Consider the following 133,505-nt stretch of genomic DNA (forward strand, 5'->3'; position numbering starts at 1 on the left):
TATAATAATTAACCTGTAAGTGTTTGGTAAGAGTTTTAATCGGCAGTTGATAAGTTATATAAGTTTCAATCGATCATATTTTGAAATTTATTTTGACTTTATTCAATAAAATTAATTATTTGTTAGCTATTTTCATAATCAATTACTTTATCAAACATTAAAGATAATAATATTTCATCCAAAAGTTAAAGGTAATAACGTTTCATAACCCGTTTGACAGGTTCAGTTCAATTTTTTGGTCTTAACTGAACTTTGTCCACCCTTATTATCATGACAGCAAAACCAAACGGGCTCAATTAATCAAAATTAATTTGTACAACTTAAGGCTTGGTTCAATTGATTAATGGGTTTACTCCACGTTTTATTGATCATGGTACAATTCTTAGAGACCAATAATAAAGAAAGATATTTACTCATTTGTGTACTTCTTAATATTGGCGTGAATGACGGACACCAAGGCATAAAGGTAGATCAGGTTCGACGTGAATGACTTAATTCTGGCACAAATGCATAAAGGTAGACTTATATTATGATCGTAGTTGCAAGACACACAAGATTTATATTACAACGTGGGATTAATATAAACTTCAACCTTCCAACTTAAATGATATCAAAATAGTTTTTGAGTACAATATCTCGTACCTAACCTTATCACTAAATAAAAAGCAAGTGGGGAATTCATGGAGGAGGCACATTTCCCATTTACAAAATCAATTTGAAAATGGCAAGTTGAATTTTTGCTGCCACGAAATTGGAAGCCATGCCTACAAAAAAGCAGGCTACGATATTTGAAACAAAAGAATGGATTAATGTTTGTTGGTCAAACTAAAATATTAAGACAGTGACCGCTCTGATAATAACTACTGAATATAATGACAAAAAAAAAAAAATACAATTGATAATGACCCTTTCCTCCATAATGCAATGCATCGATCCCTCTCTATCTCAATTCTATTTCTCCAAACAAAATTTCACTATAAGTTTATTGGTATAATGATGAAACGGAGGGAATGACTTTGCCCGTTATATGTCGTTTTCAGTCAAATTTTTATTCTAATAAGTTAAGTTTAGTAATCTTTTTTAATTTGTATACTCTCTTTCAATGCTAATCCCATTTACAAGAATTATTATTCAATGTTATGGGTGCTATATATATATATATATATATATATATATATATATATATATATATATATATATATATATATATATATATATATATATAATTTATTTTTCTTTATTTCATGTGGCAGAAATTAATATTTAATTTTTCTGGGTGTGGTGGAGTTTACGGCAAAAGGGAGAGCTGAATCTGTTATTTTGCTCATTTCAATTTTCACATTGAAAGAAAAAGGATATTTTACATTTTATTTTCGCCTAATAAATAATTTTACCTGTATCAATTGTGGTACGATCTATCTTCTCGCTAATGTAAAAAGCGAAAGATCTTAGACAGTAAGAGTTTTTATTAATTTGATGAGTTAAAGAAACAACTGTCCATTTAGTTCAACACATTATGTTATTTCGACCCATTGAATCTCTTAATGAATAACAAAAAGATAATTTAATTTCTCACAATTATCAAAAAGTAAATGTTATTTAATTAATAAAAAATCTAGGTGTTTATTAAAAACAAGAGAGTGGTATAGATATTTTAAGAATTTATTGAAATAATTAATAGTCTTTTACTTGATCGAAGAGTAGATTTAAGATAAGTAAACATCGAGAAGCAAATGATGTCTTACTTAAAATTTATTTTAACTATATTTTTCAATTAAGAAGCACTATGATCTTCTATTTAAAAGTAAATTTAAGCAATTTAAAAACCAATCAAACACATTTTTACACTATTTATAAAATATTTGCTTTGATCGTGGAACAGAAATACGCTTATAAATTTAAAAAAAAAAAAAAAGATTTTATATATACATGCGTATCATGCAATTTTATTTGCTTTGCTTTCCTCACAGAACATTAAATCATTGATAAGATTATCTGAATGTACAGGGTGAGTGACAAATGAAAAGCTTGAAAATGTCGCCACATAAAGAGTTCCCAAAGGAAGACAGAAGCAAACAAAAACAGTACGACAAGATGTAAAACGACAAGGTGCATGCTCCTTATGGTGCTTCATTTTCATCAAACATTTTCATTACCATATTCATCATATCATAGGGTCAATCTTGCACTTCCTTTTTCTTTTTATCTTGTCAAGGGATTTAATGATAATTTATGCCAGCTAATTATCTTTTCTGATTCTCATTTTTTCTCAAGTATTATTTTTTAAATATGAAACAGGAAGAGATGTTTATATTTATTAGATTCAGATCTAATTACATGATAAAATAATAATACCACGTTAGCATAAAAAATAATCCACAAAATAATTAGATTAATGAAAATAAACTATTTTCAGAAAAAAATTTACCTTTATTTGAAATATGAAATAGTGATTACTCAAAGAATTTATAAAAATATTATCTCATCTGAATATAAAAATACGTAAAAGAAACAGTGAAAAATTTGTCATGTTGTGCAGATAAATATCTTGCTCATCATGTTGGAGAATTGTTTATTCCTTTGAACTCCATCATTTAGATACCCTGCGGTGTCTGCGTTTCCACTTTTCTATGACGACAGTGGCTTAAGTTTGGTTATTCTTGATAAATGTATATAGAAAGACAGGTAGCCATTTGTGTCTTTCCTTCCAAATTCAGTGCATCAACCTTTCTCTCCTTTTGACAAAAGGACAGGATGGTTGTCAAGCCAAATGGGCTTTTTATAAATTAAAAATAAGTGATAAAAAAAAATCTAAATACAATTTATTTAACTTTATCTCTGCATATTTGTTTTTTTTTTTCTCGAATTTAATTCATTTTCAAATATAATTATTAACTTTGGGTTAACTTTAGCTTTGTATTTTTTTTTTTTGTATATATTTATTTTTTTATTATTTAGTAACTCCATAGTTCATATGAATATTTAGTTTTGATCAAATTGAAAAATTATTTGATTTGGCAATAGCATTAATGTAATAATTAATTCCCACATATCACTCTCCCCTTGTTCCGGCTGACAAACCAAATCTAGAGTTCAATCCAGCTGTGACTCACTCCATGCCTATGTAATATTTATATCGTACTCCATCTACATTTGACTTGCTTAATTAAGCATGGCAGAACTGTTAACTAATTGGCAGCAGCCCCATTCATTTTATTAATTAATTAATTTTTCAAAAGACAGTATCAAATGAATAATAAATGCTATATGCAAGTTCTTTGTTATATGATCGTCTCTGTAGCTTTTTCTTTTTTTTTTTCTTCTAGATTTTATTTTTAAATCACCGCTGACTATTTTCTTTAGCCGTGTAGTTTCTTTTTTCCTATCTATCGTTTTTCTATAATAATTTATAGATTTTGAGTGTTTTTAATGGTTGAAGAGTTTTTATTTGGAACTTTTATTTTTTTAACTATTCGAAATATAAGATGGATTGTTGTTTGCTTGTGATTGGAGATTTCAGATTTTCAAATTCGGATAAATTTCTTTTACCAATGAAGTTAGTATTGTGGCTTGTTCAAAGTCTGATATATTAAACTTTTATACGAGCGTAAGTTGTAATAAATTTATGAAAAAACAACGTTCAGGACAATATCGTGGTGTCGATTAAGATTTCAATTTTCTAAATTTATTTTTTATTTTCATATAAATAATATGATGTATTCAGTTTATATTCATTTGTTAAGTTTTAAAAAAAAATTATCAAAAAAAATAGAATACATCAGACTAAAAATATTAGATTAAAATTTTCTTTTAATATTAAAAAATAAAAGATTCGAACATGAATATATTAATAGTTATTAGATGTTATTTAGTTTAAGATAAACAGCGCTAGATTAAGATATTGTACAAGTTGTTTAGTTTGCAATTATTCATTAAAATAGAAATCGGACAACATAGGGCAATTTAAAATTGAAGCGTGTGGCTTTTTAAAATAAGGAATGAAAGATCCGAAATGAACGTAGCCACGCCCACACGTGAGGAGACGGTTCAGGTCGGTCCTTACACAGTCACCTAGGAAATACACCCTTCTATTGTTTTTCATCCTCGACAAGGATTGGTATTTAAATCTCTCACCAGTAACGTAAAATTCACTGAGTTACAATCTAATACTGCTGATTTAAATGTCTACTGTGTAAAAAATTTGAACCTATTGCTCTTTATAAATTTTGGGTTCAAAGATAATAATACTAATATTGTTAATAAGTATGGAAATTTCTTTTTTTTTTTTAAAAAAAAACAAATCAATCAAATTCAACTAATAACAGTTTAGAAATATTAAAATAATAATTTAAAGGGTTAATAATAAGTTAAGGCTAAATCAGCTTAAAATATTACTCTGAACTTTTAATTTTTCTAATTAGTTAAAAGGTTAAATTGACATTTATTCCTAAATTAAATATTAAAATTTCGGTGATTCAAATCTCTAATAATTGTAGACGTAAAGGCATAATTTAGTGATAAATGTGCAAATGCCTGACAATAGATTCAAGTTTAAAGCCTTCATCCTCCAGTACTCAAAAATTCTAGCAGTTGCTAATTGAAAAACTTCATTTTATATTTTTTCTTATAAATTAGTAAAATTTATTTGATTTATTTTATAGTTGGACTCAATTATCATGGTTTGTTTTGTTTTTTTTATTTGTCCAAATCATAACCCACTTTTACTTTTTTAAATTACAATTATTTCTTAATGAATTCTTTAATATATACCCTTATTTAATACGTCAAGTTATCAATTGATTTTATTGAAAGTGATATCTAATATTATTATAGGGGTAGAAAAATTTTAGGTAAAATTTATTATTCAAACTATTTTAATTAATTTTTCCTAATCATTAGTGTAAAAATAATAATAATAAGTATATCTTTATGGCGGATTGAGTAATAATTTTACTAAATAATAATATAAACCAAATTTATCAAATAATATCATTTGATATAATTTTTTTCAAAAAATAATTTCAATCTCAAAACTAAACATACTCTAAATAAATTCTTTTAATGAAGATTTTCTTACTACTTCAAATATAAAAATAAAATAAAAATAATTTTTTTTGAAAAGAAGAATATAATTTTTAAATATTTACCTTTTGTAATAAGATAATCAAATTGAATGGATGAAATGGTCTTGACTCTTGATCTTACATTTAGATTTAAAATAACGTAGTTCATCACAAGAATCATTGTGGATAGTAGATGACCAAGATATTCATATTAAGCTAAAACTATTTTTAATTAATTACTTAATTAACATCACAAATTTTTATTTATTTACACTAAATACTGTCACTGCCTTCTTGAAATTATCAGAATGAATATCCCAAATCAAACCAAGAAAGAATACATTATCAAAATGATAATGCATATCTCTCTCTCTGCCTCCTTCATCTTCTTCCTCAAGCTTCCATTTAGAGGAGAAGAAAACAAAGATAAAGTATCTATATAGATATGCTTATCCGTTTCCTTCTTCTTTCCTTAAGCGATAAAACAAAGACCATAGTCAATATATATCTATATATTTCTTTGCATATATATATTTTCTTGAAGTATACTCATAATAATACTTAGACATAAAAAAATGAATCAACTTCACGTACAGATCGCACAGAAAAGGACAAGTAATAATTGACAACTAAAAATTTAAAAAACATCACACTTACGTACACAAATCTCGCTCTTTCTCTTCCTCAGAGATCTGGATTTGGTGGTTTCAGGCTTTTCTTGAATTTCCGACGAGAAATTCCGGCGTAGAGAATTCTTGTTTCTTTCTATTTATGAATATCAAACGGTAGAAACAGCAATATTGTGTTCATGTGATGGAGAAAAAGCCAAGAAAATAAGAAGACACATAATAAAAACAGGAATAAACAAGAACAAAAACGGCGGCGGTGATAATGGCGGCAACACCACCGGAAGTAGAAGAAGAGTTAGAGCCAGTAGAACCATAATAATAATCGACTTCAACATCAAATGGTTTCACATAAATAACCGGCCACCATAAACTTGCATCCTTAAAAACCCTTTTAACCGTTGGATGATGATCATGATAACCAAAAGGCAATTTTTTGATGATGATCATAAGGGAAGTTAGTATTATCCATTGTTGTTGCAGCGGAGCATTACTGTTCTTTGATGTTGGAAAATATGGAGTTGAAAGAAGAAGAAGAAGAAAAAGAAGACAAGTGGGTTTGTGTCTTGTATTTGAAAAAGTAGATATGAAATTGAAAGAGACCTGTGGCTTTGAGGAATTAAGAATGGGTCCCAAAGGAACTTTGTTTCTGTCTCCATTCAGCTAATCCCAACTCATATGGATTTAGAGTATTGACTAGTGGATTATATAAATACTAATAGTTATTTTTCAGTCTTCATTAATCATATCATTGTAAGATTTTTTTTTTTTCTTTTTTTTACATAAGTCTTATTCCGCAGCCCCTTTTTATGAAACGTCGCTCCGCATTAGCTTTTAAAGTATTTTTTTTATTAATTATAATGTTGGGTATTTTAACACCTAAATTTTTAATTATTTTTAGTTCAACATCTAAGTTTTTAATTTTTTTTTTTACAATTATACTCATGATTTAAGCTAAATAGCTATTTTTAGTTTTAACCATCTGGTGTCCGAAGCTCACTGGCCCAATTAAGGGGGTAAAATGCTCCCTCCCGAGTATTTAAAGAAACTTTATACATAGGGCTCGAATTTGAAATTTTTGGTCAAAAGAGAAAGAATTCCTATCATCTAATCTCATCTCTCGGAGTTAAACAATTATTACATTTCTAATTTAAACCGCTATATAAACAGTTAACAGCCAAAAATAATTAATAGCTATTAAAATAACTAGTGTTAGAATCCGCATGATGCGCGGAACAATATTTAAGGATGAAATAATTTTTTATATTTTGATATAAACACAATACGAAAATTAAACAGTTGACATAAACATGACACGTTTAACCCGCTTAATATCATAAACAAGTTAAGTGGGTCATGTTGACCCATATGCAACTCACTTAACCTGCTTATAATATTTTTAACTTTTAACCTATTTAACTCCAATCATATTAAAATAAATAAATTTTCACGCGTAAAATATATAAATTCTTCAAGACTTATAATTAAAATAAAAAACTAATACAACAAAAAAATTTAAATAGATTTTAGTTTGAGTATTTATATCTAACACTAAAATTACCTTTTTACTCTTAAATAAACGGGTTACTCTCCTAACCCGTGTCAACCCTCTACACAACATGTTTATATTCGTGTCATAAATAAGTGACTCGTTTATGACATAAACTTGTTTAACCTCAATCCTAACCAATTTATTACGTGTGTTAGATGAATTGTATTCGAGTGTCCTGACCAATTTTAACAACCCTAACATGACCTGCATAAAAAAATACACACTATTAATATATTTTCGTGATAATAATTTTGAGAATTTAACAAATTATATTGAAATAAGAAATTAAGTATTTTTTTTATTTTATGTTTACGATTTATTATAAATGATCATTTATTTATTTGAAAAATTAATGTATTTATACTTATTTAGTGTAGTATATTATAAGCGTGTAGATTTCCTATTTTTTTAAAAATTATCGTATCGTGTACGTTCTCCTATCGCGTGATGAAGTGTTTTTTTAATTTATTTTTGTATCTTTTTTTTATTAATGAATAATCAAATAAATAAGAAGGGACTAAATTTTTTTTTTGGAAAAACTTTTGTTATTTATTTTTTGGATAAAAGAAAAATAAAACTAATTTTCCTATAAATTTATTTTTATAATTTTTTATTTTCCTTCTGATTTGAAGAGAAAATTATCGGAATTCTTTTCCCTTATATTCCTTTCTTATTTCCAAATAAAATAATTTTTATTTATTAATATTAATTTAGTTTTTCTCCTCCAATATGATATTATTTGAAAATATATTTATTTTTTCCCTTATAATCTGCACGATGCGCATGGTAATATTAAAAGTTGAAATAATATTTTATAACATCATTCAAAAATAGTAAATATATATAATAAAATGATAAATTGTATCTTATTGAGATATGCTGAAAAGTTGCGATGCGAAAGTATGTCTTTTTTAAGTATCATGCGAAACTTTTTATAAGGTATGCAATAGCAAAAATCATGCATGGTATAACCTACATAAAATAATGCATACACAATATTAACATATTTTTCAATAGGGATAATAATTTTGAGAGTTTAACTATTGAAATAAGAAATTAAGTATTTTTTTTATTTATGTTTATGATTTATTATAAATGATTATTTATTTATTTGAAATATTAATGTATTACTTATTTAGTATATTATGTCCTAAGCGTGTGAATATCCTATCTTTTTTAAAAATTGTCATATTCGTATATTCCCAACCTAATCAAGCTAATCAACTCCTAGTATATGAGACTATTGCTTACACCAAGCTGAAACACCCCGTAATTTTATTTTCAAAAATTTAGAATTTTTATTAAATCAAAAATCCGAATGTTGACGGTATGGGCTGTAAATACCAAACAATTTTAATTTGAGCCCAAATTTGCCAATTGGGCCCAAGCCCAAACATATTCTATTGGAAATTCCGATTCGAGAACCTTTAAATTTCCCGAGAAATAATATAAAACTCTATCAATATGATTAATATTAATTAAATGGAGGAAATGTTATGGAACCTAACTAAAATAATCAAAATAAATCGAACCGGACCCGAAAATCAAATTGATTTTTCGAAAACCACGCGAATAACTTGAAAACCAGTGGAAAAACTCGAGAATCAAGCAAAATCGAGCCAAATTGTTGAATCAGATCAAACCGGTTCGAATCGAACCGGAATGATCTAGAAACCGACTTGGTTTCTTCTTTTCTTCCTCTCTCCTTCTTCTTCTGGGCGTGCGACAGCAGCCTCCCCCTCCCTTTCCTTCTCGTTTCCGGCCACCGCTCAACGAAAGCGAGGTGGCGGTCGGCTCGTCTGGTACTGGTGGTCGTGTTTCCAGCCTCCTCTCGCGCGGAAAGAGCTTCAATGGGAGCGAGACGGAGCTGTTCTCCTGGACAGTTCGTGTTCACCAATTTCCGGCGATCCACGCCGATTCCGGCAGCTTGAGGTCGAGGGACACGCTTCGGTCGACTCCCCTCTTCTCGGAGATCTCTTTTTCCCCCAACAATTCCGGCGATGAAGCTCGGATGACGGAGCTGCCATTAATGGCAGTGGCGAAGCCACTGTCGGGGCCATTTCCGGCTAAAGCAGGCACACCCAGTTCAAATGGAACACGCGATTGGAGTCCCCATAAGATTTCGAGCATTTTGGTGTGCGAGTCACAAATTTCTGGGTAAAAGTCGATTTTCCGGCCACCGTGGACGGCGGATACGGCGGCGGTCCGGCGACCGGCCGGCGAGCCTCCGGTGAGGCACCAAGGGACAGAATGTTCCTCTCTTCGCGAGGATCGTGGAATTGTCGCCCAAATTTCAATCGGTACGCCCTAAAACTCAATTCTCAATTTTCGTATAAATTCTGAATTAGTTAATTACTAAATTTAATTGAGTAATTAAGTAAATTAAATTGAATAATAAGAAATTAGGTTATTGGAATAGCCTAAATATATATAGAACATTTTTAGTCCTTTGTCATTAAATTAAATTGATTAGTATGCGGATTTTGCGATAGCGGAATATATTTAGTTAATTGGTTTAGGATTTTAGAATAATGTAATTGCAAATGAGTTTAGAACTTTGTCAAATAAATTACATGAACTATAATTATATTTAGGAGGTTTGATATTGAAAAAAAAAAAAAAAAAAAAAAAAAAAAATTTTAATTCTTAGCTAATATTTATGTAAGCTAATTTAGGAACTTTAATGAATATCGTCTGGAGGTTAATAGTTAATATAAATTGTTAATTAATTGATTTGGAATTCTTAGTTATTAATATGTGAATTGATTATTTGTTGATACAAGAGCTTAACAGATGTTGAGTTACGAATGTGGCGGATGTGAAATGTTGTTGTGAGTTGCCCGACGGATGGGCTGTGTGTATTGATTGATATATATATGATATTATTGTGATATTTAAACAGGTAGATAGTCCTACTTTTAGGGGAGGTGCTGCCGAAATTTCAATAGAAATTAGATTAGTTGTAAGTAATAACATAATTAATAAATTTATTTAGATTAATTCTATAACTCAATACATAATAAATATAGTGCTCTAATCATTTTATGATTATCATTATTATTTATTTAATTATTCAATTATTTATTTATTTTGATTATCATTGTTTATTACTATTATTATTATTATTATTATTTATTTTATCTTTGTTGTTGTTAATATCATTTATTTAATTATTTAATTGTATTTAAGAATGAATGCCTAATTGTGCATTGCATTATGATGCTCAACTGATCAATATGTCTGCATTTGATTGCATTGTTTGATTACCTGTGCTGTGAATATGTTATGCCTTGTTTGTGTGGAATTGGGATGAAGTGGACCACCATGGGTTTGTGAGGACGGTCTGTGATATGGATCCGATTATGATTTGACATTTGACCGTCGGCCGGGAAAATGGGAGATCGGCGCCCCCTTGTGCACCTGATGATATAGATTATATGGGAATTCACAGGATGGCTTCTTGTTGTTGCGCACCTGACAATCTAGATTTGATTGTAGCCCGCAGGGTGGCCTCCTGTTGTGAGCACTTGATGATCTAGATTGGATGGAGACCACCGGGTTGCCTCCTGTTGGTATGGAAAAGAAACGAGAGAATGGAAAAATAATGAGAGGACTGGTCAGTGAGGATTAGACCAGTTGGCCGTATGGGGGATCGGCTCCCTGGTGCACATGTATGAGAGGGCGAGCCATGTGTGAGGACGGCTCGTTGGGGTTTCAGGTGGCGCCACTGACTAATTTCCACGTGATGTGATTACATGAAGATGTTTATGATTGTGAGTGCTGATGATATGCCATTTGTGTGACTGGCTGCGTGAGCATATAACTAGTCGGATGACTAGATTGATATATTTATTCATTTGTGTGAATGAGTGTGTTGTGCTATAGGTATTACTTCTTAGAAGGCTCACATATCTTGTTTAACTTTTTAGGAAGTAAATTTCTCTTTAATTCGGTTAAGTTATGTTCCTTTGCCGCAGGACTAGAAGAAAATTTTCCCAGTTTTATAATTATTTTACAATGTAATTATATGTATAAAAAGAAAAGCTATGTATACCAAATAGTTAGTGACTCCGCAGTTGTAGAATTTACATACGATTAGTCGTGTATTAATATAGACGAAATAATTTTGTGAATCCATATTAGAAATGTGATGTATTGTTAATTGGGCCCGAACTATGAAATGTTGTAGATGATGAATTTGGGCCGAGATTTAATAAAATCTTGAGGTTTATTTTTCTAGTAGTATGGGCTAAATGTTTGAAATTTATATTGAGAAAGGAGAATTTTATTGATTCAGGCTTACTACGGGCCTCGGGGGCCTTAAGCTTACCTGGGCCCTAGTGCCGGTCCGGCCCATGGTTTCGGGTCGTGACACAAGCTAATCAACCAAGGTTTTTTTTTATTACCAACAAAAATTAGTTTATTTTTTTAATTTGCTTATGTGTCGTTGAAATAAAAATTAAGTATTTTTTATTTTATATTTATGATTTATTATAAATGATTGTTTATTTATTTGAATTATTAATGTATTACTTATTTAGTGTACTATGTCCTAAGCGTGTGGATGTCCTATCTTTTTTAAAAAATATCGTATCCCTTTTCTATGCAACATAGCTCCTGATATATAAAACTACTCTATACACCAAGCTAATCAACCAAGATTTTTTATTACCAATAAAAATGAAGTTTTTTTTTTAATTTGTTTTTGTGTATTGAAATAAGAAATTAAGTTTTTTAAATTTTGTGTTTATAATTTATTATAAATGATTATTTATTTGTTTAAAATATTAATGTATTATTTATTTATCGTAATATGTCTTAAGCGTGTGGATATCCTACTTTTTAAAAAATTATCGTATCTCGTGCGTTCTTGTATCTAGTGTCCTGTATTTGTGCAACCTAACTTCTAGTATATGAGACAACTAAATGCATCAAGCTAATGAACTAAGATTTTTTTATTACCAATAAAAATGAAATATTTTTTTTAATTTGTTTTTGTGTCATTGAAATAAGAAATTTTGTGTTTTTTTATTTTATGTTTATTATAAATGATTGTTTATTTATTTGAAATATTAATGTATTACTTATTTAGTATATTGTGCTTCAAGCGAGTGAATGTACTATCTTTTTTAAAAATTATCGTATCTCGTCTCCCGTTTTCGTGCAACTCAACTCTTGGTATATAAGACTATTCTATACACCAAGTTAATCAACCAATTTTTTTTTTTTTTTACCAATAAAAGATGAAGTATTTTTTAAATTTATTTTTGTGTCATTGAAATAAGAAATTAAAAATTTTTATTTATTTTGTGTTTATAATTTATTATAAATAATTGTTTGTTTATTTCAAATATTAATATATTACTTATTTAGTGTACTGCGTCCAAAGCGTATGGATGTCTTGCTTTTTTAAAAATTATCGTATCTCGTATGTTTCAATTTATATATTTTAAATTGCTTATATATTGTTTATTCACACTCATTTTAAACATATGGATTACTTGTTAATTATTTTGTAGAAGAAATAAATTTATATTAATATATTCAATTAAATGCTAGAGATAATTTTTTTATAGATATTATCTTGATAGGGGATTATCTGAAAATATAAAACAATTGATCTTCTTACAATTCTTATATTTTTACTAAATTGTGTGGATTCTAACATATGTTATTCTGTAATCCAAAATAATGCCAAGTAATTTTGATAGATAGATATAGATAGACGTAGATTTTTCAACGGTGATAATAATTTTGAGAATTTAACTAATTATATTGAAATAAGAAATTAAGTATTTTTTTATTTTATGTTTATTATTTATTATAAATGATTGTTTATTTATTATATCCCGTATGTTTCCGTATCTCGTGTCGTGTTCCGTGTCTGTGCAATCTAACTTCTGGCATATAAAACTACCCATATATCAAGGTAATTATTAAAAATAAGAAATTAAATATTTTTTTATAGTTTGGATTATATGTATTTAATTTTAATTTTAATTTAAATTAAGTATTTTTTATTTTTTTATTTATTATAAATGATTTTTTATTTATTATCATATATCTCGTTCGTTCCGTATCTCGTGTCCTGTGTCCTGCAATCTTAGCTCCTGATATAAATTTATTTCTTATTTTATGGTTTAGGTTTTTTATATTTTAATTAAATTTTAATTTAATTTAATGTATTATATTGATGGGATGTAACTAATAGATATTATCATGATAAAGACATTATCGAAAAATATAAAACAGCTTATATTCTTACAAATTACTGTCGTTTTACACATTATCTTCTTACGACTATGCTAAATAATTATTGTCCCTTCTCATACTTGATAATTTTAAAGGTTTACACTTAACTTTCATATAATGCAAACTGCTATATATATATATATATATATATATATATATATATATATATATATATATATATATATATATATATATATATAAACGAACAGAGTCTAAAATACTTAATTTTGCCTAGTAAAACTTTTTTTTTTTTAAATCAATTAGATTCAAATAATTTTCCATTAAATGATTAACTGAAACGTAAATGAAACATAATGCAATTACGTCACGTTTGGAAAACCATAATGTGATCAAATCCTCTGATTATTCATCTTGCCTTTGAGCAAATGTTATTAATCCCAGTTCACTAGATTTGCCAGCTAGGTTAGAGGGAATCTTTTCTCTCTGACTACAAATTTTAGAATAAGTTTTCATTTTGTCGGTTATTAGGTTTTCCATAATTTAGTCCAAAAGAAACTTTTAAATTACATCGAAAACCCTGAAAATTAAGATTTCTAGCTGCTATGTTTGACACTTGAATCACTAATCAAGAATTGTCAATTTTTTTTTCCTTTAATTAGGAAAGTTATGTTTCTTTATTAATTATTTTCAATATCATGTAAAATATATTACCTACAGGTTGTGCTCCGGTTGGTAACATAGATTAAGTACGTGAGAAGAGTTCTCGGGTTTAATATCCACTAAATATATTTGTAAGTAGGGCGAAAAGCCTTGACAGTGGGTAAGCTGCAAACTGAATTAGACGATCCCTGATGATAGGATCCGATTACAGTTAATTTAAAAAAAAAAAATATTATACTTGGACCAACACTTTCTCCAAATACATTCAACCTAGACTTTGATATATTAGAAAAAAAAAGTTATGGACTTGAAAATACCTCAATAAATAAATAAGGAAACAAAAAAAAAATCCTTCGTTAATCTCATTCATGTCAAAAAAAAAAAAAAGAAAAAAAAAAGAAAGAATCATTTGTTAAGATAAGAAGGATTGAAAAGAAACAGACGAAGAAACAAAACAAATTAAACCGAAGCTAGAAACAAACGATCTACAAGAACTCTTTTTTTGGCAAAAACATCAACCAAACTGATTGCGATCCCTTAAAATTTTTGAATCATCGATCTTAATCACTAATCCACACCAACTGATTGCTATGTACAAGTAACTTTCTTAATTGATTTCAAAAAAAAAAAAAAAAAAAAATTCTCCCCCTTTATCTTCAATCCTGGCTCGGACTATTCTAGTTTTTCTTTACTTGTATTTCATTGGCACAAAGTTTGTTGGTGGAAAATGGCACGAGTCGTTTTCAAGCAAATAACCACCACTGCAATTAGTTTCCAATGTCCTTGGTGCCTGATTAAGGACAATACAATATGTCAAGTGGTGTACCAGTACATGCATGCACCTTACTATTCTTTCCATTTGGAAATTTCTGGAAAGAAAATTTGCAATGCCATTAATAAATTATCATATTTTTCAATAAAAGAAAATGTAAAGCAAGTAAATGTAACAGTACACTCATCTGTTTGTAAGGACTTGCTGACCTAAAATACCTGTACAATTTTGGTGACAACGACCATAAGGATGGTGATGGGGAGTCATATTTTCTTGCTCTTGAGAAATTTCTTCAGAAAAATGGGATTGTGTGGGGCCTCTTTAGGGATCATGTCCCATATTATTCATGTCTAGATTCATTGTTAAGCTTATGAATTCAACTTTTTCAAAAAAAAAAAAAAAATTAGAGTCTAAGATCTTGTTGCAACAAGATATATAACTAGGAAAAAATTATAAAGATTTTGTGTTTTTTAAGTAATAAAATCTAATCTAATTATTAACTAAATAAAATATTATTTATTTTTTATGGATGGAGAAAATCTTCAGAGTCCTTTTTCATTAAACTGCACTGCGAGCAGGATTAAGTTCAAACAAATCAACTTTGTGGTTTAACACCAACCACAAAAACAAAAATCTATAATTCTAAATCTTAACATATTTTTGGATTTTTAAGTTTGATTCGAAATTTAAAATTTTAGAATCTATAGTATTTGAAATAATACATATTTTAAGGTCATATGAAATCAACTATATTTAGATTTTTAAAATTTATTATAGATTTCATTCAAATCTAAAATTAGAATGGTAAGTACATATATGATCTGAAAATTAATTGAGATTCGAATTCCCTTCCTAAATACTCAATATATATATATATATATATATATATATATATATATATATATATATATATATATATTGACAAATTCAAAAGGTGAATCTTAATTAAGGTGGCAAGACGTAAAATCATTTATATATACATATATATTTGAATGTTTTGAATTTTCTCCAGTTAATTCAAATGAAGTCAGATGGTGGATCTTGAAAACATTAATATTGGAGCATGATATGTAGATGAAACAACAAAATCTTTCACTGGCTTTCGAATGGTATACGTACTAGAACGTCCACATTCACTTTATAATTAATGATCAATGGGAGAGAAAATTGGTTGCCTCACCCATATGATTTAGGCCCCCTACAATTGGTCATGTATGTTGTTCTTCCATCCTCTTTGCAGAATCTGAGGGCTGAGGCTGTTTTGTTGGCAGTTGAGATAGCCGTGTGTTGAAGAATTTTGGGTTGCCTTCTTCTTCTTATTGTCTCTTCAGAAAAGGGATTCTGCTGCTTCATGCATATTTTACTCTGTTCATCCACTTTTACATGCGGGTTAAGAAAAATAATTTTTTAAAAAACGAGAAATAAAAATCTAGGAGAGAAGAGGAGGTAATGACACGTTCTTTAAAGTCCCAGAAATGGTTTGATTGGAAATAGAGAGTGTCGACCTCAAATAAGTCAATTTCTGATGATTGAGGAATTGCTGAATCTGGGCCATTGATAAGGACATGATAAAGGACTGTTTTTCCAAAGAATGCAATGTATCTCTCTGCAACAAGAATGGGTTGAGGGCTGAGGGAGTAGTTTATTAGGACATTGACAGGTAGATATCAAGAACGGCTCTCTGATACTGATACTGACACTGACACTGTTCTATAATTGATGGAGCTCATCATTCTTTGCTGCCAACTTTGTTTTATTAAATCTTGCAAATCAGTTTAATAAATGATTTATTATTATTATTATTTTTATTATTTTGAGATTATCTATCAATTTCATGATCAAGGATCAATTGTGTTGATACTGCTTCCTTTTTAATAGCCTATAATAATGGCAGCACTTGTAATTGAAAGATCAGAAAATTACTCGATGGACTCAACTTGCTCTTCCTTTTTCATTTTTTTTTTTTTAATAAAAACTTGCTCATTATACATTAGCAAGTACAAGAAATGTAATACTCAAAAAAAAAAAAAAAAAAAATCAAGAAATGTAACTTTGAAGAATAACAACTTTTTTTTAATCATTAATTTTTTAAAAAAGTAAAAAAAAAATCTCCTTGTTTTATCTTTTTAAAAAGATATTATTTTGCAGAAATTAATGGACCGTAAAATTAAAATATTTATCGTTTGTTTCATTATTTTTTAATTTTTCATATTGTTTTTGTTTGTGAATGAAATATATTTTATTGTATTAATTTTTTAAATTAAAACATCAAATTTGCTAATTGTTTACAATTAAAGTTTCAAAAAAAAAAAAAGCTAAGAACAAATCCAATTAACGTCCCTTTTTTCTTTCACTTTTTTGCCAATCCCTCAGGCAACGTGGCGGCCGGCCCAGTGTACGAAATGGTAGGCCACTGGTCCGGTCCATAAAAGGTAGATTATGATATTTGAACCACTAAACCACAAGATTTACACTGTAACCTTGAAAAATGTTTTGGGTTGTCCTGACTGACCTGATTCACATTATTCGGTTCAAAAGAATCAAAACCCCATCCAACCCCCCCAAAATATAAAAAAAAATTAAGATAAAAATATATATTTATAATTAATTTTTCTAGATTAATATTAGGTTTAGCCTTGTGATGAAATACAACCATTCTCAAGTGCAAAATCGAGCAATGGATCTTAGAAAAATTTTTACTTTGAACGGCACTGACTCTTTCTATTTTTTCGCTGGCATTTAGTTGTCTCCCCTCCTCTTTCAATCGGCACGCTAGACTAGATAGCTCCGGTGGTCCGGCTTCTGCCTCTATCAGTGTTCGAACCTATCCTCCCCTACCACGCTTCCTTGCAGTCTGATTTATCTTCTCCAGTATCAACAATAAGAATTTTCACTGATCTATTCCGAAATTCTATCAAAATATAAGTATGCGCAGAAGAAAATGCGTAGATTTGAATAGAATGGAAAAAATTGTGTTTTTCTCAGCATTTTGTAGAAATGATATTAAGTGATTAGTGCTTACATATATTTGCATAAATAAAGCAATTTCAAGAATAAATTACATAAAAACAAAATATAAGAATCTTTGCATCCTATACTGTTACAAGCATATCTGACCTTGTTGACATAAAGAAAAGATGGTTCTGATATGATCAAACATTAACGGTTGCGGCATTAGGCAACTTGGAAGGAGAATATGCCAAGAAAATCAAACCGCTCAAGATTAAGACCGGAATGAAGAGAAGGATTAACGGCGGCGGCGGCAACGGCGGCAGAACAAGCGGCAACACTAGAAGAAACAAAGTAAGTAGAACCATGACCATGATTGATGTAAGCCGGGAATAGAACATGAAAATCACCGGTAGCTGATCGTAATCATCACCATCACCACCACCTTCTAGAGTGAAAATAAACACTATTGAAACTTGCTTTCTGTGGAAGTTTGAGAGACCGAGAGTTTAAATATAGATGGAGAAAAAATCTATGGGTTAAAAGGAAGGAGAAGATAGAATGATGCTTTTTCAGAAGGAATATGGAAATTAATTATGTGGAGCTGCTTGTCATGGTTGTTAGATTCATGTCCCACTTCTGATTCAACTGAATCAATATAATTATATTTATAATATTCTGAGAGATTTCATTTATATATATATATGAAAATAAAATAAAGATTGTTAAATATTATTCATTGAATTTTATTTATATTTCATTTCTGAAAATACCTTTTTTTCTTAATTTTTTTTTTTGGCCTTCTAGGATTATTTCTTTTCCTCCTACTTTTCGAGAATTTCCCATTGGTACAAAAGGTTGGTATGTTGCCTTTTTCTTGAGTGAAAATGTCATTTTGTAAGGGAAAATCGGAAAATCAAGAGCCGTGCATGTATATACACAAGAACAATAAGAACAAGAAAACCCGAAGGAGGGGTTAGTTCATGCATTCTACTTGAGTATTGACTAACATCATTTGAAAATTGCTGAAAGCTATCAGTGACGCCCCCTAATATTGAAACATCTCATGACCATAGCCAAAAAGGAAAATCAGATTTGTATTATACAGAGGTAAGCAATTCCTAATCTTCATCAATATGTATATACTTATGCAATAATACCCGATACATCAACGACAATAAAGATTTGGATGTCTTTTCGTTAAAGAAAAATGAAATAATAATAATTGTGAATGGCCAATCAGGACATATTCGGACAATATCTATCTTAACTTGTTTAAAATATGAGTCCGCGTTTCATGAAACATTAACTTTATTAGCGTTTAGCTTTATCTTATCTTATTCCCCACTCCATATTTTTTTGTTGCTTTATTTCATATATTGTTGTCATTTTATATTAAATAGCTAATCAAATTATTATTTTACTGAACAGTTTTATCCTAAACCACTTCATAAACAGCTAACCACTAATAACTAATATTTAACAAGTAATAGTAAAGCCGCTGACAGTTATTAAAACATCTAAGATTGTTGAACGGATCCCAGGTGTAGTTCGAATCCTCTCAAGTACATGTGTTTTTACCAATTTGGTGAGTCTAGAAGAGGGTTACTCTTATTGTATAACCCGTAATGTTATGCCAGCTCATACAACCTCCAACGAATCAAAAAAAAAAAAAAAAATAGTGAATGATTATTATTTTTTAAATAACAATCAATATAGGCTCAGAGTAGACAAGTAGGCAAATACATAGTTGCGGTCTCATTAGGATCAATTTATGATGATCACAAATATAAATAATTGATGATTTTTGATATATTTTTACACTTACTCAATGCATCTCTAAAATTGTGTTTAGATAGAGTTTTAGAGAAAGCAAAAGGATGGATCTCTACCAAATGCCGTCCATTTATTTTCAATCACAAAATATGATTTAAGTTTGGAAAATGAAACACAATTTTTACTCAAATTTTCTTACTATATTTAATATTTTCAATTTGTCACGTGTAATATTTGTATTAATTAAAGACATCAAGTAGCAGTAGTATCACAATTTGGTCAAATTTCTTACTTTGTTTAATATTTCAGTATATGGTTAGTGAAATTGTCGCTAATTAAATCATCATTTGGTCATAATCAGTGTATATGCAGTTATCTCTTTCCTCTCTAGTTTATCTAATTCTAACTTTTGTTTGGGGTTGTCATTGTTAATCAGCGGTAGCCTCTACTTTTCTTTTTTCTTCTAGCTCCTAATCTTTTATTCATGTTTAATAAATTTTGATCTATTTTCTTTTAATAGATTTGTTTTTTCTTTATTTTTTTTTGTTATTGTTGCTTTGTCTCCATATTTGGAGTTTTTTTATCCTTTCTTCCTAAGGGTTTAGTTCTTTCTTGTGAAGGTTTGTTCTTAAAAGGTATGATATTTGATTTTATTTTGTTGGAGAATTTAGATCTTATTTTACTGATGTGTATCTTTGATCAATGGAGTCTGATAGTGTGACTTGCTCCTCTATTGATGTTATTAACGCATAATGGTTTGAACTCATCCATGTACGTCATACGCAGTAAGTTTTTTGAAAAGCAATCTAAGTATAAAGATTTACATCAGTCAAGATTATCTTAAAGCGGAAAAATCTAATATTATTTCTTTTAGTTTTAGTTTTATTATTCAAAAGAATATAGATAATTCTTTTCTTGTTGAAGGATCAGTGAATTTTCTATTAATTATGATAGTAAGTGCTATGTTTAATCTAATTGAATATTTATAATACTTGATTTATTATTAATGAATTATATTTCTGAAAAAAAATCATCATTTGGTCATAATAATATATATAATCACCTATAGTTTGATGGGGTTATTATAGATTTATGTCTTCTAAAAAAAATTGAATTAAGGCATTTGAAGTGAAATTTAGTTAGACAAGGTCGAAAATATTCTGCATGTATGTGCGCGCGCATTAAAGGTTGATTTTTGCATTCAAATTTTTAAAGGTATTATTATCTAATGAATTCCACCTATGGAAATCATGATATTTCTATATGCATAGATTTATTGTACACAGTATATATTCAGCAAATTTAATAATAATAATCGAGACCAATAAGAGTTCGGATGTTCCGAAAATAATAATAAAAAAATAAAGAATGAATAGGCAAATCTATTGACGTGTCAATTTCCATATCAAAATCTCAAATTCGAAGCCTTTTTTTATTTTTTTGGTGGTGCTTGAAATATTGTTCAGCCCTCTATTTATAATGATGATTTATGAACTAGTCTCAAACCCATACAATGCATTTCTAAAATTGTGGTTAGGAAGTGGTTTTAGAAAATAAAAAAGAGGGATACCGACCAAATACCGTTCAGTTATTGTCAATCACAAGATATGCTTTGAACTTGGAAAATATTACGCAATTACTCAAATTCCTTACCTTTTTTTTTAATTTGTATTAAACAGACCAATTAGAATTATTACCACAATCTGGTCAAAGACATTATATATAGGGCTGCTTCTATAGACTATACCTATATGATAACCAATATGAATTAGATTCACTAATGGTTAGTGAAATTATCAATAAAAGGGAAAATCATTATTTTATCCCTGAGGTTTGCCATAATTATTTAAGTAGTCCTCGACATTTATACATATATTTATAACGTCCATGAGGTTTGCCATCGTCATATTAATTGGTCATTCCGTAAAAAAAATACACTTTTTCCATTAATTTTGAGAAGAAAAGACGAAATTATCTTTTGGAAAAATAATTATTTCGTCCCTGAAATTTGCCATAATTATTAAGTAGTTCCCGACATTTATACAAATATTTATAACATCCCTGAAGTTTACTTCCGTCATATTAATTGGTTCTTCCATAAAAAAAATACACTTTTTCCGTTAATTTTGAGTGAAAAAGATGAAATTATCCTTTATAAGTTTTCATTGACATTATTATTAATCCATTTCCTCTAAAATACCTAAAACTCATATTTTCACCATCTTCCTCAACCCAACGCGGTCTTCATTGCCACCACCATGTCAATGAAAACTATCATCTCCATAACCAGATCACCACCAAAACAAAAACCTAACATCCAAACTTAATCAAGCCATCATTACCCTTCATCCATTTATCTCTCTCTCTTTGATTAGAGGATTTAAGGTAGTTTGGTCATTCTATTAAAAATTAACAGCAAAAAGTGTGTTTTTTGGACGGAATGACGAAGTAATATGACAGAAGTAACCTCGGGGACGTTATAAATATTTATATAAATGGCGGGGACTACTTAAATAATTATGGCAAACCTCAGCGACGAAATAATTATTTTCCCTTTTAGTTTTGTTGGTGATCTGGTTATGGAGATGATACTTGACAGAGACATAGTGGTGGCAATGAAGACCGCGTTGGGTTGAGGAAGATGGTGAAAATTTGAGTTTTAGGTATTTTAGAGGAAAGGGATTCACAATAATGTTAATAAAAACTTTTAAAGGATAATTTCGTCTTTTCCACTCAAAATTAATGGAAAAAGTATTTTTTTTTTATGGAAGGACCAATTAATATGACGGAAGTAAACCTCAGGGACGTTATAAATATTTGTATAAATGTCGGGGACTACTTAATAATTATGACAAATCTCAGGGACGAAATAATTATTTTTTCAAAGGATAATTTTGTCTTTTCCTCTCAAAATTAACGAAAAAAATGTATTTTTTTTACGGAAGGATCAATTAATATGACGGTGGCAAACCTCAGGGACGTTATAAATATATGTATAAATGTCGATGACTACTTAAACAATTATGGTAAACCTCAGGGACAAAATAATAATTTTCCCTCACTAAAATCATAATTTTATGGTAATTGAATTAATGTCAATAGGCCACAAGAATATATACAGTCACTTAACTTTTAATGGGTTATTACCAATTAGGTCATTGAGTGAAATCTAGATAAATAAGATCGAAAATATTATACATATCAAACATTTACCTAAATTTTTGCCGAGTTCTTTAGAGAGAATTGTCTTGTGCCTCCAAATATTTTTTACTTACCCACCTGTGTCAGTTTCAAGTACAGTTATCCTTTTATTGAAAGTCGTTGGAGTTTTTCTTGGAAATATAACATGGATTACTTCGGTCAGTATCGTAGCGCATTAAAGATGTGTTATTATCCTGCGTTATCCTATACCTATAGGAGTCATATTATTTCTCAATATGTATAGATTTAATAAAAAAAATGAAATCTTGGAATGACTATTTGTTCATGTAACTAAGGACGATGTATGTTACATCAAGTTAATGTCAAAAAAAAAAAAAAATGTTACATCAAGTTGAAGCATGCTTTGACATGAGGGAAATTACCGGACATTAAGGCTTTTCAAATGAGCATATTAAGGACATTGCTAGTGCACGTAGTAATTTCATGTAGGTTCTTCATTGCCCTATATCTTATATTATAATTATTAATTATTATTTTAGTTTGATTTATTATTTTCAAATTTTTAATCATAATATATAGATCATTATATGATTCGACTAAATTCATTTTGCATTTTCTAGTTAATGCAATATTCATAATTAAAGAGAAAGTAGGAAACAAGAGCAAAAGCATTGTGCATTTCTCACATCATATTGTTTTTCTTGTTATCACTATCCTACTTAATGTGTTATAATTCCTATATGCTACTAAATTTTTGGTCCATGTGAAAAGTTTAGATTGATAATAATCAATATGTATATAAAATAAGGATAACCCATATAAATTTATTCTTTATTTTTATAAATTTATATAACCTAATCGGCCTTCAAAAATTAATTTTTTTTTCATATTTATGAAATATAATTTCTTTAGCTATCACTTAGAATAATTGTGAAAAAATCATTAGTATCTTTTTTATATGAAAAAAGATTTTAAAAAATGAAATAATGTAACTCTTTTCTTAATTAATCCTAGGACTTGAGAGGAATCCAACATGAGGGCTGACCAGTAATTTTTTGTAGCCGGCCATTAATTATTCATATTTCACTTTTTTTTTAAAAAAGTATATTAATAATTGATATATCTAACTCGCTAAAAAAATTTAAATGTTGTAAAACTTACCGTCAATGGACGCCTAGCGTTTGGAGTTAAGTTACTTAGATGATTGAAAAATATGAAAATTATTATTCAAAAATTGCGCTAAGAACATGCCAACTCATAAATAGTTTGTCATAAAAGCTAAAATCTCTAAAAATTATTAATGTGAAATAATATGTTATCAAATTGTATGACATAAGAACCCAAATGGGTGATGTGTGTCATGAGAAAAGGTTGGATGGGTTTCATGTTTGTGTACTTTTGTAGAGACAAATTGCAAGTGGGCTGCGTGCAGATGGAATGGCACTAATGAATTTGTAGGGGAAGACGAACATGAGCTTGAGCATGAGCATGTTTGGTCTCTTTTTTCACTTTTCACGTAACGCGTAGACAGGGCAAAGGCATAATTGGGACATCTCAGCATAACATTAGCGGTTTGATTGGGTTTTTTTCTATTGATAGAAAGGGACCCGAAGAAAGATATATTATCAAATCTTAGATATATTTATAATTTATTTTTTTGTAAATAAATTTTTTATTTATATTTTATAATGATGTATATATATGTGTGTGTGTGTGTGTCGAAATAAAAATTAAACAAAATCTCTCACAAATAAATTCATTTTACTCTGTCCACCTACAATAATAAAACAAATTAATTTTGTAGACTCAGCTTCACTTCTTGGATTCTGTCCATTATTGGGCCCATTGAGGCCTAGACATACATTAGAGTTGTCCAAAGGGAGCTGGAAGGCCCATTGTTTATTAGGCCGAACCGATGAATACCCGTTCTGATCATGTCCTAATAGGATGGATTTTACCTGATCCGTTTAATAAATAAGGTGGGGTTATAGATTCAGATCGGAAGTAGATGATACGTAACCATTGTTCGATTAAATTTTTATTTATTTGGAATTTTTTTAATTTACATTTAAAAATCTAACCTAATTTATCTAATAATTTAATAGTTTAAATGCACATTCAAATTATATAGTTCTATTTTCATTTTACTTATTATATATTTTTCATTAAAGTAGATAAATATATAATATTAAATAACATTTATTAGTTACAATAAATATTTATAAGAATGCCTATATAAATGGTTTGTTTTATTTATGCAAAAGGTAATATTTTAATTTGTACTTTATTCTTATACTTTTTTTCTATTTAGAGGAATATCTATTCTTTTGTTTCTAATAAAATAAAATAAAATAGGCTTTGAATTTTTCAAAAATTTTATGTTATAGCTTATCATCTTTCACTAAAGTAATATTTTAATCCACTCCAAAATTTTTTACAGCGGTTATATTTGGATCAGTGACTTTATTTACAAGATTAAAGTTTTTACAAAATTATTGGAATATATATATATATATATATACACACACATTAACAAATTAAAAAATTCAAATAGAATTATAAAAAATTAGGAACTCAACATATCAAAATAAAAATAATTAGTTAACATTTTTCCTTAAGGATCCATAAAAATAATAACGATAATATAACATATAATATATTGGATATTATATTGTAAAATAAAGGAATGATAACGTTTTGAGTGTCTAAATTTTTTGAAATTATATATTTTAAGTGCTAATTTATATATTAAATAATATATTAGAACTCCAAAAAATTTAGACACTCAAATGATCAATTATTCCAAAAGCAAAATCTTCTGGAGAATACTCAATTTACAATTAGATTATCAAATATTATAATATACCAAATTCAAAGAAACATTCCTTTCCTTCTCTCGTATAAGGACACAAGCTTCTGGCGTAGAGCTTCAGATTCTAATCTTTGAGTTCCTTCCATCTATAAAACCCAAAACAAATAAATAAATTAGAAATGAAATTCACAAAATATGTATATGATTAATTATTTTCATATGTTTAATTATTTATATGATTGGAAAAATTTGCAAAAAAATTTTAAAAACCAGAAACATATAAAATTGTGGCAAAGGCAAATATATATGTACCTGAAGAAGTAAATTGTAGAAGACCCTCCCTCCAGAAGACTCAAAAGAAGAAGAATTTATCAAAACGAAACCCTCTTCTTGCAAGTGAAGTATGATTTCTGAAAATGGAGTTATTGTATGCACATTATTACTGTGAGTGGAGATTTGAATGACAATTTCTGTGTCACTAAGCTGAGTAGCTGAGACTACTGAGGAACCACTGCTTTTTTTGTTGCTTTTTCTTTGCTCTGCTATGTGATTTAGAAGATGCTTGTCTTGCTTTGATATCTCTGATAAAATTTCTTCTTTCTTTTGAAGCAGCATCTCCACTTCTTTCTGTAGCTCTGGTATGTACTTTAGCACCCGGGACACTGTCGCCGGTATGCTCAGTTTCTTCTGTCAACGAAAACAATAACAACCGAGACTTAGTCTTTAACTAGTTGGTGTCATCTGTATGAATCTTTTTAACGCTACTTAGTTCAAATATCATAAACTTGTAATTCTTGGCAAATCAAATAAATAGTGGAAGTAAAATAAATGTTAAATACCATTTGATCGGCTGCCGGAAGAAGTGATCGGAGGGAAGAAAAGAGACAGTTCATCTTCTTACGACGATCGCGTTCGCTTGCATTATGGTTAAGCTTCTTAACCATGTTAGGATCACCAGTATAATCTGTAAAAGATGTGGAGGGATCAAGCTTTGATATATCTGGTGGGTGAGATTGAAGATAATTATGAAATGATTGACCTAAAGTGCTATTATTATTCTCATTTTCTCTAGAGAAATAGATTTGTTGATTGGGTATAGGATCCTCTAAAGGCCACCCATAGCTTGGAAATACAGGAGGAGGACAAAAAGCTATCATTCTGCAATTTTTAGCTTTTAGGGTTAATTAATTGTTGAAACCAACTTCTTATGTTGCTTAATTAGAAAGTGAAATGATCATGACTTGCATATATATATATGTATACCAAAAATTATACACCTCATAGTTTTATTTGATTAATATTGGATAGTCCAAGATAATAAAAAATAAATTATGATGATGATGATGATACTTCCAAGTGTATAAGATATTACATTATTATATATAAGAAAATGTTAAAGAAATGGTATTTTCTTAAAAAAAATTTTCCTTTGTCATTGAAGATTGCGTTATACAGTAACTTAAGAAAATGATATTCTACCTTCCACTTGCTGATTTATGTGCTGTGGTACTTTCTATAATTTAGTTCTACATATTGCTGTATTCTTTCCTTCTTTTTTATAGTATTGATTTTTCATTATTCATCGATACTTAACTCTTTATTTGATCGATACTTAACTCTTTATTTGAAATAAATGAATTCTATAAAATTTTATGAAATTCATATTTTTTTTTATTTAGAATGAAAATAAAATGTAAATTTCAATTATATGGAATTGAAAATTACTAAATTATATAAAAATAAGTGGAATTTCTAAATGAATTTCACAAAGTTAAGTAATCCAACTTTTTATGGTGAAACTAACTTCCTTCTACAAAAAAAAAAGTAAATTTTTTATTTTTATTTTTGCTTATTTAACTTATTGATTTTATCAAAACTTCATCAAAACAATTTTAATTTTAATTTTTTAGGAAAATACAAATACACTCATCGTTTATTATTTAAAAAAAAAGAAAAATTATTTAGAATTAGTCTCCATTTGTATATTGATCTGAAATATTCCTTACCAAAAATATAATTAGAGTCAATGGATGCTTGAATTCATTCATAGTATCTATAAAACTTTTGGAGTCATTTTTGGAAACTGGTTTTTTAATATCTATCTAAATTGTAAGACTGTTATTTATTTGAATTTTATATATTGTAAGACTATTATTGCTATAACAAATCTAAAATGTGAGTGTATTTATTTATATGAATTTCATTATTTATATTTGAATAAAAAAACTAATATAATTATTATATTGAATACAATAAATATAATTAAAGTTTATTATTTGATTTTGTTAAATTATTATGTCAAGGTTATTTTAGAAATAAAAATAAATGAATTTTAAATTTTATTTCAAATATAATTTTATAAAATTCAATTGAATTTCTTATTTCAAATTATGACATACTAAGCAAACATGAGATTTCATTTATAAATGAATTCTATGGCCTACCATCCATTCTTAATGTATTCCAAACATAATGCAAATAACAAAGTTACTAGGTAGTTATTAAGTAATTTTTATTTCATTTTATTTTTATAATTAAAATAAAATAATTAGAGGATGAGTTTAGCCTCTTGAATATTTTTATAGTTGATGACCTTATTAAATTTTGATTATGACATTGACAGGTGTGTTTCAAACCCTTATGACCTTTAGTATATAGAACAAGTTGAACATAAATTGTAAATTTCGTACAATAACCTATATATACTATATTTGAATTCAATAGAGGAAGAATCTTTTCCAAGAGAATATTCTATTTCATTTTGTTTTAAATTATCCAGGGTGCAAAAGTGTAACCTAACCGGAAACATCGAAAACTAAATGTGAGCTTGTATTAAAACCGAACCGTATCAAAATAGTTCAAAAATCAGTTTAAATTTGTTGGTTCAACATCTAGACCGATGTAAAACTTTATCTCTATTAATCATACGGTTCAGTAACATAATTTTTATGCTAGTTTAATGTTAAATGTTATTTAGTTTTTAATTAAATTAGTGCTAGAATCCACGCGATGCGTGAAGTAATATTAAAATATGAAATAATCTTTTATAATATTATTCAAAAATAATAAAATTATTAAGAGTGTTAAAATAGATCGACATGTCGGGTTCAACACATATTTACCTAACATGCGACACGATTAGGGTCAATACAACGCCGCCCATTTAACAATCGTGTCAAATTTATTAACACAAACACGACGGGTGACACGAACATAATACGTGTAACCCATATAATAGCATAAACATGTTAAATGAATTGTATTGACTTATATATGACCTGTGTTTTTTTATTAACAAGGAAAAAGGAAGTGTTTTTTTTTTTTTTAAATTGTGTTCTTTTTATTAATGAATGATTAGAAATACATTTAATCTAATTTTTTTTAAAGAATTATTTAATTTAATTTAATAGCTTGGGTTATACGTATTTTAATTTAATTTAATAACATAATCTTGATGGGAATATACCTAATAGATATTATTTTCATAAAAATATTATCTGAAAATATAAAACAACCGATCTTTTTACAATTGTGCTAAATAACTATTCTCTTTCACTTGGTAATTTAAAAAACTTACACTTGGCTGTCATTTAGGATAGACGTCTCTGCTTTTATATATTATATAGATTTTTCTTAACAATCATATACATATTTAATTTCCCTTGATTTCATCTAATTAAACAATTAATATTTTTTTATTATTTTAAATTAAACAGTTAATTAAATAAATTATTTTTACCGAACACTTCTAATTTAAGCTGTTATATTACCGACTACAGTTAAAAACTAATCGCTAACGGTTAATATTACTAAATATATCGTGAAATTGAAAATCAGTAATCGAACTAATTGGTTGGGCTAAATTTTTCTGTTTTTTTTCCAAAAATATGCTAAACCCTAATATTTTCTTATTTTAACTTAAATATGCAACAAGTTGAATATATAAACATGATCACTAATCATACAAACAAAAGGAAATAAACATAAAATGCTTTGTGAGCTCACCAATGACGAAACCTGTTCCATTCTGTATTTTTAAATTTTAATTCTCAATTTTATTTACAAGTTACAGCAATTAATTATAATCGACCTAAGACTGGACTTATCCATATAACATTTAATAATTTTTTTTTTCTCTATAAAATATAAATAGATTGTGTGGGCATCGGGTGCACGTATAAGTAAAATGCGTGTAATATGCATGCGAGCACGTGGCATGCACACACTAATTCCTCAAATGCACGTGTTTTAGCTGCCACGTCTTGTGGAGGACCTGCTTTTTCCCCGTTCCCCAACTTTCTTCCAAGGCTTCGGCATTTCATTAATCTTCTAATTATTTTAATCACCGTCGTCATCGTAGTGAGTTAGGAGAGTTTATTTTTTTCAAAAAAAAAAAAAAATAACAATAATCTTGATTAAAATTTTTAATTCTACATTATTTATATAATGGTTGCATTGCACTTGGTATTGTAAATAAGTCACTAAAAAATTTTGTTAAATTCGAAGTTGACTTGATTTAAATTCAAACTCAATTGATTTTTAATTATAGTTAAAAAAATTGATCTTTTATAGACTCGGACGCCGATTTTTTTTTTTCCAAACCAAGTATAGAACAACTCATTGGCAGATTGAGTAAATTTTTCTTTTTTATCCATTCGGTATCTGAAGTCTACTAATTCAATTAATCTAAATTTTCATTAGATAGATCTACAAAGTGGAAGCAAAGCGCTCTTTCTCGAATATTTAAAGAGATCTCATATCCAAAATTCAAATTCAGAATCTTTGATCGAGAATAGGAAATCTCTATTATTCAATCTCACCTATCAAAATTTCTGCCATATGATCTAATCCATGAGATAAGCAATTTATTATTCAACTTGCCGTGCATAACTAAAAACTGTACAAGGAGATGATATGGATGAATAAGCCTGCAATCTAGCAGTAGCAGAGACCAATAGTTCTGGAAGTAAATGGGCCAACGAAACAAACTAGAAATTGAAAGACCAAAATATTAAGCCTAAAGCCCAACCCCATTTAAGAGTCTTGAATTCTTAGACAATTCCTTCTTTAAATCACAAAAGGTGACCTGTATAACTTTTGTTTTCCATTAGATTTCTTTATCTATAGAAAATGGACGAGAAACATTGGGATTGTCAAAAACGTCTACTAAATTTATCGATCAATAAAAATATTATTAAAAATTTTAATATTAAATATAGTAAAAGTATAAAGAATTAGATTTTGATAAAATAAAAAATTATATAATATATTAAATATGCTATATTAAATATACTATGTTTTTCTAGAAACAAAAATAGTAAGAATGTAAAATTTTAATTTAGCAAAATAAAAAAAAAAAAAAGTAAGATTGAGCAAAGTTAAGCAAGTAAGAATATAAAAATTTAGTTCGATTAAAGTTGAGCAATTAAATATTTTTGTTGGTGTTTGGTTCAACAGGCTTTTTTTTTTTTTTTTTTTTTCTCTCTCCTATGTAACTCTCATAGACATTTAAAAAATTCTAAATTTTTTTTAAAAAATTCTAAATTTATAAAAAAAAAAAAATGCAAAGAACTAGGTAACCGGTTTATTGAATGAGAAATATAAAAGTTGAACAATTAAATTTCTTTATTTAGACTTGAATCAAGTGGCTTTTATTCCAAAGTTTGACAAGTCACCTTGACTTTATATATATCTTTATGGTAATTGTTAGAGATATTAATTATTGGAATGTATATAATTGATTAATGTAATAGCAGCCAGCCTCTATATATATATAGGGGCTGGCTGCTATTAGATTAATCAATTGATTAATGTAAGAATAAGTTAATAATGCACACGTAATGACTTTAGAAAAAATGTTTCAATTTCACCAATAAAATCAAACCTACTCATTTTTCAGATTGCCTAATAAACAAATAATAATTAAGAATCACTGCTAACTCAACATGTGAGCTGAAAAAATGACCCGTGAAGACTGGCCAAGGAATTATTGATTTATAAATTGAAGGAGAAAGCAAAGGAAAAAAAAATTTTTTAAGTCAATTTTTAATATATTAATTAATGAAAATTTCATCTTTTAGTCTAGTGATTAAAGTAAATTAAATGCGACTAAGGACTTTTTTCAAAGATGGAGAATATATAATACCTTCCTTAATTATGATTTTTTCAAAGAAAATATTGTACGAGTATATAAATTAATCTCATTTTGTAATTGTCTTTTTCTATAAATGTTTTGCTAATAGATATCAATTAACTAGATTTTAAATTTTAAAGTTAGATTATGAGAGAAATATTTTCTGTTCATTTTATTTTTATATTTTTGTTTAGAAAAATAATTTATTTTACTACTTCATTCAATTTGACTAAAGGTATCGTTAAGTACTTTTTTTTAAAAAATATTCTCCAAGTCAATTTTATATGCCAAATCTAAATAAATCAACCGAATATTTATGTCCACTAAAAATAAAAACTTTCAAAACAATAAAATTTTTTCTTTAGATTTTTTTTTTCTAAGAAAGAATGGTCAAGGCATTCAATTCAGACAGCGTCTTTGTTAAGCTCGCGACTGTTTCTTTTGCAAAGAAATTTTCCATCAATTTTTTTTTTTTTTTTACTTCCAGACAATATCTATCTATGTTCATATCATAAAACAATAATTAAGGCTCCAAAACCTGTTTCTCTTTAATTTCTACTTACTAAATCCTCAATCTTTACACCATGTCTTGCATTATAATATTCATACTGTGTTTCTTCCTGAACCTGTCATCTTCCTACAGCAAAATTCAAGACAGTGGGTTTTTATTTGATGGTTACTTCAAGTTAGGCAGCGAAGGTACAGAGCTGAACAATTCCAATCTATTCTCTCGGTTAATATATACCGATGGAGGCTTAAGCAAAGCAAGCCAAGTCTTTTATAACACTCCTATTCAGTTCAAGAACTCAAATTCTACTAATTCTCTTTTCTCCTTCTCTACTACTTTCATCTTCGCTGTAGTACACAAAGATCAAGAATTTAGCGGCCATGGACTTGCCTTTGCTATTTCGCCATCAAAAGGTATCCCTGATGCTGTTGCAAATCAATATCTTGGTCTTTTTAATGCAACTAACAATGGGAAAAGTTCAAATCATATTGTTGCTATTGAGATTGACACAGATCAAGATTTTCAGTTTGATGATATTGATGATAACCATATTGGAATTGATATTAATGGGTTGGTCTCTATAAATTCTGCTACTGCAGGGTTTTATAGTAACAATGACCATAGCCGTTTCAGAAAGATGGATCTCAAAAGTGGAAAAGCAATACAGGTTTGGGTAGAATATGGAAGCTTGAATCAAGAATTAAATGTTACTATACATCCAGTAGGCATACCAAAACCTCAAGTTCCTCTTTTGTCTTTGACAAGAGATATTTCCTCTCTTTTATTTGATTTTATGTACGTTGGGTTCACTTCCTCTACTGGGTCAAAGTCTGCTCATTACATTCTGGGTTGGAGTTTCAAGACTAATGGTCAAGCTGATGAGATTGATCTTTCTAACATTCCTAAGATTCCTGGTGTTAATGAGAACGAAGGGAGTGATAATGGAGGAGATGGGTATGCAAAAAAACAAGAAGTGTTGGCCATAATATTATCTTTAGTAGGAGCTGTTCTTGTTATAGTTCTTATTTTTGGAGGTTTAATCATTTTTAGGAGGAGAAGATTCATCCAAGTAGTTGAAGATTGGGAAGTGCTTTATGGGCCTTATAGGTTCGCCTATAAAGACTTATTTATAGCCACAAAAGGGTTCAGAGATCGACAGCTTCTTGGAAGAGGAGGTTTTGGTAGTGTATACAGAGGAAGTTTACCATTTTCGAATGTTCAAATTGCAGTAAAGAAAATTTCCCATGATTCTAAACAAGGAATGAGAGAATTTGTAGCGGAAATAGCAACCATTGGTCGTCTGAGACACCCAAACTTGGTTCGACTTCTTGGTTATTGCAGGAGAAAAAATGAACTCTTCTTGGTCTATGACTATATGCCCAATGGAAGTCTAGACAAGTTTCTTTACCGCTTACCAAATAACACCATTCTGGATTGGAAACAAAGATTCAAGATAATCAAAGATGTTGCTTCTGCTCTATTTTATCTACACCAACAATGGTTACAAATTATCATCCACAGAGACGTTAAGCCTGCAAATGTTCTAATAGACAATGACATGAACGCCAAATTGGGAGATTTTGGACTTGCAAAATTATGTGATCATGGGAATGATCCTCAACCCTCACATGTAGTAGGAACTCCAGGTTATATAGCTCCGGAGCTTGTTCAAAGTGGAAAATCAAACACCTGTACAGATACTTATGCATTTGGAATATTTATGCTAGAGGTCACTTGCGGTAGGAAACCGGTTGACCCTCGAACGTCGCCGGAGAAGGTAATGTTGATTGATTGGGTAATGGATTCTTGGGATAGAGAAGCTATTTTGGAGACTGTAGATCCAAGATTAGGGGAAGAATATGTTAGAGATGAAGTTGAGTTGGTATTGAAACTTGGGTTGTTATGTGCACATCCTATGGCTGAAGCTAGGCCAAGTATGTCCAGTGTAGTGGAATTGTTAGATGGTGTTGCTCAGTTGCCGGAGAATGTAAATTCTGTGATTAAATTTCAATATTCCGATCGAGGAATTGCGAGACATGAATCAATCTCAACTGGGGAAATTTCTATTCCTTCACTAACTTTTACAGAACCATTTGACTCTGATGGTCGTTGATCATGTAATTAACTATATACCGTGGCCTTTTTTTTTAACCTTCTGTGTATATATATATTTTGTATTAATTGCAACTATACTAACATAAGTCATGAATTTTAGTTTAATTTTGGTTTGGTTTATTATTTAATTTTTTAAATTAAGATGAAATTAAGTTTTGTAGGTTTGAATTTTTCTAAAAAATAAATGCAATAAAAAGAAATGTACTTAATGAATATATGAATTATTTTAAGTTAAAAAGAAAAAACATTTGTAATTTGTTATCTACTCTTGTGGTCCCTTTGAAACAAATGAATCATGGTTGTAGAATTTATTTGTAAATGAATTCCAAGTCATATTTGGTATGCTATTGTTTAAAATAAGAAATTTAATTGAATTTCACAAAATTATATTTGGAATAAATTCTCAAATGGAAATTCATTTGTCTTTATTTTTTATAATACTCTTAACATAATAATTTAACAAAAGCAAATAATAAACACCAATTATATTTATTATGTTCAATATAATAACTTGTTATTTTTTATTAAAATATAAATAATAAATTTGATATAAATAAGTACATTAATATTTCAAGCTAATTAATTAATTATATAAGCAGTAACATTCATCGTGATAATTATTTTTAATTGATGTAAAAAATTTTGTTGATTTAAGTAGTTAATTTGGAAACTAAAAAAATATTAAGAATATTATTATTGTTTTTAATTGCATTCGAAAATAATTGTTGATACTCATTTTTATAGTTTCACAGTAATAATAACTAACGTTATTACTTAGACTTCAAAAAGAAAAAAAAAAAACGTCACTGGTATGAAAATTCCCAAAAAAAAAAAAACAAAAAGGAAATAAAATAAAAATATAAACTAATGTCATTTTTGGATTAAAAAAATAACGTTGTTATAGTTTGAAAATTTTCAAAGAAAATAAATAAAAAAGAATAAAAAAAGTAAAAATAGTTAAGTTTATAGTGGAGGGTAATTTTGTTAATAAACATTTCAACGGTCAATTTTGTGAAATTCATTTATAAATTCTATCAATTTTATTAGAATTTCAGCTAAGTATACTTAATTTCATAAAATTCAATTCGTAGAATTCAAATATGTATTTTTTTTCCATTCCAAATACAACATTTTGGATTTCCAAATAAATTTCACAAAATTTTGTGGAATTTATTTATTCTCAACGAGCTCATAATATATTTTTTTTTTTGAAAATGACTATTATTATTTATAATTTTTGCTTTTTGTTCCAAATAATAAAACCGGAATTATTAAATGGAGTGCATGTATTATACACATTATTTTATGTATTTATACATAATTAACTTTATAACTTAAAGTGAATGTGAGCATAAGGTACATTTTTTCATATATAGTGTAAGCATTAATAAATTTTCCATAGCCAAAATTCAATTTAACATATACTTTCACCTTATTAGATTTTGATTGGTCACTTGAAAATCCTTCTCCCCTACAAATCTTTATTATAGACTCAATAAATCATGAGTCTAGCACAATATATGAAAATTTTACTTTGAAGGATATTTAGTTGCCCTCTTAGGTAAAAATTATTTTCTTAAGAAATTCAAGGTTTAGAAAAATAATTCTAGAATTAAATTATCATATTTAGTTATCATTAAATTTTTCTCTTGAATATAAAAAAAATTGTTTTGTTGGAAAAATACATAGTAAATTACAATAATTCTCTTAATTTATAATAGACATATTTGTTAAGCCTCAACACTATTTTATTGTAGTCACAAAAAAATCAAACATATAAGAAATAAAGTTAACAAAATATGACATAATATTTATATTCAATTGTAATAGAAGGGAAAAGCTCAAGTATAGGGCCTTAAAGCCCAGCCCATTAGGAAAATGAGGCCCAAATCTACCAACACGCTGAATAACGCAGCCCTAAATTGGTAGACAGCAACGATAACAACACTACATCGTCTTCTCTGTTTCTGTCTCCACTGTCACTTTAATCTTAAACCCTAAACCCTCCTCATCTTACTAGTTAATCGTTCCTCCTGCTTCAACCTCCATATATACGAGTACTCCCCTTCTCTTTCTTTCTGCTATATGACTGTTATATCAGTGGAATTTTCTTATCTATACATCTCCATGGAGACTTAAAGAAAGGAGACTGCTATATTTTTGAAGTAAATTTTTTTTTTTTTTTTTTTTTTTTTGCATTGAAGGTTTAGTTTTTTTGGGCTTGAAGAGAAATGGTAAGGCCATATGGGGTAAAAGGGCAGAAGCGGAAGAAGAGAAAGGAGAGATATGACAAAGAGGAAGATGTGGATGAACAAAGCATACAAGAGGCTAAGAGAGCTATGACATCAAAAGCTGAAATGGGTACTCAAAGCAGTGAAGAAGAAGAAGAAGAAGAAGAAGAAACAGAAAAGGAACAAGAACAAGAAGAAAAGAAAGAATCAGACGCGCAAGCTGATGAAATAGAAGGAATCCCAATTGTCCCAAGTGATCCTAACGTGAAAAAGCCTGGGATCATTTTTGTGCTCGAAAAGGCCTCATTGGAAGTTGCAAAAGTTGGAAAGGTTAATTGATTGTGATCCTTTTTTATTACATGTATTTGCGTCTTTTTTAATCTAAGTTTTGCATAATTGAATATAGATGTGTAGAGTTACATTAATGTTAAACGTAGTTTGCATTAATGGGATTCAAATTATGGTTTTACGTTATCAAAGTGTAGACTTTGAAGTTTTGGTTTTTGGTTTTCATTGAAAGTTCACTCATTTGGTGTTTGATCATCTCTCCTAAAATTTTTCCTCTATCTAACTAGTTTTGTTTATGCAGACTTACCAAATCTTGAATTCTGATGATCATGCGAATTTCCTGAGAAAGAATAATAAAAATCCTGCTGATTATAGGCCTGACATTGTTTATCAGGTTAGTTCATGCTGTGGTTAAATATTGTTGTTTGTCATCGATAATTTGTTTTTCTTATTGTCATTGCATGGTGTTCTTAACAATGTCTGAGATTTCTTCTATTAGCCGGAAAAGAAGGCTATATCCTGGTTCAAGTTGTTTGGGAATTCTTATTTTAAGGTCACTGCTAGCCTTGATCTTTAGATAGATGGGAACCTAGTCTAAATGTCAGTCAAAATTTTGAGTTCCCTTGCTCAGTTAACAAAATAGTTTTGGAATACGGATGACATTGACATTTCACAATGTTAAATTAACTTTATCTCCAGCTGATTTGTTCCTTATATTATAATTGTTCATGATCTCAGGCTCTCTTATCAATCTTAGACAGCCCAGTGAATAAGGCTGGGAGGTTGCGAGCTGTGTATGTGAAAACAGAAAAAGGTGTTCTTTTTGAAGTGAAACCCCATGTGCGTATTCCAAGGACGTACAAGCGGTTTTCCGGAATTATGTGTAAGTTAAACTAGTCATGCTATTAATTTACATACCATTCTGACTTGGATATTTTTTGTGCTTTAGGTTTCTCTGTCATGCCATTTATTACTTGATTCAATCTTGCAGTGCAGTTGCTTCAAAAACTAAGTATAACTGCTGTTGGGAAGCGTGAGAAACTTCTGCGAGTAATCAAGAATCCTGTGACCCAGTACCTGCCTGCCAATTCTCGTAAAATAGGTAAGCTTTAAGTTTTCAGCTGTTTCATAGTGGATGGTTGCTACTCGGTAGAAATGATAAATGTTCTGGATTTTGCATCAGGGTTCTCATTTAGTTCAGAAAAGTTGGTTAAAATCCGCAAGTATGTAGATGCAATTGGTGATGATACAGATCTTGTTTTTGTGGTATGTTGACAATTATCTAAAACTTTTTTGCAGTCTCTCTTATTGAGACCTATAACGAGAATCTGATCTGTCACCTAAATCTTCAGGTTGGTGCAATGGCCCATGGAAAAATTGATTGTGATTATATAGATGATTTCATAGCAAGTAAGTTCCTTTTGGACCACTCCCTTTATGCAATTTGTACTGAAAGTGCATGTGAATTTCTCCATTCATTGTCAGAATCGTTCTTTACTGTGCATGTAACCTGCATGCATAAGATATGTTTAGTGAACTGGCAAAGATCGTTTTACATTATCAATTGCTGTATTGAGTTGACAAGCCAATTCACTTGCTCCAGTTTAAAATGATAGTGCTGCTTGACTTCTGCAGTTAAATTGAACAATATTGAATTTATTCTTATATCTATCTAAATGTCTTTTGTTTTATAGTATATATATTCCTCCTGTAAATGTAGTCCTGTCATGGGTAACTATTTAAAACTTTTATGTCCTTTTAAGGATTCTTGGAATAGGAAAACTTAAATAAATAAGTAAACTTTATATGTTACTGAGACTATTTGGTAACTTTCTTTTGATCCTCTATATCTGGTTTCTCTGGTTGACTTAAAGAAATATGGGTGTTGGGACCTAGAGTGCTACATCATATTTATTATATTTTCTGTCACGTGGAGTAACTTATAGAAGTTAGAAATAGAATAATAGGAAATCTTCAGTCACTTCCTATGTCATTATCCCTTTTCTTACTAGCTGAAGAATGATGTATCAGACTATCAGCAAGGAAAAATAGCTCCCCAATTTTCAGGAATGAGCTATATGCTTAATTTAATTTTCCATGCTATGCAAAATAAAAGTAGACCAAACATAATGATTCCAACTCCGCCATCATATTCCAAGAATCTTGATAATGGTGGCTGGTCTCGTATCCTCCACTCTTCCTGCAGATGTTTCCAATTTTATTTTAAGTATAATATGGTTTGATATGGTGATGTATTTTTGTATCATTATCAAATTCTAATCAGTTATTTTAACATTAACGATTGTCATTGATGTGATTTGTATTTGGAGCAACATCTTGACTGTCATTATTTCTGTTTTTCGCAGTTTCTGGATATCCATTGAGTGCTGCCTGGTGTATTTCAAAGATTTGTGAGGCCGTGGCTGACAAATGGAATGTAATATAAACGTGTCAATTTTGTGATACCATCCAATTAATACATTTTTGCCATTACATGTGAAACCTTTTAATTGAGAATATTAGCATATGAACTAAAGACCACTTTGAAAAGTCTTAATTGGAATTCTCATCCACATGATTAGATGACCATTTGTTCTTTTTAGCAGATTTTGCGTTTCGAATTCGCTGCTTTGGTTAATGAACATGTCAAGTGAGAAATGAAAAAGAGCACTATCCCGTTGTAAATACTTGCACATCCATATACTAAAAGACTTGAAATGACTGAAAAAAAATGCAAAGGTACAACCATGGAGCAACAAGTTCTACAAGTAAAATCTATTTCATTTGAAGAGCCCTTTTTTGCACTAAAAAATCATGCAATTTAGATAGACAAATGTTTTGATAAACTTTGGTGCCACCATAGTTTATTTTCAGATAATGTACAACAAGATACTGTGTTACAAAGGGTAAGGAGGTAAAATACAACATTTTAAGCTTTTCACCACCCATATAGAAAAGATTGAATATACAAACGGATTATCTAATACTCACTTCCGTTGGCCCGAGAGTTCCTTCTTGAGGTTGAGCACTTCCTTTGCATAAAAAGCCAACCGCTCCTTCAAGTTTGCTGTAGCCTCTCTATACTCCCTATTCATCACATCCAACTCATTTAATGCTTCCTTGTACCTAAATCGAACGGCATCTAAGCTTGCTTGTGTTCCACGAAGCCTCATTCGAAGTTTTGCCTTCAATATATTGTTCTCCACTTCATCCTATGTTAGCAAGATCAATTTATTTCTCTCTAGTTCAAGCAATAAGGATTGGCAAATTTCAAAGTGCATTAATAACAAAAGTGTGTGTGTGCATATATATACATAGAGAGAGAGAGAGAGAGAGAGAGAGAGAGAGGAATGAAGGTGTCTGTATTTGCAATGAAATGAAACTAATTTGACACCCAAAAGCATTTCTAATCCTAATACTGTGAATCAGAAGTGAGGCCCATAATAGAAGGAAGTCAAAAATTAAGTGATGAGTGATTGCACATATTTATGTGAATACTTACATTCTGCATCTTGGCTTCCATACTGGAAATTCTTGCATTCAGTTCCTCGACTTGAGCTTTTGCACCCGCCAGCTGGCACAATTTATTGTCACATTAAAAAGAGAAATTGGGATACAATAGGGTACGACCAAATAATGAACGAATTTATGACCAAAGTACCATGTCATCGCAATTTTTTCTCATAAACTCCACTTCACTAGCATTGGTCAGATTCCCTTCCATCCTAGCCTTCAATGTATCACGTTCTTTCATCATTTCAGAAAGTTGGTTCTGAAGATTCTGTTAAAACCAAATGATCAACTTAAAAAACATAGAATGGGAATGAAACTCAACTCATGAATAATATGAAGCCTATTCCTCAATCCGTCAATCAAGAACCACAACCTTATGGTTGATTCACTCTAAGATAGGAATAGAATGCAATTCTTAGAAATAAGGTTCCAACTTCTTATTTGTTGCACAAGGAACCAAAATTTTGTATGATATTTTTTATTTCAATAAACTTGAATCAAGGTAGAACTATCTAATTTTTAAGACTACCATTAAATTCTACTTGTTTAATTAAATGGTCCCTTATTTTCTCTAGTCAATTTTAGCTCTTGTACTGAACTAAAAAAGTTTTTGGAGGATCAAAAAATCAATTCAGATTAAACGACAAATTCACCGCATGACATCAGTATTATGATAAAAAGGCATTTACTTATGAAAGATAGTACATTGTTTAAGTATTATATGGCAAAAGCATAAAAGACATCATAAAATGTGAATTAGTATTATCATTTTAACAGAAGTCAAATATAATTAATCTACAATTGTCGAAACTCTTTTATGTTCATTACATTGATTCGTCCATAAAATATACTCTTACCCATATCATTCTTTTTAGACCTGAGTATTAAAGGTAAGCAAATAAGTAAAGAATGGCATGTTATGAAATGTTGTGAAAGAGAGAATGTGCATGGCCTCATTCCGATTGCAATAGCTTTCGTCATTGAAGCAGTTGATCTAATTTGGTTATTAACTAGTATTAATAATCATGTACTAGCGCTTAATAACTAATTTGGTTAGCTCAAGATAGTCAATTGATTCACAAATGGAATCTGGAAGTCATTTGCAGTTCTGTTCTGTTGTCCAGCTGTCCATACAAAAAATGTTTTCTCATTTGTTGTTAAAAATATTCTTCTAAAAGTGAATCCAGTTTTTTGCCAGCATAATGAACTCAAACAGAGCATCTCATATTCAATTCCAAAATCTTAAGCCAGAAAGGGAGAAAAGTAAATGTTAATTAAACAATTACCTCTTGAGATTGTTTGCTCACAGCATCAACTCTTTTCAAGTCATCTTTTAGCTGATCAATCTCTAAAGACTTCTCCATGCTGAAACAATGGAAAAAGGAGCAGAAGTTGAAGTTTTCAGTAAAATATAACTTCAATATCAGCATTGAAATTATTAATACAGCTTATAATAAATGGTACAGTTGCTGTCCCCAAGGAATGGCTAAATCCACTTTCCATCTACTATATTATATATACAATATGACAAACCTGCATTTCATCTCATGTTTCTCATTCTCCTCAGAGCATGCTAATCTTTCTTTGAGGTCTTTGCATTCTTCCCTACAAAACTCTAACTCACTTCTTACCTACATTTTATCACTTTTCATTGTCAATGTAAAATGTAGCTTATCGAAATAAGAAATCAATTCTAATAAGATTTCGCAATATGCCAAACAATGTATCAATTATGAAGGATAATATAAAACAAATACTTGTGCATGTGATTGTTGTATGTTTATGATAACGAAATCAAAATAGATTTAATCAACAGAAGTACACTTTTCCCTCTTTAACTTTATGATTTACTTTTCTAATGTTGTTTATAAAGAATAACTAATGCAATCAAGAACTCAAGCAATGAAATGTTGGATAATTAACATCTTATGTTCAACAAAACAGCTACAGATAATACACCAAATGACAAAACTTGAAGACCTGGACATCCAAGGTCTGTTGGAATTCACTCAATTTTGGACAAATAATAGAGCCATGTCATACAAATGACAGTAATGAAAGTCAGTTTACCTTTTTTTTTTTTTTAATTCAATTAAGTTTCGAGGGTTTATATATTTATTCATGTCCTTTCTTCATTGGTTAGTGCAGTTGATAGCTGTAGTAGGGTTTTAATAACTTGTGTCTTGGTGGTAAACATTTGTGTGTAATGTTTGTTGTAATGTTTGTTGCATTATATCATTACATAACTTCCTTACATGCTGAGCAACAATTTATCCACCTTCGCTAACTCAAGCATCTTAAGGCATTTGACAAGGTTATCCAACACAAGCTAAGGATTGAAACCTCAATAGCCGCAATAGAATTTTAAAGAACAATTCAATAAATTGCTTGATAATCCAACTTGAAGATAATTGTTTTCTCATGTCTTTACTTGGTTAAAAAAAAAAATAGTGTATTAGCAAACGTTACATCTCATTTTGTTACTGCATTTTTTTATCAATTTACGGATGGCAAGGAATAAAATTCCACAACTGTGCAGCAAAATTCCTTGAGAATATAATAAGAAAGTGTTTCGTGAATTTTACATCTGTCAGAAATAGTAACAAAAGAAGAAACAAAGAAATTCCTTTCAATATAAATTCTCCTAAAGCTAATCTTTGTCATTCTAAAACTGAGTAAATCTTAGACTTGGGATAACTAATCCAGCACAGCACCACAAATACCATAATTCATCAAAAAGAAAAAGAACCTTCCAGAGCAGATAAGCTGACCATTCAAATTGTCTTATGAATCAGATATTGTAGCTTACCTCTGACAATGCGTTGGAAAGTGACGTAACCTCCACATAGTATAAGTTTGTTTTCTCTTCTATGGCTCCAATAGAAGCTTTCTCCTTTGCAGACCATATAGCTTTTTCCTCTTCCATTTCCAGTAGTGAATCAGTAAGTTGCTACAAAATCAAAGATGATGATCAACAATTTTCCAACAAAACACAATGAAAATAATACAGCATTTTCTTCACAATCAAACTTAAAATGTTAGGTCACCATTGCTAATTCTTCCTTCTCTTCTACCAACAGTTTGATAGAACTTTCCATTGCTTGTTGGTTGATTTTAGATTCTTCTAATTTTTGTGTCTGAACCAGGAGAGAAGAATATGAGCGAAAATGGACAGTAGTATTTCAATTTAATGGAATCAATGATGACCGTATTATACCACAGAGATAAGAGGAAATTGCAGATCAATTTACCAGGACTAAAACCTCTTCTTGCAATGTATTCAGTTCAGCATTTGATAAGTTCAACTTTTCAACCAAGGCTTCCAACTCTGAAGCCAAAATGTCATTTCTAAATATAGCCTCTTCCTTTTCCTTGTGTGCAGCTTCAACTTCCTCTTCCAGAGAAGCAATAGTTGCTTCCATTTCAAATCCAAGAACTTCCAACTTTCTGTAATCTTCCTAAATGATACAAGAAAAGATATGGAGACAGATGAGAAAGGGAACTTAAAATCTTAAATCACCAATATGTTCAAAATAATTCTGATCCTTCCCAAAAACATATCAAGATGGAATTCCTAGGAAGGAAAACTCAGCGGAATATCTATCTAAAAAAGCATCAAAAATTTGTAGCATTGCATGACATTGCCTCAAATGCACAAGAGATGAATGAAGCAGATGAATACATAAATAATGAAAACTTTGAGTATGATGCAATATTAATAACCAATAAGAATTTTTATTTAATTCTGTATTTAAGTGCAATTTAAATAAAAGTAGGAAACCAAACACAATGTTATAATATCAATGCTTATGATTGGCCGGCGCAGTCACGGAGTGACAGCAACATAAAGAAAATAGCAATAGCTACTCAAAAAAAATACTGTAACATTAAATTGCAAAAATTACCACTTAAGATGAGAAGCAGAAAGGCAGGCAAGAATGAAACCAACAAAACAAAGTTCATTCAAAAAAAAAATAATAATAATAATTCAGAAAACATATTGATTATCAAATCTTCATTCAACACTGATAGTGCAATCTAAGTAAATTTAATCGACTTCTAACTGATGCAGAGCATATAAAAAAAAAAACATTTTATCCATGCCGACAATTATATATTCAATTATAGTTAAACAACACAGTACCACTGTCTTTGTGATCGAATACCTTTAAACTCTTCTCAGAAACTGCGTCACACCTTCTACCAGCAAATGAGTCACGCTTGTTAATATCATGCTCAAGACGAGTATTCTGACCATACAATCGTTTAACCTCCCTTTCAGAAAATGCTTTCTCACTCTACAAATTTGAAATATGCAAGTGAGGAATAATAATTAAATTTGGATAGACAAGGCATACTGGAAAGTCCAAGAATATCATACAAAACCTCCAGTTTAGTTTTCTCCTGAATGGCATTCTTGAGCTTGAACTCTGTCTCCTTTAGCTTAACTTTTGTTTTCTCAAGATCTTTTCTCAAGTTTTCCTTTTCCTTGGCCAAGGAACACGATGATAAGCTAAATACTTCCTTTTTAAGACTTTGAACTTGAGAAAGCAGTTCTTCTTTTTCCATTCCCCAATTCTCAGAGAGCTCCTGCAAGATATAAAGAATTTAGACAAAGACATCAATAAATAAAAGCCAATGCATACTAAAAAAACAGAGCTCACTTTCATAGAATCTTCATAATTTTGTGCATCACGTCTCAGTTCTTCTATTTGCTTCTGAAGATCAACAGATTGATTGCACAAACGAAGCTGCAATTCAGGGAAAAACTCAGTGAACTTGTTTTTCAGATATGGTGTAGTCTCATGTATCATACATAGCATGACCATACCTTCTCATTCTCAACCTCAGCAAGCTTTTGCCTCATGGAAAAGCACAAATTCTCATGATTACTGGCAATCAATTTTTGCTTCTGAGAGCTCTGATAAATCAAAGCCTTAAAATCCTGAATTAAAATGAACAACAGTTAACCTTTCGATAGATGCAGGACTCAAGTGTATATAGATAGGCAATATAGATAGAATAACAGCAAACATCATGGACAAAGGCATAAATACCCCAAATTGCAGTTCAATTGAAAAAGGTAAGTTTCAGGAGAGTTTTTAAAAGTACTCACATTGAACACATCAAATATACCAGAAAGACTCTGGAAAACCTCATCCAAAAGTGACGGAACACTGTCCATAACTTTTCTAGAGTTCTGAACTTCACACACTATATCTTGAATCTCCATGGAAAGCTTCATCTCAGACTCAAATGCCACCTCCAAAAGATAATAGAAATCAGCTTTCAAGGATTGGACCAACAAAAACATGTGACCGAAACAGTTTACGTTATGCAAATTATAGAAAATGTAAAGAACAAGTCCTAAACAGATCCTCACATGATTGGAAAAAAAAAAATCAGAAAATACACATACATCAATTACTCTTGCTGATTCCCCAGAAGCAAGCTGTTCACGAGCCACCCTAGCCTCCTCCCTTGCTTTTTGGAGCTCTTCATGTAGCTGAGATTTGTAAAGCATACACAAATTCAAAATCCAATTGCAAAACGCAAAAACAAAACTTTCCAAATGTGCAAAATAATGAAGTGAAAAAGGACAAATATCTATTCACATGAATATTCAAGGAAAAGTGCCACTAGCAACCTACTATTGGGTTACATAAACACAAAAAGAAGTAGAGAAATCTAAGTTCAAATTATCTATGTTTTTATTCCTTTTATTGAAACAATTTTTTCAAACGACGGATTGCCCTTATGAGACATCTTTTATGAGTTATATATAATTTTCCACGATGATATCTTTGACAGCACCTCCATAGGACAACATAATTTGCCAAATTTTAGCAATCCTAAGCAACCGCGGCAAGTTTACGAGCATTTTACTCATGGTCAGAAGAAAAAGGTGCTGATTGACCAAGTCCAAGCAAGATCTACTGTTGATGCTTCTGTTTAGTTTTTAGTGGTGCCGTCTTCTTAGTGCTTAGTTGAGTTTCAGTTATTCGTATTCTTAATTGTGTCCCTTAGTTGTTGGAGGATATTCCTCCAAAGTCTGTTTGCATTTCTTTTTTGTAGGAGGTGGTTATACTTATACCTCAGTTGTATTTAAATTCCATAAACTTGTGAAATGAAAATTTTCCACAGTTGTTGAGTGCTCAAAACTCAAGAGATCTACAAGTTCTCTCTAGTGAGCTTGTGCCATTACCATCATAGGCAGAAGAAGAAAATTCCCCTCAAACCCCACTCACGTGTAAAAAAACTTCTACCCATAGACCCATTAACCAGATCTTTATCAAGGGATCATAACACAAATTCATCCCTTTCCAACCAAGAATTGCAAAATATAAGGTTTCTAGAAATAAAACTAAAACATATAAAAACCAGATAATAAAACTCACAAAAACTTCAAGATAAGAAACACATGTTATCTTATTAGTTATGCATTAACCAAATCTGCGTAATTTAGACAAAGACAGAGAAAATAGATTATTCTCTACTGCTCTTAGCATCTGGAAATTTAACTCTCTGAAAATATTCAATAAAAATATAACCAGCATCACATGCACAAGTTCATAAAATAAATTAAAAACCTGCTCTCCATATATTGTGAATACCCCCAGACTCCGTGGAGCTCAATTCAATCTAGATTTTCCATTTTTCCCTAAGAGGAAATTACTGAGCCAACGGTTCACAGCAGTTGATTCCAATAAGTGAAATCCATTGTTGCCAATATAAGTTACCTTGCTTCTTTTTAAGTTCACTCAGGCAATAGTCCATAATTCAGCTCTATTCCTGTCTTAGAAATTCAAAAATTGGCAGAAATCATGATTACCTCTTCAAACGTCTCCCTGGCACATTTGCTTTGCTCTGTTGCTAGATCAACAACACTATTAAGATTTTGCTGACTTGAGGACTTATCCATTTCTAAGGTCTTAATCTGAGAGGTAAAAGATAAACTATAAATCACAACTTATAAGTAATAAAAAAACCAAGTAAAGAAACCAATTTTACCTAGATGATAATTTACAAAAAATTCACAACAATGAAAAAGGAAATCAAAAAATAAGTATGTGAAAATAAAGAAACCAAGCTTGCAGAGAGGAAACAAAAATAAACCTTTTCTTGAAGTTGTTTGATAACATGAATTGCCTCTGACTCCCTTGAACTTATATTTTTATCTACATAATTGGAACTTCTATAGCCATTAAATTTAGCAGAGTCATATAGATCAGCCTCAGCTAGTTGTCTTGTTAAGCAATCAATCTGTATATCACTCAACGTTCTCTGTATGGAAAAGAATAAAAATAATTAGTATAAAGATCAACAAGAAGGATAATAAAGAAGGTGGTGCATCATGTTCTTCAAAGCAGAAGCTGCAAGGAAAGACAATAACCTGAGTTTCAAATTTGAGAAGCAATTCCTCATATGCTACTTGCATTTCTACCAATTCGTGGTCCTGATAAAACAAAACATATTAGGGAGGCACAAAAATCTGAGGAAATGTTAGTGAATGTTGTGATACAAACCTCAAGGGAGCTTTTCTTCCTTGGTGGTACCTTTCTTCTATTTGTCACATGCAATAAAGCGCATGGATCAGGAAAAGTACAGTCTTCTGATGCATTATTGTTATCATCTTCATGTTGCTGGCAGAAATCATTCCCCACTTCATTTCCACTCACCAATTCTTCAAAAGGAATAAGTGGGCCCATATCACGGCTCATGGGTTTTATGGAAGAAGCCCTTGATTGCATATTAGCATCCATCTAAGTGAAAGCAGAACATTCTCAGCTTGCATCATTGAAAACTGACATATCACAAACCTTATTGCAAATGTGTGGGATTTATAACACCAATACCTCAAAATTCTACTCAGCAGTTAGTAGTTAATATCAAAATGAGGCAAAACAAGGTGGATAATAACATGGGAAAGAGATAAAAGCTTGCATAATTAGGAAAAGAAATTCGTCCAAACCGAATAAATTCTTTTGATAAATGATAATTTTATCGTTAATCGTCAAATAGTCTAGTCAATTGAAGTCCAAAACACATTCATTCATTAAGAGTTTAAACATCAAGTATATTTATATCTACTTTGAGAAACAATAAACAAGATAGGTAAATTGGATGCATTTTTAGCAACAGTAAAGATAGTACCTCTTGAAGAGTCTGCCGTGAAAGTTCACCTGGGCACCATGTATCCCGTCTCTTCCCCTGGAGCATCAAATAATGAACTTGTAACAAATATAGGGATGGGGTTTTTTCTCTTCTTTCTATTTTTTTCTCATATTGGTTTTTCCATCAGCGTTATAAATATTGAGCGAAACACAATGAGAGCACAGAATGCAGTGGAGAGAATTAACTACTTTTTAGTTACTATATGTACAACATAAACAACCAGGTTGTACAGTAGTTAGTTTGGTGCATAAATCAGCAGCCTATGACAAGGCCAGATAAAGCAAGATCATTACCATAGCTCTTTTTGAGAATATATTTAAAGTTAGCAATCATTAAAATAAAATTATGCATTTAGGGAAAAAAATAATTCCAGGCCTGTGCAGCACGAACTCACCTACACCAAAGAACTTTGTTTCTAAATCATGGGTCAGTTATTGAAATAGGTGATAGCATAACTTTGGTCATATCTCCTCAAGTTGGCTATTCTAAATGAATCAAGACCAAGAAGCAAAATTAGAATACACTATATAGCAGCGCTCCAACTAGGATAGTAAAGTAATTTCATAAAATGGCAACACAAGTTCAGAGGCCAATGCTAGAATACAATGATGTGTACATGAGCAATCCTCAACTAAACCAGAATGAGGAGAAGAATATGGATTATGAACATAACAGCATGGTCCAACAACAGCTTAAATAGCCTTGAAGATGTTCATGAATCCGATTGCTAGCCCACCAAAAATAAGGTTTCAACATCTAGAAATTTTCAAGTTTTCTAATAAGCAGAAAGTATATAAACAGTTAACAAGTAGCCATTACTAGAAACATCTTGATTCTTCTTCAATAGACAATAGATACATAAGTCGAGTATCATATTTTTGGATTCTTTTATGAACCTAAAAAGAGGTCTTTGACTTTGCAGCTATAACAAAGTAGTGTCTCTGGCCTCTTTAGGAAGCATATATATATATATATATTCTACATTTTTGTAAAATCCTTTAGATTTCATAAAACTTAGGGAAGTCCATTTTGTGGTGATCTTTATAAAGGATAAGGGTTTGTTAATACACAAGAATTCCCAGGGCATAGGGAGGCTATTTATATTTCACTTTACTTATCTAGTCAGAGCTAGAGAGAGAGATGAAGACATCTGTGCCTTCAGATCATGTCTAGAAAGAATAGGCACGAAGTGTCGATCAACCTCATAACTACCCTACAAATAGATCAATTGACAAAGTGCAGATGTCAGAAGCATTTAGGTTCTGGGTGCTTCAAAGCTAATTAGCAAATTTCAACCGCTACTGGAAATCTGATAGACAAAATAGATTACAGTCTTGAATTCTTACTGGAAGGCACTCAAACAAGAATAACAAACTTCAAAATTGGCTTGATGTATTGGTTTTGAATATCTAACTCAGAAATTGCAACTTGTGCATCCAATCTGATCTCAGAGTTTAATTAGCAATTGAAAGTAGTCTCCTTCTAACAACTGGATTTTGGGCCATTAAGACCAACTTATCATTCAATAATCTTAAGTCTTGCAGCATGTAGCCAGACCATCAACTTATACTCCTCACCTAGCGCCTATAATCACACTAGTTTGACTACTCGAAGGGCTTATGTACTTACAAATTTTCTTTTTAAGAAAAGCAAAACTGGAAAAAGAAAGAGCTAGAAAGAGAAATGTATCAAATATGCATTTCCAGTGACTTATATTAGAAGAACAGGCAAGGAATAGAAACCTTTTTCTGTTGATTACGACTTTCATCCCTGTTGGAGTGCAAAACCATCGAGCTCAAGTTTTTTATTTTCTTGGCCTGCTCTTGCAGAACCTTTTCACGTTCAGCTTGGGCTCTCTTTTCCTCCTCCAACTCCAAAATTATGCGCTCCCTCTCCAATTCAGACTGTAGAGCATTTTTAAAAACTTTTAGAATATGGCCATACAATCTTCTAGAAAAGGTTAAACATAAAACATGCAAATATTGTCAAACCTGTAATAATGTGTTCCGAAGGTTGAGAATTTCATCCTCCAAATGCTCTGAATGAGAACCCTAATTGAAATGAAAGATGGTTAACAACAAATAATTTCCAGAAATAAATAGAAAATTAAAAGATAAGTCTATATGATTCCATATAAATGACCACGTATAACATACAAGAGACACCAACCTGCAACTTTGCACGAAGCTCCTCAATTTCTTTCTTCTGACGCTTCAACAAGGCAGCATCCGTCAAAATCTAGCATGCAAATAGTGAGGATTACAGCTCAAGCTCCACGAAACACAATAACATGCTAAAAAGATTGATTTAACATAACAAATGAAGGAAAGATAGAATATGAATAAAAAAAAATGTTGGAAGTAAAAGACAAACTAGAGCAAACCTCATTCACATGAGCACAATTTGTGACACGTAATGCTCTACTTGCAAATTGAAGACTACTTTTTGTCTCATCTGTGTGAATCTACCATCAAAACAAAGCTTATCAGATGTAATTAATACAACAGAACAGGAAGAAAAGCACAAGACAAGAGCAACCAAGGAAGCATACAGTGCATACTTTTTGCACATATTGGCCTAATTCATTTGATTTTCTCATGGTAATAATTACATATTTACAGAAGATGGAGAAGTGCACATCCTAGCCAAAAAAAAGAACTACAAATTGCACTGGAAAAACTTGAGAAGCATGTATAACTGCTGCACAAGAATCCAATTAAAGATGTATTTCAATCCTAGTAAGGGACACTGTGCTCAATACCATTATTTCCCTGATAGATCATAGAAGATAAAAGTACTCAGTAGCTTATATGGATATATCCATGGTTCACACAATGCAATGCTACATAAAGTAAAACCAACAAGCATGAATTTTAAAATGAACTTAAGTATCAAATAAAGGTTTTTGCCTCCATTCATTTCTGTACTATAAAGCCTTAGCCACTTGGCATTGGTGTTTCCTTTACTTACCTCATGCAACAATTTAACTAAGTATTAGTCTCAGTGTAGTTGGGCAGGCCATCTAGATCCTTTTTCTTCTATTTAACCCAGTTGAAGTTTATCTCTCGGGCGACAAAATATCTTTTGACTACTTCCTATCACATAATCTAGGTTTGACTCCCACTTTCTTTTCTCCTACAACTTCAATATACTTCACCTTCTGTAATGCAGCAGCTGTTAATCTGAGATGCATTTTCGAGACCATCTTAATCTTTCTCTTCTCTCATATGCCATAATGATGATTTAAAAAGAACACCTACTCACTAAGAAACCTAAACCTATTAGCACATTTGCAATTATACTTAACCTTCCCAAACAGATAATTTTACCCAAACCTTGACAAGTTGGCTGCATTGCCAACTGTACGCATTAAGATTAAAGAAAATAATATTTTCTTGCTGTTCTAAATTAAATTATTTTATTCCTGCATGTGACGTGTTTCACACATGCTTGGTGGTGAGAGGCTCAATTCGGAAAATAATTTGGCCTTCATAGTCTTACTTTGATGTTCCTTAAATAGGAAAATTGCAGAATTTTACCTTTTGGAATAGGGGTGATTTTGTAATTCTGATCCATTGGAAAAGTTGCCTAGATGCCATTGAGGAGTTTATTTTTGTTGCAGCATAAGCATTAAGAAACCAAAACCTCTCAAAATAGATTGTTTAGATACCCATTTGATTAAAAGTACAGAATCAGTTTTTAAAACTGGGGAGAGATTGTAGAGTTATTCTAGATTTGATCTTGGAGATGAGTGGTTGGATAAAATGATAAGTATATTATGCTATATTTCAATTCAATTTTAACCAAATGGCTACAGTTGCAACTCAGTTTTTAAGTTTTGGTAAAATAGTCTATTTTGGCAGGTTTTGGGTGTGATTGCAATTTTTCAAAAAAGTTTGGGTTTTTTTGCCGTTAGGCGTTTAATTTTTAGTTATTTTGATTCCTCATTGGCTTAGGATAAGGTTATCACTTCTAGTCTTTTTCAGAAGTCCAAAAATCCTAAGAGGATTAGGAATAGTTTGTGGTCCAATATCTTAAAGATTTATAGTTAGTTCTAAGTCTATAAATATAATTGTTCATAATGCTTAATTATTCCATTTACATGTCAATAAAAATTTAAAGCAATTATACTTATCTGGATTATGTGATGCAGTTCAACCCTGGGCACCATGCCAATGGAAACATTTAGTGTGATGCTTAAGGAAATACTAATTTGAACTGTTCCTGGATACTGTTCAAACCCAAAATCTAGCCTAGATAATCAGCTCTGCAAGCTGTTCTACATCGAGGTGAGAAAACGGTCAAGGTTAAAAAATGAAAACCCGAAGTTTCTGGACACCAGACCGAACCACTCGAACCGAACCAGTCAGTTCGGCCGAAATTGGTCGCTTTTTGCCATGTCGGTTTAATTTTAGACCCTACTGATTAATTTCTATGAAATCAACTCGAACCAAACAATGGCTTCGATTCAAACCGAAAAACCGAACTCCCTTGAATAGGCTGACTGAATCGAACCAAAGTGGGTCGGTTCGATTCAGTCAATGGTTTTGCACACTCCTAATTCTATATCACAACTGTGCACCACTACCCTAAACCAATATTCAACATACAAGAAATCATTTAGCGAAATAATCACCATTTAAATTTTTTAGCAGGAAAAAGTTCTATATATGCATTTAATGAGACAACCAAGTGCACTTTAGACCACCTGAAGGAGTTCTACCTGTGCAAGTGTAATATTACAGATTATAGCTGTATTTGCATTTCCACCAAGTGCAGGTTGCAAAATTCGTGTGAGCTTGCTATCTCTATATGGAACATGACCCCTACATCAAATGTAAAACAGTTAATGAATAAAGACCAAAGGAGAGTTACTCCAACCACTATGCAGTTCTCAAAGAACAGCTATGTTCCTAACAATTATAGAACCTACCCTTGGCTTTCAGCACCTTCACTCAGTTTTTTAATCACAGTTCCAAGTGTCATTAGGCTTTTATTAATGTGGGAACCCTCTTTAAGCCTGACACCTTCCGCACCAGTTTTCGCAGCCCGTTCTGAACCAGCAAGGTCCACCAAATTCTAGATAAAAAACCAACCATGGTAATAACAAAATAAAGAAATATAACTATGATACTTTCTTTTTGGGTAAACAGGCAGAAGAAAGATTATATTTATGGTAAGTGCAAAAAGGACTGTAAATTGTAAACCAAGAAATTTAAAAAGAAAAACAAGTGGAATAAAGACCAACAGTTTTACTAATAACGTACCAAAACTGATACACGAACAGCATCACAGGAACTGCCAACATCCATATCCTCAATTCTATCCCGACTCTCTATTATCTATACAATTAAAATATGAGGGAGAGAACTTATAAGATAAAATATTTGATAAGACTGGGAAGAAAATTAACCTTACCATACGGAAAATAGTGTGGGACCTGCTACTGTACACATTCATATTTGTCTCTCCAATATGTCTATGTGCTGAAATTTCACAAAAGGACATTGTATTAAGCATCCAAACAGAGATTCCATATAAACATAAATCCAAAACAGAGAGATATTGAAGGGCTTCATAATGTTAATGACAATTAAAGCCAGCATGCTCAAGCAATAAAAGCAGAACATAAGTAATAAAATTTTAAAAATAGATAAAATCAAACTGGTGTACTTTGGGTAAATTAAAATCTCCTCCAACATTACACAAAATATACACTTCAGTCATCTCATTAAGTTGATTTATATGCTCCATATCCACTTTTATCGAATCATAAATATCATCAATTCTAGTCCTTTTTTGAAAACAGCAACCTTTTTAGTCCCAAAGTTTGCAATGAATCAAGGATTAAAGGTAGTTCCATTTGGAAACCAGGGGATGAATGTATTAACTAAGGACAAAACAGGTTGCGAGTTTGAGAAGTTAAGGACAAATAATTCATTTTGAAGTTCTAAGTTTTGCTAAATGACTAATTTACTTCTTAAATTTATTACATTATTATTTGAGGTGTCAGTTTCCAATCATAAATGTACAATGTTATATAAGCAAGTCAGATTGACAGTATTTTTAAATTGAATAAATCACACTTCAGTCAAAATCTCATAGAATTGGAAATGGTACATATTGATTACATTCTCCAAACTGCATCAGATCAAGAACTTGCTGAGGAAAGGCAACAACTGCTTCCTGCAAACCAGCAACATATATCCCCCGCTGTATGTGGAAGCAAAATAAATTGTTAGTGAAAAAGGACGATCTAGTGCAGGAAGCATCTCACATGTGTGGACTCTAGGGAGGGTTGATGCACGCAGCCTCCCCCATTTGTAGAGAGGCTGCTTCCATGGCATCGACCTTTATATATATATATTGCTAGCATAAAATTATACTAGACATTATTTCAAGTACCTCTAAACTTTCATGAATCTGAAGCTTTCGGTGCTCAGGAACCAATAAGTCATTGATATCCTCATTATAGATCTCCATATATGACATTCGCAGAAGAAACTCCCGACCAGCATCCTAAATTGCATGAAAAGACTATCAACTAACAAGAAACAATTTTCAGAATTTGCATTATTAATTCAGATTATAAACGAAGATTGCCAAGTTCCAACTCCACTATCCATTCAACCAGATATCTAGTAAGCTTATATCATCCACTAAAATTTGTTCTTTTATACTAATGCTAATAATTATTCTCTTTGGATTGATACTTCTTCATAGTTTTCCATCAAAGTTCGTTAATTTCTCAAAAATGGAACAAAAAAATGAGCACTTTCACTGACAGCTCAAGAGAAAAGCTAAATTTGTGGAACAAGAAAGAAGGTCATTATAGCTTGGGCAAAGAATAGACTGCTCTGCCTATAGATTACTTAACAAATATTACCATATGTAATCCCAACAAATGATACCGCAAGACTTCAGATTGTCTTCAACCGAAGTCCAAAAGGAAAATAACATGTTTACTTAAACCATTATTGCATCGATAATTTCATTGCCTTGTGGGCAGCAGTTATGGGGCAAGTAGTAGAATAACATCCACTGTAATGCGCCTAACAAAACTACAAAACTTCAATTGCTATTGAGGGCATCGATAAATTAAATAGAGAGGAAAGTAGATAACAAAATAGAAATAAATCAACAGGAAGGATCTTGCTTAAATTTAGGTACAAAATATTTGAAAACAAAGGAAAGCTAAAATGTTAAAATATAATCTTTTGATAAGAGAGGGGCAAAGAAATGCTAACAAGGATTGAAGAGAATACAACATGGAGCATAAGGCATCCTCCTATGCTATGAGCTCAAAATAGCAACAAGAGAGAATGACAAGATTAAAAATTTAACACCATCAAAACAAGCCCAATAGCTCATAAGGAAATCACTACAAAAGACCATGGAGCACAAGCCACAAGCAAACCAAGAAAATCAATCAGTCCTCCAACAGGTTACGGGACAGCATGTGGTTTTTGAAAATGCAAGCATCACTCTCCAGTCTCCATCAAAAATATTCTACAAAAAGGGATGTCTCCAGTGAAAAAGGCTCCTTGGTTTACAAAGGTTGAGGGAGGGCCATTTGCAAAAGAACTTTAACACCTTAATTTACCAACCACTCTCCATTTTATAGCAACAAAGAATGTAGACAGAATCATTCAAAGATTTGGCATCTCAAAGTCTAATTCAGGATTCCAATAATATGTATCTCTGTCTTTTACATTCATAGCTAATCTATATTTCTCGCCTAATAAAGAAAATGTATTAACCACACATTCAATGCTTTCCTACCTACAGTAAACTGCCATAACAATGCGCCGAGGTTACCAGCATATCATCAATCAGAATTCTCAGTCTAGCACAAAGCAATAAACAACACAGATGAAAACAGCATAGGAAGGAACTAAATAAAAAACTTTGTGACTATCTCGAAAGTAATCAACCTGTTTTATTATGTCGAACAAATCATGGACAGCCAAAGGAATAACCCCAGGTTCAGTAGCAGAGCCTCGCATTGTATGAGTTTTTCCACTATTAGTTTGCCCATATGCGAACACAGTGCCTACATTGTAGCAAAATATAACATAATTCTACAGATATTGAAACGTACCAAAAACAAAATCCAGTCAAAAAATAGTTACACATTTAATATACTACACAAGGTGCTTATATTCTATAATTAAACAGATATAAATACAAAATAACAACTTCTAAATTAGAAGTAACTAAAAAATCAGCCAACAAATGAAAAATGTACCATTGAATCCTTGAACTGCTGCACCAACAATTTCTTTAGTACGAGCTCTGTATACCTCCTCAGTCTTGCAGTCTTCTCCAAAAATCCGATCTAATGGTCCAAAAAATATTAAGGATTTTGAAATTAAAGAAGTAAAAAACTCTAAGCAAAAAAGTCATAAAGTGAAATTTGAATTTGAATTGTTACCGAATTCAAACTTAGAAGAGGTGTTGGGGATGAAAACAGAGTTTCCGGAGATTCTCCATGGGCTTGTCTTCGCATCCTCCGTCGACAATGGCCGCGCTCGGACAGTCACGTGTATTCTCTCCATGTTGGAGAGCGAAAGAGAAAGAGTCTGTACTGTATTTGCTTCTGCACTCAAAAAATCCCTACTTTTGCTTCTTCCAATCTTTTCCCGCCCAGACTTTTTGCTTGGGGTCTTTTATGCTTTTGCTGTAAATGTAACTTGGTGAAATTGATTTTAAATTTGTTAGATTTTATTCTATTTTGTAAATAACAAATTTCAAATCCATTTTGTAAAATTTATAATTTTAATACATTTCAACCCAGTCAAATTCATTTTGACTTTGCTGTTGCTGATGCCTAATGTAACTTCAGCCTTCTCACCAAAAAACATTTCTAGGTTACAACCACTTTAAAATTTGACAAATTTATCCAATCATATTAATGACTTAATTAATAATTAAATTTTTAAAATTAGAAATTTCAATTAAATCCAACCAAATTTAAAAAATAAAAAATAAAAACATTCCCTCCGTATTATAATTTTTTTTAACGGTTAACGGTGATGTATTATCATAATTTTTTTTAACGGTTAATGGTAATATATTTGACTAATATTTACCAAACTGGTATTAACCTTTATGGTGGAGACAACTCAAACTCGAGGCTTTCTACTCTCTACATTTGCTACAAGACATATAAAAACCAATTAAAATTATTCATATAAAATAGAGTTTTTTAAGTTTATAATAAGAATCAGTGTGATTTAATAAATTAATAACCTATTACTCTCTTCATACCACTAAATTGTCTTTCAATTTTTATTTTGTGTCATAATAAGAAGAAAAAAAATTTTTTTCTACAACTTTACCCTTGTTTTTTTTTTTTTTTTTTTTAACATATATCCACTTAGTACACATTAATTATTTAAAAACTGACAAAATAATAATTTAGTTAATTATAATTATTTTTACTAAAATTAAGATTGTTGAACAGATATCGCCTCTCGTTCATTGACCATTTGTACCCTTTATGTTGATTTCCTTTTCTCCTTCCCATGTTTATGGAATAGGAAAGGAAAAAATGCTATAATAATATTAACAAATATATTACATTAAAGTATTAATATCAAATTTTATATTATAATAATATTATTTTATATATATTGTTGAACTTGTCAAAAGTATCTTAATCATTTGTAAGTGTCATTTGAAAGCTGGTGAGTAGCTTCAAAATTAATTAATTTATTTAATATTAATTGATTTTATAATAATTTTACAGAAGTTACCATTTCATAAAATCCATAATAAAATTAAACTAAATAAAGCAAATAATAAATTTTGACTATATAATATAACTACTAATGTGGATTGTGAACTACTAATTTGAAAGACAAACAAACCACCACAGGGGAAAAAGAAGTCTATATATTATTTCCTCACCACGTTTATTTTATACCAAGTCTGTCTCTCACTAGTTATGGCCTCACCTCTACCCTCTACAAAATACAGAGCAACACCACTGTAGTGACAGCCTCTTTCTGAAAGCTACATTATACCTGTACATATGTATATATATATAATAACTTCCATCATCTTGGATGACTAAGACCTCTCAAACCTGCACCCCTATCCTTTGTGCTACCTGCATCAGCAAAAATTGAAGAAATCATACAGAGTGTTGGTAATAATACCCCTATCCTAATGTTCTTACAACTTATAAAGAGAGTTAGATAGCAAGTTTCATTAATATGCCATAAAATTTCTCTCTAATTTGCATGTAACTACTGTGTCGTAAAACTTCAAACTGTGTTCTAACCCACATTCAATTGTTAGATTTTTCAAACTGCAATCGTGAAGGAGTACTATTCTTCAGAAATGTTTCATACTGTCTCTTCCTCGCTTTCAATTTTGACAATTTTGTTGAATATTGAAGGCTTACCTCCTCAAAGGAATTGACATCACTTCCCCAAAGCCACGCATCACAGCCTGCGTCTCTTGCACCCCATATATCATTCCTGCGATCATCTCCTACATGCACAGCCTCCTCAGGTTTTACTCCCAACAGTTCACAAGCTTTTAGAAATATCGTTGGGTTTGGCTTCTCTGCAGCAACCTGTTTAGGGAGAAAGAGAGAGAGCAGAAAACTACAAATATTGAAACTTCATAGCCAAATTGACCAAAACAAATGCACCACAATTTGTCAACAAAATTCGTGTTGCAGTTTACATGCGTGATTTTTTTTTAAAGAATAGGATCATTTATTTTAACTGCACATTTCAACAAATCATTCCCTTTTTCCCCAATATAATAACTGATAGCATCAACATGTCGTGATGAACCATGAAGAGATAATGTGGAAAGAATTTTATGCAAATTAAGCAAACCCATAAATAAGATCAGAGTTAACCTAATTACTTCTTTAATAATTGTCTAATGAAGCAAGAGCTATTGACTAACGATAAGCAACCTACGCAAAGATAAGAAGCATAACTGCCCCATTTGTATTATTCTAAGGAGTGAGGAAGAGGATTAAAAGAAAAACTGTTTCTTACTTCAGCTGAAACTGCCACAGCATCGAACCAATGATAACAGTTTAAAGCCTGTAGGAGAGGTCTAAGTCGAGTGTCAAAGTTAGAGACAACAGCCAACTTCACACCTGCCTTTTTAAGAGCCTTGAATACTTTCTCAGCATCAGGATCACAGAGATGCCAAGCCTTGAGATGAAAACGATGAATGAAAAGTTACAGCCAGCAACCAAAATAAAGCAAAATATCTATATCTCAATTAGTCACCCAACCGTACCTTTTCAGTAGTATAGTAGCTATAAAGTTCTTCAAAGTATTGAGAATCTGAACAACCAGTAGACGAACTGACTATATATTGCCAGAAGGGTCTTCCATCATTTACATATCTGCAATATTTTTTTTTTTAATGAAAAAAAGGATCATGCTATTGAAAACTAAGTGAGATTGCTGCGAAAGCGAAGTGCATTTCAGCAATCTTTAGAACAGTAGCAAGTTTGAGAAAAAGCGATCAGATGTAATATGCCACAAACAAGAGGTAAAATGGGATTTACTATTTTCAATGTGTCACTTTCCATATATTAATTTCGGTTTTGCTTGCACCAAATTACACGCAATAGATTAAGCATTAATCATTAAAGAATGATTTTATATTAATCCAATAAACAAGACTCTATCTGCTTTAAAAGTCAGAAAACCATAAGAAACAAACCCTTTGGTTGGGAACTAAGGGGAGAAATTTGAGGATTGGGAAGTGGAGGGAGTAAATTGAGAAGAATATATTAATTTAAATTACTAGACTATCCTCTACCTTTTCCCTTCAAGTTATAGTTATCTAGATAAAATAGTAAATATGTTGATTTTACCCCATTTCCTTCTCTGCTTTTTTCTCTTCCTTGCAAAATTCTTGGACAGAGAGAAAGACAATATAAAAGTTGGTTAGACGATCAATTCGTCAACCAAGAATGAACCTTAGTTACCCTCTCTATGACCCACAAGAACGCTTATACGAGTGTTAAAGAGACAATGGTTATACAAAAAGTTTGTCTCACATTAAATAAGTCATCATGATTGAGCATAAGATCAAAGTTTGTCATAAATGTTAATTGAATTATTGGGGATGCACATACACTCAACTCAACTCAACTAGGCCTCAATCATAATTGTAAATCCTTTTTGTTACTTTGCCACTTGTGTGTCTGTGACTGGCCCACATTCTCAGACCGAATATTTTGATGCATTCTAATAACCAATAAGGACTTAAATAGACAAGTTGGATTTTTGAGATTCCTTGCTACATTCCACTTTAAAGTAAATTTTTCTTTCAAAATGTGATTAAATGCGTTGGAGGGAACTTTTAACTTGTAATTGGTATTTCACTTGAACCTGCAATTTCATGCAAAAAAAAAAAAATGAAAAAACTTTATTCATTATAGTTTTAGTTTGTCACCATCAAAATTTTCCTCTGCATTTAACTGCATATGTCAGATCAACATCACAGTAATTAATGATGCAAGATGCACCTCCTAAAAAAAAAAAAAAGACAAAAGAATCCGACACTTGAATCAAACTGTCCTGAAGCTTAAGACAGCATGCTTGACACTTGAAAGATTTAAAATTCCAAGCAATAGATCTTTTAACAAAGTGAATATGCAAGATTTAATCACTCATATAAATATTTGATCATATTTAACCCCTAACAGAGACATTTATAATCGTTCCAAATTTATTTATGAGCATATAAATCTATCTTTTGACTAATATTGATTTCAAGATTCCCAAATCAAGCTTTTTAAAGCTTGCAAGAGATACAATAGACAGATAAAAAAGAATCTATGAGAAGGCTAGGCACTCTACCACTTGGTGGCTAAACCAATGGCTGCATTTCTTTCATCAATGATTTTTCTGTGTCAATGAGAAAGTGAAAGCCTATAAGGTCGACTTTGGTTAAACATTAGGAGTACAGAAATGCAGCGGGAAAAAACAAAAATAAATGTCAAATCAGAAGGCAAAAGCTATCATAATTCACAAAAATGAAGCACATGAATGACTTTGCTTATCTCATAATAACCTTAATGCTTTTTCCTTTTTGCTCCCATAAAAAAAAGGTATAATAAAGTTGCAAAAAGTAATGGCTACAAGTACACATGCAGCAAAATAAGCAAAGGATAAAAAAAAAAAAAAAAAAAAAAAAAAAAAAGGAATTGGATTTTAAAGAGAAAATCAACATTATTAGGTAATTTCCATGTAAAAAAATTACGGAAAAAGGAACATACCTGAGCCGAGATCTACCCCAAGGCTGCTCATAAGCCCTTCTATATCTATTCAATATCTCATCCTCTGAGTACTCCACTCCATATTTCTCCCCTATCTTTCTATATATCTACAAGAAAAAAACAACATGTCACCAGACAGATACATGTTTACGTGAAAATGAATAAATATGTTGAAAGAAAATTCAAAGCTACCCGTTAAAGGAAAATGAAGGTAGCATGAGTTATTCAACAGATATAGTATAAAATAAATATAGATCAAATTGTATGGCCTATGGGTTTTACAGAAAGAAAGAATTTCAGAGCTTACTCTAAATAAACACCAAAAATTTGACAAAAAGAAAAATCAATTAAAAAGCTAATTATAGAGACAAAATAAACCACTCCGTACACCGTACTCATGCAAAAGAGAGAAAAAGACAACAAAATTAAAATTCAAGTGGAACTAAGAGGTATCAAAACACCACACAAAGTTTAAATAAAATTCCCAATCTAAAAGCAAAAAATAAAAAATAAATCAGAAATCCAAAATATGTATATATCCATAGATCACAAAAATCCCAGAAAATGTTACATGCAGAAGCACATCAAGAGACAAGAGACAATATTTATGTACAGAGTGCAATATAAATACAAACATAAACATAAATATGCATTTGTACCTGTGCTGTGGGCTGTGAAGGAATGACAAGGGTACCAACAGCATCAACAAGCAAAGCTTTATGAGTGATGTCACCATACAAAGACCTTCTATAATCTTCATAATCTTTGACTCCCAATATTTCCAACCCAACTCCTCTTGACCTGACCAATTCTTGATCTTTCACCGCGGCCACCGCCCCGGCCGGAGACGAAAACCGAGCCAACCCAGTAAAGGATGTTCCAGATCTTAAGTAATTATTCAAGATTGTGTTATGCTTGTTATAATTATTATTGACGAGAATAGAAAGAACCCTCGTTAGTTTCGCTCTCATCGCCATTGTCGCCATTTTCGTTTCTACATTTGCAAAAATGTTTGGATTTCAGGTCGTTTTTTATTTAAAGTGGCCAAGGAAGAGCATTAAGAAAGACTTGTTTAGTGCGAGCGTCAGGAGACCTTAAAAATGGAAAGAACGGACAGAGAGCTCCAAGTGTACTATAATGTCCTGTGGAATTTGACAATATTACATTTTTAACCCATTTGCTCTCATTGTTTATTTCTTTTATTTGCTGATAGATTAAAATAATAAAATATCGATTTCGAGCCATCTCAATTATTATATTACTTCTCTTCAAGCTAAATTTTAAGATTTTTTTTTTTTGTTTCAGAAAAGAAAAATATCAATACTTTTTAATATGAAAAATCTTATCCTTAGGGAAAATGAACCACTTTTTACAAAAGAGGAAAATAGTTTTTAAAAATTAATTTATCATAATCCTACAAAACATATTCAATAATTTATTAATTATTGACAATTCTAGTTATTATTGATATCACTATTAGTCATACAACCCTTCCATATTAGTCCTTGATAATTAAAATAATTTATTATTTTTTATAATTTTTCTCATATTTAATAATAATTTTGATTGACATGTAAAATTTATTATTTTAAATACTTTTATAGTATCAATATTTTTAACTATTTTTAATATTTCAATTAAACAACGTATTTTCCCTAAAATATTTTTTGCATGCAACTTATTTTTAAACAATAAAAGTAACCTTGAAAATGTTTAAAAAATGATAATTATGAGGATGCAATTGGAATGTCTATAAGGATATGATGATTTAGCATCGTTTAAGTAAAAATAGTTATTTTAGTAGTTTTAGATATTTGAATAACTTTTTATAAAACGATAAAAATTAAGCATTACATAAATTTATTTTTTATTAAACTCTACCCTAATTAATTAGTGTAAATGATATATTAATAAATAATTTTTTAAGCGATACTTAAAAAGCCGGTACCCAAGACGATCTTAACTCCCTTTTGAGATAGGATAGTGGCAAGAAGCAATTTTGTAATTAAATGGAATAGTTTGCCTACACTGCTAATCTGTATGCTAGTCTGTATGCGCATACGATACTCCCATGAGCTGTGTAAATAAAGCAAATAAGCAATAACGTGGCAGACAGCAAAGTTAGTTGACGCCACGTCATCAAATTCTCCATTTGCCCATCACCATTTTATCTCTCATAACCGTGGACCCCATTTTCATGGTCTCAATTGAAGTGGGCCCATTATGTTCCATAGTCATCACCGAGTGTGGCCCTAATCGAATGACAAACCGCCTTAAGACAAAAAAACTAAGAAAATAGTGTATATATTATTTTATTATTCAAGTTTTGATAAATGGAGAAACCATATGACTATTAAGGCCTAATCGGACGACAAGCCTCTTAGGACAAAAATTATATACGTATTATATTATTTATTATACAAATTTAGATATTTACAGTTTATAATAAATTAATAGGATGGTGCCTAAACAGCCAAAGGAAAAAACGAAATGATCGGTAGTTTTTTATTTTATTTATTTATTTATTTAGATTTTTTATTAATTTTTTAATCGTACTAAACTTATTTTTTTAGATTTATTTAAAAATAAACTATCCACGACAAAATTAATAAAAAACATAATTATTATAAAATTTAATTTTAATTCTAAGAAATATATTTAGAAATATATTGTACAATTTCCTTTTATGTAATTTTCATATAGAAAAAGTATAACATTTATGTATTTATTAAGAAATTCAATTAGGTCTTGTTTTAGTACAATCATTTGTACTGATAGTGATATTCAATTTAATTGTTATTTCATGTAACAGTAAAATATAAATTTCCACGAATTGCAGATTGACACGATATCGAGACAGCAATTGTCAAAACATCAAAATGAAAATTATAGCTAAAATAATTAATATAATAAGCATGAACAAAGTTTAAATTGACTTTTCATCAATTAAGTTGAAGTTGTGTGACAGCTACTTGTAAGAAGAGACCGAAATATCAAATAAGGAAGCTCAGCCACATGAGTTCTTGAGGATGGAAATGAAACCATTGCACAAACCACATATTGCTGTATTATTGGAGACGATGACACAAATTGAATACGACCCACCAACCCATCTACAAATGTAAGCATCAATGAGAAAAAAAAATTTGAAATTGTATCACCAATTACCAAGTTAATTTCAAACTATATTATATTTTAATATTTTTGTCTTGACTTTCATAATTTTTTTTATTAATTTGTGTTATCAAGTTTAAAATTATGTATTATTAATAGAAAATATTTTATTTTGTTAAATATTTATGAAATTAGTTTAAAATGAATTACTGCAATTGAATCTTCATTTGATAAAATGAAATTTACACAAGACAACCTATAAATGAATATAAAAGATTTATTCAGAAAACTTAACTATTTTAATAATTGTTAGTTGTTTTAATAATTTTTAATTAAAAAATAAACTAAATGTTATCAAACGTACTAAAAAAACGGTGTTTAATATTTTGACAAGTTCCGAGCACAGCCACATTTGACCGGCAAGATCTAGAATTTCATAAAGTGGGACCAACTTGTAGCGACATCGTCTCTATATCGTTTATCATCATTTTTTCATTCTTGGAGATAAGGCTCGCCTTTTCCAGGTGACAACACTCAAATTTAGATCAGATCAGTTATCCTCTTTTTCTTGAAATTTTCAAACAAGTTTTTAATATTTTATCACACATCTAAATTCCATTACCTAGGAATTAGGTAAATCTATTAAATTAGAAAAACTGACCAAAAATGGGTGTCATAACAAACTTTTAAATATATAAAAATGTTACTCATCTTATCTGCCTCAAATATTAAAAACATGTAATGAAACCCAAAAGAAAGAACCTCTTCATCTGATATGGTTTGATAGCTAAATAGTAAATGAAAAACAGAACTCCCACATATACATTTGTAACCCAAAAATCAGAAGTTTGTGAACTTACAAATCAATAACTTTAAGAGAATATAGGCCTTCTACACTTTGTTGATCATCACTGGTAAAATCTATTAATTCCTCTTGCTCTTCATCATAATAATTTGCATCTTCTTCATCATCTAATTCATAATTGTCCACTTCATTATCTGAATCATCGTCATCATCATCATCGTCATCGGCATATTCTCCATTAACAAACCTAGAGGCTCCATTATCCGAATATCCTACAAGTTGGTTAGCTTCTTCCTTTTCATCTGCCGTTTTGGCCAAAGATAAAAGGACGTTTTTCGCTTTCTGGTCAGGAGGAACTCCATGGCGCTCCATTTCCTTGTACCAAGAGACTGCACTTCCAAAATCTTTGTTCTTACCATGTGCATCCATTATTGTTGTGAAAATCGTTTGATTTGCTTTTACACCACTTAATTGCATTTCTTCATATTTTTTCATCATATTTTCAAGATCTTTTATCTTCGCGTAACCTTTGATCAACGTACCATATGTGACAACATTTGGTTCGAATCCATCTCGTTTCAATCTAGTGAAGAATTTTTCAGCACCCTCCATGTCAGATGCATTCGCATATGCTGATAACATCGTTGTATAAGAGCAAAGGTTTGGGGTGCATCTGCAAAACATGAAATTAAAAGAACACATAATTTTCAATAGAGTTTGGAAGACCTATAACATAATGTCAAAAAAAAGCACTCGCAAAAACATATCAAGCATACTTTGAACCATTTTGAACTTGTAAACCGGCAGGTTCATCACGGTAATTGAACTAATGTTATATCTTCATGGCCAGAACATAAAATCCGAAACCTCATAATATATGATAGTATTCTAACCTATGAAGCACTAACATTTCAATCTTGAATATATGTCCATGTTGGACACTTCTCCAATAATACATCACACACTTCCGACGCGTCTTTCATGTCCTATTTTTTTATGAAAATCGCCATGCCAATGCATCCACATTGTTTCAGTGTCTATGTCTGTGCTTCACAGAGACGATGTGGATGCTTTGTAAAAGAACAAAATGTCTGTGCATCCACCATCATGTATTAAATTTTGGCATATGGGATCAATATAGGTAAAATATAAAGTACAAGCTCTAGGAAGTGCAGTGTGCAATAGGGTTACAGATAGGAATACCTGTCTCTTCTCATGCTCTTGAACACTATTCGAGCCTGCTCCACCATTCCCGAGATTGCAAAGGCATCAAGCAAAATGTTATATGCTTTGTGGGTTGGCCTATAAGAGAAAGCATAACAACATAGTTATCTCCAGAAGAAAATGAAATGGTATTGAATGTAGCCAACAGTAATACAATATCTAGAAATGAGTAACTACAGATTTGGCACATGGTAACCAGTAAAATTGAAGCAAGAAAAGGGAAACCAACACAAGCTTCCATCTGACACATCATGACAACAGGACAGCGGACTGAAAGGTAATATTTGAAGTTCACCACACAACGACAGGGCAAGTTCCCCAATTGCAACAAATCTCCAGCTGGAAACGACAAGTATTTGATGACATCTATGAATGATTTGGAAATTTAGAGAAGACCTATTTTGAATTGTCAATGCGTCCTCAATAATCAATATCCAATTCAGGACTTCGACAGAAATGTTTTTTTGGGTGTGCATATTTGTGCCAGTCCATTTTTCTAGGATCTTGATGGAGATTAATAAGCTTACACAACAACAGAAACAAATAGAAATAGCCATTATAAGTTATTTTCATCTTTTATTTGGACTAAAGAAATCTATCTGAGGAATCTGTTAGTTCCAAAAGTATTCCCCGTGTTAGTTCCAAGTATTCCGAGACAGGTGATTGATGAGTTCAAACAATACATTTTATCAATACAAATTCCAGATATTGGTTTCCAGTATAACAGTACAACAGTAAGAATTGCAGTATACACAAACCTGACACCAGCATCCAGCATCTCCTCAAAAACTGCCAAAGCTTCTTCTTCCCTTCGAGCTTTTCCATAAGCATTGATGAGTAATGCATAGCTCACAACATCAGGTTGAAGACCAGATCTTTGCATCTAAAAGTATGCATTTACTTCAAAATCTGATTTTATTATAAAAAAATATTAAAACAGAAGAAAAAGAGGAAAAGTAAAAAACAAAAAGGTCCAACTTATAGAACACCAAAAACATTTGATCTTTCAACACGTTCAGTAGAAAGCAATTGCATTTGTCACTCAAGGCAGATGCTAGAATCTTAAAGGTGTGGAACTTTTGGTTTTTCGTTCGTATCAGCAAAGCAAACAACTGTGGAGAAACAAATTTACTTTACTTGAAAATGTGCACTAGTATCCTTGATATATCTTAACAAGTGGTATGTTATGTTTATGCCTGGCGAGAATAGATATCCACCAAAGGTTCTTTGATGACAGAATGCTAATTTTGGAGAGGGGAAATCCAAATTCCCCTTGAACATTAGAAAAGCTCAACTGAGTCCTCATATATCAATTGGATATCTAAAGTATAATTTTTTTCATCAAGTTGATCCAACGATTAGTGCCATTTAACAGTTCTGTTAACTATTTTAAGGAAAGTAAATGGGACTCCCATTGAACAATGTCAAGTCTGATAAGAGACATGGTAAGTTACTTTTCTTATTTTATTTTCATAAACACGCCACGTATATTGATATTACTAGATTTGTCATTGTTTAGTGGGACCAGCATTTACTTTAGTAAAATAGTTAATGGAACTTTTAAGTGGAGTTAATTGTTGGATCAATCAATGAAAAATTATAGTTTAGAACTTTAGTTACCAATTGACTGCAATTGAAATAAAATGACTCAATTCAGCTTTTTGCAATGATTTCCCCCTAACTATAGATATACCAATTCAAAAGAACTAGTGGCAAAGGATGGCCTTATGATAAGTGGGTTAATTGACAACTACCATAAGAAGTGAATATTTACTTGCAAGCTCAATCTGTCCTTTTCATGAAACAATTACAAGAAGTAAACTTTTACAACACGTAAGAAGTAATGTTTAACCAGTAAGTTCATGAACTTACACAAAAATTTCATAGATAAAGTTTTCTCTGTTGCACAAGAAAGGATATTCTTTATTTGTGCTGAGAGTGATTAGCAATAAAATAATTGGAAGCAAAACACAACTTAATCTAATGCCAGTAAGAGGCATACAATGCATATTATAATTTAAGACGCTCTGGCCACACAGCCTAGGAATTACTATATTTTCTTTTTCTCTAATTGTACTGGTGTACCTGCAACTAAAGGTGAATGGTTATTTTAGATCAAAAATACCTTAATGCTCAAAGGCTGGAAATTCTATCGGTGATTAGATATTAGCATTATGTATAAAACACAACCACTAATGGTGGAAATTTAAAGATTGCTGTCTCTATTTTTCTTGATAGCAAACTCCTCACACTAGCAATTCATCATCCAACCACTGATTGTTACTAAAATCTTAGCCAAATTGGCAATTAGTCATATTAGGAATGCTACCAAAGGAAAAACAAATAAAAAATAAAAGACCATATCAAGGAAAAGAAGGTACATATGTCATATCAATAACTTAAGAGATAAATTAAAAACTGAGGTTAACAGAAATTGTACATGAAAAAATATCAAAACAAAAAATCAGAAAACTAATCACACAATTGATTCTTTGATGAAGTTTTTGGGATAATCTTTTTCTTATTTTTAAAACAGTGACATTAGTAACTGTAATGGAACAGTGAGTGCAAACATTCTGATGTAAAAAAAGAATCTTTTTTAAAATTTTACCTGGTCATAAATCTTTGAAACTTCCTTGTAATTGGTCTCGAATGACATTAAACTATTATAAGTGACAGTAGAATGTGGGATTTCTCGCTGGGTCATTAGTGAAAACATTTTACGAGCTTTTTCATAATTCCCAGCTTTTCTATACATGTATATCATCATGTGGAACATTTTCTGATCTGGTTTTAAAGGTGCCCTTTCGTCACTCAATAGAGGCTCAAAGACTTCTTCAGCTTCCTTAAACTTGTTTCCCTGCAGTAATTCCAAAGATAATTATTCTATTGCAAGTTTCATGATATGGCAGCTCTACACAATATAAAGCATGAGTGGTAAGACCAGCGAGCCAATATTAACATAAGACTTTTCAGATTAACTCGAATAGTTTGTATTCCTCTCATAGATGTAGCCAATTATGAACCATGAACTTCATCCATCTCGGAGAGAAGGGCCTCTTTGTCATCTTTATGCTTCTTTTGGTAGCAGGAAATTTAATAAGTAATTTATGTTTTATCTTATATTTTAATACGACTATTTAGCTTTCTTATTTTAGCTTATCTATTTAAGGTTTTATCATCCAGGTACATTTGTGTTTTAGTTGAATTAAATTGTTTTTGGTGTGAGAACTTAGCATTCTACATCATTACTCATTCCCAGTGACCTAAAACAAATCTAATGCAGCAGTATTCAACCCCAGCAAGTAAAAATATGAACAGAAGTAGGAAATAAATATGTCAAAGCATCAGGTATATCTCTAAAATGTTCCACATTTATAGTAATTCTACAATTGCAGCAGAAAAATCCTGATCAAGTTATTTCTATGGAGAAATTATTAGATAGGCCCAACAAGTATGAGGGAAATAACATGGCCATTCTTGCATCATAATTTTCACATCTCTATACAACAGTGAAACCAGAATTGTTCAAAGTATACCATTTCACAATTGGTGCCCAATTATAATACATTTGAGTCCAACTACAGGACTTTATTCACCACAAGGGATACAGCCAAGAACAATAATACTTTTGGAGTTTCTAAAGAGAAGCATCTTACTGCCAACTTATTTGACCATGCTATGAAGAATGAAGAGAAAAAGGGAAGAAAAATATGCACTAATGCACAGCCAAATGTGTTCATATTGAGTTTTCTTTCTTTCATTTTCTTGTTCTTTTTTCTCCTCCATGGTTGTTTGGTGGTTTTGGCAGAAAGTTAACTGTGATATGTATTTAGCAAATATAGAGCAAAATTTTCCACCAAGTACCATTAAGATCTAGAGAAAGAAAAAATTTTCATTCTAGGGCTTGTTGAGGATATCCAAAGTAAACTATTCTCTTAAAATCTACAAATGTAAGTGAAGCATAGATCGCCATCCTTTTCTTTAATGAAAGTAAATGGATAAATTGCCCCTATGCCATTAAGTCTAGAAGAAGAGTCAATCAACAGGAATATCATATAGCTGCTCAATATTTGTGTAGCACGCGGAAGATAACAAAATAAACTTAGAAAACATTGATATTTGTAGGTATGTAAATGCATGATTACACTTTATATGTATCCCAAAATATTATTGGACCACAATTGATTAAGCACATCCAAGTTCCAGCCATCTTCCCAAGGTTCAACCACACAGAAACAAGTTGATTGTATTTCTAAAATCATGCTTAAAATTTTTGCATGCTCACAAATAAGAACATTATCTTGATATTCTAGCCATGTCAGTAGAATTATATTCGTATGAAAAATAAAAGAGAGAGACTGAAAGCAAAATAACATGTATTGTAAATCAACTTAAATTGATGTATTATAGAAAGCAAAAGCGCATGCACATGTGACCAAGTACATACATGTGTAAGTACTCACAGCACAGATAGATTACCTCAACAAATGTTTTTAGTATTATTTGATAAGTCAAAGCTGAAGGCTCAGGTCCCAAAGTTTGCATCCTTCGGAATATGGCTTCAGCATTATTATACCGACCTCCTCTTCCATAGGCCTCCATAAGGGCAGTATGGGATACAACATTCGGTGCATAGCCCATCTTATTCATATAAGTTAAAATCTTCTCAGCCTCATTGAAGTTCCCTTGCTTTCCATGAGCTGTGATAAGCCTGATCGAATCCATTTCACTGAAGTCCCACCAATGCTGTGTCCGAAGCCATTCTAATATCTAGTAATAAAGCAAATTACGACACAATAAGCAAGCAAAACATCAAAATCATAAAAACACGAACAAAAATGATCTCAAAAGAGCAAAACCTCCTGTCTCTTGAAGAAAATAAGAAACTAAATGAGTAAGCTATATACACAAGATTCACCAAAACCAATAACATTTGAAATGACATGGATTTGAATCCAATATTAGAATTAGTATTGTAACTTTTCACCAAATTCAAATTCCCTTCCAAGTCAAATGCACACCTATTCAGATTGAAATTAATTCAAAAGCACACATATTCAAAATTAACACCAAGATTGATAAATCTATTAAATTAATCAGCTGAGATGCTATACCTTATGGAAAGTTCCCAACTACTTGCATCTCAGAAAGTAGCATATAACTTTTCACTAGCTATAATCTTCATAATAAGGATTTGCAAAATTCAAAAACTTGGCAAAATCCCTACTTATTTATAATACACCAAAAAAATTATAATCTCTACTTATAATCTGTATCATATGAAACTTCCAAAATTCAAAAACATGTAAACTCCCTACTTATTTATAACCAAAAAAATGGCAAAAAAGGCAAAACTTTCTTCAATTACAAACCTCAGAAACAAGATTCCATTTCTTTAACTGCTGAAATCTAACCAAAGTACCCAAAACAAGATCTTTAGGAAGATCCTGATTTTGGGTAATCCTTTTGCTTTTAAGAACTGCAACGGCAGAACCAGTTTCTTCAATTTGCTTCATGACTCCTCTCCAATTCTTCTGGTCAGCTTCATCTGCTGCGTCTTTGAACACTTCCACTTTCCTTCTCTTCTGCATGAACTTCCTTTGAGATAACATACCCTTTGCTACTACCTCCAATCTTCCTCTTCCTCCTCCTCCACCTCCACCTCCATAGATTTTGGGGATTGCATTGAGAGGATTTACAAGCATTTTTGGATGGCTGAAATAGAAAAAACAACAAAAAAAAAAGAAAAGGTAATGAGTAATGGCGATGGAAGATTTAATAGTAAGAGAGAGAAAGAGAGTTTGGACCTCCAATTAGTTGAAGGAGGAGAAATGCAGGGCCTGAAGTAGAGCGCTGGAGCCATTTCCGTTTGGGTTTTTGAGGTTTATCGAATCCTAATATACATTTGTCGATATTTTATTTTATATTTGCTGTGGATATTTATAACGTTTGGATAGGGAGTCAAGTCAGTCAACTGCACTGTAGTGTCATGTTGAGCGGCGCACGAGGGCTTAAAGCGGCATCGTTTTCATGAATCCATATTTTGCAAAATGCGGGATAACATTTTAATAAATCCTGTTATGTATGTACATATTATATATAAAATAACTGCTAAAATTTAAACTAACCATACCTAAATCTAGTTAAAATTTCATATTCATACATTTGGTTTGAAATACTTATATTTAATGTACAAACAGTTTTATTATTATTAACGGAAATAAAGGAGACTAAACTGATTATTTAATTTTAAAAGTTAATTTGTTCAATTTTAATGTTAACAAAATGGAATTGCTTCTGTATTAAAAAGACAACAAAATATTAATGGAAATAAAAAATAATAATAAGAAACTATATTTGACTCAAATGAAATGCAATATACAATTTTATCAATTTTGATATAAATAAAATATCTTGATACAATAATAATATTTTATTTCTGATAGTATCCGTTCGAGTCGATATTCATTAATTAATAAATTATAAATTATGATTCAAATTTCATGATTTCATCTTTCTTTTATTTTTGCTTCCTATCTTTGATTAATTAATACAAAATAAAAATATCTTAGGCAATTCAAATATCATACCTTCCTACAAAAGGCAAATCAATTGATCCAATCCATAATTTACCATCTTTTTCATTAACTTCACTTAAGGACTTGAATCTTTTTCTATCTTCAAAAACTTCCAATATGTCTCCATCTTCACTTAACCTAATTGCCATGCAACTACTCTTTCTATACTTACCCAAAATTGAATAAGCTTTCATCAAATCAAGAGGAAGCTTAATCAAAGAATTCCCAATCCAAGGGTTTAAAATGGTCCATTCCAAGATTTTTTCTCTCTTTGAGTTAATAGCAACCCAATATCCTCCTCTAGGGCTCTTTTTTATGTTGTCAGGAAATCCTGGTAGTTCTGCAAAAACTTCAAGAGTTCCAATTTTAGGTGTTTTTATCCAATATTTTAGAATTCTACAAGTGGTGGTCTCTGCAAATAAAATGGAGTTTCCATCTTTACTTATTACTACTCCATTTGGAAATGAAAGGTTGCCAATTAGTACTTTCACTTGTTTGCTTTGTAGGTCATATTTCAATAGCCTTCCTGATTTATCTCCACTTAATATCACATATATGTAATCCCTGCCAAAAAAAGAAAAAGAAAAAATAAATCAATCCAAAAAACAAAAAGTGTACGTAATATGGTCGATTTAGAGTCCGTTCGACAAAATTAGTTATTCCAGTAGCTGTTATGTTACTAAACAAAAATAAAAACTACTTAAAAAAACTGTTGCCGAACAAAGTTTTAACAATGAAAATAGATAGTATCCATGAATTACTTAACTATAATTGAGCTCATTAATAATTTTAATGTCTATCCGTAACTTTCAATTTTAAATTTGTCATAAATCTAATATATTTGGAGTCCTGAACGTTTAAACTTAACAACTATAAGTTTGAGACGAATGGAGTACCTTCTTTGGTATCGGGAACTGCTATCGGTGAAATAGACGGCTCCACTTGACTGATCAACGTCCAGGTTATTGGTGAAGTTGAACGGTACCTTATCGGCACATGACACGATCTTAGTGGCCAACCCACCTTCAGACCCGACCTTTAGAAGTCCCATGTAAGCATCAGCAATGTACAATTCACCGTTTGATTCGTTGAGCCACAAACCTAATGGACGCCCACAGATTGGCTCCATCTCGTACCGATTACAAGGTTCCTCGCACCCGATTCTATTTACAATTTTACATGGTCACATTTAATTAATTATTAGTATTAAGTACATATATGTAAGCATGAAGTATATATTACCTATGATAAGAAGTAACAGCAAAATCTATCCAACGTTGTTCATTTTCCTCCCACTTGAGAATTCGACCGTCGGATACACCGGTATAGGCACCCCGGCCAAACTTATCGAACGCAAAACTTTCAGGTCCGGTTGCACCACCGAGGCAAAGAGTCTCCGATTCTTGTTGCTTAAGGTTGTCATGATCACTAAAAGAAAATTTTATATTATTATTATTATTATTAGAGGGTTGATATGATAACTTGGTACTACGATTAATGGCAATTAAGGTAGATATTAGGACTGTTACAGTTGTTGTAATGAAAAATATCTTCGAGGTGATGGCCATGGAAGAATAGAAATGGGAAATAGAGATTGAAAGAGAAGATATTGAGATAATGAAGCAGAATTCTTATGATAAGAAGAGGATAGAGTAGAGATGTGTCATTTTTGTATTGTTACGTGCATTTTTTGAATCATTATCTCTAGTTGAAAAAAGTAGGAAAAAAACAACTAAAACCCAAAAAAGAAATTTATTTTTTGGTATGAGACTAATTATGTTTTATTAGATTCGGTGTACTTAGCAACAATTTTCAAGGTGAGCTTCAGTATTTTAACTAATATCAAACCTTTATTATTCGTAGTGTTGGATATTGTTTAAAATCTGGGAGAGTCAGATAAACGCTAATAAAATAATTTGCAACGAGTATAATAGCTAACCGCTATTAAAATATTTAATAGCTAATTTTGCTGAACATAAGCCAGTACCTATGTGATTACCATTGTACAAGTATTTTTCCGTTCATTAAATTTAGAATTTAGGCGTACCTAATTATCAGTTGACCTAATTTTGATTAATTAAGTATGACAAGCTTTTCATGATGTTACAATTAGTTTTTAAAGATTACATTGAATGTATTATTAGAGGTTGGTATTAATTTACTGACAAAAGGATCATTAATGTTTAAAAATTTTACTGTTGTAGATTTCAACAATTTAAACTCTGTGAATTACAGTTAAAATATGGAAGAGCATGCGTAGTTCTCATCCATGAAAAAAATAACTAAGCGTAAAATAATTAATTATCAATAAAATATAAATCTTTACAATTCATAGCTAAATTGGCACTAAATGTAATTATTCTAGTTAATAGATTTACTAAACATAATAGTTTGATTAATGGCTATGCAAAACTACAAAATTGTGCTTATTGAAAGGAAATAACTAAAAAAGATAGAGGAATTAATAAAATGCAAAAGATATAATGAAAGGCGACCAGTTGGCTCACCAAGACATAGTAAGTGTATATATAATAGATTCGAGTTTGAATCACCTTATTCCAGTACTCAAACAAATAAAAAAAGCGACCCAGTTGAAAGCTTAGCCCCCAATTTGTTTTAAATGTTATTCCTTCAAAGTATAAAAAATTACATTTTTTACCCTAAACAATTCAAAACATTTCATTTCAGTGCCTAAACTTTATTTTCTAGTTTTTTGTAGCTTATTTTCTAGTTTCTGTCTAGCTAGGACACATTTAAATAAAAAAAAAAAAAGTTAGGAGGAAGGAAAAAAAAAAGACTTGCTATACAACTAATTAATAAGGTAAGCATTAATTTTTTGTGGGCAAGAAATATACTAGTGTGGAGCAAGTTGGAGTTGGAGGAAGCAATGACCCTCTAAAATTCCAAACTTTTGAAGAGAGGTTTATTATGTTCACTACGTTTCATTCCCCCACCAACCCAAAAGGGATGACAATCGCAATCCAATTTGATTGGAGAATCCCTTTTATGGAGTTGTTGAAAGAGTATATCCATGGGTTCACAATATTTATCAATCCCAAAACCTTATTAAGTCAATAGATTTTTCCTACTCACATGCTCTAGAATTGATAATCTCTAAAAAAAAAAAAAAAAATGAGATTACATAATGCTTTTTAAGTCCAAAAATACAGGTCAGTTTAAGGTTTTTGTACGAGTATTAAATAAGCAATTAATTTTCCTAAAATTATAACAAAACAAATAAAATTTGACCAAATTATTTATTATTTCAAAACCAAAAGTAATTTGCGAAGGTATTTATTGTATCATCATATATTATTCCTTGCATACTCAAAACAACCTATTTTTTGAGACAAAATAATAACTAAAAAATGACTTATATTTTGAGACAGAGAGAGTACTGCCAACATTAATCGAAGCTAAACCTCAAGTTACAAGTTCAAATTCGAAAGGCCAAATTCCTTTATAACCGAATGGGATGGCGCTCCCTAGCTCTAAAAAAAGAAAGAAAGAAAGGAGAAGAAAATATACCTCATGTGTTGGAGAAATTGAAAGCTATCTATTGAGTAATTATTTAGATCAAATTGGGGACTTCGTATTCTTTTATGCCTCTCTATGTTTAGTTACTGTTGATTTTCCATTGTATGACCTAGGTTAAACATGACCTTATATCTGATAATGCCAAGGCATCCTTCAATTCAAAGATGTTTCTTTTTATGTTTGAGTCTGGTTTATTAATTATTATAGTAAAACAAACAACTTCGTTTGCATATGAAATCACTTCATCCCATAATTCGGGCTAATTGTTAAAAAAATATGTTGACCTTTTGCCCTAAAACATAGGGTGTTACAGAAGAGTCATGGACAACAATAGAAAGAAAAGGAGGGTAATTTTGTACAAAAAAGAACTGAAAAAATTTTCACTGATGTATTTTGTATTTCACTAAAATGATGAATTAAATTACAATATCGCTATTTTGCTCGGAGTGCCAAAAACTTTTAAATTCTGCGGTTCGAAGGGAATTAAATCTCCTGATCATACCAAAAATAAATAAAATTACAATATCGTTACTCATTGAAATATTTTATCCGAATTTGCCTAAATATCACCTCTAGTCTGAACATGGAAGCATGTGTGCGAACCAAAACAATACTAATAATAATTCACTCAAATATTTTTCAAAAAAAAAAAAAATTGGATATATTATTTTCCTCAAAAGGACTTAGTGAACTTTCTAATACCATGGAAAAAATAATTCTGAAAGACAGTTTTAACTCAATCCCAAACAGAGCATAAACATTTAAAACACAACAATTGGGGTTTCACTTACTAGGCAATAAATGCAAATTACACAAAATCCCTTCATATATGTGAGCATCTTTACTGCAAATTATAAACACCAAGGAAAGGCATCAATACCGACCCAATCAACAACTTACCATCCTTCTCTTCCACTTCACTAATAAACCTCAATTTCTTTCCCTCACAATCTTCTAAAACTTCCAGAATTTTCCCATCCTCACTCAGCTTTATAGCAGTTGCATGAGGTTTCCCTCCTACCAACAGTGAATGCAGTTGCTTAAAGCTAAGTGGAAGTTTTAACAATGTCTTTCCAATCCATGAGTTAGAAAGAACCAACTTTGCAAAAAGCCCTTTCTTGGCATGTAAAGCTACCCAAAACTCTCCTTTCGAGTTTCTTCTGATATTATCTGGAAATCCCGGAAGCACTGCGAAAACATCGACCTTTCCAGCGTCAGGACCATGAAGCCAAAACCTTAAAACTTGACAAGTAGTGGTTTCTGCCACCAGCACAAAGGAGTTGTCTTTGCTCAGTGCTACACCATTGGCAAATGCAAGGCCTTCTAGTAATATAGTTACTTCTTTGCTTGATTTATCGAACTTCAGTAATCTACCTGTCTTGTCATTGCTCAAGACGGATGCTATAAATTGCCTGGAAAAAGAAAAGGAGAACAGTAAATAACTTTTCTCAGGCTACGAATAGAGGAATGAGCTTTTACACCACTTCTATATCCAGAAGCAATATCTCAATGCAAAACTGAGTTTTACACCGAGGAAAAAGAAGACTCAATTAGCTCAGATGCTTTGCAAGGGAAGGGTAAAAATAACCCTAAAGATGTTTTTAGGTGTCTTTGACATAATAGTTACCTGTTTCCTCGACATTTGGGAACTCCAACCTCAGGGAGCATCAAACTCAAAAGTGTTTTAAAGAGAATCATGTTATTTCACTGTGAAATTATCCTTATTCACAGATGTTATAACACAATTGATTTTATAAACCCTGCAACAAGTTTGTTTTGAGATACAGACTTGTTCTAATCAAACATAAAAGTCTACAAGTCAGAATCCCATAAATTGATTCTATTCTCCCTAGACTCTATTTTGTAAGTGCATAATTATCTTAAATATATTAACCATTTTTTTCATTTCCAATCGCTTGGAAGGTATTCTCTCATTTTCTTGAGAAAACTATTAAAAGCATGGCCATAAAATAAAACATTTCTCGTGGACTTCAAGCTAAAATCTTCAAGTTCAAGAATGATGACAAGTTTTTCCGGTAAAATTACCTCCTTTGAAAGACTTTGCTTGTATCTGTGAAGTAAATCACATCTTCTTGCTCATCGATATCCATATCATTGGTGAAGCGCAAGGGGTGGCCTTTAACTTCAGTGACCACTGGTCTCGCCAAACCTCCATTTGGACCAACTACTTGAAGACCTAAATAGGCATCAGCAATGTAGAGATCTCCAGTTTTTTTATCAAATCGCAGTCCCAATGGCCTTCCACACACATGCTCCATTTCTGGTGCAAATGGGCGAATGCATTCCCTCCTTATAAATTGAGATTGTTCCATTTAGTCAAAATTATGAAAACCTAATAATTGCCTAGTTAAAAATGGAAAAGAAAATTGATACTCCAGCAAAATATTGGTAAGTCTTGCATGGAACATTTGGAATTCACACATAATTGACAACTGCAACTGTTTCTTCTTGTTTCTATTAGGCACTAATCTAGCAACTACTTTACAAATTAGGCTTTACATAATTGTGAATGGAGTTAATCAAACTAGAATTAAAGCATCACCAATGATTAAATGCATATTTACCAAGAAAATGAAAGTTAGAGCAAAGGTTGCATGCTCCATTCTCATTAATGGTTAAACAAGTTGTGAACCAATATATCTTGGTATTGACTGCTGTACGCTTATCCCAACTGTTGCCAAAGACTTTGCTCTAATGAAAAACTATGCATTCAAAGCAGACAATCAAACATAAATAATAACGCCAACAGTGAATACCAAATTGACTCCCTACAGATACAAATCTGAACTTCCTTGAGTAATAATTGGAAGAAACCAAGCAATAAGGATAATATCTTGCGGTTGGATCTTAATTAATGGCACTAAGTTAATTATACATGGTCTGACTGCATGCATAGAAATAACAAGCAAGAGAAAATTTGTCTTCAAAAAGCTCTATTTATTTGCATGCAAATCAATATCATCTAACAGAGAAAGGAAGTGACAAATAGGAACCAAAATAATCCTAGTCCTCCATCTGATTATATCCTAATTTATGGACAAACGGAGAGTAAAGTCCACCCTTGGAAACAATGGTTCCTAGACTACTACTAGCACACTAAACCATATGATTGAGATTGACATGCATGTGATTTTTCATGATTCTTCACTGACATAATAAGTAAACTCCTTTTATAATATGCAACAGTTGCCTTATTGCAATTTTTTTTTAAAAAAAAAGACAATACCAATGCTAGAATGCCACTCAAGAGCCAATCTCTCATTCAGATTCAACCAGATTGATATGAGGCACATCACTGAACACCATATACCGAAAAAAAGAAAAATGAAGTCATTAGAATTAATGAAAATTCATATGGAAGATAATGGATCATGTAATTGGAGACCAGAACCTTTTTGATAGATGGGAGAGGAAGGACAATGAGAGAAGTTGAAACTTAGCATTCTGTACTATAAAAGAAGCACTTAACTATTGGGTATTGGCCCAATGGTAATGATGACTAAAACCTTAAGCATAACAAAACTTATTACATGTAAAGGACAAAAAGAACTTGGTAGGTATAGCAAGTTCTTGTTAGAAAACTGGTCTCTTTTCTTAGAAGCAGCAGAGCAACAACACAGGAGTGGATTCCTGGCAGGAAGGAGACAAAAGAGAGCTATCTTAAGGCACATCATGACCTACAGGAAACAATGCAAGACCTAGAAAGGAAACTCCATTGGGAGTCAAAAGGATTCTTCATGTGATTTAGGAGAAGTGAATGATGGGTCCTTCATTGCAAGTTGAGCCGTGCTCAACTCTTAGTAATCTCAAAAAAGTTATCTACTATTCCTTTTTTTGGATGTCCCAAAGTATATGTACATGTCTACAAAGTCAAAAATTTTTAGAGTTAATTTTCTTATTTTATCCCTTATTAGTTCTCCAATTTAGAGGGTGCCTTTATTATGGTATGAGGAATATGTAAGGGATATTAAAGAAAATGATATAAAAAATATGAGTTGACATAATATTTATTATATTCTCTTCCACTATGTAAAAAGAGAAAGTGAGAACCTCTTTGGGACAATAACAGAGGGAGTATATAAGCTAAGCTAAAAGGAAAGTTGCAAGATGACCTAGACTATCATGTGCATTGTTCGCGAAAGCAAAAATATGGCTTACTAAGGTCGTGGAGAACAAAGAAATACAGAGTGTAGACAAGCAAGAAAACAATCATAACAGCGTTAAAAGACCTATTTCACAGAATAATAGAATGGAACTTCAGTGTGCAGTTCTAGAATCAAGAGGTGAAAATTGAATGCATGGTTTGGATAATTGAAAAGCCTTATATACAGTATAACTCCATCTTCATAACCTTTATTTTCTTTGACAATTGTTGAAATTGATGTTGTTGGTGACAATATAAGCAAAGAACTGGTTTTGTTGATAATTTTGGAGCTAGAGCTTAACTATTCTAATCCCAAATCCCGATAATTTCTCTACACATTTCCAGCTTAAAAACCAAGTCTCCTATTCTTGATGAATTACTACAAACTACCAATTAATTGTAATTGCTACCTTGGAAATAGAAGACAGTGAAGAACATAGCTCTTTAATAAAATTTTAACAAATAAACTTAATTCCCTGAAAAGAAAAAAAAATACCCAGATGGTTTGTTACCTATCAGAAGTGGTGGTGGCAAAATCAAGCCACCCACGGCCATCTCCAAGCCATTTGAGAACTCTACCATCCGCGACGCCAGTGTAAGGTCCTTCTCCATTAGGATCGAAGACCAGACTCTCCGGTCCTACAGCTCCAGTGACATGAACGACCTCTGCGTAGTGGAGACGATCAAGAGACGATGGTATTGGAGGTGGTGCAAAGATATTGTTGGGATTGGTTATTAGGATGGCGAAGAATGCAACTACCGCTGCTGCTGCTGTAGCTACTATCAAGTTCTTGCTCATGGCTTCTTTTCTTCATTGATGATTTTTTTTTTTTTTTTTTTTCCTTTTATTTAAAAGGATACAAGTAAAGTAGCTGAATGGCAACCGAACCACCCTAACCGAAAATACCGAACATTGAAAAAGCAGAAACCGAATAGATAAAAATCGATCAGAATAAAATCGATTGAGTTTGCTTTTCTTATTTGAACCAGAGTGTGCTTGCTTTCTTTACAAAAAGCTCGAAGTAATCTCCTATTCCTACTTGCAATTCAATTATTTCGGTCTATTTGATTTCATTTATAGAAAAATCAAACCAAAATTGATAATAATCAAACTCAAATTTTCCGTCTTTTGAACCAAACTAATTTTACCGGACAATCCAATCAAATTAAACTAAATATCACATATTCTCGGTATTAAGTTTCACGAGGTATAGCTTAAATTAATTCCATAAAAATTGATGGAATTCAATTTAATTTTTATTTTCATAATATTATTAATCATATAAAATTATTGTTTTCTATTTGTGTTTTAGAAAACAGTAGAAAGATTAGAAAAAATTATTAGAGAATCACAAAATAAAAATATAAAATTTATAGAGATAAATTTAATTAGAAAATCATAATATCTACATAAAGCAAAAATATATATCATAATCGATTTATTTGGTAAGTATGACAATTTAAAAAAAAAGCCAAGTTTATAATTATAGATTAATTTATTTATCTTTTGTTTTTCTTTCTTCATGTGAAAATAAATTAATATTTCAATTTAATACTATATTATTAATATTATAAAATAAAAAAATAAGCGACGAATAATAACAACGTAACGTTATGGAAAAATTAATTAATACTTAAGAAGTGTTATGGGTAAAGTAACTTGCAGCCCAGCCCATCAGAATATTGACAGGCCACACTTTCGACCCAAAAAGATTTGCATAGTTATGATTGGGCCTAGAATTACACTTCAAGGGTTGGGCTAGCTAATTCTAACATAGAGCCTGGGGAAGCTTTTATTATTTATTTTTAATTCATTTGATGGAATAAGATTTTCACTAAAAATATTTAGAAATTTTCGATAATTATCAAGTTTATTATAAATTTCATTTAAAAATTTCAAAAAAGATTAATTTCTCTTTTGCAAATTCTTCTTTGTGCAGCCCTCATAATATTTGTAAAGATCAAATTTCAAAAGTTTGATAATGTTTGTAAAGATGCTTTTTGTACATAATATTCTTTAAAACATTTTAATAATCTAATCATGTGCTTCCAAAGGAAGAAAAGATTTTGGGGAAAGATATGATGCCCCAATGACAAGGCCAAGGGGACATCAAAAATGCCCCAATAAGCCATCTTAGGGACACCATTATTTTTCTTATGAGAATGATTTGGTGAGATTATTATTTTTAGGACACTAAGTTGCCCTACAAGATTAAAAGGTTGGTGTAGAATTGAGTTTAAGTCTATTTTTTTCTAAAAATATTTTGTATTTTTGTTTTGTTTTTCCTAGACTGTGCTTTCAGATTTTTTTTTTTTTTTTTTTAATACATACGAGGGTAGAAATGCTCTTAAGAAAAAACTCGAGGTCACACTGCCCTTACAAGATCAGCCCTCAAATAAAACCTAGTTTGAAGAGTAGATTCATACAAAATAGTCAACCTCGAATATCGAGTTAATGCCTCGTTAGCCAAATTGAATAATTATATCATACTTATTATAATAATAGGAAATAAATATGGCCAAATATATAAATTCACTCTTAAACTTTGTTACTTTAACTTTGTGGCACCTAAAACTTTTACTTAACCCATCAAATGCTTCAATTTATAAAATTACATATAATAAACACTTCAATTTTCATTTTTATTGAACATTTTAACTTGTAAAAATTAAATAAATTAAATACTCATTAAAAAAATTAAAATTTATGAAAATTAATATTTAAAAAGTCATGTTAAGTACATGTCAAGTCAATATTTTGAAAGTAAAAAGTAAAAAATCCTAAAAATTATTGATATTATTATCCAAAGGTATGTAATATTATTAAAATTTACAAATTCAGGTAAACAACATATCATCCGCAAAATTCAAGTTGTCTCAAGGTTAAAGTTATAAAATTCAGGATGAATTTATATATTCACTTAAATAAATATTCTAAACATTACAACTAGAACACAATTTATGAAGAAAATATCATTCTACTATGACTTTTGATATAATAATATATGTAAGAGATGCCTATATAAACATATAGCCGTAATGTCTATTAAGTTGTAATCACATGATACATTGAATTAATTGGATGTAATAAAGCTTATTGAATTCTTAAGTAGAATCTTATTTTTTTTTCATGAGGTTCAATAAAAAACCTTATAGCTGGCCAACATATCAATGGAAAAAAGTCATCCTTGTCTTTGATATTAAGTTGCTTACTTGCCAATTTGTGATTTTGATAGTTTTCTTTGGATTTGCTTTTGATTTTCTATAAATATTTTGATAATATATAATTGGAGAGGAGAACTTGGTTTTGTTTGATTACTTGTAATGGCTAATTATTGAAGTATTGACTCTACCACAAGAGATAGGGGAATAAATTATTAGATATAGCAAATCTTGTTAAAAAAAAAAGGTTTAATCATTAAAAAAATTTTTGAATTTTTGAGTTTTTTTCAAATTTGGGTAATATTTCTAATTTTGTCGATCAATACCCTGTTTATTATCAACTATAATCTATGTCCAGAATCCAATTAAATGTAGTAGAGTGATACATCTCCGGAAGTAAAGAAATCTACTTTTCGGATCTTAAGGTTACTGAAGGTGCTAGTTGCTTATTGAGGATACATAAAAGTCCATTTGTTGTAACACAATCTTCTAATTTAAAGATTCTAAAATTAAGCATGAGCCGCCAAAGAACACAACGTGAATGTAAATTAATACGTTGTGGTCAACTAACGGTTAAATAAGCAACAAACTAATGGATTTCGACTGAAGGCCATAATCGATAAGGAAAAATAAATTTAAGGAGTAATTGAAAAAATTAAAAGTATCAACTAAAATTTGCCGAAATGTCAAAATTTAGATTTTTTTTGGTGATTTAGAAAAAAAAAAAAAAAAAGAAGAGGAAGAAGAAGAATACAATATCCTATTTTTGATGCTTACATATTCAAATGAATCAAGTGAATCATCATGACTATGGAAAAATTGCAAGATTTAAGTAATATATTTTGTGATAATTGAATGAAAAAGTCAAAGCTAACTAATAATTACTTTTAACTTATTTCTAAAGTTTACATGATGGACATTGGATATGGCACTATGCAAGAGTGAAAGAGAAATGACTATAATTTGCAATTGTATTGGATTTTACCCTTTTTTTTTAATATTATGAAATTGTAAATGTAAATTAAAATTATTAAATTGGAAAGGCATTAAGATGACTTGTGATTTGGGTATTTGCTACTTTCATGTGAAATGTAGGCTCTTTTTGGTAAATTAGTTGTTTCAACAGCAATTTATTGACTTACTAGTTATTAACTGTTTGACTAATGTTTGACTAGCGTTTTTATCAAATATTAAAGAGAATAATTTTTATATTTTCAAAAAAAAAGAGTATCTCTTAGGGAGGGGCAAATAGTCTTAAATTGTGATTAAGTCTCGAGCCGTATTAATGGTTCTTTATAATAAGGTCTGCATACCAATAATTTACATAAAAAATAGTAATTTGACTAGTATTTTTATCAAAAATTAAAGAGAGTAATTTTTATATTTAAAAAAAAAAAGAGTAATTTTTCAGGGAAGGGCAAAGAGTCTTAACTGTAACTAAGTCCCGAGCCGGATTAGCGGTCCATGATAATAGGATTTGGATACCGGTAATTTATATAAAAAAAGAGTAATTTTTCATAATCCTCTATTTTAAACTCTAAATACTAATATAAATGCTATATCTTTGAATACTATAAATAATAAAGAGTATTTTGATTAAAATCAAAATATAAATTCTACATTTGCCCAATATGACCGTAACAGTTCTTGGAAGTCTATTCTCTTTCTCATCTCTCACGAGTTTGAATTAATGGCTATTACATAATGATAGTATAGAGTGCTCTATACCTACCTACCATTTGATTCTGATTTCTTTTCTTCAAGGACAAAATTGGAATAAAGTGTGGTTTAATTGACTTTTCCAGTTGACTAAAAAAAAAAATCAATAAAATCTAATATAATTAGATAATCATACCAAACAAATTAATTCAGATTTTGAATAATTTAAAATTATACTATCAAAATTAAACAATGCTAAAAAATAGCAATTCCGAGGAGGATACTTAATTGATTAAGGGACTTAATAACACTTTCAAGATTTGTGTGAAATGAGAAAAATAATAAGAAAGAAAAGAGATATTCTTTATTATATAACTAATTTAAAGACGTACCAAAGAGTTATTTAAATAAAAATTATTTCATGCAATTTGAATAATTGATTTAAATGTATTAAATAATTTATAGAATAAAATTACAAGAACTAATTAGTCTGACTTTAGAAATAAATAGATTATAACTTGTGAATTGGATTTAACTTAAAAATTTTACATTAATTAATCCAATTTATTATATATATATTGGATACGGTTATACAAAATTTTTAAGGAATTGAAGGACTACAATGAATAAAAGAGATTATCATAAATAAATGATATTATGAGAAGCAAAAATAAATTAATCTAGTAAAAAATAAACAAACGAACTGTGGAATTTAAATATTCATTGGATTTCTCATTTTTTTCATTTGATTTAGAAAAAAAAATATGTTAAAATAGAATCCATGAAATTAATGAATTTCGTCCTGATCTCATTTTCACCATTTTAAAATCGAGAGAAGTAAAATTTCCTTAATTCCATCGTTCTTTATCAATGATGTAATTTAAACTATTTAATTTCACTCTAAAAATGTCATTTAAATTCACTGATTTTATTTTCGAATCAGAATATTAATTCTATTTTTTAATCAAACACTGAAATATGAAATATCATTAATTTTCCAATTCACGAATTCTATATTTTGTGAATTTTAAAATTTATAAATTTTAAATTCCATCAATCTAAACGAAAATAAAAGATTTGTAAATGAATTTAATTTCCGCTATATATGAGTATTTCCCTTTTTTTTTTTTTTTCATAGATTTAAAACCCCAAAACAAAAGGCCTTTTTTCCAAGTATTTGTTTAGAAAAAGAAGAGGTGACCCACAATTCCCGGCAAGAATCATGATTTTTGAAAGCTCCAAATTTATAAAGGATCTTTTGTTACTGCATTCTTGAAATTGGGACTCATCTCTCATCTTCCCTTCTTTAAAATTCACTTTTTATTTTTCTTCTTTTTTCAATTATTATCAACGGTGTCAACCCTCGGTTTTAACTTTAAATAAAAGTAGAATCAAAAGTAAAAAGAATTATGCTCCGTTATTTTAGTTATGACCGTTTTATTTTATATAATAATAATTTTCCAACAGAAAGTCATATTCTCTTTAATTACTATTTATATTGGTTTAAATATGATTATGATATATTTCTTTTCCAAAGATAAAAAGTAAAACTGAAATTGAATCGTTAGCCTGTAAAAATAAAATTAAGATCGCGTTTAATTCCATCACCGAACATTTGTCAAATGTTGTTGTATGCTAATATTCCATTTTGACTGTTTATTATATTGTTTAAATAAAATGTGCGCGACGACAATAATAAATAAATAAATAAAACAATAAAAATACTTTTCTTTTCTCTATTTATCATTTATTTGTTAATATGATTGAATATAAAATGAAAATAAAAAATCAAAATTCCTAATATTTAAAAGAAAAAATCTTATTTTTCCGAACGTCCATGCTCAGTGACTCAGTATTCATAAAAATCTTCTTTTTTTTTATCTTTTCTATATTTGAATGTTTATTTTATTTTACACCTAAGACCTAATCTTTAATTCCCATTATAAAAAGCTTTTAACTAATCTTTTTTCTGATTATGTAATTCTGCAAAGAGATCTCAAAGTACAATTATCTCTTTAATTTAATTAGCCTTGGTAAAGGGTTCACTGTATCAACATCTTACCTGCCATTTTTTAATTAATTGACCTTATTTTTTTAATTAATTAGGTCTGATTCCCTTCTTTTCTAGCAATTATTTATTTTATTTCTTTTGTTTCCACTCTCTTCATGTGGTTATTTTTAATAATAATTTAGCAAATGCTTCCAAAAATAAATAAAATAAAATAAAAGATAGATTTTGTTGTTACTAATAATATCTTTTTGGCCAATTGGGCATGATGAAAATGATATCACAGGCACAAGTTATAATAATGATAAAATAAAGTATCATATCTACCTGTATTTGTTAATAATTGTTTGATTTAATTAAACAATAATATTAATAATTAATTTAGAATTAACCGGTGGATTTAATTCTAAGAAGGGACGAATTACAGTCATTGGTTCAGTTAATATTTGATATTCCTTTTATAAATTAAAAATTTTTAAGTTTTCATTATTCCTAATAATAAATTATTGTTCTGATAATATCCCGTATTATTTTTTATATAAAATATAATTTGGCATTAATCAATTATAATCATAATTTGTGGAGAAACTGCATAGAAATTTGGGGCAACTTGGCTTCTCAAATTTGATTTTTTCCACATAGATTTTGTGTTTTTTTTTTTAAGTTTTTTCTTTAAAAAATTATACGCACGGGCTTCTCTAAATTTTTTCAAAATGTAGTTTTTATCTAGTTATTTTTGTATTCTATTTTTTCAAAGTTTTATTTATTATATATAATTTTAATATAATGCATATACAATGTCTCAAATTCTCGAATCCTTATTAATTATTTACATATATAATATAAATTCATCTCAGTACTTTTCATGAAAAATTATATTAGCGCTCCCCACTTTATGGGAGGCCTACTATGCTGTTAAAGTTAAAAAATTTTATTAGCATTATATACTTACCCACACTTGAAAAAACGATTAATTGTAGAGTTTTTTGCTTTTAATTTGTAAAATTTTGATTTGATACGTAATTAATATAACTTTCAGAAAAATAATTTTTTACTACTTTTATATGCAAAATTTTAATTTGATATGTGATTAATATAATTTTCAGAAAAATAATTTTTTACTTTTTTTAACTTTCAATAAGTGCTCAATCGATTTGATTTTAAAAATTAAACTATTTAATAATAAGGAAGTATTTCATATAATGTAATATTATAAGTTAAAGTATTTATTACGTTAAAATAAAAGTGAAGGACGATAAAAATTTCTTGGCTAGAAGTACTGTATGAATGAATTTATATTCTAACACGTATAAATGAATAAACATGATAAAAGATGATGATGAGTGGCCATTAACGACAATATATAAAGTGGTACCTAAAATCAACTTTAAGGGAAGGTTGGGTTTGTGTGTATTTAGAATTTGGAGAGATGAGAAATGGAGGAAAAAAGAAAACAAAGAGGGGACCAAAGAGAAAGGGGTAAAAAAGGGACCACATACATAAAATATATATTTGACACACAAAAGCCAACTGATAATTAGTGTTTCTTTCCTCTCTTACCTGTCAAATTCTCTATGACTACAAGCCATGTGCTTAAGCTCTTTCGCTTCCCATTTCATTATACCCTCAACAATACTCTTTTTTCCTTTTTTTTTCCCCGAAATTTAAGCCGCGGAAGATGGAACCCATGATTTAAGTTATAGTGATCAATTTCATAAGTATTTTTTGCCACTGAACTACCCTCGTTCGAGTTACACTCTCCTCTTTTTTTTATCTTATTATTATTATTATTATTATTCATGAAAGAATTTAGAGTATATATTTATTAAAATTGGAAATTTAATAATTCATAAATACTATAGATAGAAAAATATTATTGGAAGTCAAATTTTCTATATTTTGCTCATGTTAGTTCTTATTATAGATTTAAGAACTCTCGAAACCATGCAACTATATATAATATATAACTAAATGACAATAATTTATTTTGTTGGGAATTAAGGGATAAAATAATAACTTGCTAAAATAGTGGACATTTGATATTTTAGTGGAGTTAATTAAAAAGCACATTTAAAATGTTGTATGTGTCCCAAAGACATAGTAAGATTGCCATGACACGTGTTTTTTTTTTTTCTTACTAATTATTATCCCTATGTAAGATTGTGATTATTTAATTTTGAAAAGGTGGAATAAAATTATGACAATTGGTTAATTATATATTCAAGAAGAAGAAATGGAAGACACAAAAGCAAAATATATTATACATACTACTCCTTCTGAAACATTTTGCTTACTTTTTGTTTATTTTTAAATGTTCCAAAATATTTGGGAGATTTTTAAATTTGCATGTTTAAATAATTATGTTTTCTATAATAATCTTTATAATTATTCATACTTTTATTAATATCTTACGATTTAAGTGTAAAAAAAATGATAAAATAATTTTTCTTAACTAAATTTTTAATATGCGTATTTTGTCAAATCATGCAAACAAAATGAGTTGGATGGAGTATTAATTAATGCTTAAAACCCTAAAATAATAATAGTTTTTTGTGTATATTTTGACTAATAAGTAGCATTTCATAATGCATATATATTTCATTTTTATTTATATTACTATGATGTATAATTATTTATATTATTGCAAGGGTTAATTATTTGGCCAAATATATAATTTAATTCCTGATTTATTAAAAAAAAAAAATCTTATAGCCTCTTAAATTTTGAAAATAATTTTGTGATTTTCTAAATTTTTACTTTTGGCCTTGTAACTCCTAATATTTATTTATTTTAATAATTTCATGAATCACAGATTGAAAAGTGAATCTTATGAATATAAGAAAAGTAAAATTCAGAAGATTACATAATTGTTTCCAAAATTTAGGAGTAAAAATTTTTTTTATGTGAAAGTTGGGAGATTAAATCACGTAATTCACCTTTTAACTTCCCATATTAAAATTTGGCATGATATTTGTCAAACTTTTCATCTTATTTTTTAATTATATGATTCTCTATTTGGAAGCCACGTATACGAGCATTCATTACATCAATACATTCATTCTCTTTTGAGTCTTTTCATAACCTTTTTTTAATGGTCATAAGTTTCTATTTGTTAGGGCAGCATCGCTAGCAAATTTAGGTGCATTACTTTGACTTACTCTCACTCGTGTCTTAGATAATTGAGTATGCAATTGCTGAGTTACATTATGCTAAAATTGTAAGTGCAAATAATAAATTTATTTGTATTGAACACATGAATTCTTATTGTACATTTGTAATTATAAAGATGTTGAAATTTCATAGACCTTCATATTTATAATTTGTAGTTATTATGTTTGTTAAATTTACTTGGCAAGATAAAATTTAATTACGAGTCTCGATAACTAAGTTATGTTTAATTTGCCCTTAATTCTTTAAATCTTAAGATTTAAGTTGTATTTATATTACGGAGATAACATGTACAATACATGTAATTATTTTGAATTATGAGCATTGATCGAGAGTTAATTTAACTATAATTGCTATTATTGTTCTAATAAAATATTAACGTATTCGTTAGAGAAAAAATTTTGTTATGTTTTTTACAAAAGTTGAAGAATGTAAATTTTAATTTAGTTTGTGATTTCATTATTTTAAAAGAATCGAATGCTTTTAGGCTTATTATAAATTTTAGTAGTTTTAAATATTAAATAAAATTTTAGAGCATGTAGGAAAAGAAATTGGTAACGCCTATCTAAAATTGGAAGTTGTTAGAAATTTGGATAATTTGAAGATAAAAATTCAATATTGAACCTTATGTGAATAATTATGAGATGCGAGTGGACAAGATCCCGAGATGGATCCTTTGGTGGAAGAGAGAGCAAATGTAAAGAGAAAGAAAGGTAGGGACGGAGTGATGATGAAATTTGATAGAGTAACATGTGAAGTTTCTCCTTAGCTAGACAACACACAGTTTCAATCATACTGTTTCCGCTAACCATTTTGTTGGAATATATACATTCATCTTTTATTTATATGGCCTTGATATGTGCACGCTTTAATTTCCCTCTCCATTCTTAACCTTTTTTTTTTTTTTTTTTTATTTGCCGGTAATATTAACAGTTGTAGTAGCAGTTAGCTATTAGTTTTTGGCAGTATTCAATAATAATTTTTTAAGTAGTTTTTGTCAAAACGTTAAATGCTATTTTTTTATAATGTTCGATAGCAGAACGTTTGAATTAGCTTTTAGAAATTAATGTACCATTTTATAAAAATTTAACTAATATAACGGTTAACTTTTAGTATTTCATGAAAAGCTATAACTAACGGCTACTAAAATAACTAAATTTATCTAACAAGATCAAAGTTTATATAGTTGATGTTCTATAATTTACCCATTAGAATAGTTGATGTAAACAACTAATTTACCTATTGTTAAAATGTGTAGACTCAGAAATAGCTAATTTAGCTTGAATCTCACACGTTTACTAATGCAAATTACATGAATAACATGGTTGTCCATGTCAGCATTTTCAATAAATTTTTTTGCTGAAAAATGTTAAATGTGATCGACTTGGGACAAAAAATTAGTGATTTCTATACATCAAATCGATGTTTGGTAATCTAATTAGAAATAACTCGAACTTTGAAGACCTCCAATATATTATGTATTTTTTTTTTATTTTGAAAAATCAAAAGTTTATATATTATTCATGTCACCATCAATTAAAGATAAAGAGACAGTATCGCATTCCGTCAAACCGGTTATAGAAACAAAAGCAAGAGTTAGCAAATTTAATATTATATGTTAGATTATATTATTCGACTTAGTTCAGTTTATTTATTAATAATTCAAATTTGTATCTAGTCTGACTTTGATCAACTCACTTACATCCTTAATTAGCAATTCGAGAAATTGTTAATAATTTGACAAATCTTTATGGAATTGTGTTGTGTATTTTGAAAATGAAAGAATTTTGTTGTCTCAGCAAATTTTTGTTGAGGTTCTGTCATAAATTAAAAATTGAAGGAATGATGAATTTAATTATTATTAAGAGGAGTTTCACCTATTTTTTCCCAAAAAAAAAAAAAAAAAAAATAATATACTTACTATTAAAAAATTTGAAACTTTTATTTTTCAATTTACATAATAAAAAAATTTCAAAGCAATGCATTTATTAACAGTAGTAATGTCAACCAGAAAATTGTATATTGTGTATAAATATGTTTGCTGTGACCTTGTCTATGATATATCTTTTATTCTTTTTTTTTAAAAAAATGAATTTGAAGATAATTAAATATTGATTGACTGTACAATATTTTTAAAAAATTTTGAAATTAAATTTAAAAATATTAACCGTTGGAACCATATCTTAACGCGTTATATACATACATACATGAAATTTATTGAGTTTATTATTGTTGTTGGTGGAGAGGTGAGCAACGATGTTATGAAATGTTAGGGAATTTCTTAGATGGCTCCACCAAACAAGTTTTTGCAATTTTGCAGGTTTGGATAATATGCGACAGGTTGTACAATTTAAAATGCGTCGGGCTGGGAATCTCAATCTGTCTGCATTTTTTTATTTCCCTTTTTAAAAAAAAATAAAAGGGAAGAAAAATCAAATTTGTTTGTTCTTTATATTTTGCCATAATAAAGTGATATTTATTTCATTTCAATATCAATTTGGATTGGGCAAATGATGTCATAATTACTTAGCTTTGAATTAATTAATTTCTATTTATTCTGCTCAAAATATTAATTTCTATTTATTAATCACTTCTCTCTTTTTTCTTAAAAAAATTTATGTGCATAAAGAAATAAAAAAAATGTAGAAGTTGCTTTAATGGATTTAACTTTAATTTTTTATTTTTTCACCGTTATAGCGAAATATTTACATTAACTTTGAACTTTTTGAGAAACTTATTTTACTTTTAAAGTTATAAATTTTAATAATAACGTACATAATAATAATTTATTAGACTTTTAATTTACAAAGTATTAATTTAAAACATGATTTTAAAATAATAATTTTCAATTATATAATAATATTTAATCAATTTAATTTTACAAATTTGAGCGTTAATAAAATTACTTTATAAAATAAAATTTTTTACTAAATACAATTTAAATGAAATTTTAAATGAGTTTAATTAAAAATTAAAGCTGTTATAAATTTTTTTAAAAAAATATAAAAATAAATTTATATATTTAACCTATAAAATATGGGGTGTTCCGCTTTAAATTCATGCTAGATACTTAACTTGTACTATTTATTTATATGATTTAACTTTATCCAGGCTTGTGTTTATCCTCTTTTTGTTTTTTAATTATTTATTTTGAAAACTTGGGATAAAAAAATTAAAAATCCACACCAACTACGTTGATTATTTGAATTTTTTTTTTCCTTCTCCCTTTGATAGTCATTTCTATTTTGTCACACACGGAAGAATATCTTTTTTTTTTTTTCAAAAAAAAAAAAAAGATTTTGTTTCCTAGTACAATTAAACTCGATTCTAACATAAATGCAAGAGAAATATTAAAAAAATAATTTTGATAGATTATATTTGAAATGGGGATCTAATTGTAATTAGCTAAGAATTTATATGTGATTTTCAACTAAGTAGATACTTTCAGTTCAATGGGATTAACTGAAAATCTCTCGGGTGGTTGAATCTAACGGCTCTATTCTTGGCTATAAATTTAAAATCTCATTCCTATTTATTTTGACAGATTCACTTAAACTCTCTACGAAACAGTTCCATCTCGACTATTATTATTTTTGTGATTGAATCCGTTTTATTTAATTTAATAACCATCATGATCTTAATTTTTTCTCAAGGTAAATGAATCTTTGAATTTTGTTTTCAAAATTTTGTTTTCAAATTTAGTTTTTATTTATTTTTCAGTACCTTGTTTTAATAATTTATAATTTTATTTGAATTTTTATAGTTACTTTGATAATCATATTTGAAATTTACAATGCATGAAATAACTTTGAAATTTAGAAGGTACTAAAAAAAAAACATTATCATAGCAAACTTATAGACTCTTCATTTATAATTTTTGAATTTATGTATTATAAATTTTTAAAACTTTACTAATATTATTTTAAAAAAAGATATGGGTTATCCAATAACCAGCAACCCTTGGCTAGTGAGCTTTTCACTTGTAAGTTAGATTGAAGTTGTATTCAACAACAACTTTTTAAGTAGTTTTTAGTATTTTAACCGGTCAAAACGCTAAAAGTTATTTTTTACAATATTTAATAACATAACGTTTGAACTAATTTTAAGATGTCAATATAACATTTTCCAAAAAATTAACTTGTTTAACGTTTAACTTTTAGCGTTTCATGAAAAGTTACTCGAACAGTTAATAGGTAAACGCTATTAAAACAGTTACGGTTACCAAAACAACTAAATTTTGCCAAATAAACCTTAAGTGGTTGAAAAAAAAAGGGGGAGGAGGAGGAGGCTTGAAGGGTTTGAGGGGAGGAAAGGGCAGCTATACTACACCGGTTGAAGTTTAAAATCAAGAATTTTTATGTATCTTTAAGTAAAATCAAGAAGAGAAATTATTAACATACTAAACCAATCACTCACTAGCTCAATCAAGTTAACCTTGGTTTGAGTACATTAGCTGTTTAACAAGTTGCTTGTTCTATTTAAAATAACATCTTTTAACCGTTAATTGATTAAAAAATTGATATATATACAATAACGAAATAATTATAAGATCCCTAACTTTTGATTTTATGTTGATATTTTGAAACTTTTCTTATTATTTCCATCAATATTTTGGGCGAAATGACTAAAATGCTAATAAAATCATAATTTAGAGTAGGGATATGCAAAACATCCTACCCAACCAAATTAATAATCAAATCAACTTATTTTAGTTCGGATTAGTCATCCCACTCAAAAGGAATTCGATTTTGTCGATTTGAATTAAAATTATTGATGGTTCAGCTCGATTTTGTAGAAACCGATCGGTTAAACTTAAACAGACCTAAAATGTTAAAAACTGATCAAAATCGACTGAACCAGTATTCAATCCGGTTCAAATATCAATTTCAATTCGATTCAGTTCTCATAAAAATTTTGATTTTATATTTTTAGCCTTAGTTCGGTTCAATTACCGTTTTCTCACACCTAATTTAGAGATTTCATAGTTAATTTTTAAAATAGAAATTACGTATTAAGTTAGCTGTAACTCGGATATTAAAATATCTTTTTTTTTATTAAAATAGTAATAAATAAATCAATCAATCACTAACTCAATTCAATTAATCTTGGTTTGAGTGCATTAGTTGTTTGACAAAACTGTTGAAACAGAAATAACCTTTTTGAAAAGCAATGGGAGAGCAATTATAGAAAGAATCCAATCTTCAAGAAAGTTAAAGCGCATTGTCAAAACTTTTAGAGGATCAATTGAGCAATAAAGAAAAGTTGAGGACCATAAATTAATTACACTTGTAATACTAATTAGTCTTGGAATGGCCCATCAAACTTTGCTTCCTCTTTCTTTTTCCCCCCTTTTTACTTCTCAATGAGATAACCTTTATATCATCTTCTACTACAAACATTATACAACTACTTAGACAATATTTAAGGTCTTAATCATAAAGATTATATTTGACAAAGGTTAGACATATTTAGCTTATGCTTCACAAACAATATTCTAGAGGGTCAATCTATATGTATGATTCTTTGACCTATTTAATGATGATAATCTTGAAGAAAATTTACATTCAAGAAGACTATTATGAGAAAAGAAACCAAGTTTCAACAATAGAATCTGGAATGGGGCTATGAGATCTTCTTTAAGTAAATTTCTTAAATAATATCTAATAATATTCAATTTCAAATTGATGAAAGTTCTAGGTAAAAAATGGGTCAATTTCTTTGTGATTGGGTGGAAATTTTTACTTAATTTTATGGAAAGAAAGATGATAGATATGATTGACTTTTTCAAGATAAATTAAATAATGATTTTCTTTTTTATTTTAGATGAGATGAGGCGGTACAGATTCCTGTTTCTTTAAGTGAGAACTCGAATTTTAGCCTTATAGATGGAATCTCTTTAAATATTTATGAGAGATAATGATGACATTGTTATTGTTTATTCATCTAGATCACTGAATGTCTATATGTCATAGTAAAAAAATAGTATAAATTTTAATATCTAACTCTCTTTAAAAAATTGTTATGTAATTTGAAAAATATCCGTGTTTTTATTATTAAAAAAATTGAAGCTTAACAGACCGGAATAACATTCATCAAATTAGTGATAACTTTGTGATCGTAAAGAGAACTCAAACTTACGACCTCTCACTCCCCACATCTATTATGAGATATAGGAAGACTAATCATACTATACCTATTGGCAGTTTATATGTTGTCTTTTACAAGTATTGAATTAGCTAAAACATCAAATACATTTTTTCAAAGGATATTCCTATCTTTTCCAATCAAATTGTAATGAGAAATCATTTATAAAGATTTTGATCAGAAAAAGCCTATGCCAAATGTAATATTCCTACAATTATTGGCACAATAGCAAATAGAAATATCCAAACTCAATGAAACAAATACCAAATTTCTAATAAAATGATATTTGTTTTCATTTTAAGTTTACCTAAAGTCAATATAATTTCCACCAAACAAATGCAACACTTAGAGCAAAAAGTGTGATTTTCTAGATGAGAGAAATGCATAATAACTTGTTAACTATTATAACATGTAAAAGCTAGCAAGTTATTTTTTTAAAAATAATAAGTACTTGTTTGGATTAATGAAATACAAAATTTATGGATTTTGAAAGTAAACTTCATGAATCGTGGAATTTTAAATTCCATCATAGTTAGTGATAGTTATAAAAATGTAAATAAGAGAAATAATGTTTGAATAGAAAAATAATGTTATCACTAATTATTAGTTGGTCGAGTGAGATGAGGCACCAGATCTCTTAAACAACATCCGAGATTAAAATATTGGTGTTAAGAATGGAGAAAACTGGAGTAGAAGGGTCAGTCCCATAATAAGACTCTACAGAATTCGAATTTGGATTAGTCGGCTTTAGAATTCAAATTCGGATTAGTCGGCTTTCAGAATATTACGTTGGAATTGAGATCATATAACATTCCTTGAGCTGAAATATATAAATTTGATAAAGTTAAAAGTGATTTACTTCACAAAATAACCATACTCCTTACTAAAATAAAATATCTTTATAAGGATTTAATCAAAACCTTACGCTTTCACATTTCATTTTAGCAAGACATATAATTATTATCGAAATGTAAAAATATAAAATTATATCCAAGGGCCACAAAGATGATCGACCAAATAATAAGCTTAAATTTATTGATTAAGAGTTTGGTAAAGTTGCATGCATGTATGATATGGTATGTGACATGAGATGATTAATGGTTATGTTATGTATGGGCATGGGAAGCAAATCTTAAAAGGGAATCAAGAGAGAAAATAGGCCTCTCCTTGCCCACCACCACTCCCCACCTGCTCAAGATATGGTAAGCGCCACATGATTTCACATTAGGGAGAAAAAGGCACCTCTGCTGACATCACCTGTATCTCTTAAGGGGATTTTGATGGGCCCCTCCTTTCTTTTCCTTTTGCTTTCATCCAAAACTTGCTCTATTTTTCTTTTTCTTTTTACATTCCAATATATATTACATACACTAACCTGTTTAAGTTGTTGTACTCATACATACATATAGCAATATATAAATAAAACCCACCTCCACCTTCTTTCCTTAAATATTTCCCATAAAGATTTGTTTTCTTTATTTTATTCTTTTATTATTTGGTTCTTCTGTTTTCTCTTTTTTTTTTCTTCCCTTGCTTGCTCTGTAATTCAATTCAAAAAAAAAAAAAAAAAGAAAAAGAAAAATCCTCTTGGAAAATTTGCAAGATTTGGAAAAGAAATCTGGTCGGATCTTGCTTTGTGGGGTGTGGATTTTCTTGGGTGCTAAAAAAAGCCTCTCCCTTTCTCTTCTTCTCCTTGCCTTGCCTTCTTCATTTTCTTGTAGGAAAAACAGGAACCCACAAATTTCCAAACCAACAAAAGCTTTCTTGTTTTCTTAATCATATCTGTACATCTTCTTTCTTTTCTTCTTACAAGAATTGCATCTTGGATCATTTTTTTTCAATCTTCTTGCAATGTCCACAGCAACGGAGTCCAAATTTCATGTTTTAGCTGTTGATGACAGCTTATTAGACAGAAAGCTTATTGAGAGACTTCTCAAGATCTCTTCATATCAAGGTATTATTATTATTTTCTTGGCTACCAAACAGAAAAAGTAAAATAAAGAAAAAAATTTTCTATCATGGGTCTTATTGTTTCTTGCATTTTATTGTGCTATTACAGTTACTACGGTTGATTCTGGTAGTAAAGCTTTACAATTTCTTGGTTTAAATGAAGATGACCAAAGCAACTCCGAAACACCTTCTGTTTCTCCAAACAATCATCAGGTATTTTTAATTTTAATTTACTTGAATGCATCAATGTCAAGAATTTGTCATCTTTAATGATAAATTTCCTAAATTTTCTTTCTGGGTTTTTGAAATCTTCTCATTTTGTTTATTTTTTTCCTTGGTTTCATAGGAAGTGGAAGTGAATCTTATTATTACAGATTACTGTATGCCTGGCATGACAGGCTATGATTTACTTAAGAAAATAAAGGTAAGCTTTTTTTGTTTTCTATTCTCCTGTCTCTGTTACCTGCTATAATTATATTCTCTTTTTCTTTGTTTTTTCAAATCTTTTTCCCCTACTGGAAGTTTTAATTCTTTGAATTTCCTTTCTAGAATGAAAATTTTCACGTCCAAGTTCTTTTTAGTTGTCTTGCTAGATTCTATTTTTTGCCCACCTGTTAGAGAATGTCAGCTGAAAAAATAGCTTTGGAATATATTTTCCATCTATTTCAAATCTTAAGAAATCAAGCTCAAGATATTGAAAGATTTACTTGGACTTATTCAATCAAATGGGAACTTTCTTTTAACAATGTCACAAAAGCAAAAATGTAATTTTCTTGGAAACCATTTTTCTTTTTTTTATGCACAGAAAAAAGAAAGATAGGAGAAAATTGAGCCTTTATCTCTGATTTTGCAGGAATCATCATCTTTGAAGAACATACCAGTAGTGATAATGTCATCTGAGAATGTTCCTTCAAGAATCACAAGGTAATAAATAAATAAATAAACAAAAGATAAATTTAGATTTGTTTTTTGCTCTTTTTGGGAAAGTTAAGGAATCTATAATCTGGGTTTTGAGGCAATTAACTGACTAGTGGTTAAATATATGTTTTTGCCATAACAGATGTTTAGAGGAAGGAGCAGAGGAATTTTTCTTAAAGCCAGTACAACTATCAGATTTGAAAAAGCTTACACCTCATATGTTGAAAACTAAAATCAAGAACCAAGAACAAGAAAATCAAGAATTAGAACTAGAACTAGAAAGATCAGCGATTCATCAATCACAACAGCAGAAACAACCGCAACCACCACCACCGCCACCACTCTTACAAACACCACCACCACCGCCGCCACCACCACCCAACAATCACAAAAGAAAGGCCATGGAAGAAGGAATTTCTCCAGATAGAAGAAGACCCAGATACAATGACATCACTACTGTTGTCTAATTAAATCTTTGTATCTTTTTTTTTTTTTCAAATTATTTCTTTTCCTTTTTTATATGTAATTCTGATATCTTTTCTTTTCTTTTCTTTTCTTTTTTTTTTCCTATTTAGTAGAATTTAGTGGTGGTTAATACAGACTAGGGATATAGTTGCTTTATGTATACATTTCACATGAAGATATTTCATTCCAATTTTGTTTTTCTAATTAGACTCAAAAGGGTTAAGGACAAAAAAAAAAAAAAAAAAGTGAATTATTATGGGACTCTTTCTTTCTCCTTACTTTTTGATACTTGCAAGAGAGCAGATTTATGAGGTCAATTTGAGGATCTTTAAAGAAAAAGATGTGTGTTTCGATTAGGCCATTAACTGTTATTTTAGGTTTGACTGAGGAAGCTAATATTAGGTAAATAATTATTTAATCTCTTATAATTAGTTGATTACAACTTTGGGGCTCTTTTTTTTTTTTTTTTTTTTTTTTTTTTTGGTTTTTTTTTTTTTTTGGGTGTAACACCAGTGTTCAACCCCAGGCTACTTAATCCGCTTCAAAATTTAATTTTTACTCTCTCTGCAAGTGTGTTTAGCCGAAATTAAAATGCATCTAGTCGGATTCAAACCCAAAGAACATTTTTTACACATCCAGATTGTGTTGCTAATTGAACCACAATCTTTAGGCACTTGAACCTTTTGTTCAATAAATATACTGTTTAATTTTTGAAATTTAGTTTTTTTAAACCATTTAACCTAATCGTATTAGTTTTATTCTATTTGATAATGCATCTAGTTGCCATTTGTTCGTCACCCAGTCTTTTCGTTTTTTTGGGGTTACAACCTTGTCTTATTATTTTTACAAATTTAATTTGATTCTAACAATCTCAGAATGTTATTTATGCTGGAATTCAATGAATTTTTATATATATGAAACACATGAATTGCAAAGTTCATAATTAACATAGGCCTAATTATTAAAAAAAAAAAAAATCCATTTTTTTTTCTTCATAAAATTTATCAATGGCATTTTCAAGCCAATATACCTATCTATCAAGACCAAGTCCCTCTTTCAACACCTTCCAAAATATAACTTTAGAAAGTCAACAAGCAAACTCTTTTACAACTGAATCGATATCATTCAACCAAAATCATAGTGGGAATCTCATTATACAAGGAAAATAATAAATTTTCTAAAATATGCCTGAGTGATAAAGACAGAGCTATTACCCCATAATGCAAGTTAAGGTCTCAAAAAATCAAACTAGTAACCAACCATAAACATACTATTTTAAAGAAAACTTACCAACTGTACATTAAAGATGGACAATCTACCATGCATAATATATTTTGAGTATGGATTCCTATGCTGCACGGAAACAAAAACGAAGAAATGTGGAGACGTGAAAATGATACATAAAAATGATATTTAAAATATAATTTTACACAGAAACTGTATTTTATATGAGGAAACCGGCATGTGGAAACATTTCTGACACGCGGAAACGCCCATGGCTAGAAGTTTCCACGCATCATAGATGGCTTCAATGCAGATTATTGCATATGAAAGTTTAATCCCATGAAGTGTCACAATCTCATTTCAAATGGAAGCATAATTTCCAATATTAACATAATAACTGCATTACCACCACACAAAAATGTTTTCACTTTCCTCAACAAGATAATAATAAAAATCATTCGATGATAGCGTCATAATTTTGAAAGGAAAAAAAAAAAAAATGAAACAGGGATACCTGTTGCATTATTTGATCCTTTTTTTAACCCTAAAAAATCCTAATGTCAAAGTGTCATATACTACAAACTGTAGTCAGTGAAATTTTACACACCAATCTCCTTAGAGTTCTACACATCTGAAGCTTTTTCCCCTCTAAAATGCTATATACAAACCCCTGGCAAGGGGTGCAGTTGGATCTACATTAGAAAAGAGCAAACCCAATTAAAAATAAAAAAATAGACAAAAAAAGAAAAAAGAAGAGGCAGGGGGTTTAAGTGCTACCATAATCTATACGATGAAGAGGCGTAGAGCTAAAAAATGCATTGAAGAGTGAAAAAGTACTGCAAATTCTCACCATTGTTTGATGGCATTCACCTTGAATCAATACTTCATTTGAGAAATAGAAGTTGTTTGAAAATGAAATTTTTCGCTTGATATGCTATACATTAAAGAAAAAATGAATTAGCACAAAGAACTTACCACTGAAATTTCATTGTTATTCACTTCCAAACTCATCATAGCTCACACCTTCTGATATAGTGTCCAACCTTTTACTGTCTCCTGTAAGGCCAGGACGCCAAATTACCTTCATACTTTGTATCACACTAAAGCTTTATCGAAAAATAGCAGAAAATATTAACCTTGATGTTCTCTTTCACGAGAATCTAGAAAGTTTTCATTGTCTGATGCTAGAAAGGGTGATCTTGGATAATTCTCCAATATATCTGAAAATTTTAAAGCCCGGAATTAAATTTAAATATAAACGAACTGAATTCTAAGTTGCTATCAGCATACTTAAAATTCACATGAATGCAGGCATGAAGGTATCATAACTTTGCTCATACACGTATGGGCTAACATTGCAGTCAATCAACTACAAAATATAATGGTAAGCAGGAGGGATAGGGACTTGGAGTTTCAGAAAAAACAACAGGAAAAAGATAGAAGGAAAATACAAGAAAGAAATAAAAGCAGAACATGCCCCCATTATGAGGACAGTGCTCTGGTTCACATGCACACACAGGCGGAGAGAGAAGAGATAAACCTGAACTCTGAGCAAAATCAGCTGTCAAATCAGATAGACTGAAGTTTCGGGGAATCTGGCCCAAAAATCCATATGAAGAAGTGTCCGCATCCAAAAGTGGCTCGTTCAGAGCTTGTGAATTAGACTCTACACTGCTGAAAGAAGCAACAGATGCATCTGCAATTGATGGGCGTGCTTCCAGGACATTGCCATCACTGCCAAACATATAAGGGGAAGTGCCGGAATATCCAGCTTCAGATTTGATCATTCCACCATTTAATCCTTGCATCAAACCCATGTTTGAGCTCTGCGTTGAAAGCATGTTCAGAGGGGCATCAATTCTATTGGCATGAGCAGACATTTCAACAGCAGTGTGCATACTTGAGTGCAGCGCTGATCCACCATTGGTGAATGCATGAGTCATACTGGAACCAAAAGGATGATGCATGTTCTCTGGCTTCAGAGAAGGTCCTGCATGCTCTGGGGCATAGCATGCAGAATTCTGGTGCACTGTGTGGAAGTACAATCATTTTCCATGGAGTCAATATACTAATAACAGGTTGAGAGTAATAGTAAAATATATAGGCACTAAATGAACAATGATAGTAATTCAACTGAGGAATCTTTGGTATCATTTCCATTTTGTTTTTGGTTTCTGTTTTTCTATAGGAAAAAGTTATATATAGGGGAACAAGTTGAGAAACAAGTCCTAAGAACTTCTTCCAGAGAGAGAGAGAGAGAGAAAGAGAACCACAGAAGCAACCAAAAAGTCACAAAATTATTCAACCGTTTCACAACTCTATCTTGAAGTAGGGTAAATAGCCATACCAATGATATCCAATGAGAAAAGTCATGATTAGAAGCTCTATGATTATTGATGTATTAATGTTATTATAAAAATAACAGACTGTAAATATGCAATAGCAGTTAATAGTGTGAGAACATCTTAATACAAAGCCCCATGTTGAAGAGATATGGCAGGATAGAGAACATATAAGCCAAAAACAGACAGTAAACCTAGTAATATTATTAAAACAGAAAGAACAAGATTTTCTCCCGTACTGTGGAATCATATTAAAGGAAATTACTGTGGAAACTCGTACACATCCTCATCCTCACTGAATACGGAGAAAAAAAAAATTAGGTGGGCCATCTCCTCTTTCCTTCAATCTCTCTCACAAAGCTTTGTCTACTTTCTAAACAAACATTATTAACAATAATGACAGAAAATGAACAGCTGACTTATAAGAAAGCTAAGGATTAATACATCATTAAGATAAAATGTCCAAGTGTGAGAAAATCATCTTACTTGCAGGGATGTGTGATCCATTAGAAGTAGGCATTGAAGCAACTCCAGTTGAATTTATCTGACGCATCAATCGCACCTGTTGCTCAAGAAGCTTGTTGAATTCTATTATTTGTTGCTTCACAGTTAGTCTTAAGTAATATGCCTTGAAGAATTCCCGATTTTCTTCTTCAAGCTTTTGCCAAACTAAAAAAAAACAGAGTTGCAGTTTGTCAATAAATCGAAACAACTTGGAGTTGCACTTTCTATGTTACAGAATCATTATATATATATATATATAGAGAGAGAGAGAGAGAGAGAGAGAGGGCGGACTTGGGAAGGCACTTGTTTCTTAAAAGGTTTAACTTTCGTAGATAGAGGGTATTAGAAATTTAGACCTACTATTTAGACTAAAAAGTGAGTTCAATCACATTTTTGTTGCACTAATAACTCCTCAATCTAAATTTGTGAATAAAAATAAGTGTGTAACTTGAAAAGCAGTTGCACCTTGAATGCAACAGAACCATGAGAGAGAGAGAGAGAGAGAGAGAGAGAGAGAGAGAGAGAGAGAGAGAGAGATGCAAGAGAAAAAAAAAAAAAAAATCTGTTGTGACTTCAATTAAGTAAAGTCATACATCAGACATGACTCAGTAATAGCAGTACACTGGCTGCAGACAAAAGACAGGTAAAGAGTATGGCAAGGAATTTACCCATGAAATGTACATGATACACAAAATGATATTTCCATTAGAGCATAGATTAAAAATCAATTGTTACCAAGCTCAGTGAAACCCGGCTCAATCTTTGCCTGAGCTAATAATGTTTCCACAACTTCTCTTTGGTTCATGTACAATTGAAGACACCGTTCTATAAGATTTTGTACCTGGAACCAGAGATCAATAAGCCAAAACAGAATATTAAGAACGCAACTGTCAAAATATCAAATGTCTAAGAAAAAACAATAGTACCCTTTCATTTTCATTTGTCACAGAAAAGTGAAAAGAAAGTGGTAAAGAGACAATCTTTAGCTAATGGCCCATTATAAAGATACTCCGTGGAACTAAAGATGGTTTTCCGTCAACATAGACAGAGTGAGCCTTGGATTGTTTTCCCTCCTAACTGTCCTCAGTTACAAACTGCCATTTCTTGTGGCAGAAATTAATGTTACGTGACTTGCCTCAAAAGCAGCAAATGAGTTACCAATATCAAATTACTCACAGTATGATGTTTTGAACAATATGCAGTTTTTTTTAATCTGTTAACTGCTTCATTTTGCATGTTGTGTTCAGCAGATCAGGATCAGAAAGATATCACAATCACATACAATTTTGAACTGTTACACTTTAACAGAAAATAAACAAATTTTTGGTTCATTTTTTATGATATAGCTCACATGAAGAGCATCCTACGTAATGTAGAGAGAAAAAAAAAAGGTTCTATTCACTAGATTCCTCCACCTACTCAAGAAAACACCACATTTGACACTTAAACTATGTACTCCTTTTTAAGTGCAAGAGTTGTTAGAAGCATAGCCTCTGAGAAATGTATCCAACGTAGGGGGGAAAAAAAGAGGAAACATAGCTAATGTTGACATTAGGGGCTTCCATAATTCTGTTTCAACATGTTCTTATAAAAAGCATGTTTACCATAGATTACCAGAACAGATAAAAGCCTTAAACAGTTACGCCTACCAACTTCACAAGTTCATGACTCCAAGAAACATTTGACAACTATGAACTTATAAGCCACCGATATTATTTAGACATCCATGGACCAGGAGAAAAAAAAAAAAATCTATTCTAGCAAGCTAGTGTTAGATATGAACTTAGGTCAAACAAAAGGATTTTCTTACATGATACGATTTCATTTGGCGCATTTTACAATAGTCTGGTACAGTGACTATGCTGAAAACATTCAATATGAGTAGGGGTGTTAAAACCCTTCATTTTATTTTATTTTATTTTAAACATTGTTACAATGATGCGTCTCTTCTGTACACTAAAGGGAACATTATGATTCGTGAGCAGAAACCTTTTTCATTAAAATTCTGAACTGGAAATGGACTACTAATTTTATAGTCTTTTTTTAAATAAATATAAAGTCCTTTTTAGGCATAATGTCGCAGGTAAAACAAATAAAGCGAAAGAGTTTTTTAGCATAATTTTTTGAATATTCTCACGCTTCTCCCACCAAAATCAACTAGAGCAATTGTGATCCAGCAACATTATCTTAATTTTACCGGAACATAACAGTAGTTATAAGAAGGTGGCCGTAAAACCTTATATTACCATAGTATTTAAGCTATCCGGTTCACTAAAATCAGACTCTTCTCATAACTCTATTTTTTTCCTGCCTTTTGCCCATATATTTATTGTACAATCGTTAAACTTCCACAATAGCGTTCAATTAGCATAAAATAGCTCAGATGCAGAAATTGGAACAGTAGGCTATCAACAAGTACAAAAAGAAAATAATAGCTCAACAGCTTACCACTTGTATATCTTTGGTTGATACCCTTCTCGTTGGTCCAGTAGACATATCTTGAGATTCCAACAAAAATGAAAGTTAATTAAGAAAGCAACTGCAATTCACTTGTAACAGTCTAGATATGATCCAGTAATCTTCAAAGTTCAAGCACCAATGCTTTAACTTGAAAAATATCAAGTGAAGAAGAAGAAACAGTCTAACCTGATGCAATAACAAATGAGAAAATCCTTGGATTAGCCATTCAATCAAATACATAAGAAATGATAGAAAAAATTTCAAAACGAAAGTTCCTTAAAAATTGTCTACATCAACAAGCGCAATAGCGAATTGCGATCTCGAACGTTAGTTCCAAATCGCCGATCAAAGGAAAAATCAATGTTCCAGTAGCCAAACCCTATATAAAGCGAGTTCAAGAAAATAAAGAAACCATGTTAAAATTTTAACTTACCAAAATTCCTTGAGCAGACTATGTGACTAGGGTTCACATCTCACGAAAGAATTAGAGAAAGAACTGATATTCTTAGATGCTGATCGAGAACTCGTTTGCAACCATTTTTTTCCCTTATATTTCCGTTGTTTGGCCTTCAAGAAGAATTGCAGAAATCGAGTAGTTTAAGTGAAGAAAACCAGAGGAATTAAAAGGAAGAGAGGAGAAAATGAGAGGAGTCGGCAGAATCGAAATTGAAGTTGTAACAAAGTAGAATTGCTGTTGTGTTGAGTTAGAAATTCCAATAATTTATTGGCATGTTGGATTGGGTTTCCTTTTTTATTTCAATTATGGGTAAATATTTATTTAGTCCTTTAAATTTAATAATAATTATAATTTTATTCCCCTTATATGATAAATATATTCATTAATCTTTAAAATTTAATTTTATTAAATTCTTTAGTTTTTTAATACAAAAAGTATAATTTCAAATTTTCAATGACAAATGCCTTGCAAAAGGTATACGACCACGGTTTTAAAACCGTCAATTCTAATTATAAAAAAAAGTAGAATTTGAATCAAATCATTTTTAAGTAGTTTTTAAAATGATTTTGAAATTATTAGTTTCTATTTAGAATAAAATTTTTTCATTTTCTAAGATTTTATAACATGAATAAATAATAACAAGTAACAATATTAAAATGATTAAATCAATTTAATAAATATTTTTACTAACTTATTTAAAAATTTATAATAAAATAAAAAGTAAATCTATAATCGATCATTTTTTTTCACGGTTGTTGATTTCTACGATTTCAATAGAACTCGAGACTAAATCACAAGTACATAGTTTTGATTATGGTTTGAAACTAAGAACCATCGACTATAGTTTCATGTTAATTTTAATCGGTGCAATTCCAATTTAAAACCAAATTGTTGTCATATTTACACTATTTAATTCCTTTTATTTATTATTGAATTACTATTAAATCTTTATTGACTTAATGAAATAAATGATTGAAATTAGGGTAATTTTTCATTATCTATACTTTCTAATAATGAAAAATTCTTAATGTAATTTTTTGATTAGTAATGTAATAAAATCATTATTCATTTAATAAAAAATCTATAAATAGCAATAACTTTTTAATTATTATAATGTCACATGTTTCAAATATCATATTACTAAATTTATAAAATTCTGCATCTATATGAATATATTTTGATATTTAAAATTTTATTTTTATTATTAAAAAAATGAAAAAACTTTTTTATTTGCAATTTTATTATTAATGTAACTGAGGGTACTTTGCCGCAAAAGATTAAAATTAGGATAAAATTAACAAAAATGTCAAAATAGAGTAAAATTACAAAAGCTTACAAAGTTTGGAGTACTCTACCACATTAAGCCATAAAAACACATCAATTACAACATAAGAATTGAACATTATTATAATTGAAAAAAAAAAAATGATTAAAGGTCATTTGGCTGGTCAATTGAAAGCAAAGACAACTTAAGATTGAACCTAAAATGGCCCGGTATTTAGTGCATGATCTAAATCAGCAATTAGGTCATTCACATCCTCTATTCCTACGGAGATACGAACAAGATCTTCAGCAAGCCCTCTGGCTTGTCGTACTTCTGCTGGTATAGTTGCATGGGACATAAAGCAGGGCATGCTTATGAGGGACTTAACACTCCCTACGAATAACAAAAACAAAGAGTGAAATGTGAATTATAAACTCGTCTTATTTCGCAATTTAATCAAAGATTGTAAAACCTTATGGAATTAAGAGCTCACGAATTGTAGTATTGTGTTTGTTAGAAAGTCAACGAACCAGACGGTTCACTCACTAGCAAGAGCTTTTGTTTCTATGTCTAATGTTAGTGAACGGAGTTTTTCTCCTCTTTTGGATTTTATTAACATTTTCCATTGTGATCTAACTTAATAAAGATATCTTATTATATACGTAAGATAGTTTGGTCTAGTGGTTGAAGTGCACTAGATTCTATCCTATAAAATTGAGCCGTGAAGTCGGTATTTTAGGAAGGGCGTTTAACGTAATTGCTCCGAAGAGACGAATGCTTACCCTTAGTAGTACTAGGGAAATTAAAGAAGATATCTTATGTATAACTTGTTTGAGTTGACAGGACTATTACCAAAACTGACAGTAATGCTGAAATACTTGGTAGCCTCAACAACGTGCTTTGAGAGTGGCATCGATCCTGTTAAAAAGCTTAGCACAGAACCAGCACCCTTTGCCTACATAAGAAAAATAATTTATGTATTGGCATATATTTAATTAATCTCCTTCAGTTCTAGCACATAAAGGTTTTTGGCCCTTCCGTAAAGTGTGATTCCAGGCATCGAACTTGTGTTACCAACCTGAGAATAGTGCAGATCACGTCCAGGATGACCGGAAAGACCTGCATAGTTAACTTTCTCCACTCGTGGATGTGATGCAAGAAACTCAGCAATTTTTTGTGCATTTTCCTGCCAGGGATACAAAAGCACGAAAGAACTTATCATGGAGAAGTTGGAAGACAGCAATAAAAGCAAAGGGAAAAAATGTATTGTTGTTGAGAGAAAATCTACAAATCTATAGAGATTAGTAAAGAAATGAAACCAATAGAAAGTGGTGTAGATTGAGTGATTTTGGATTAGTACCTGTTGTTTTTCAACGCGTAATGCCATGGTCTTAACACCCCGTAAACAGATCCAACAATCAAATGGTGCTAACCCTGAGCCTTCTGAATTTTGTAGGAAATACAAATCTCTTGCCAAACTACAAAATAAAGCAATTAAGTTTGTACTTTTAGATGTGATACTATATATTCATTTAACACTCAAAAGCCTAATTTTCAATTTGAATTTATATTTTGAATTATGAAGGGAGAAAATGAACTAAATTGTAGAATTTAGACTTCAGCTCATGATGAAATCAAAATAACTAGAATTAGGAATTCAAGCATGGCGGGTATTTTACGGTATCAGTCCCACTCTGACCCATTTAATAAAGATACAAATAGTTAAAAATGAGTTTGAATAGTTATGGGTAATGAAATTACTATTCATAACCTACCAAGCTAGGGTTTAAAGTCAAGGGGGTAAATATTTAAATATGCAATTGAGATAATAAAGTGGTGAAGATATGTTGAATTTTGTGAGTACCGATACAGGTCTCCGTTATATTAAATGGATATGATGATGGGTACTATGATTACTCTATCCATTATTAGTAAAAGCATATTTTAAATAAATTTGGATTTGAATAGTTCAATTAAGGGTATTTAAACAATCTCGGTTACATGTAGCTCAAAATTCATGGGATTCTCCTGCATACATCCCTAAATAGAACCAACTACTTGAATAATTAGTCCTCAACACTTATATATCCTCTACATTTTTAACTCCTGAAAAATGCACAGTAGTATCAATTATATCTACAGCAAAAATAGATGAAGTTGGAACTACCTTTCCCCTCTTACTGAAAGCACACCTGCCATAACATCACTTTGGCCGGATATAAACTTAGTAGCTGATTGCATCGCTATATCTACAAGGAGAATGAACCACTCAAAGTTAATAGCACAACCAAAAACAATAGTCTAGAACCCATCAAATTTATATTGTTCATATATTACCTGCTCCAAGTTCCAATGGTTGCACCAACACAGGGGACATGATGCTATTATCTACCAATACAAGAGCACCTTGTTCATGAGCCATCTTTGCAATTTTCTGAAAAATCGAAAGTAATTATATTCATGTATATATTTTGATAAACCTAAAATAGAATCTGTTAACAAATGGATTTCAAGAAGCAAGAGAACTCTTACGCGAATGTCAGAAATTTGCTGACGGGGGTTGGTTGGGCTCTCTAGCCACACAAGTTTGGTCCAGGGGCCAATTGCAGATGCAACCTCATCTAGATTAGTAGTATTAACTCGTCTACGCAATATTGTTGAACAAAATTATTTTCAAAATCTAATTGCAGCAAAATCTTGATAAAAAAGAACACAGACAAAACTATACTAACTTGACAACAATTCCGGACTTTGGGGATACTTGTGACAATAACCTGTCAGAACCACCGTAAAGGTCATCTCCAGCAACAATTTCCTCACCTGAGTTGAAAGTTCTACCAGTTAGTTCTCAAAACCATAAGGGCTAATAGATTTTTGCACAGGAGAAGTACGATAGAGAAATCAAAGGGACTCTTTAGAAGAATGCTTTTATATACAGAAAAGAAAATAGTAAGTACCAGTTCCAACAAGATGGGTGGCAGCAGCTAGAGCAGCCATTCCACTTGAAAAGCAAAGTGCTCGATCTGCTTTATCTAGCTTTGCCAAGAGACTGAGAAATAAGAGTACAAGTAGAATTAAATTTATGGAGAAAAGAACTGCTTATTAGGATTCTGCACACAAACGCACCTTTCCAAAGCAGCCCTAGTTGGATTTCCATGTCTGGTGTAATCATATGGGCCATCTCCTAGTGCTGATGGCTGAAATGTAGAGTGTGAAAGAAAACTCAGCTAAAAACCTAATATAGAATGACATGAATGTAGACTGTAAATGAGTTAAGTTGCTAGAAGCTCTCAGTTCAAATAAAATTTGTTTTATGCTCAAGCTTACTGAGCTCATTTAATAAATGAACTGAGTTTCAGCTTTGACATGAGGCTTAAAGCCTCAATATTGATAAAATATGATTTTATCATCATATATAATATATATCGCTGCAAAAAACAATTTTGTTACGATAAATGGTAAATTAAGAGTAATATATAGTAACAAAGTTTGTTTGTCAAGGAATAGGCAGAGATAGACGTATTATTACCTGCTTAAACGTAGCTGTTTGGTAGAGTGGTGTACTCATTGCGTTGTAAGGATCAAATTTGTTCTCAAAGTTCATCAATATCGTTGAAATGCTTGGCTCCTCAATATCCATTTCTGCAAAATAAGAGGAAACCTATAAGCACCAAAATTTATAAAAATGGATTACGCCCAGGGGGTGAAATGGGATAGAAAGGATCCCTTCTCCCTTAACTAGAGTCTTAAATTCAAATTTCGAGTATGGAGTCCCTTTAAACTACTGGCGTAAATCTGGATTAATCGGGCCGGTGAGCTTCTGACACCGAATGATTAAAAGTTTAGAATAAAAAAAAAAAATTCAAACTAGTAGGATGAACAACATGATCATACAAACCATTTAGGCACTCTGCAGTCACATCTTCAACCAAAGCTGAAGTACTCACATCCATAGATTTTTCTGCTGAGCAATGTACTGCAAATTTCTTTGATAAGTTCAAACATTTTGCTCTAGAATTCCAACCCTTCCTCACCCGACATTTTGGTGTGAAAGTTTCACCCTACAAAAACAACAAATAAAAAAACAAGGTTGGATCTTTGCTTCTGGTATGCCATTTTTAGCATACTCAAATATAGTTTTAGACCTGAATTTCTTGGACTAAAGGATTGTAACCGGTGCCTGCACGCACAATGGGAAAAGAGCTGCCAATAGTCATCATTTCTTCGCAAATATCTCAGTGTTTTGTGTATGGATTCTCTTCCTCACTTTCTGTGTAAAAACTTCAAGCAAGAAACATGAAATGGAGCAATGAAAGAGCCATGTTGGGCTTCAACAAAATAACTCCAATTTGCAATGTTACTTTCAACTACTTTCCTGAAAACTAGAAAATTTTGTCCAAAAAAAGAAAATTAGTTTAGTTTAGTATTATTTATTACCACAGATTAAGTCCTTTCAGTAAGAGAAAAAATCACTAACACTGACTAATTCAATTGACCAACAGAATTCATATGTTGTAGCTAATTTTCTCACATGTTTTCATGGTAATCAAAGCATAGAATCCATCAAACAAAACACATAATACTGAGAAATTGTAGGAGTAAAAGTAGGGTCCAATTTCAAATATAAGGTCTGTTTTATTTTGTAATTTAGCACCTTGTTATTGTGGTAATCTAAATCCTAATCTTAATTTTTTATTTTTTAACTATTGGCAAAACAAATGTCATATATGCCAACCTAGGTTAAAAAAGATTCATTAATTTGTTTCAATATTTCAAAGTAAAAGGATAAATTTATATATATATATAATGATGATATATAAACCTATAATGCAAGGAGAACATTGATGGATTATCAAAAATAACTCTATTAAAATTATGGATTGACAACAATATTTTTAAAAGTAATTTAATTTGATTGGATACTGTTTTTTTTTATTAGATCTAAATTATATTCGCTAAAAAATAAAATAAAAAATTACATTACATATTAAATACGGTAAGAATATAATATTAAAATTCTATTTGAGTTGTATTGATTTTTAGTTTTAAATCTAAATTTTATTGGCTAAAAAGTAAAATAAAAAATTATACAGTATGCTAAATGTGGTATATGTTAAATATAATAAATGTATAATATAAGAATCCAATTTGATTTGTTATTGATACTTAATTTGAATTAAATTAATCAAAATTTTAAGTTAAATATTTTTATTTCGTTATTAACCTTTTAAATTGAGATATAGCAAATTTTTTAATTAAAAAAAATAAAATATTTGCCAATTATTATAGTTATAAAAATTTCTATGAAGAATCCCAGTACAATAAAATTAGCTTTAAATTAGCTTTCAAAAAAAAAAAATAAAAAAAATCAACTGGTGTCCCTTTCAAAAAAGAAAAAAAATCAACTGGTGTCTTCAGTCAATATTAAATTTGCACATGCAACACCAGTATGCTCCCCATTTGCAGACATAGACATATTGATATTTGCAACGCCAATATGTTCATGCTCTAGTATATATCAAATTTTTTATGAGATATGGACATACATTTAGTACATATCCTCGTTGTATAGTACCGTTTTTGAACTGTATGTCCTCGTTATTATTAGGGTTCATTAAACTTTGGAAAAAACTGAAAAACCGAACTAAATTGGATTATGTTTTATTTTTAGTTTGATTTTTGATTTTCGGTTTTGGTTTTGATTTTAATCTTCTGTAATTTTGATTTTCAATTTTTAAATTAGTTATTCTAAAATATTTATTTTCTAAATTAAATTAAACTGTTTGATCGATACGATGTGTATTGGACCAAATCAATCGATTTAATTTAATTTCTAAATTTACTTTGATCTGATTCGATTTAAAAAAAAAATTATTTTCGATTTTCGGTTCGGTTCCACCCGCTGCACACCGTGCTCGTTATATACAAAACTTTATGTTGACTTTAATTTAAATTGTCCCGTGCTAAAAAGAACAAATTAAGCATAGGATAAAGCAGCATTTTGAGACATTGTTCAGTTGATGAAGTATTGTTTATAGGGATTAAAAAGGTTTAGGGGGTCTATTGTATTAGAATTGTGTTAGATTTTAAAAGAATTATTGAGTTTGACGAAATTGAAAAATTTCCTAAAAATTTCCACGGATTCCACTAGAATTTTGCATACAGTTTTATGGAATTGGTTGGATTTTCTTTATAGATTTTGATTGACTTTAATGGAGTCACAATGATTTTTGTATATTAAATTAAAATTAATTTTAGGACCTAATTTAACAAATTAAAATGTTTTAGAGCCAAATGAAAAATTGAAAAACAATGAGGGACTAAAAAGTAAAATGCATCATCTTCTCTAAAATCATTTTTTTCTTTGTTAAAAACTTATCTCTACCGACAGGGAAAGGCCTGCAATGGCCAGCGTTGGCGACGGCCATCCCGCTCCCGTTAACCGCTATATTAAAAGTGTTCGGTAGTGGGTTCCCTATTCATTATTAGTAAAAAATATATTTTAAATAAGTTTGAAATTTGGATAGTTAAAGATTTGTGGACTCTACTCGTTTAAGAGATACTTTCAATGACTTTTTGGACGAATACAAGTAGTAAATATTTACACAGGTTTGAATATGAGTACTTAAATAGATATTTAAACGGATTTAGAACAGATACGGATACTAAAATTTTAAATGGATACATATATAGGTAGTTTAAAATTCGCTTTACCTACTCTGCTTCCGTTCTATTAAGGGGTGTATTGGATCAAGAATTTGTTAGATTTTAAAAGATTTTTAAAATTTTTGGGTTAAAGGATGGATTTGTGAATGACTCTTTTATTCATACATAATACTCTAAAATCCAACGAAATCAATAATTTTATTGAATTCTTCCAAATCAGCAATTTTTTGAATACCATTAAATTTGTATGGACTTTTAAAAAGTCATAATTAAATACCATCATATGGATTTTATAAGAGTTTGAATTGAATACCACAAAATTTTAATAGACTCTAAAAGAATCTAGATTGAATACCATTGAAATTTTAAAATCTTTTAAAATCTAACAAACTCTTAATCCAATACACCCTCCTTAAATTTGTATTTTCGATAAATTTAATCCTGAATTTGTTTAGGATGGTTAAAAAAACAGTTTAACCTTTTAGATCAATTGAGCCCCGATTCTTTATTGTGTTTGCAATGTGGACATTCTTATATCGACATTTATTGAAATTATAGTTTGGAATTAGACCGTATAATTTTTTAAAAAATTAATTAAAAATGGAATAGAAGAAAATGATATATTTAGTGCACAATATTCCTTTGTACATGGACAGATGATTCTAAGCTCATAAATATGTATTAATTTGAATATATTAAAACTAACATTTATTAGTGAGTTTATTACATATGAAATCTATGCATTTCTCATGTTGAATAGCTGAAAACCATACAATATATTTAGAAGAAATAATGCTTCTATGGATTTTAAACTTCTATTTAGAAGTGTTAGAAAAGTTTGATTTGAGTGTCTTTCGTGAAAAATAAGAACGGATAAAAGTTAACCATATTGACTTAAATTAATTTATTGATTTGCACGAATCAAAACAAGGTGAAAGAATAAATTGACTCTGAATGATTTTTTTTAATCATTCTAAGTAAATTGAGGAACTAAACTGGCTGAAAAAAAAAGTTGAATCTTTTTAATTCTTCTATACAAATTTAGGAAACCAAATTGAATAAAAAGTAAAATAAAAAATTATATAATAAATGTATAATATAAAAATTCAATTTGATTTGTTATTGATGTTGAATTTGAATTAAACTAATCAAAATTTAGAATTAAATATTTTTATTTCGTTATTAAGTTTTAAATTTAGAATAGCAATTTTTTTAATTAAAAAACAATAAAAAATGTTTGCCAATTATTATAGGTATAAAAATTTCTATAAAGAATCTCAGTATAATACTAATTAGCTTTAAATCCCATTGGTGTCTTCACTTTCACCCTCCTAGCTTTGGAAAAAATTTTATTAGCCCCTCTAGTTCTAAATTCCAACTTGCTCGAAGTAGGTGTATCTTTTCCAGGTTTAAATGCTAATGGCTTCCAAACTGATTGAGCTAAAATATATAGATATATATTCATTTTATTTTTTTCATTCATTTTGCAATACCTAAGATGGAGAAGGGTACACCAAAATTCGTAATTTTAAGGATATATTAGGTTTCTCGTGAAATTTCGAATATCAAAAAATATTTTTAAAAATCACAGGGATAAATTTATTGATTTGCGCACGATCGCTTCATTTTCAAGGTGATATAATGCCACACCTAATACATTACATGCAAAATAACATATAATAATAGTACTGCATTTTGCAATAAACTACTACATTGATTCAAAATTTTATTCTTTTGCCCTTCATATTAGCTTCATCCTTATTCAAAACACCTGTGAACCGGAGGAAGCCCCGGAGCATCCACCAAATCAAGTAAGCTATTCCAATAAAACCTCTGATCTTGATCAAGATAAATAGTACTCCCATCCCTTGTAGCATTTCCTTCGGCCATTGATGATAAGTTGTGATGATCAACAGAGGCGTTATAAACCATAATATCAGAAAGTCCGTTCGCAATATTAATCCCATTAACATTTAAATTTGCTTCCATAAATGTATCCATGACCCATGTATTATTGTTATCAGTAGTGATGTCATACGTACCCGTTCCATGCACTGTCACTGAGCTACCCATTAATGTTTCTTTCGCTTGCTCCATGCATTTCCATTCATTTTCTTCATTAATCGTTTCCCCTTTGCTTGCAGTATTATTATTGCTAGGGGTGAATTGAAGCTGAGGAATGATTAATGTATTCTCCTGTTTAAACCCACTAGCTAATGCATTTTCTCGAAAATTTAACGTTGAAGTTGGGGACTCGAGGCTGTCGCCAGCACCAGAGAGAAAAAACATGCCGGAAAACATACCTTGCCATACTTTAAGCACGTCGAGGCATTTTGGTCTAACTGGTGGAGCTGCAGCCGCGTCAGTGGTGGTGGGTTTGTTGAGGAAAGAAAATTGGTTATGGAGAGGATTTGATGGGAGCTTGGCCTCACGGACTAATCTGGCTTCAGCTTCTAAACGAGCACTCTCCCATTGAGCCATGTGGCTTAGATTGGCAGCGGTCTTAAAGTTGCCGGTGCCAGTGGTGGGGCCGAAGGTGTCGGTTTTTGGCTTGTGGGTTACTGGATCTATGCCCATTTTGTCTAGTCTTTTCTTGAGATGTGTGTTCCAGTAGTTCTTTATTTCATTGTCGGTTCTTTTAGGCAAGTAATTTGCTATAGCTGACCACCTGAGTACAATTAGCAAAAAGAATCTGATAATAAAATTTGGTATTTCTAGAGTTATATTTAATAAAATAACACAATGGTTCCATCAACCAGTTTGATCTGATTTTACTGGAAGAATAAAAAATTTTTATGTTGAACAACTCGAGGTAAAAGATTATACCTCCTCTTATTATAAAAAAAAAAAAAAAGAAGTAACATAAAGATTCCAAATAATTCGTTCTAATTTCGCTAGGGTAGGATATTTTTTTTAAAGGGAGAAATATGATTTGCATTGACATGAATGATAAATAGAAGACAAATAATTCGGGATAGTATCTCAAACTTGAAAACGAAAACGAGTATAAGAGTGAAAGAAATGGCTCCTATGTTAGCTTGCCTTATCAATAATGTATGGAGAGGAATAAGAATGTAATGATCATTGATGATAGTAAGTACTATCTAGTTATGAAATGTTATAGTCTGATCAGTGGGACATGTTAGGACGCTTTTTTTAATTTCCAATCCATCCTCACCGTCTATGTCTCTCATATGCAGCTTATAATGATTAGTTACTATCAGCTAAAAAAAGACGGACTTGGTATGTTTTTAAGATATGACACTTTGTCGGCAAGAAAAATGAAAGGAAAAAAAGAGAGAAAGAACAATAAGACAAGAAAATAATAAATGATTATATTATTTATTTTTTCTTTTTTTTTTTTCTACTTTATGTTTGGATTGAAAGGAAATATATAAAAAAAGAAAAAACGTCGTTATTTTAAATTTACAATTTGATATCTTGTTATAAATCTTTGAGGTTGGGAGAAGATAATAATGAATTTAGGCTTTTTCTCTAAATTGGAGAACTCCAATTTTATGGAATCCAATGGAAAATAGTTAAGATTTCATTCCTTTCAAATTTCCAAACAAGGGAATTTAGCTTTCCCTTGTTATGTTCCACTTTCATTTTCTTTCCTCTGTCTTTCTAAAAATTCCAACCAGCCTAAATAGTTGGTTTGAAACTAATTTTAGCCTAATTAGAACATAAAATCTTATATAAGATAGGCAAGAGGTTTGAAACTTGGAGTTGATACTCCTAATTGTTGAAATTTATATTTGGAGGGAAGGTAAATTTTTTGGAGGCTGTGAGCCAGGTACTATCTACCCTAATTCGAGCACCTATTTGTATAAGCAAGTGATGCAAATAAAAAAAAAATTCATATATAAATAACCTTATAATAAATATTTTAAGCCAATTCAAAGTTATAATATACGTCGAGTTTTATTTTTAATATGAATAATAGAGAGAAAAAAAGAAAACAGATATGTAAATAATAATAATAATAATAATAATAATAATGAGACTGAATTTGAAAACATAAATAAAATTTTATTTTCTGTATAAAAAGTGATTTGTAAAAAAGCTGAAAAAACAAATATAACCAGTTATAAATAAAAAAAACCAGAACAAACTGCTCTTAAATTATTAGTTCATACAAAAAGAAGAGCATAGAGACTTAAAAGTGGAAAAGAAATGATCTCACTTGTTTCCAAGAAGAGCATGGAGTTGAATAATGGTTTGTTCTTCCTGCAAGCTGAACTTTCCTCTCTTGATGTCAGGTCTCAAATAGTTTGTCCACCTAAGTCTACAACTCTTCCCACATCTTTGGAGTCCTATACATATCAAACATACATGAAAAACATGTCAATCTTTTTTTATCAGCAAAATAATCTTATTTTATTATTTTTTTTAATCAAGTCACCAGCTTTGACAGGCAAAGTTTGCCAACTTCCATGGCCGTTTTGTTCTATCCAAGCCAAGAGCTTCTGGTCTTCTTCAGGAGTCCAAGCTCCTTTCTTCAGTGCTCCCTTTTCACTGCGAGGAGATCGAACCATCTCTTTTTTTTTGGGAGTTTATCAAATAAATTAAACAAAAAGCAAGAACAGAATAGGTCAAGCTGAAACGAAAGCTCAATGAGATTGTATACATATATATATTAACTATAAACAGTACGAATTTTTCTTTCTTCGTTTTAATAATGTATGGCCCTCCTATATGTATATTAATTGCAGAACAAAGTATTGAAAATGTGTACTTATTTATTTTTTTAGTTTATTTAAGTGACTTTGGTGTGCAATTAATAAGTTTGCAACAGCTACATTACAGGCATGTCATAAATTGCCTTTCTGCTGCTGATAGTGTTTGCTATAAAAACTTTAATTTCTTATGAAATTCTTTCTCTGGCTATTGAAAGATAAAAGTGTTTTTGAAGTAGATTAGCCAATTGGTAACAACAATGTTGATCCTAGCAGCAAGAATGAGGTTGATATGCATGGTGATGGCAGTTAAAATGAAATTTGCAGCTCATTGTAGGGTAAAATCGATATTTCTTTGAATTGTAATGTAGAAAATTGACAGAAAGGACTTTAATAGTTGCATGAAGTTAAAATAGAGGGACTACTAAGAATCTCTTCTACAAAATTAATTATTTTAATTGAGCGTTTGAATACCTAACAAATACCCAAAATACTTAAGCAGGCATCGTTTCTCCTGCCTTTTAAATTTTCTTTTAAAGTTGTGTACTAACAAGTACTAGTACTCTTAAAAAAGATTAAATAAATTTAATAAAAATGTTAAAAGTTATTTTAGAAATTATAATAAAATAAAAAAATAAGATTGAGAGTTTTTTTTTTAAAAAAATTTCACGGTTTTAAATCAAAATTATTGATTCCGATTTAAAAAAATGAAGAATTGAAATAAATCTATAAATACAGTTTTCATTTAAGCTTAAAATTAAACTGTGGTCATGTCTATAATTATAAGAGGCCAAAAGAATAATTTTAGTTAATTAGGAAACAAATTATTTATTTATTTTTTTAATTTGGGATGCCACAACTCCTTAAAGTCGTAGGCCTTCTCGCTGAACAAAACACACTTTAAGTAATTTTTTTTTCTTTTTCCCTCGTACACACTTAAGCAATTGGTAATTTTCTCTTTTAATTTAAATAACGTATCAGGCTATTGATTGGTCTTTATCTCTTATAAAAGATGTTGAGAGTAACATGTCTCAAGTTCAAGTCATCTCCCTATGTATCCAAAAAATAATTACTATTGATATTATTTTATTTCCTTTTCCCTGATAAATGGTCATAAGTATCTTTGTTTCTCTCAAATATTATCATTTGGTCACTATTGGATTGTCTGTGTTTAGGTTGGTGTACAAGCGGTCTTATACACTAGGTGTACGTAAGTCTAATCCTAAATAAAATTCATTAAATTGGCTTAAACTATAAAAATATTTTCAACTATGTGAGTTGTGCGTAATCACCCTAAACAACATTTGTACTTGAGTTCCATTTAAAAATTTAGATATATTGGTACTCTAGTTTAAATATTAGGTCGTGAAAAGGACTAAAATGATATTTAATATGAGAGCCACTGCTTTTCCTTGGATTAGCTTAATCCTAGGAAGTCAAAACTCTAATTCTATCAAACCAGTGAGTTTTGACCTTTCTTGAGTTAAGCTGACCCAAGATAAAGCGGTGATTCCATATTAAATATTATTTTAGTTATTTTCTGATTTGTAAACAATATATCTAAATTTTCAAATGGGGATGTCCAGAGTACAAGTATCTTTTTTGGGTGATTTCGCAATAACTCGCATATTGGAGAGTATTTTTATAGTTTAAGCCGATCAAATTAACAATAACATTTACATTTCACATCTTTTATAAAAATATGAGAAGAATTTATAATCACAGAATTTTAATTTATTGAATTAATCATTAAAGTGATATCTAGTTATATAATAACACCAATTACATTGTATTTAGAATAAATCTTATGTAGAATGAATAAATTTTTTATAACTATAGAAATCACCATAAATATGTAGCTTTGCTTAGTATTCATTAATTTTACTGGCTTATATTCCTTTTGAGTTTATAATTCAATTTTAAATTCTAACAATTTTGGTAAATTTAGTTCGATTTTAATCAATTCTTCATAATTAAAAATGTAAAATTCCAAGTTTCTATTTATACCAATATAGAATTTTGAATTTGTAAATAAATCCAAAAAATTTATATAATTCTTTTCTACTAAACAAACTCTTAATTAAATATAATCATTCGTTACCATTTTTCTACTTTATTCAATAGTAAGAAATAAACAAAGCATAAAATTGGGAAACAAAGTCCCTTCAAAAAAAAAAAAAAAAAAAAAAAAAAAGGACTTTAAAAGTCTTGAGGGAGACTAGTTGAGTTGAATATATGGATTTTTTGTTTCCATGGTGTTATGTTCATAGCCTAAAATGCTTGTGTAATTACTTGTAAAATTTAAAATAGAAAGTAATAATATAGCTATGAATATATAATTATTTTTCAAATCAAATACAGTAATTATAACAAAGTTTATTTGTTAATCCAATTTATATAACAAATAATATTTAATCTTTAATACATATAAGCTAAAAATATCTTAATGAAACTTATAATTAAAAACCAAATATATTTTATAAAAATTTCACTTGGACTTATTTTTATTTTTATCTTAATCATTATTGATTTTCCTAACTTTTAAAATTAGACCAATTTAATATTTATTGAATAATTAAAAATGTGAAACTCTTGTTTCAACAGTTATACTAATTATATATCAAATTAATATTTTAAATATAAAAATTAAAAACCTTAAAAATATACGGAGAAAAGTGCAATAATATTGATATTGGTAACTTTTAAAAATATAATAAATCTTACTATAACGTAATTTACAAAAAGTACGTAAGTGAAGCTTGTACGATGATGTCAAACATGTTACGTCGTACAGAGAAACTGGACCAAGATTTTTTTTTTTTTTTAGGAATGGTGAATTTTTTTTATACCGGATCTATTCGGCAAATTTAACTGTTTTAGTAGTTGTTAATTGTTTTAATAGTTATCAGTTATTTTAATAGTTGTCAGCCGTTTTAACAACTATCAGTTGTTTTACTAGTGGTTAGCAATTAAATATGAGTTGTTAGTGATTAACAATTATATAGTGATTTAGAATAACAGTTTTCAATATAAATAACTGTTTAATTAGTTGTTTAAGATAAAATGACAAAAACAGTATTAAAGTGAGAAACAAGGTAAATGCAAATGATATGTGTAGCTATCATAAATAAATTATAAAACGCTAAACGTTAATAAAAATAATGTTTCATAAAATACTATCTCAAACTCTAAATGCTAATATAAATATTGTATTACACAATGCTTCAACCTTGTCAAAATACTAAACATTGTTTCAAACACTGCTGGCGAATGATTAAGTTACATATAGGCAACGACTTTTAAAGTAACTTCTAAATTTTGAACGGTCAAAATATTAAATACTTTTTTTTTAGTGCTTGATAACATAACATTTGAATTAGTTTTTAGAGGTTAAGATAGCTATCTATAAAAAAATTAATCCCGTAATGTTTAACTTTTAGCATTTTATGAAAAGTTATTCAAATAGTTACTAGCTACTCAAACAGCTAAACGCTGCTATAACGATAAACATATAATTTTGCCGAACATGCCTATTATCTCAATGATTTGATTATTTTAATTTTGAACTAATTAAATTTGAGATATTATCAATTGAATTAACTATAAATTTAGATATAAACAACTGGAAAAATATGAAAGAATAGTAAGGCTTATAATTAGTCACCTTTGTATTGCATGTATGGGATGCGTACGTATATTATACATGTATTGTAAGGAAAACACGTACCTGGCATAAAAATTGTGTTAAAAAAACAGAAGCATTACCTACGGACTGTGGCTTGATTGATAATGCAAGTTGAGTATGTGAAAAGAGCTCTCAAATTCGATTCTACTAAACACAACTATAGGAAAGAGTGAGGAGCCTTAACTGCAATTAAGTTTCGAGTTATATTAAGCAGTTCCTGGTAATAAAGTCCGGATACCGTGGTTAAAAAAAAAAAAAAAACAGTAGCATCTACCATCATTAAAGATGAAATAAAATTGTTTGTTGTCGATATTTAAGTTGGAAACTGAGCTTATAAATATATGCAATAATAAGTAAAATAGTAACTCATTAATCAACTTAAAACGTACCTAAGACTTTTGTCTGCCTCCGTGAATATTTGCTGTCCTATAATTAATCATTAATAATCAAAACTGTTAAAACACAGTAAATATCAATACCAAAACTACTGTTCATTACCAATTCATACCTCATAATTCTTTATATATATATAAGTATATTTGTTTTTTCTCCGCATGTTGCTGATGGTTTTGCTTAATTAATAAATTTTGAGATTTATTATAAGATGATGAACAGAATTTGTAGATTAAAAAGACTCTGATTTCTTTTATTGACATTTTATTTTCAGTTTAGAATAAATATAAAATACGATTTCTTTTAATGATTTTTTATATAACCAACCTTTATTAACTAATAGATATCAACTTCTAAGCACCATTGTCTCCCTCTTTCCATGCATGCATACAAAGAGAGTTTTTTTTTTTTTTTTTTTTCCAAACTAGTTAAACCTGTACTTCTGTAATAAATAATTTTTGCTATTTGTTTGTTATTTCTGGGATTGTATCTTAATTATTTTTTACATAGCAAATATTATAACTAGCTAGGCTACCATGGATGACTGGATGAGCCCTAATTATTGGCTACAAGAGACCTTGATGGGTTAACCACCAATACAGGGAAGAGATGAAAAAATCAACCTGACTCGATAGGTATGTACTCAACCTGAACCCACTTAAATCCGAATTTTCGGATTTTGATTGGTTTTGGATAGGATATGGTAAAACTCGAAAGTTTTATTTTAGATATTCATAGTATATGGGTATTGCTATTATAAATCCGAAATTCAAACCTCGAGAGATTTAAAAGTTTATTATCTTTTAAAATTATAATATGAAATTTTTAATAAATTGGTTACTTATAGTAAATAATCTATATAAATTACTCCCTCCGTTCCAAAAAGATAATAAGTATAGTATATTACAGTGAATTAAATAGTGGAGTAGTTGGCAGTAATTAACATTTAAGAAGAAGCTATCATCTTCCAGAAACAAAGCTGTAAACCATAAAATATTAAATGGAATTTTAATTATTAGACACTTTTAGAAAATTGGAATTTTTTTTAAAGAAAATTGGAAGTTTAATTTCAAACGAAGCATGAACACCTCTGCTTATATATATGAATAAAAATTAATTTTTTTTATACATGCCTCTGCTTATATATATGAATAAAAATTATTTTTTTTATTTATCATTTATATATAAATTTTCTTTTGTTTACACCTATGTTCAGGTTGTGTTTTTCATTCATAATTCTCTATTAGAATTCACTTGTTTAATCTAACAATGAGTAAATTTGGTCAGTCAAATGTAGAGCTTATTGCTTGTTGTCTAATCCACAGCACTACCTTTGCAATAGATAAAAAAAGAAATACAAAAAGAATTAAATTTTAGTTCCAAACTAGTTAGGGTAGGTTGAATCATTTATTTCAAATTTCCAAATTCAAAGCAAATTATAAGTTGGAAAAAACTTTAAAATGCTTTTGCAAAAAACGTTTTTGAAATGAGAATTTTAAAATCATTTGATATATTAATAAATAGAACAAAAATAAGATAGGCAACAACAACTAACTAGGGTTTGTTGTATGAATCTTTTGTCTCTATTTTGTTATATTCATAGATATTCTTCACTAATATCTAAAGATTATGTATAGATCATTCATGACAACTTCTCTCCAAGTAGTTATAGGGACTTCTTCCATTTTTAACACCCTCTACTATTAAAGTTATCATATTTACGCATCAAGTAATGTCATGGTTTATATAATACATAACAGTACCATTTCAGACGCTCTTTTCTCATTTTATCTCTAATTTCTACCACTTGTAATTTTTGTCTAACATGATCATCTCTAATCTTATCTAACGTTATGTGACCATACATCCGCCTCCGCATTTCGCATTACAACATTCTTCTTATGAACATATTGAGCATTCGGTATCAAAATTCACTTCTATATACCATTGTTGGTCTCACTGCGGAACTTACCTTTCACATAATTAGATATATTCCTGTTGCATGATACACTTATAACACTCATTCATTTCATCTATCCTACTTGAATTCAAATTTATATGCAAGTTATAAAACTAGTTCGAGACGACGATACTTTGTTGGGTATAATTTTCAATAACATTTAAAAGATGATAAGAAAAAAATTCCAAAAGTAGAACTTTAAAAATCAATAATCATTAGGATTTTTAACAAACTAACAGTTATTCTTACTGTTTTTTTTTTTTTTTTCTAAATTTAGGTAACGAATTTAACTTAGATATGATTATATAATTCTCTTCTTCCAAAAAAAAAAAAAAAAAAAAAAAAAATATATATATATATATATATATATATATATATATATATAATTCTGTACTGCGCAATACCAGAAAAAGCAATGATTAGCGTTGATTCGAATGCAAAAAAAAAAAAAAAAAAAGATTTTGTTGTCCTTGTTAACTGTTTAAAATGATCGCATCATTCATTCTAAATATGAACTCATCATTCATAGAATCTTCTTACAAGTTCAAAAAATAAAAAACAAAAAATAAAAAATAAAGTGTTTGCTTAATTATTATGGATAGCAACATTTTATATTTTGTAATAATATGAAAGCAAAAAATTATTTATAATACTTAATTGACTTAATTGTTGTTGTCAAAATAAAGTAGATACTCCCACATTAAATCCTTCATTTTACTTTTCTCCTTTCTCTCTTCTAAAGCGTATAAAATTCAACAACAGGCATAAAAACAATTTCAAAAGCTTATTTTAATAAAATTTAACGAATAGATAATATTTGATTAATAATTTATATGCTTATATTTTCATTTCCGTATTCTTTTTCTATATAGACAGCTTGAGAGAGAATATAGATAGATGGTGAGCTTACTTTGAAAGGAAGCATAACTTATGAATTACAACAAGTAATACATTAGCAAAGTGATGACAAATTATCATAAAACGTGATGAATTCGTTGATTATGTTCTAACTATTTTCTCCATACAAGGGTGCAATATTCATAAAAAAATTATTAAAAAATATATGTGTTTACTAGTTCAGAATTATGGCGCTATCACCATAATAAAAGTAATGTTTTAATTGGGTTTTCAGAAATCTGTCTTTTGAAATTTAAAAGAAAAAAAAGACTAGAGGACGGTTTTTAAATAATGGAAATAAAAATAAATCTCATACTGGCCCTTAAAATGTAAGCCCTCTACTACATATATTGAAAAAAAAATAAAATTTACTGCCAACTTGTTAAAAAATGGCAATAGAATACTTCAGTTCAGTTTAATTACTCTGTCTTCGTCTGCTGACTTGGTGATCCACAAGTAATTTTTTCCACCCTCTTGTATAATGTTCAACCAACAAAATTTATTTTCATCGTCAAAAAACATCAAATCAGACCTAATTTGTGGGACTTGCTTGCTATTTTTATTTGTTTTTCACTGCATTTGCCAGATGAAATTAATACATTTTCTTTCCATATTTTCTGAAAATGGAAACAGAATAAATATTGTTATAAATACCAGCATATGGGTTGGGGGGTCCTTCCTGCCGGTGCTTAATTTACATTTTATTATTATTATTATTATTGAGATGGATAAAGATTCACCAAATTGATAAAAACACTCGTAGTTGAAAGACCTTGAATTTGAAATTTTTTACTCTCGTATAATTCACAAAACGAATAAAATCACGACTGCTCAACCTTAATTTACTTTCTTTGATTGTGACTATTAGAGTAAGCCTTAACACATATTAGACTTGTAGAACCGAACCTAGCATATTTTTAGTGCGGTAAATTTTTGTATAATTTTTTTATCCAATCTTGCTATGTCGTTGTATATAATATAATTTTTTCGATTTATATCGATTTTATGTTTATATTTTAAACTCCCGATATCCGGACTCTATTACCAAAGACTGTCTAATTCAGCTTGCGGTTTAGTCACACTTAAAGCTCTTTGCCCCTCCTGCAGGTGTATTTACTTAGGATCAAATTCGAAAGTTCTTCCCACATGCCCAGCCAACTGAACCACTACCCGAAGGTAGATTTTATATTATTACCAGTGTTAGTATCCGCGCGATGCGCGAAGCAGTATTAAAAAATGAAATAATCTTTTATAACATCATTCAAAAATAATAAAATTATATAATAAAATGATCGTAAAAGCATTATAAATATCCAAACCCATTTAAATACCTGATTAGAAATTAAGTACTCGAACCAGTTTAAAAATTCACTACCGTCTCGAACCCGATTATAATTACCTATTTAAATAGCCGTTTACATTAAAATTTTTTTTTATTTTTCAAAAATAAAAAAGTGAAGATTATAAAATTATTATTTGGCTTGAATAAAAAAATATTATAAATATTCAACATAATTGTAGCATTAATTATAATTAAAAAGTTGTGTATATATATATATATATATATATATAATTTTCTTTAGAAAAATAATTATTTTAAATATTTTTGAAATATTAATTAAACGGGTAACGGGTAGCGGATAGTTGGACCCGAGTCCTTGAACCCGACCCCAGCCAATACGGGTAGTAAAAATATTATCTGAACTTGTTTTAAACTCGTTTGTTCACTACTCCAATCCGCCAAAATCAGATTGGATCCAATCGGGTACCCGCCGGGTCGAGTAAAATTGTCATCCATAACCAAAATATGCTTTCTTAAATATCGTGTGAAGCTTTCACTAACAATAGCAAAAAGTCATACATGATATGACCTATATCAAAAAATTCACACACACTATTAATATGTTTTTCAATAGTAATAATAATTTTGAGAATTTAACTAATTATATTGAAACAAGAAATTAAGTATTTTTTATTTTTTATGTTTATGATTTATTATAAATGATTATTTATTTATTTGAAATATTAATGTATTACTTATTTAGCGTAGTGTGTCCTAAGTATGGATGTCCTACTTGTTTAAAAATTATCGTATCATGTACATTTTGATGTCTCATATTTGTGTAACCTAGCTCCTGGTATATGAAACTACTCCATACACCAAGCTAATCAACCCAGTTTTTTTTTTAATTACCAATAAAAAATAAAGTGTTTTTTTTATCTTGAAAATACTATATTAAGTTATTTTATTTTATTTTATGTTTATAATTTTTGACAAATGATTGTTTATTTATTTGAAATATTAATGTATACTTATTCGCAGTGGCAGAATTAGGGGGTGGCTGGCGGTGGCGGCCGCCCCTAATTTAAATTTTTTTTTTTGAAATTTACCTTATAAAATATAGAAAATTTTACTTTTAACTATAAAATAGTGATTTTTTTTATATCGCCCCCTCTAAATTTTGAAAAAAAATTTTTGCCCCCTTTAATTATTTTTTCTAGTTCCACCATTGATTGTTCGGTGTAGCGTGTCTTACTTTTTAAAAAATTATTGCATATCGTACATTCTCGTATTTTCATGTATCTTGCTCGTGCAACCTAACTCTTGGCATATGAAACTACTTTATACATCAAGCCAATTAACCAAGTTTTTTTTTAATTACTGATTAAAAATGAAGTGTTTTTTTTAATTTGTTTTTGATTTGTTGAAATAGGAAATTAAGTTTTTTTTATTATTTTATGTTTATGATTTATTATAAATGATAGTATATTTATTTGAAATATTAATATATTATTTATTTAGTGTAGTGTGCTCTAAGCGTGTGAATATCTTACTTTTTAAAAATTATATCGTCTTCATATGTTTCAATTTATATTTTTTAAATTATTTATATATTATTTATTTAATAGTAATATATTATTTATTCACATATTTAAGCGGGTAGATTACTTATTAATTATTTTGTAATAAGAAATAAATTTATATTAATATATTAATGTTAGAGATAATCCTTTTTTTTAGATATTATTTTAATAAAGATATTGTCTAAAAAATATAAAACAACTTATCATCTTACAAGTGTGCTAACTCTCATTACATGTGATAATTTCAGATACTTATACTTAGCTCATATAAGATAGACTTTTCTGATTTTATATATTATATACATTGTTATTATTATTAATATTATTATTATTATTATATCAAATTTTAAAATCTCAACTTCATTTGTGTATCAGGGAAATATTATTATTTTGTCCAACATTGCTACTGCATTTTTAGCTACTTTTTGTCACCGCTGTGCTGTCCTTCCATCAACTTTTTATACTTTTTGTTGATAAATTACTATTTTATCCCTACATTTTGTTAAAATTAACAAATCTATCAATATACTATCTCTATTTATAATACCTGTCACATTTAAAATTTCACATTTCTAAAGAAAATCATTAAATTTGTTGAAATTTACAATAAATTATGAGTAAATTTACTATATTATCCTTAATTTAATACTAATTCTTTAAGAAAACCATTAAATTTGAAGTAATAATTATTGGTCTTCTACAGAGGGTAAATATGAAAAAAAATATTTATTACCTATTGAAACCACAAATGTGACAAGTATTTTGGAACAAACTATATTCTCAAATGTGAAAAATATTATGGAACGGAGGTAGTAGTTATTAACTATTGCTCTCTCTGTCCTAAAAAGATAATTCACTTTCTAGTTTCACCCAGATTAAGAAAGTAGTAATTATTATAGCTAAAAGAAAATTTTATTCATATAATTTTCCTATTATGCGAATATTAAATAACACATGAATAATTGTTATATTGTAATAATTAATATGAGTTGTTGAAAATAAAATAAAATTTAATAAGGGTATAATAGACAATTTAAGGATTAATTATAATGCAAAAAAGAAAAATAGACTTTATTTTGGAATAAACTAAATAGAAAAGATGGATTTTCTTTTTGGGACGGAGAGAGTATGTCTTTGCATTTTGTCAAAATTAACTATCTGTGTCTGTATTTAATGAAAAAGTACAAAAAATTAACAGGACAGTATAAAAGTAATTTCTCTGTATAACAGTGTAATGGAGTAAAACATAGAGTTAAAATACGTATATCTAAAAATGCAAGACAAAAGTGATGTATTTTGACTAAATGCAAGGATAAAATAGTAATTTCCCTGTATTATTTTTCTTATCTCGCACCTGATGTTTTCCCCACGTTGTTCTTTGCCGTTCATTTGTTAGGCAGTATACAATTCATTCTAGTATCATACCGCATATGAACCACACACCACGGGGTCATTTAATATTAAATCTGGACCATTCATTATTGATTCTTTTTTTCTTTTCTGTTCACTGGGAAAAGGAAAACAACTAAGGAACAAAAGTAATGTTTTCCTTACAATTTTTGTAAAGGGGTGAAAAACAGGAACAACAAAACTCAAATTGAATTGAATCATACTGTTAATAACTGTAAATTTGGAATGGAATCTGTCTACGAATTTCAGTCGTTCACGAGTTCGAACCAGAGAGGAAGGGCCCGGTTTTTGTTCCTTCCATGCAGTTTTCGGACAAAAATCAGCCTGAAATTTGCAAATATTATATGTCGATCGGTTTGCGGTTATGAAGTTTTAACCTGATGTAAAAATTATATAAAATAACTTCTATTATTAATCAGAAAAATATATCCATGCATACATGTGTGTGTTTTAATATAATTACAAAGGTAAATGTAATAGAAAATGTTAATTACATTCGTAACATAACTATTCCTGCCGGACATAAAAACTAATTACTAGCCAGTTAGGCATGAACCATTGTTGGTCACCCCTAATTTTGCTAGTACACGTTATTGAAATGATTTTATCTGAATAAAATCCTTAACTCAAGAACAGAACCATATATGCTAGTAAAAAAATGAAATATTTATTTTCCATTAAATATATGACGCGTTTGGACGTTGCAGGTTGTTGCTTTAACAAATGTGGTAGAAGGTGATCATAGTTTTCTTTTTTACCATCAGCAATTATTAATTTCTTCTCTTTTTAAGAAATGGTAGTAGCGTTTTATTTTGAGGTGTTACTAAATCAAGCATAGTATATTACTGCTACATTTTATAAGTTGTATTTAAATATAATCAAATATATTTTTAATAATAATATTGATATAAAAATTTCATCCGAATATATTACATAATGTTGCATTAATTTTATAAAATATAGTTTAAGAAGATTGAAACACAAATTGATTGGAGTGGTACCATCATATTGAATGATCCCGGTTGTTTGTTGTCTATCCATATGATGCATACAGCCTTAGTTGCTGGTTGGGCGATCTCAATTTCTATAAGATTGAAAATATAAATTTATCTTCAAAAACGGATTTGTTAATAAGGTAAAAACCTTTATGTTCTACAGCCCAAAAGAAATTACGCATTTTGGTTCTAAAATATATATATCTGATTTAAGATTTAAGAAGATAGTAATATTCATGAAATCACGTTCATTGATTTTAAAATGAATAATTGGGATGCAATATTGTAGAATAAATTATTTTTGGTAATTTTTCACTATATTTTCAAGGATGTGTTTGTATCAATTAGGGATTTAGGGTAGAAAGTTTATAATTTAATGAGATCCATTGCGCCCACTAGTTGAGTAAAAATAAAAAAATAAAAAAATAAGCTCAACGTAAATGTATTTGTTTATATGAATTTTATACGGTTATAATTATATCAAATTTCATGGGTGAAAAAAAGAAATTTTAACTTTAGATTTGGAATTTTTTTTAATTATTAAGAGATGCAGTTGACTTTAATTAATTTAAATGAATTATTGTTTTCTTTTTTTTCCTCTATTAAATGTTTATTCTGTTCAATTGATAAATGAAAAGGGATAAGGAAACTTAAATTGGCCAATGACATTTGGCTTAGCGAGCTATAAAATTGAGACTTCGAGAACTAATCAAAATAAAGTAGCTTGGTCAATTGAAATTCGAGCCATTACGCAATCACAGCTCAGTACCCGTCTGAGCTACAAGATAAGTCCTATTTCACAATTAAAGACTATATTATCAAGTTAAATACTAGTCAAGTACCGACTGTTAGAGCTCCTAAACCTAGACCTTGCATCCTACCTCAAAGGTAAATACATTCAATCACTTTCAATTAACTTAAACAGCACATCTACAGTGGTTTTAATCTTCTATGCACGGATACATCCACAAATTTGTATCTCTCAT

The 133,505-nt window shown here is 29.8% G+C and overlaps 12 protein-coding genes and 1 long non-coding RNA gene across 23 annotated transcripts; 3 read left to right on the forward strand and 10 right to left on the reverse strand.

Annotated features, from left to right (window-relative positions):
• Nucleotides 1-17,465: 17,465 nt before the first annotated feature.
• On the reverse strand, nucleotides 17,466-18,685 carry LOC110009473 (uncharacterized). Its single transcript, XR_002284378.3, has 2 exons — nucleotides 18,004-18,685; nucleotides 17,466-17,784 (listed from the first exon to the last, which is right to left on the reverse strand). It is a non-coding gene; the product is annotated as an uncharacterized LOC110009473 (long non-coding RNA).
• Nucleotides 18,686-25,401: 6,716 nt separating this feature from the next.
• LOC105634421 (transcription factor ORG2) lies at nucleotides 25,402-26,840 on the reverse strand. 2 transcript variants are annotated; one of them, XM_012217282.4, is made up of 3 exons: nucleotides 26,425-26,840; nucleotides 25,898-26,269; nucleotides 25,402-25,731 (listed from the first exon to the last, which is right to left on the reverse strand). In XM_012217282.4, the coding sequence occupies exons 1-3, from the start codon at nucleotides 26,740-26,742 to the stop codon at nucleotides 25,645-25,647; spliced, it is 777 nt and encodes a 258-aa protein (XP_012072672.1). In that variant the 5' UTR covers nucleotides 26,743-26,840; the 3' UTR covers nucleotides 25,402-25,644. The 2 variants fall into 2 exon arrangements, with proteins under 2 accessions (XP_012072672.1, XP_012072671.1); XM_012217281.4 differs by having other exon boundaries at nucleotides 25,411-25,731; nucleotides 25,898-26,272; nucleotides 26,425-26,829.
• A 5,254-nt stretch (nucleotides 26,841-32,094) lies between these two features.
• Nucleotides 32,095-34,446, forward strand: LOC105634420 (L-type lectin-domain containing receptor kinase V.9). 2 transcript variants are annotated; one of them, XM_020679395.3, is made up of 2 exons: nucleotides 32,095-32,639; nucleotides 32,826-34,446. In XM_020679395.3, exons 1-2 carry the CDS (start codon nucleotides 32,303-32,305, stop codon nucleotides 34,337-34,339), a joined length of 1,851 nt encoding a protein of 616 aa, XP_020535054.1. In that variant the 5' UTR covers nucleotides 32,095-32,302; the 3' UTR covers nucleotides 34,340-34,446. The 2 variants fall into 2 exon arrangements, with proteins under 2 accessions (XP_020535054.1, XP_012072670.1); XM_012217280.4 differs by having other exon boundaries at nucleotides 32,095-34,446.
• A 1,812-nt stretch (nucleotides 34,447-36,258) lies between these two features.
• LOC105634419 (nucleolar essential protein-like protein) lies at nucleotides 36,259-39,465 on the forward strand. 2 transcript variants are annotated; one of them, XM_012217279.3, is made up of 8 exons: nucleotides 36,259-36,398; nucleotides 36,546-36,902; nucleotides 37,162-37,254; nucleotides 37,599-37,743; nucleotides 37,852-37,962; nucleotides 38,044-38,126; nucleotides 38,213-38,270; nucleotides 39,227-39,465. In XM_012217279.3, exons 2-8 carry the CDS (start codon nucleotides 36,573-36,575, stop codon nucleotides 39,304-39,306), a joined length of 900 nt encoding a protein of 299 aa, XP_012072669.1. In that variant the 5' UTR covers nucleotides 36,259-36,398; nucleotides 36,546-36,572; the 3' UTR covers nucleotides 39,307-39,465. The 2 variants fall into 2 exon arrangements, with proteins under 2 accessions (XP_012072669.1, XP_089573662.1); XM_089717536.1 differs by lacking the exon at nucleotides 38,044-38,126 and having other exon boundaries at nucleotides 36,277-36,902; nucleotides 38,160-38,270.
• Nucleotides 39,466-39,696: 231 nt separating this feature from the next.
• Nucleotides 39,697-57,216, reverse strand: LOC105634418 (P-loop containing nucleoside triphosphate hydrolases superfamily protein). Of its 2 annotated transcripts, none has more exons than XM_037636430.2 (32): nucleotides 56,983-57,216; nucleotides 56,797-56,886; nucleotides 56,483-56,601; nucleotides 54,954-55,067; nucleotides 54,680-54,761; nucleotides 53,967-54,034; nucleotides 53,816-53,890; nucleotides 53,482-53,627; nucleotides 53,272-53,374; nucleotides 50,932-51,012; nucleotides 50,718-50,786; nucleotides 50,540-50,599; nucleotides 50,291-50,452; nucleotides 48,528-48,584; nucleotides 47,900-48,136; nucleotides 47,767-47,829; nucleotides 47,490-47,657; nucleotides 47,206-47,310; nucleotides 45,793-45,879; nucleotides 45,490-45,624; nucleotides 45,205-45,318; nucleotides 45,038-45,124; nucleotides 44,760-44,963; nucleotides 44,540-44,671; nucleotides 43,625-43,831; nucleotides 43,421-43,510; nucleotides 43,183-43,323; nucleotides 41,907-42,004; nucleotides 41,660-41,738; nucleotides 40,522-40,641; nucleotides 40,363-40,434; nucleotides 39,697-40,072 (listed from the first exon to the last, which is right to left on the reverse strand). In XM_037636430.2, exons 1-32 carry the CDS (start codon nucleotides 57,104-57,106, stop codon nucleotides 39,848-39,850), a joined length of 3,714 nt encoding a protein of 1,237 aa, XP_037492358.1. In that variant the 5' UTR covers nucleotides 57,107-57,216; the 3' UTR covers nucleotides 39,697-39,847. The 2 variants fall into 2 exon arrangements, with proteins under 2 accessions (XP_037492358.1, XP_012072668.1); XM_012217278.4 differs by having other exon boundaries at nucleotides 45,490-45,636; nucleotides 56,983-57,215.
• Nucleotides 57,217-58,427: 1,211 nt separating this feature from the next.
• LOC105634417 (Haloacid dehalogenase-like hydrolase (HAD) superfamily protein) lies at nucleotides 58,428-62,894 on the reverse strand. Its single transcript, XM_012217277.4, has 6 exons — nucleotides 62,478-62,894; nucleotides 61,819-61,925; nucleotides 59,823-59,931; nucleotides 59,573-59,734; nucleotides 58,960-59,133; nucleotides 58,428-58,662 (listed from the first exon to the last, which is right to left on the reverse strand). Exons 1-6 carry the CDS (start codon nucleotides 62,802-62,804, stop codon nucleotides 58,633-58,635), a joined length of 909 nt encoding a protein of 302 aa, XP_012072667.1. The 5' UTR covers nucleotides 62,805-62,894; the 3' UTR covers nucleotides 58,428-58,632.
• A 2,709-nt stretch (nucleotides 62,895-65,603) lies between these two features.
• On the reverse strand, nucleotides 65,604-72,934 carry LOC105634416 (Tetratricopeptide repeat (TPR)-like superfamily protein). Its single transcript, XM_012217275.4, has 7 exons — nucleotides 72,772-72,934; nucleotides 72,337-72,679; nucleotides 71,444-71,734; nucleotides 69,573-69,821; nucleotides 67,720-67,844; nucleotides 66,941-67,039; nucleotides 65,604-66,410 (listed from the first exon to the last, which is right to left on the reverse strand). Exons 1-7 carry the CDS (start codon nucleotides 72,825-72,827, stop codon nucleotides 65,789-65,791), a joined length of 1,785 nt encoding a protein of 594 aa, XP_012072665.1. The 5' UTR covers nucleotides 72,828-72,934; the 3' UTR covers nucleotides 65,604-65,788.
• Nucleotides 72,935-73,378: 444 nt separating this feature from the next.
• LOC105634434 (protein STRICTOSIDINE SYNTHASE-LIKE 2) lies at nucleotides 73,379-75,177 on the reverse strand. The gene is made up of 3 exons (XM_012217295.4): nucleotides 74,785-75,177; nucleotides 74,439-74,705; nucleotides 73,379-74,106 (listed from the first exon to the last, which is right to left on the reverse strand). Exons 1-3 carry the CDS (start codon nucleotides 75,108-75,110, stop codon nucleotides 73,542-73,544), a joined length of 1,158 nt encoding a protein of 385 aa, XP_012072685.1. The 5' UTR covers nucleotides 75,111-75,177; the 3' UTR covers nucleotides 73,379-73,541.
• A 2,662-nt stretch (nucleotides 75,178-77,839) lies between these two features.
• Nucleotides 77,840-82,113, reverse strand: LOC105634415 (Calcium-dependent phosphotriesterase superfamily protein). The gene is made up of 3 exons (XM_012217274.4): nucleotides 81,757-82,113; nucleotides 79,126-79,389; nucleotides 77,840-78,491 (listed from the first exon to the last, which is right to left on the reverse strand). The coding sequence occupies exons 1-3, from the start codon at nucleotides 82,041-82,043 to the stop codon at nucleotides 77,921-77,923; spliced, it is 1,122 nt and encodes a 373-aa protein (XP_012072664.1). The 5' UTR covers nucleotides 82,044-82,113; the 3' UTR covers nucleotides 77,840-77,920.
• Nucleotides 82,114-98,793: 16,680 nt separating this feature from the next.
• LOC105634414 (two-component response regulator ARR8) lies at nucleotides 98,794-100,922 on the forward strand. The gene is made up of 5 exons (XM_012217273.4): nucleotides 98,794-99,339; nucleotides 99,445-99,548; nucleotides 99,682-99,759; nucleotides 100,189-100,259; nucleotides 100,396-100,922. Exons 1-5 carry the CDS (start codon nucleotides 99,237-99,239, stop codon nucleotides 100,718-100,720), a joined length of 681 nt encoding a protein of 226 aa, XP_012072663.1. The 5' UTR covers nucleotides 98,794-99,236; the 3' UTR covers nucleotides 100,721-100,922.
• LOC105634412 (histidine-tRNA ligase) lies at nucleotides 100,728-107,968 on the reverse strand. Of its 7 annotated transcripts, none has more exons than XR_002284377.3 (9): nucleotides 107,682-107,968; nucleotides 107,237-107,434; nucleotides 105,524-105,629; nucleotides 104,771-104,953; nucleotides 103,483-103,971; nucleotides 103,079-103,162; nucleotides 102,918-102,998; nucleotides 102,720-102,812; nucleotides 102,319-102,634 (listed from the first exon to the last, which is right to left on the reverse strand). XR_002284377.3 is itself a non-coding variant. In XM_020679409.3 (9 exons), exons 2-7 carry the CDS (start codon nucleotides 107,282-107,284, stop codon nucleotides 102,934-102,936), a joined length of 975 nt encoding a protein of 324 aa, XP_020535068.1. In that variant the 5' UTR covers nucleotides 107,285-107,434; nucleotides 107,682-107,968; the 3' UTR covers nucleotides 102,319-102,634; nucleotides 102,793-102,812; nucleotides 102,918-102,933. The 7 variants fall into 7 exon arrangements, 5 of the variants coding, with proteins under 5 accessions (XP_037492386.1, XP_020535068.1, XP_012072661.1 ...); XR_002284376.3 differs by having other exon boundaries at nucleotides 102,720-102,824; XM_020679409.3 differs by having other exon boundaries at nucleotides 102,793-102,812.
• Nucleotides 107,969-108,968: 1,000 nt separating this feature from the next.
• Nucleotides 108,969-113,317, reverse strand: CBL (cystathionine beta-lyase). Its single transcript, XM_089717471.1, has 13 exons — nucleotides 113,115-113,317; nucleotides 112,868-113,030; nucleotides 112,499-112,611; nucleotides 112,096-112,166; nucleotides 111,927-112,018; nucleotides 111,702-111,789; nucleotides 111,502-111,613; nucleotides 111,307-111,403; nucleotides 111,137-111,218; nucleotides 110,330-110,447; nucleotides 110,048-110,155; nucleotides 109,822-109,924; nucleotides 108,969-109,362 (listed from the first exon to the last, which is right to left on the reverse strand). The coding sequence occupies exons 1-13, from the start codon at nucleotides 113,187-113,189 to the stop codon at nucleotides 109,187-109,189; spliced, it is 1,398 nt and encodes a 465-aa protein (XP_089573597.1). The 5' UTR covers nucleotides 113,190-113,317; the 3' UTR covers nucleotides 108,969-109,186.
• Nucleotides 113,318-117,233: 3,916 nt separating this feature from the next.
• Nucleotides 117,234-120,230, reverse strand: LOC149498026 (transcription factor MYB106-like). The gene is made up of 3 exons (XM_089718194.1): nucleotides 120,041-120,230; nucleotides 119,822-119,951; nucleotides 117,234-118,303 (listed from the first exon to the last, which is right to left on the reverse strand). Exons 1-3 carry the CDS (start codon nucleotides 120,171-120,173, stop codon nucleotides 117,394-117,396), a joined length of 1,173 nt encoding a protein of 390 aa, XP_089574320.1. The 5' UTR covers nucleotides 120,174-120,230; the 3' UTR covers nucleotides 117,234-117,393.
• Nucleotides 120,231-133,505: the final 13,275 nt, after the last annotated feature.

Source organism: Jatropha curcas, chromosome 2, assembly GCF_041381405.1.
Source record: "Jatropha curcas cultivar XTBG-Jc1 chromosome 2, XTBG_Jcur_1.0, whole genome shotgun sequence".
Lineage (NCBI taxonomy): Eukaryota > Viridiplantae > Streptophyta > Magnoliopsida > Malpighiales > Euphorbiaceae > Jatropha > Jatropha curcas.

Bases quoted from the DNA above. Each gene is read 5' to 3' on its own strand.
- LOC105634420 (XM_012217280.4), top strand. From the start codon at position 32,303: ATGTCTTGCATTATAATATTCATACTGTGTTTCTTCCTGAACCTGTCA.
- LOC105634418 (XM_012217278.4), bottom strand. From the start codon at position 57,106: ATGGAGAGAATACACGTGACTGTCCGAGCGCGGCCATTGTCGACGGAG. The intron at 54,762-54,953 runs GTACTTGAAATA...TTCCACATACAG, and splicing joins AGATTCATGAAAGTTTAGAG to CGGGGGATATATGTTGCTGG. The intron at 47,658-47,766 runs GTTATTGTCTTT...TTTTCCATACAG, and splicing joins TTCTCAAATTTGAAACTCAG to AGAACGTTGAGTGATATACA.
- LOC105634415 (XM_012217274.4), bottom strand. From the start codon at position 82,043: ATGAGCAAGAACTTGATAGTAGCTACAGCAGCAGCAGCGGTAGTTGCA. The intron at 79,390-81,756 runs GTAACAAACCAT...TCAATTTATAAG, and splicing joins GCCACCACCACTTCTGATAG to GAGGGAATGCATTCGCCCAT. The intron at 78,492-79,125 runs GTAATTTTACCG...TTCTTTTTCCAG, and splicing joins AGCAAAGTCTTTCAAAGGAG to GCAATTTATAGCATCCGTCT.
- CBL (XM_089717471.1), bottom strand. From the start codon at position 113,189: ATGATGACTATTGGCAGCTCTTTTCCCATTGTGCGTGCAGGCACCGGT. The intron at 111,790-111,926 runs GTACTTACTATT...CTTTCAACTCAG, and splicing joins CACCCATCTTGTTGGAACTG to GTGAGGAAATTGTTGCTGGA. The intron at 111,404-111,501 runs GTAAGAGTTCTC...TCGATTTTTCAG, and splicing joins AGCAAATTTCTGACATTCGC to AAAATTGCAAAGATGGCTCA.
- LOC105634417 (XM_012217277.4), bottom strand. From the start codon at position 62,804: ATGGCGACAATGGCGATGAGAGCGAAACTAACGAGGGTTCTTTCTATT. The intron at 59,932-61,818 runs GTATGTTCCTTT...AAAATATTGCAG, and splicing joins TGGGGTAGATCTCGGCTCAG to ATATGTAAATGATGGAAGAC. The intron at 59,735-59,822 runs GTACGGTTGGGT...TTTCATCTCAAG, and splicing joins GCTACTATACTACTGAAAAG to GCTTGGCATCTCTGTGATCC.
- LOC105634414 (XM_012217273.4), top strand. From the start codon at position 99,237: ATGTCCACAGCAACGGAGTCCAAATTTCATGTTTTAGCTGTTGATGAC. The intron at 99,760-100,188 runs GTAAGCTTTTTT...CTGATTTTGCAG, and splicing joins ATTTACTTAAGAAAATAAAG to GAATCATCATCTTTGAAGAA. The intron at 100,260-100,395 runs GTAATAAATAAA...TTGCCATAACAG, and splicing joins GTTCCTTCAAGAATCACAAG to ATGTTTAGAGGAAGGAGCAG.
- LOC105634416 (XM_012217275.4), bottom strand. From the start codon at position 72,827: ATGGCTCCAGCGCTCTACTTCAGGCCCTGCATTTCTCCTCCTTCAACT. The intron at 67,845-69,572 runs GTAAAATTTTAA...GCATACTTTTAG, and splicing joins TTTCAAAGATTTATGACCAG to ATGCAAAGATCTGGTCTTCA. The intron at 66,411-66,940 runs GTATTCCTATCT...CATGTTTTGCAG, and splicing joins AAGAGCATGAGAAGAGACAG to ATGCACCCCAAACCTTTGCT.
- LOC105634419 (XM_012217279.3), top strand. From the start codon at position 36,573: ATGGTAAGGCCATATGGGGTAAAAGGGCAGAAGCGGAAGAAGAGAAAG. The intron at 36,903-37,161 runs GTTAATTGATTG...TTGTTTATGCAG, and splicing joins AAGTTGCAAAAGTTGGAAAG to ACTTACCAAATCTTGAATTC. The intron at 37,744-37,851 runs GTAAGTTAAACT...TCAATCTTGCAG, and splicing joins GCGGTTTTCCGGAATTATGT to TGCAGTTGCTTCAAAAACTA.
- LOC105634434 (XM_012217295.4), bottom strand. From the start codon at position 75,110: ATGGCCATCACCTCGAAGATATTTTTCATTACAACAACTGTAACAGTC. The intron at 74,706-74,784 runs GTAATATATACT...AATTGTAAATAG, and splicing joins GCTGTTACTTCTTATCATAG to AATCGGGTGCGAGGAACCTT. The intron at 74,107-74,438 runs GTACTCCATTCG...TTTTTTTGGCAG, and splicing joins AGTTCCCGATACCAAAGAAG to GGATTACATATATGTGATAT.
- LOC149498026 (XM_089718194.1), bottom strand. From the start codon at position 120,173: ATGGTTCGATCTCCTCGCAGTGAAAAGGGAGCACTGAAGAAAGGAGCT. The intron at 119,952-120,040 runs GTGACTTGATTA...TGATATGTATAG, and splicing joins AACTTTGCCTGTCAAAGCTG to GACTCCAAAGATGTGGGAAG. The intron at 118,304-119,821 runs GTGAGATCATTT...AATTGTACTCAG, and splicing joins CATGCTCTTCTTGGAAACAA to GTGGTCAGCTATAGCAAATT.
- LOC105634421 (XM_012217281.4), bottom strand. From the start codon at position 26,742: ATGATAGCTTTTTGTCCTCCTCCTGTATTTCCAAGCTATGGGTGGCCT. The intron at 26,273-26,424 runs GTATTTAACATT...TTTCGTTGACAG, and splicing joins TTCCGGCAGCCGATCAAATG to AAGAAACTGAGCATACCGGC. The intron at 25,732-25,897 runs GTACATATATAT...TGGGTTTTATAG, and splicing joins TCTACAATTTACTTCTTCAG to ATGGAAGGAACTCAAAGATT.
- LOC105634412 (XM_037636458.2), bottom strand. From the start codon at position 107,284: ATGTCTACTGGACCAACGAGAAGGGTATCAACCAAAGATATACAAGTG. The intron at 105,630-107,236 runs GTAAGCTGTTGA...CTCTGGTTCCAG, and splicing joins CAACCAAAGATATACAAGTG to GTACAAAATCTTATAGAACG. The intron at 103,163-103,482 runs GTTTATCTCTTC...TAAAATTTTCAG, and splicing joins TGATTTTGCTCAGAGTTCAG to ATATATTGGAGAATTATCCA.